Source organism: Halichoerus grypus, chromosome 2 (assembly GCF_964656455.1).
Source record: "Halichoerus grypus chromosome 2, mHalGry1.hap1.1, whole genome shotgun sequence".
NCBI classification, from domain to species: domain Eukaryota; kingdom Metazoa; phylum Chordata; class Mammalia; order Carnivora; family Phocidae; genus Halichoerus; species Halichoerus grypus.
In genome coordinates, this window is record NC_135713.1 from 177,239,579 (window position 1) to 177,380,323 (window position 140,745).

General features: G+C 47.6%; 8 protein-coding genes across 10 annotated transcripts; 2 read left to right on the forward strand and 6 right to left on the reverse strand.

Moving 5' to 3' along the window:
- Positions 1–10,399: 10,399 nt before the first annotated feature.
- MPO (myeloperoxidase) lies at positions 10,400–20,421 on the forward strand. Its single transcript, XM_036091943.2, has 14 exons — positions 10,400–10,481; positions 10,617–10,691; positions 10,814–10,907; positions 11,221–11,396; positions 11,621–11,744; positions 11,831–11,960; positions 12,061–12,267; positions 13,130–13,448; positions 15,650–15,810; positions 17,021–17,276; positions 17,744–17,914; positions 18,538–18,775; positions 19,489–19,703; positions 20,329–20,421. Exons 2-13 carry the CDS (start codon positions 10,619–10,621, stop codon positions 19,694–19,696), a joined length of 2,157 nt encoding a protein of 718 aa, XP_035947836.1. The 5' UTR covers positions 10,400–10,481; positions 10,617–10,618; the 3' UTR covers positions 19,697–19,703; positions 20,329–20,421.
- Positions 20,422–21,840: 1,419 nt separating this feature from the next.
- LPO (lactoperoxidase) lies at positions 21,841–64,421 on the reverse strand. Its single transcript, XM_078066370.1, has 13 exons — positions 64,199–64,421; positions 42,192–42,279; positions 37,708–37,868; positions 36,194–36,311; positions 35,943–36,001; positions 35,678–35,829; positions 34,729–34,935; positions 33,154–33,478; positions 31,054–31,214; positions 24,613–24,865; positions 23,564–23,737; positions 22,643–22,880; positions 21,841–22,453 (listed from the first exon to the last, which is right to left on the reverse strand). Exons 1-13 carry the CDS (start codon positions 64,419–64,421, stop codon positions 22,246–22,248), a joined length of 2,367 nt encoding a protein of 788 aa, XP_077922496.1. The 3' UTR covers positions 21,841–22,245.
- Positions 64,397–76,856, forward strand: MKS1 (MKS transition zone complex subunit 1). 3 transcript variants are annotated; one of them, XM_036095838.2, is made up of 19 exons: positions 64,397–64,499; positions 64,902–65,011; positions 66,215–66,285; positions 66,935–67,090; positions 68,357–68,454; positions 68,627–68,755; positions 69,025–69,129; positions 70,006–70,114; positions 70,652–70,708; positions 72,014–72,056; positions 72,314–72,379; positions 73,794–73,864; positions 74,194–74,263; positions 74,364–74,471; positions 75,127–75,260; positions 75,787–75,869; positions 75,955–76,052; positions 76,147–76,208; positions 76,342–76,479. In XM_036095838.2, exons 1-19 carry the CDS (start codon positions 64,420–64,422, stop codon positions 76,342–76,344), a joined length of 1,653 nt encoding a protein of 550 aa, XP_035951731.1. In that variant the 5' UTR covers positions 64,397–64,419; the 3' UTR covers positions 76,345–76,479. The 3 variants fall into 3 exon arrangements, with proteins under 3 accessions (XP_035951731.1, XP_035951018.1, XP_035952078.1); XM_036095125.2 differs by having other exon boundaries at positions 76,147–76,363; XM_036096185.2 differs by lacking the exon at positions 75,787–75,869 and having other exon boundaries at positions 76,147–76,856.
- Positions 76,831–86,826, reverse strand: EPX (eosinophil peroxidase). The gene is made up of 13 exons (XM_036094093.2): positions 86,640–86,826; positions 86,437–86,530; positions 86,020–86,195; positions 85,745–85,862; positions 85,493–85,622; positions 84,482–84,688; positions 83,036–83,354; positions 82,200–82,360; positions 81,574–81,829; positions 80,983–81,153; positions 78,525–78,762; positions 77,773–77,985; positions 76,831–77,499 (listed from the first exon to the last, which is right to left on the reverse strand). Exons 1-12 carry the CDS (start codon positions 86,764–86,766, stop codon positions 77,784–77,786), a joined length of 2,199 nt encoding a protein of 732 aa, XP_035949986.1. The 5' UTR covers positions 86,767–86,826; the 3' UTR covers positions 76,831–77,499; positions 77,773–77,783.
- A 12,230-nt stretch (positions 86,827–99,056) lies between these two features.
- LOC118538336 (olfactory receptor 4D2) lies at positions 99,057–99,998 on the reverse strand. The gene has a single exon (XM_036096265.2). It carries the CDS (start codon positions 99,996–99,998, stop codon positions 99,057–99,059), a length of 942 nt encoding a protein of 313 aa, XP_035952158.2.
- Positions 99,999–111,595: 11,597 nt separating this feature from the next.
- Positions 111,596–112,537, reverse strand: LOC144380922 (olfactory receptor 4D2). Its single transcript, XM_078066371.1, has one exon. It carries the CDS (start codon positions 112,535–112,537, stop codon positions 111,596–111,598), a length of 942 nt encoding a protein of 313 aa, XP_077922497.1.
- An 11,597-nt stretch (positions 112,538–124,134) lies between these two features.
- Positions 124,135–125,076, reverse strand: LOC118529343 (olfactory receptor 4D2-like). The gene has a single exon (XM_036082468.2). The coding sequence runs from the start codon at positions 125,074–125,076 to the stop codon at positions 124,135–124,137; it is 942 nt and encodes a 313-aa protein (XP_035938361.1).
- Positions 125,077–132,963: 7,887 nt separating this feature from the next.
- Positions 132,964–133,899, reverse strand: LOC118530036 (olfactory receptor 4D1-like). Its single transcript, XM_036083582.1, has one exon. The coding sequence runs from the start codon at positions 133,897–133,899 to the stop codon at positions 132,964–132,966; it is 936 nt and encodes a 311-aa protein (XP_035939475.1).
- Between the last annotated feature and the right edge of the window lie 6,846 nt (positions 133,900–140,745).

The window sequence follows — 140,745 nt, forward strand, 5'->3', positions numbered from 1 at the left end:
TTTGCCCCACTACATTGGATAGAACCTCCAGTACAGTGCTAAATGGAATTTGCAGGAGTGGACACACTTGCCTTGTTCCCGGTTTTAGGGAAGAACATTTAGTCTTTCACCATGAATAATGATGTTAGTGACGTATCTTTTTTTTTTTTTTCTTGTAAATACCCTTTATCAGGCTTGAGGAAGTTCTCTTCTACTCCTTGTTTGCAGAAAGTTGGGGTTTTTGTTTTTTTTTTAAATAATCAGTAATAGGTGTTGGATTTTGTTGAACGATCTTTCCGCATCTGATGGGAGATCATATGGTTTTTCTTTCTTAGTTATGGCAAATTTTGTTGATTTTTCAGTGTTAAGCCAACCTTACTTTCCTGGGCTAAATTCCACTTGGTCACGACCTGGGAAGAGGATGGAGGACGAAAGCCTGCACAATAGCTTGTGCCCCTCTTGTTGAGTTTGAGGAGTGTGTACAAGGCACAGATAAGGGCGTTGGGGTGGGGGGTATGATGGGAGGCTCACAGCCTAGAGTAGAGAGACTCCGGGGTTATAATTTGGGCTCATCCACTCTGTTTCTTCCCTGTGCTCACCCCGAGGACCTTACTCATTAAGGAATCTCCATGTACTTCTGCCAAAGCAAGAACGTCCCCTTAGGTCATAATAGTCTAGTCCTCAGGGCAGAGGGATGGGGCTGTAGTTTCCACCCCCTAACCTGGCCAGAGTCCAGCATCACCATGTAACGTCCCCTTTCACAGACTTCTGTGGGCCTCGAGGGGCTGTTTCCCTGCCTTGCTGTCACTACAGGCTGGGCACGGAGCCATGAGGGCTAGGAGGCCGGAGGAGGCCGACTAGAAAGCTCCCCCTAGCCCAGCCTCTGCTGGAGACGCCGGGCCCCGCCCCTCTCCGCTCTCAGTGTGTGCTCCCCTCACCAGCTCTTGCCATTTTCTGCTCTCCAACAATTTCACTTTTGTGTCTCATTTCTGCAACATCTCCATGGTCAGGTGTGGCTGATGAATCCTGCAGCGCATGTTAATTCTGCTTTGACTGAAATAAGGGTTGATACACGTATTTCAGGAACTGGGTCTACTCGTAACAGAGAACTTACCTGTAGTCTTAGATGCATCAAGATAATGGAGCAGTATCTTCCAAGCGCTGAAGAGAAAGGAATTTGAACTTGAATTCTATACTGAGCCAAATTACCAGTCCTGAAGCCTCTCACCAGGGAAACGCTTACCCCCGATGACTCCTGTGTCGACGCTATCGTTTCAATCCTTGGTGTGTTTGACTTCATACTAAGAAACCAAAGCAAAAGTAATCCAAAACCCCTGATTATGGAAAACAAATCAAAATTCGCTATTTTGGGAAGTTAAGGTGAAGGGAGAGATGATTAGTTCTTTTGTAATTAAATTATTATTTTTTTCTTTGTGAAACTATCAGAGGAGCATTGGTTTTAAAGTAACCGCCAGACCCGCTCCAAGCCTCTTCAGTTCCATTCCCCAAAGGTAACCACTGTTAATAGGCTTCTGTGCCTGCTTCCAGGATTTCCGTGGGTATTTAAATGTGTATGTACATGCCCGAGGCACGTATGTGTGTCTGTTTTGCATGAACTGTATCATGTAGTATATGTTTTGGAACCAGCTCTTTTCTTTTGGCAACATATCTTCCTATATTGCTACATATAAACCTCCCTCATTAGTTTTTTTTTTTTTTTAAGATTTTATTTTATTTATTTGAGAGAGAGAGAGTGAGAGAGAGAGCACAAGCAGGGGGAGAGGCAGGCAGAGGGAGGAGCAGACTCCCCACTGAGCAGGGAGCCGGATGCGGGACTCGATCCCAGGACTCCAGGATCATGACCTGAGCCGAAGGCAGTCGCTTAACCAACTGAGCCACCCAGGCGCCCTCCCTCATTAGTTTTAAAGGCTGCAAGAAACATCATTATGTGCAAGTACCACAGTGTGGCAAATTTTTTTTGATAGACATTTGGCTTGTTTCTAGTCTTTTGGTTGTTGCAAATGAGGCTGATATGAACACTCTTGGGCAAGTATCTTTATGCTTTCCTAAGAATGCATCTGAAGGATACATTTCTTCTTGGAAGTAGAATTGCTGAGTCAGAGCAAATGTGTATTTTGAATTTTGCCTGACATTGCCAAATTGCCATCCCATGGCGTGGGGCCAATTGGCACTTATTTTTTCCCATACTGACTGGTGCTGGCTTTATCAGCTTTTTTAAATTTTAACTAATCTGATTGGTAAAGGATGCAGTTGAATTCTTTTACTTTGAATTTAGTGCTTCATATTTTTAGTGTTTTTTGTAGAACTTTGTCTCCTGGACACTTATCCCATTCCTAACACCAATAACCACGGGTATAAAGGGGGTTAATTGAATAGCCATTGAACATTTGTCTAATCATATAATTTGACTTGTCTTTACCTTTACAATACTACCTGAAACACATTTGGGAACTATTATTTGAAACTAACAAAAACTTGAATATTCACTTACTTTTTTTTTAAAATATTGTTCATTAGAGAGTGCAACCTTTCTAGAATGGTAGGTTAAAAATGTCCAAGGTTTTTCAGATCTATGAATCTGCGTTCTAAGGAGAACTAAAGGGTGCCTACTAAAATTGTTGCCCTAAGGAGAGAGAATACTTACAAGATATTACAAGTTCTGTGGAGAAATGACAAAATTTATATACCTATTTTAAAAAGGAGGTACTTAGGAACAAACCTAACAAAAAGGTAAAACAACATTTCAATGAAGAATATAAAAGTAGACTTAAATAAAATGACATACCGTATTACTCAAGAACATAAACTGTCTAAGAGTAATTTGGGAATTGTTGTATCGTCAGTACCCAGAACAGTGCTGACACATAGGTGCTCCGTAAACGTATGTTGAATGAATGAATGTACATGAATAGGAAGACAAGATGCTTTTTTAAAAAGATTTTATTTATGTATGTATGTATGTATTTATTTATTTTAATGAGAGAGAAAGCGCGAGAGTGAGCGCGGGTGGAGGAGGGGCAGAGGGAGAGAGAGAATCTCAAGCCGGCTCTGCGCTGAGCGTAGAGCCCTAATGGGGCTCGATCTCCCAACCCTGAGACCATGACCTGAGCCGGAACCAAGAGTCTGATGCTTGACTGACTGAGCCACCCAGGCACCCCAGGATGATAAAGTCTTAAAGATGTCAATTGTTGGGGCGCCTGGGTGGCTCAGATGGTTAAGCGTCTGCCTTCAGCTCAGGTCATGATCCCAGGGTCCTGGGATTGAGCCCCCACATCAGGCTCCTGGCTCAGCGAGGAGCCTGCTTCTCCCTCTCCCTCTCTCCCGGCTCATGCTGTCTCTCTCTCTCTGTATCTCTGTGTCTCAAATGAATAAATAAAATCTTAAAAAAAAAAAATGTCAATTGTCACCAGATTTATGTGTAAATTAAATATAATATCAATAAAAATCTCAATATGATCTCTCATGGAACTAGACATTCAAAAATTCACAAGAAAGAGTAGCTATATTAGAATGTTGAAGATTCGTTTGAAAAAGAATGAGGAAGGAGAATTTATCTTAATGGAAATCAAAACATATTAAAAAGTTATGGTAATTGCAATGATAAGGCATTGACACAGTTATCGATAGACTAGTAGATCAGTGGAATAGAATACTCTAGAAAAAACACACATTTATGGTAAGTGAGAAAAGGTAGTATTTCATTTCAGTAGAGAAACAACAGATTATTCAACTAAAGGCATTGGGACAATTGGTTATCCATTTGGAAATGAATGAAAGTAGCTCACTATTACACTGTACATTACACTATTCACACACAAAAATTCCAGACGCTTTAGTGATCTAAATGTGAAAAATCAAAATATTAAGATACTAGAAGAATATACAAGAGAATATGTTTATGATCTTGAAAATGGGAAGATCTTTATAAACAAGTCTGAAAAAGAAAATCCATAAAGGAAAAGGCAGATAAATTTGACCACTTCAAAATTAAGATCCTATATTGGGGGAGCCTGGGTGGCTCAGTTAAGTCCAACTCTTGATTTTGGCTCAGGTCATGATCTCAGGGTTGTGAGATGGAGCCCTGTTCAGGCTCCACATTGGGAGTGGAGCCTGCTCTCCTTCTGCCCCTCCCCTCTCCCTCTCTAAAAAAAAAAAAAAAAAAAAAAAATTAAGACCCTATAAAAAACATAAATGAAAAATGACGGACTGGAAAAATATTAACAATACGTATAACAGCTGACAGATTAGTATTATTCAGAATATATGGTAACTTTCACAAATCAATAAAAAGAATGACAATTCGATAGAAAAATGGACACCACCAAACACAGGAAATTTACAGGAGAGCTAATACAAATAAAAAGATGCTGGCTATTAATTAAAGAAATAAAAATTGAACCAACAGTGTGATTACAATTTTTGCTCTTAAGAATTCTGATAAGTCTGGAGGACAGTTTGGTAATATCTATTTATTAAAAATTCTAAATGCACAAAACCTGTGGCTCACTTCTCAGTCTTTATCCTGGAGAACAAGGTGTCTGTGTGTACGTGTGTACAGAGGCCTCTTGCTGCATTGTTCTTTGTAGTGAAAAAATGGGAAAATGTCCGCTTCCATCAAGAGAGGAATGGTCACATAATGGAGTTACAGCTCAACTAAAGAATATGCGTAAAAGTTTAAAAAAAGTCGACTGTTTTCTAGGTAGCAAGTGATAGGTCTGCAAGAGGTCGTTGAGGGAGAAAAGCACATTGCCCAGCAAAATGTTCCATGTGATATCATTTATGGAAAAATGAAGGCAGAAGAATGTTTCCCACAGATCCATACATAGGAAGGAGTGGAACGTAAAAGGTCTGGAAGGCCAAACACAAGAATGGCAGTGGTGCGCATGTGTGAGGCGCAGAGGAACAAGACTGGAGCTAGGCATGGAGCCCGAACCTGATCCACAGGGAGCCTTCGCAGGATTTGCGATATTTTAATTGTATTCAGAATATATCCAAGCATTACCTGCGTCATTCAAAACTAATTCTTAAAAATGTAAAGAGCAATACATAATAAAATTTAAAAAAAAAAGAGCAAGGAAAGAGGGTCTCTGGGCCGGGTGCCATTGATGCCCCTGGGGGGTCACGGCCCCCGCCGCCTCCCCAAGCTCGCAGAGCCTCTTCCCTCCAACCACAGACACACAGGAAATCTGGCGGCAATCCCAACTGAACTGTTTCCTAAACAGCGTGAAGAAAGAGCAAGCAGTTTTGCAAGCTGTGGCAGAGGACCCGTTATCCCACAGGCGGTTGGACTTCACCCTAGGGGTGGGGATGTTTGGGGAAGGTAAGTGGGGAGAAGGGAGGGCCGTATGGTGGGGGGGGCTCCCTCAAAGGACCGTAGTCTGGGGACGTAGCAGTGACAACAGCGCCCTCTACAGGCCACCCCCAGGATGGCGCCCGGGGGGGAACCGATGGGACTACCTCCTCCCGCAGACCTGTTCTCCTTCTGGTTACTCTGCATGCCGAGAAGCCCTGGGAGCCTCACATACACCTGGGCCACACCAACAAGGCCTACATGAGGGAGCCCGCATGGGCAGCCTGGCCGCGATCCCGCTGGTGTCATTATTAATTGGTTGGAAACCTCCTAAAGTCACGGAGCCTCTCAAGCCTCTGCACCTAACAGCAAGCCCACAGCCCCAGCCCTGAGCCAAAGGCAGGTGGGTTGGGGATTGTTGAGAATTCTTGAGAATTCTCCCACCTCCACATGGGTAGAGAGTGAAGGGCATTTTAACATCATTTTTTGAAAAGGCTTTAGCTTTTCAAACATTCGTTGCCTCATTGCCCCCTGTGAGAAAGCAGGGCAGGCCTGTCACCCCCTGTCCCTGAATCCCTGCCATGCCTCCTGCCCAGCTTTTAGCCTCTGGGCCTGCCTGCCCGGGGCACCCTCCACTCTGCTGAGTCAGCTTTCTAGAATGTACCTCTGTGCCCTTCACAGCCTTTACAGCTCCCTGGAGCCTTCAGGACAAGAACTTCTGAACAGGTCAGCAAGAGTGTTAGGTTCCAGGCCCTAACTGCCTTGCCAACCTCACCCTGCCTCATCTTTGCCCCCAAGCTAGAACTGTTTAAATGAAGCCCACTCGTGTCAAGGTCTTTGCTAGTCGTTCTCTGGGCCCAGAATGCTCTTCCTCCCTGTGTCTACTCAATCAACTTCTTCTTCTTCTTTTTTTAAGATTTTATTTATTTGACAGAGAGAGAGAGAGAAACAAGCAGGGTGAGCTGCAGGCAGAGGGAGAAGCAGACTCCCCGCGGAGCAGGGAGCCTGATGCAGGACTCGATCGCAGGATCCTGGGACCATGACCTGAGCCGAAGGCAGACGTTTACCGACTGAGCCACCCAGGCGCCCCTCCGTGGTCAACTTCTAAAACATTCTTCAAGATCGTCTCAAGCACCAGCTCCTCAAGAAAACCTTCCTAGGTACCAGTTGGTCCAAGTGCTGCTCTTTCATGCTCCCAAAGAACCATACACGAGGCTCTCACGTTCATTACCTTGCTTCTCTGTATTCTCCTGTGCGCTCGTTGAGGACAAGGCCCTCGCTCGGCCGGGTATACCCATTGGCCAGCACAGTGCAGGTGGTGCATGCAAGGGCTCAGTAAATACTTGTTGAGTAAGTGCCCGAAAGAGAGGTCACAAATAAGTATGTAGAGGCCATTGGGTGAAGAGTGCTGGTGTGAGAGGCAGGCAAACCGTAGCTGAACTCTAGGAAACAAACTGAGGGCTGCTGGAGGGGAGGCGGGTGGGGATTGGGATCATTGGGTGATGGGCATGAAGGAGGGCACGTGATGTGACGAGCACCGGGTGTTCTATGCAACTGATGAATCACTAAATTCTACCCCTGAAACAAATAATGCACTGTATGATAGCTAAATTGAATTTAAATAAAGAATTTTTTAAAAGAGTGCTGGTGTGGAAGTCAGGAGACCTAACAGCCAGATTATTCTTTTTTTTTTTTTTTTAAAGATTTTATTTATTTATTTGACAGAGAGACACAGTGAGAGAGGGGACACAAGCAGGGGGAGTGGGAGAGGGAGAAGCAGGCTTCCCGCTGAGCAGGGAGCCCGATGCAGGGCTCGATCCCAGGACCCTGGGATCATGACCTGAGCCGAAGGCAGACGCTTACCGACTGAGCCACCCAGGCGCCCCAGATTATTCTGAACTGCCACAGTGTCACCTTTGGCACAGACACTTCGTTCCCTAGACTCTGTCATTCTCATCTGTGCTGCGAGGGGCTTGTATTAAATGTCTCTTTCCTCTTGAGCCTTGACAATCCCCCTAAAAGAGTAAAAGGACACTAATTGTCAGAGTTGATGAGGGCAATGGGGAACAGGTGCTCCCATGCATGGCTAATGGAAGGGTGAGATGCAATCTTCATTAAGGCCATTTGATTTTTTTTTTAATGCACCCCTATGTTTTATTGCAACATTACTTATAATAGCCAAACTATGGAAGCAATCATAGTGTCCATCAATAAATGAATGGACAACGAAGATACGCAATAGATGGATAAATATATATACACAATGGGACACTAGGCAGCCCCCTAAAATAAAATCTTGCCATTTGCAACAACACTGATGGACCCAGAGGGTAAAATCCCAATGATTAAGTCAGAGGAAAACAAATGATTTCACTCATATGGGGACTTGAAGAAACAAAACAAATAAACAAAGAAAAAAAGAGATAAACAAAAACCCAAACTCTTAAATACAGAGAACAAACTGATAGTTACCAGAGGGGAGGTGGGTGGGAGGATGGGTTAGATAGGGGAAGGGGATTAAAAGTCCACATATGGTGATGAAATATATAGAATTGCTGAACCACTCTATTGTACGTCTGAAACTACTATAACTCTGTAAATTAATTATACTGAAATTAAAATATAAAATAAAATCAAGCTGTTAGAAAAATAGTAGGTGCTATATGGATTACAAAAGATATAGTTCTCCAAATATGTTATAAATACTTAACATATGTTTAACTGAAATACTAAAGTTGGATAGTTGAAAATTTATTTTTATTTTTTATTTTTTTAAGATTTTATTTATTTATTTGAGAGAGAGAGAAAAAGCATGAGGGGGGGAGGGGCAGAGAGAGAAGCAGACTCCCTGCTGAGCAGGGAGCCCAATGTGGGACTTGATCCCCGGACTCCAGGATATGACCTGAGCTGAAGGCAGACGCTTAACCAACTGAGCCACCCAGGTGCCCGACAAATTTTTTTAAAGCCTTAAAAATATTGATACCTAAATATGCAGCAATTTTACTTCTAGGCCTAAGGAAATAATTGAAGATGTGACAAGAGATCTAACCCCACGGATGTTGACCCTAGTACTGCTTATAACACTGAAAATAGGAAACAACCCAAGTATCTAACAAGAGGGGGATTAGTGAATAAATCCTAGTACTTAATGCAAAATATTATGCAGATATATTTATTTATTTGAAGATTTTATTTATTTATTTGACAGAGAGAGAGAGAGAGAGCACAAGCAGGGGGAGTGGCAGGCAGAGACAGCGGGAGAAGCAGGCTCCCCACAGAGCAGGGGGAGTCCAATGCGGGACTCAATCCCAGGACCCTGGGATCATGACCTGAGCCGAAGGCAGTCGCTTAACCAACTGAGCCACCCAGGCACCCGAACTAAGTCTATTTATTGACATAGAGAGAACCCAGGCTAAATTGTTAAGTACTAAAACTAGGTTGTAAAGCAATATTTGAAGTATGTTTTTATCACCATTTAAAATACATATTATATCTACATATAGGGTATTAAATGATTAAATGGGGTTATTTATGAGTAGTGGGTTTATGAGAAATTATTTTCTTCCTGCTTCTTATTTGTATGAAAAATGACAAGCCTGGAAAGAAAAAAATTTACCTATAACTCGATTATAAGTAATTTTGGTTTATTTTTATTTTTTCTTGTGTTCTCTAACTTTTCATGAACAGAAATATATTACTTGTAGGATTAAAAAAGTATTTTCTTTTTTTAAAAAATTTATTTATTTATTTGAGAGAGAGAGCACAAGCTGGGGGCGGGGTCAGAGGGAGAAGCAGACCCCTTGCTGAGCTGGGAGCCCGACGCGGGGCTGGATCCCAGGACCCCAAGATCATGACCTGAGCTGAAGGCAGATGCTTAACCGACTGAACCATCCAGGTACCCTTAAAAAAGTATTTTCAAAAGTATGAAATTCTAGAACCTGATTCACAAGGAGCCACTTGTCCAAGTTCACGCAGCAAGTCACTGAGAGAGCAAGGCTGGAAGGATGGCCTCCCCTCTCATGGGCCCCACTGGTGACAGGATCTGCGGGCACACCTGGAAGGTGTTCTGGATGTGTTGCCGTCCCTTGTTCTTCAGCCAAGATGTGGTCTGGGCATAAAAGACAAGAGTGAGGACAGGAAGGTGGTTGGAGCGGGAAACGTGGCTAGACCAAACGTCACGAGAGTCCGACAAGGGCCCAGGGAGGAGGACAAGCACAGTCATTAGTCATAGGGTACCTGTCCTGCCTGAGAATGGCAGCGGCTTTGCCAGAGTTCTTTAGGGGAGACACCTCCCCCTCTTCTATTTCAGACCCATCCTAAAAGTTAACCCCAGTCCTCTTAACTCCTCTGATCTTGTCCCAGAGAGGCCCTGGGCTGTGTCACCTAACTGACACTAACCACATCCAGCTCTGCTCTTTCCTGGTTCCTGAAATCCAGGAGCAGATGGTAGGAGTGCTGAAGACAGCCTGCTACCCAAAGCCCAGAAGAAAGGGGAGGAGGAGAGGGAGAGAGGAAGTTACCTTGGTCCCGAGCCTGTAGCCCCCAGGCTTTCCTATGAAACCCAACGGTCTCCAGCCAGGTTTCCTGTCCCTTTAGCCTTTGCCAAGAATGGGGGGTGGGGTGGGGCTGCCAGGGGCCAGAATACTGTTGGGGGTGGGGGACTGCCCCCCCCACCGAGGCTGATTGATCATTACTCCAGGTGTCCCCTACAACTCCCCTCCTTCTCTGGGGTCACTCCATGTCCCATAGTTCCTTAGGCTGTTGGTTCCTGACTTTTATCCCTTTCAAAGGATCCCCAGAGACTCAGTTTAATCAGAATTTTGGAGGGGTTATTGTCTGTCCCCCCTGGGGACAGCACTGGCCTAGGCACACAAAGGGAGCTAAGAAGCTCTGGGGTGTGATGCTAAGTTCAAAGGCTGGGCACAGCTCTGGTCTCTCCTTTCCTGTCCCTCTCTCCCATATGAGGGATCAACTTTTGGGCACCCCAACCCCAGTGGGGGAGGAGAGAGCGGTTAGTCTCCTGGGGCGGGGCTTCATCTGCCCCGCACCCTCCCTGAGCCGGGAGGACATAAAGGCCTAGATTCATGGGAGCCATGTGGCCAATACCAGGTGAACTTCGGAGGTGAGGTCCTGGGGGCTGAGAGACTGAAGCTAGCAAAAGAGGGGCGCTGTGGACCCCTTCCCTGAGGAGGTAGGTAGGACCCACTGAGGTTGGTCTGGAGTGTGAAGGTGGGAGTGAGGGGTCAGGGAGAGAGGGCTGGTGGAGCTCTGTTCTCCCAAATGCACTGCGCACTCTGGACTTGCTGGGCTTGGGGTCTTGTTGCAGAGATGAAGCTGCTGCTCCTCTCAGGGCTCCTGGCCATTCTGGCTGCGCCCCAGCGCTCTGAGGGTGCTGGTCCAGGTAACGGTCAGAAAGAAGGGAAAGGGGGGTGTGTTGGGGCTGGTTCTGAGTCCCAAGGACTCGGTGCAGGCCACCCTGGCTCTGGGGCCCATTCCTGACCTTGTGACCCCTGCTCTGGGCAGCTGTCCCGGAGGAGGTAGAGACCTCAGTGGTGCTGACCTGCATGAAGGAAGCCAAGCGACTAGTGGACATGGCCTACAAGGAGCGGCGGGAGAGGTGGGGTGCCGGGCACTTCCCAGCTCTGCGCAAGGCTGCCCCCGGTCTTTCAGAGTGGGGACTTCGTGGGCGGGGATGGAGTCCCCTGTCTATCAGTCTTTGTGTCTTTGGGTTTGAGAACACCTTCAAAACCATCCCTCCCCGTGGCCTTGCCTCTGTGGGGCACCCAGGTCCATACTCTGTTTATAAAGAGAACCCTTTTTCCTGTCTGTGGGTCTGTCTACCCCGACCTGCGTGCTGGCCTGGGGCTAGGGCTCTGCTGAGTGTCCCGGCCGCCACTGTCTCTGGCCTCACCCCTCCCTTCTCCAAGCAGCATCAAGCGGCGGCTTCACAGTGGCCTGGCCAGCCCCATGGAACTCCTGTCCTACTTCAAGCAGCCGGTGGCAGCCACCAGGACAGCTGTGAGGGCTGCTGATTATCTGCACGTGGCCCTAAGCCTGCTGGAGGGGAAGCTGCGGCCTCTGTGGCCCGGGCCCTTCAACGTCACTGGTACCGTCTGCCCTACAACCCCGGTCTCCTGCTCCACTAGTGACCTCGGTCATCTCCCAGTGACCCCCCACCCCCCACTCCTCTCTCGGGGAGTCTCAGGGGCACGGGAGTCTGCTCTCCGTGTCCTCAGACTGGGCCCCCAACCAAGCCTCCCCAGCTTAGGATAGGAAATGGGGCGACACGGCAACCACGCCCCTCTCCCCCCTCCCCCACCCCGGCCCCAGACGTGCTGACACCGGCCCAGCTGAATCTGCTGTCCACGTCGAGCGGCTGCGCCTACCAGGACGTGAGGGTGACGTGCCCGGAGAACGACAAGTACCGCACCATCACCGGCCACTGCAACAACAGGTGCGGCCGGCTGCGGGCGGCCCCTGGGCGGGCGGGCGACTCCCCGCGGGGCCCGCTCGCGTCAGCGCCGCGTCCTCCCCCTGCAGACGCAGCCCCACGCTGGGGGCCTCCAACCGCGCCTTCGCGCGCTGGCTGCCGGCCGAGTACGAGGACGGCTTCTCGCTGCCCTACGGCTGGACGCCCGGGGTCAAGCGCGGCGGCTTCCCGGTGCCCCTGGTGAGCGCCGGCCGGCGGTGCGGGCTGGGGGGCGGGGAGCGAGGCCCGGCCCGGGGGCGCGCGGGGTCCCAGGCGGCCCCTGACGCTCCGTGTCCCGCAGGCGCGCGCCGTCTCCAACGCCATCGTGCGCTTCCCCACGGAGCAGCTGACCCCGGACCAGGAGCGCTCGCTCCTCTTCATGCAGTGGGGGCAGCTGATGGACCACGACCTCGACCTGAGCCCGGAGCCGGCCGCCCGGGTCTCCTTCGTCACTAGTGTCGACTGCGAGACCAGCTGCCTGCAGCAGCCGCCCTGCTTCCCGCTCAAGGTGCTCCCTTCTTCCCGCCCCGCCGCTGCCTGCGCGGTGGGGAGATGGGGAATCCTTCCTGGAAGCGGCCACCTCCCTCTGTGCCCAGAGTTCCCTCCCCGGCAACTGAGTAAGGCTGGCCCTGCCCACCCACTTGCCTCCGCCTCCGGGCCGAGGAACTTCCCGCCTCCCTCCAACCTCCGCGGGCAGGTGCCCGGTGCTCCGTCCCCTTTCCTCCTCACAGAGGGCCACCACCTTCCCGCCCCCCACCCCTGGGCGCACATTGCACAGAGCCTGGGCTGTCGGGTGCAGGAGGGCTGGGGGGGACTGGATGGTTGGGGCACAGTAGGGAAAGGAGGAGAGAAAGGAAGGAGAATGGCAGAGAGGGAGAGAGAAGGGAGAAAGGCAGGGGCCAGAGTGAAAGACAGGAAAGGGACAGGGAAGCGGGGGTGGGGGGGGGTAGGGGGGTGGGGAGAGCAGGAAAGGAAAAGCAAGAGGAGACTGTTAGAGACCACATCCAGAGAACAGGGGAGGGAGGGGCAGACACCGTGGAGAAAAGGAGGGAGAGAAATGAAGTTTAAGCGAGGACTGGCTGGGCCTCCTCCAGGGGGTCGCACATCCCCCATTCCAGAGTTCTGGTCATCACCCCCAAAGCTCGAAGCTCAGAGGAACTCTGCTGGTGCAACATCAGGCAGTGATCCTCTGTGGGCCTTGAGAGCCCTCCCTCCAGCCGAGGGGGCCAGAAGTCCTGCAAAGCCCTCGTTTTGGTGTCTGGGTCTCCCCCTCTGGTCCTGGGTTCCAGGCTGCTTTGGAGGTGGGATCAAGACCTTGGGGTAGGGAGTGGACAGGAGGAGAGCCAACCGGCCCTGTCTGCGTGTCACAGATCCCACCAAATGACCCCCGCATCAAGAACCAACAGGACTGCATCCCCTTCTTCCGCTCCTCGCCAGCCTGCACGGACAGCAACATCACCATTCGCAATCAGATCAATGCGCTCACCTCCTTCGTGGATGCCAGCATGGTCTATGGCAGCGAGGACCCTCTGGCCACTAAGCTTCGAAACACGTCCAATCAGCTGGGGTTGCTGGCTGTCAACACCCGCTTCAGCGACAACGGCCGGGCCCTGCTGCCCTTCGACAACCTGCATGACGACCCCTGCCTCCTCACCAACCGCACAGCGCGCATCCCCTGCTTCCTGGCAGGTCAGCCCCGAGTGGGAAGCTGGGGTGGTGCGGGGCGGGGGGGTGCGGGTGCGCTGGAGCCACAGGGCCTGTTTTGAGCAGCCTGTGGGTTTGCATTTAGAGAGACTCTGTCCTCACCAACTTCGTATTAATCCAGTTGCCTTGGTGACAAGTTGGATGGAGCCAGAAGGCAAACAAACAAACAAACAAAAAACCCCAAACCCAAACTAACAAAAACCAAAAAGCCAACCTAAGAAGGAGACTCAGGGATGGCTGAGGAGCCTCTGTCCATCTGTCCATCCCTTTCTCCATCTGTCCTTTTCCCTCTGGACTCTGGCAGAGAGTTGAGTCCTCAGGGACAGGGAACTAAGGGGACAGAGAGCAACGTGGCATCCTCACTCTCTAGAACAGCATCATCCACCGTGGCAGCCACTAGTTACAAGGGGCAATTTTCATTTAAATTTAAGTTAGTGCAAATTAACTTAACTTAAATTTAAAATTCAGTTCCTCTGCTGCACTAGCCACATTTCCAGTGTTCGGTAGCCTCACAAGCTGGTGGTTCCCATTTAGGGCAGCACAGATGTAGAACATTTTCATCAGTTCAGAAAGTTCTATGGGACAGCGCTGCTCCAGAACATCACCTCCTGTCGTCTTGAGTCCCTGTAATAAGAGGGCGAGATTTTAAATTTAAACACCTGGCAGCCCTGGGGATATGGTTGGGGCAGTAGCGGTGCCCAGAAATTTTCCAATTTTTTAAAAAAAGATTCTATTTAATTTTTAAAAAAGATTTATTTACTTATTTGAGAGAGAGGTTGAGAGAGAGAGAGCGCGCGAGCGAGCAGGGGGAGGGGCAAAGGAAGAGGGAGAAGCACTCTGCTGAGCAGGGAGCCAGATACTGGGCTTGATCTCAGGACCCTGAGATCATAACCTGAGCCGAAATCAAGAGTTGGACACTCAACCGACTGAGCCACCCAGGCACCCCAAGATTTTATTTTTAAGTAATCTCTACACCCACCCTGGGTCTGGAACTTATAATCCCCAAATCAAGAGTCACGTGTCCCACCAACTGAGCAGCCAGGCACCCGTCCAATATTTTTTAATGTAAATCCAATAGTGGTCCTGAGGCCCTTCCGTTCACATCTGGCCTCCCAGCCTCTCCTCCTGATGGCTTCCGGTGATCTCTCCCCTGGCTGGGCCCTGGCGAGGAGAATCAAGGTCAGCTCCGGTCCACACTGGAGCCCATACTTTTCTGGGCCAGTGAGGAAAGAGCGGCACTCCTCAGCCAGTTACGGCCACCTCCATCCTGGCGTCAAGCTGCATGGCCTGGGCCCGGAGCACTGTGACCTCTGGCAGCTCATGGGATAGTAAACCTGCTCTCAAAGAATTTCTTTCCCACCAGCATCAGGAGCTAATAAAGACTAGACCCAGTGTCCTGGGCCCTTTAAAAGGGCCTGGCCCTAACTCTCTGGCCCTTCCAGAGAAAAGGTGGGAGGACTAGAGGGATTAGAGATTTCACTTGTTTTTGTTTTTTTTTTTGAACAGTTTCAGTTGTGGACTATAAACATCCTGTGCCCTAGGCCCCCTCTCGCCCCCACTCTCAGGGGCCTGAGCAGGCTGCAAATTAGCATGTAGTAAGGCTGGGGATGGCAACTCTGATCAGATGGTAGTGGCTTTCTAGAGTCCTGTGTTGAGAAGGATTCTGAGGTTGCATGCAGTTCGAGCAGGAGAGAGTGCTGTCTGACAGGGGCGTGGAAGCAGGGAGCGCCAACACACGTGCTACTTTTTGGCTTTCCCTGCAACAAGAGAGTAAGTCAACCAGGCAGCTTAGGGCTCACCTACTTTGTAGCAGGCACGGTGTTAAACTCCATATGTCTATGTGGGAGTTGGGTGGAGGGTCAGATACAAAAAGGCTCAAGCCATGGTCCTCATCTTCAAGGAGCTCCCAGTCTCAGCTACTAGAATGTGGCAAGTCACGTGTCAGCTCTGATGCCTATTGAATGAGCATCTCCAGCCAGCAGTGCCCCTACACTGAGGAAGAAGTTAGCATGGTGGACCAGGGCATCAAGGGAGGACCTCCTAGAGGAGGTATAAACTGAGCATGGTGTGGAAAGATGGACGGAGAGGAAGTCTGGGTTTCAGACCTTGGCTGGGGAGGGAGTTTCAGTGGAGCAAGTCCTTTCTGATGGGATCTTAGGAATGACAGCAGCTTTTGCTTCCCCAAGGGGACACCCGCTCAAGTGAGATGCCTGAGCTCACCTCCATGCACACACTCCTTCTGCGGGAGCACAACCGGCTGGCCACAAAGCTCAAATGCCTGAACCCCCAGTGGGATGGAGAGAGGCTCTACCAGGAAGCCCGCAAGATCGTGGGAGCCATGGTCCAGGTGGGCAGTTCTGAGCATTGGTGATGCCAGGGGTCCGGCAGGCTTGGGATCCAAACATGCCTCTCCCACATCCTAGCTGTGTGACCCGGGCCAGGTTAACCCCCATGAACCTCAGCGTGTGCATCCATGATGCTGTAAAGATTAAATGATATATGTGAAAACACCTGGCAGATACTAAGTGCCTGACAAAGGTTACTTGCCTTCCATCCCCTCCTTCCTAGGCTGGCTCCCCTTTCTGCTGTCCTGTCCATCAGGAATGGTTTCGGGAGGGTTAAAGGGGTGGGTCTGAAGTGCCTGGTGCAGAGTGGCTGGTCAGTAAATGCCTTGCCTTTCCTCATCTCCTCGTGGCTCCTCGCTCCGTTACCCACTCACCTCTTCTTTTGGCTCTATCATAGCTCACCACCCCATCCCTCACCCTTGTTTATCCCTGGGAAGTGTTCCTGGTTCTCTCTCCCAGCTTCTGATGCTTCAGCACCCCCATCCTCTCCCCAAGACACACACACACACACACACACACACACACACGCACACATACGTGCACACCTTCTTCATATCTTAGACTCCGGAGAGGGAGAGAGTTGCAGGTGTGGAGGGTAAGTTTTGGCTTTGCACCAAGAACTAAGTGAGATTCATTTAAGCCTTGCAGAAAATTCCAGACTCTAGAATCTATATCTTCTCTTTGCCCTGGGGGAAATCATCTAGGGTGGCCCTTTTCCTTTTTGCCTCCCCTCCTCCACAAATGCAAATTGAACCCTACCGTGAGCCAAGTGCTTGCTGGGCATTGGAGTAATTTCAAAAGAAATGAGATACAACCCTTGCCCTCAGGAGCTTATAAGTTAGGAGAAAAAAAAGACATGAATAACTCAAGGGCAAAGGAGCTATTGACTAACAAAGCCTTTTGTTATTTAATCCTTTAGGGCAAAGGGCAGCATAATTATCTTTAATTTACATTTGAGTAACTGGGGCTCACAGAGGTCCATAACTGGCCCAAGGTCGCACAGCAGGCAAGCCCTGGAGCTCTGTGTCTGCCACTCGGTGCCACTCTGTTAGACCCAGATCCAGTGCAGCGGGAGACAACTCCCTGGCTGTGGACAATGGAGGGACGCCCCCCGCCCCCCAAGCCAGGAGCAGGCAGAGACTCTGCACAGAGGGTGAGTGGAGAGGCCACTCTGAGCACTTTAGATCATCACTTATTGGGACTTTTCTTTAGATCATCACTTATCGGGACTACCTGCCCCTGGTGCTGGGACCACAGGCCATGAGGAAGTACCTGCCAAGCTACCGCTCCTACAATGACTCGGTGGACCCTCGCATCGCCAACGTCTTCACCAATGCCTTCCGCTATGGCCACACCCTCATCCAACCTTTCATGTTCCGCCTGGATAACCAGTATCAGCCCATGGGGCCCAACCCCCGCGTTCCACTCAGCAAGGTCTTCTTTGCCACCTGGAGGGTAGTGCTGGAAGGTGAGGGGACCTCGGCCAGGAGACAGTGGGCTGGCAGCTGAGGACATGGTGGGGGTGGTCTTGGCTGCAGGGAGCCGGGGCAGGAGAAATCCTCTTCCTTCCATCTTTGGGGACTTTATCTGACTTTCCAGCCTCAGTTCACCTGACTGCTTCTGTATATAATAATAAAGGGTAGGCTGGAGATGGCTCATAGGGAGCTGGCTCCTTCCTATGTGTTATGATCCTCAGTGATCCAGGAGCCCAGGGGCTGGGTGCACCCCAACTTGCAAGTCTGAATGGCATAATCCCCTGAGACCTCAATTATCCAGCGAAGACCTGCCCACTGAGGCCACCTTGGCACCAGGAGCTGCATGTGCCCAGCCCTCTTCTGCAATCCCCTGACTGCCCCTGGGACTTTTCCCTTACTCCAGTCTGCGCTCTGGATCCTGAGCCGGGTCCTTCCCCAAGTCTTGTTCCTCTTGTCCCAGGTGGCATTGACCCCATCCTGCGGGGCCTCATGGCCACCCCTGCCAAGCTGAATCGCCAGAACCAAATCGTGGTGGACGAGATCCGGGAGCGGTTGTTTGAGCAGGTCATGAGGATCGGGCTGGACCTGCCCGCTCTAAACATGCAGCGCAGCCGGGACCATGGCCTCCCAGGTGAGGGGCTGCAGGAGCCCTGATGCGCGCCCCCCCCCACCTCCCACTCTAGGGCCCTGCCCTCTGTGGTGTCCCCAGCTGCCCAAGTGGGCTGGAAACCTGTCTCCATCACATTTCATGTTGCTTTGTTTTACATGAACTTTGAGGGGGAAGGGATTATTATCACTTCCATTTTACTGATGAGCAAACTGAGGCTTGAAGAGATTCGGAACTTGCCTAGGTTCTTCTCCAGCCAAGTCAGTGATCGAGCTTGAATTTGAACCCACATCAGCCTAACCCCAAAGTCTGTGCCTACATTATGGGACAGCTGGTGTGGCTGAACCTTCTAGACACACCTCACCCCTCACGGGGCCTGAGATCTTCAGAGGGGGCAGTGAGATGTTCCTGTTCTTGGACGTTTTAGGAGTTATGGCAGTTTAGGATTTGCCTCACAGTGAGAGAGCAAAGGAAAGAGAGAGGGTCTTGGCCCCTCGGTTCAGGGTTCCCTGGGGGCTTATAGCCTGGGAGAAGCCCCTCAGTGTCCTCCTCTCCCTCATGTCCCTCGGTAGACGGCCACGGTCAGTGTGTTGGGGAGGTGGGCTTTGTGGGACCCTCCCACAGCCACCGCCCCCCCACCCCCGCAGGGTACAATGCCTGGAGGCGCTTCTGTGGGCTCCCCCAGCCCAGCACGGTGGGCGAGCTGGGCACGGTGCTGAAGAACCTGGACCTGGCGGAGAAGCTGATGCAGCAGTATGGCACGCCCGACAACATTGACATCTGGATGGGCGGCGTGGCCGAGCCCCTGGAGCCCTACGGCCGCGTGGGCCCCCTCCTGGCCTGCCTCATTGGGACCCAGTTCAGGAAGCTCCGCGATGGTGACCGGTGAGGGGCGGCGAGCTGCTCAGGCCCGCTGTGTGGTTGCAGGCCTATTCCCCAACCTCTGGGGGGGCCCCCCCACTTCCGCCTGTGAAGTGAGGGGCAGGAAGGGATCCGTGATTTTCCAGGGTTTCCGGGGCCTTGGGGTCGTCCCTCATGTGCCCTGAACCTGTTGGGGGTGCAGCCAGGAGGGACCTGGACCCCTGGTTGTGAAGGAGGGAAGACCGAGAAAACGCAACTCTTACCTACCCCTTCTCCGGTGTCAGGGTGCTTGCTGCTGAACAGCCCACAGGGCTCTCCTAGAGTGACGTCACTGTGTCCCTGACATCTGTCATGCCCAGTTCTTACCTAGCCCGTATTGCGCCCTTGGGAAAACTAGAGAAAGGTGTCCCTCTCTGGGTGGACCCCTTATAAACCCACCGCAAGGTTCTCTGCGCCCCCACGGACGCGGCCCCCGGCCAGGGCACAGGGCCCCGTGAGTGAGCGCGGGCCCAGCTCCCTGTGCAGCGTGAGTGGGGCCCCGGGGGCCGCCGGGGTGGGCGCAGAGCGGAGGTACCCCGGCAGCCGCGCTCTCCCCCACGCTGTGCGGAGGGCATCACGCGTGTGAGAGCCCCCCCCGCTGTGGCGGCCCTCTTCCGTCCAGGGAGCGGCTCGAGCCCGCGGAGGCCCTCCCGGCCGAGGCCAGCCTGGGTGCAAAGTCCGCGGGTGTCCCCACGCAGGTTCTGGTGGGAGAACACGGGCGTGTTCAGCAGGCGGCAGCAGCAGGCGCTGAGCAGGATCTCCCTGCCCCGCATCATCTGTGACAACACGGGCATCACCACGGTGTCCAAGAACAACATCTTCATGTCCAACACATTCCCTCGGGACTTTGTCAGCTGTAACACCCTCCCCACACTGGACCTGAGCTCCTGGAGGGACAGTGACTAGAGGCTGGGTAAGGGGGTGTGGTGGGGCGCTGACGCCTGGGCAGTCCCCGGGCTGGCCCATGGGGCCCTTCCCTAGGTGAGCGCATCTCTGTTCTGGCTGAGAAAATGAGTGACTAGACGTTCATTCGTGTGTGTGTGTGTGTGCGCGCGCGCTGTATGGGAATTGCATTTCCTCCGTGTGAGTGCTCTGTGACCATGGGTAGTGGTGTGTGTGTGTGTGTGTGTGTGTGTGTGTGTTTGCTGCCTACGTGAGTATTAAGTACACGGAAGATCATAGAGTGCACAGGGGAGGAGCACAAGCCCAGAGCCAGATTGCTGGGTTCAAATCCTGACTCTTCAGCTCTCCAGCTGAACAAATGACTCAACCTCCCTTTTCTCGAGAAAACCTTGAGTTTTCTTCTTTGCAAATAAAAGCTGTTGTGGCTCCTTAGAGGCTCCATTTGCACCATGTCTGCCCCCAGGGAGCTTATAGGTGACAGTGTCCAGCTTGGCAGAGGTGACCCAGTGACCCCTGGGGGAACGAGCGTGAGCAGTTAGGCTGTGTGCGGTGGTTGAGTTGTGAGCTCAGGGGAGCAGGGCTCGGTCAGTGGCTCCCCTTGTGCTTCCTTACGCTGTTCTCTTGCTTGTTCCCAGGAGCGCACCTGGAGAGGAGGTGGGGCCCGTCGGCCCTTTTGTGCCATACCTTTGTACCTGACAACTATGATAATAAAGCACCACCGATGGGGACCTTCGCTCTGTCCATGTCTGCTGTGGGGCTGGAGCCTCGGCATGAGGCTTGCTCTGGCTTCTGAATTTGAACCAGTGTGGTCCGTGCCTCGGAAATGGGGGTGAGGGTCTCTGGGAGTCATCCTTTGATGCACACATGCCAAGCAGGCAGTTCTTGGAAGCCTCCGGGCCAGGTCAAACCGAGCAGACCATCCTGACTCACCTTCCACCCACACCACCCCGGAGGACAGAAACTGTGGTCACCAAGCCCTTACGCTCGTCCACTGCTCTGGCAAACATCTGTTGCGGGCTCACTCTGTGTCAGGCCCGTGTCAGGTGCTGGGGGATGGAGGGGACACAGTGCTGTCCTGCAGGAGAGAAAGAACAGAGGTGTGATGGGAAGGTAGGCCCTTCCCAGCTGACGGGGCACCTCTGGATCGTGCACCCCCGCAGCCTGACGCAATGGCTCGGAGGCCCTCAGACAACAGACTCCTTCTCAGTCCTGGCTTCGTGCAGCCAGTTTCCGAGAGCAGGGACAACAGATGGCTGGGCCTAGGTGGACAGGGCCAGAGCTGAGGGAAGGGAAGGAGGCTATTTCCCAAATAATCTTGCCTGGAGCTTGACCCCTATATCTGAGACTGGTGGATTCCCCCCCTGCCCACCTTGTTCCCTTTCCCCCTCCACCCCCAGTTGGGAACCTGAAGGTGTGCAGGATGCCGAGGCTCATGGACCCATAGGAGCCCCAGGCCACATTAAGACCTCCCATGACAGGATAAATACTCTCCATTTCACTGATGATGACAGGGTAGCCAGAGAGGTGACGGAACTCATCTGAGGCTCGAAGACGTAGGCGCCAGAGCCAGGATGACCGCCCAGGTCTTCAGGCTCCTAGGCTCTTCCCACAGGCTGGCTAAGTGCCTCCCACCCCCACTGCGCCAGTCAGGGGACCTGGAGGTGCCGGGTAGGCTGACCTTACCCGGAGGGTCATTTTAAAAGAACACAGTATGTATTAGCAGTGCAAGGAATATTCTGGAGATGCCCCTTCAGAGGTCTCACAGGCTCCAAGGACTGCCCTCGAAGAAGAGGGTTGTTCCCAGAAGGGTTTCTGGAAGGGAAATCAACTCTAGGTGTAGGGAAATCCAGGCTCAGACGTCCTCCCTGTTTGACCCCTTGACAGCACCCCAAAACCTCTCCCTTGCCTCTCTGGCCATTGTTTCTTCCCCCAGGAGCCCCTGGCCTCCTCCTTTTCTCTGAGAACTGAAATCTCACCACACCATACCTTCTCATCCCACAGACCCATGCACACAACATCTTAGTGGTAAGACAGTCTGCACTGTAGACATCTAGTTATTTGGCAGTGGTTCCAAGGTCTGCCTTCTAGAAGGGAATAGTGTCATTGCCACCGTCTTCAGTCAGTCATGGGGTGTTTATTGAGCCCTTGCTGTCGGCTGAGCCTCATGCCGGGTGGCAGGGGGGACACTCAGAAGCAGACTGAAGTCTCTGGCTCGAGGAGCTTACAATCTAGTTTGAAAGGAGAGGTGGAAAGATAAGAGCACAACGGCCTCAGATGAGACCTGTTGTAGGGAGAGGATCGGTGACATTCCGCAGACAGAGGGCATGGTGTGGGAGCAGCGGGACTCCAGTGGAGGAGCTGGGAAGGCTGAGCTGCCGGCCTTGGGCTTGAGCGAGGTGTGCGTCCGGCGAGTGGAGAGAAACCTGGCTGAAAGAAGGGCCGGGATGGGGTGTGGAGCTCTAAGGGACTGGGTCACTGAACTTGCTTGAAATGGCATCAAGGACCAAAGGGAGCGCTACTGCACAGTGTGGGAGGCCGGGAAGTCTGGGCCCCTAATTCTCCACTGAGGCCCAAGGTGAAAGGTCTAGCCTGTCAATGGTTGAGCAATCCACAAAGCCTTGGGGGTAACTGTTGGCCAGGAATGGGTCCCGTGGGACCTTGGTGATGTGGGTGTTGTCACAGACGAGGCGCGAGAAGGACATTTTCTGTAGAGAGTCCCGCTGCTTCTCAGTGAAGACTCCGGGGTTCTCCCACCAGAATCTGCAGAGACAGAAGCAGGGTCTGTCCACACAGCCCCGCCGGCGGCCCCTCCCGCCCCACTGTGCCGAAGGGGAAGGCAGGAGGTGGCTGGGAACACATGGAGGTCTGGGCTAGTCCTCACACAGGACTTCGGGACCCCCACAGAGAAGGGTCTGCTCTCCCCTGCCCTCCTCACATGATCTCACTTGCCTGTCTCCATCACGAATCTGTCGGAACTGCTTCCCCAGGAGGCAGGCCAAGAGAGACCCCACCCGGCCTCTCTCTACCAGGGGCTCGGCGACGCCCCCAACCCAGATATCGATGTTGTCAGGGGTCCCGTAGAGATCCAGTAACTTCTCAGCCAGCCTCTTGTTCTTTAGCACAGCATTCAGCTCCTTCAGGGTCTGGGGTTGTGGGAGGTCACAGAAGCCTCTCCAGGAGTTGTACCCTAGGGCAGAGGGGCTGAAGCTGTCTCATCCCAGGGGCTTCTCACCCATGACCCCCCTTGGGGACATACCTGTTCCAGCTCCATTGGCCCCAGAAAGTCTGGCCTCATAGCCTCTGGGGCGGGGCGGGCCGGGCTCCATTGTTTTATGCTTGTACTTCAGGCTTGGGAGGGCTAGCAGGTCATATCGTGCTTACTATGGGTCCAGGCACTATTCTAAGGACTGTACAAATATGTCAGCTGAAGAACAGAGATGATAAGTAACTTGCCTAAGGTCATGTCACTAGAAATGGCACAGCTGGGATTTGAACCCGGGCCGTCTGGCTCTTCATTACTACATTAAATTGCCTTTCGTGGGTCCAAAGAAAGGTCCAAAAGTCCTTGGTTTCTCTCTATTCTCCTTTCTTAATGTTTTTCTGGGCTTTTAAACTAGTTTGACAAGTCAGCTGTTGTCCTCTTGTTCATTTGAGGAGCTCCAAGATGGTACTAGACATGTTCTCTTATCTCTGCATTAGGGAGAATGGAAGATTCCATTTCACAGACGAACAAAATGAATTTTTAAACTGGCATCTCTGCTTTCTGTTTTAGAATTGGTCAGATCCCCAGGGTTATAGCAGAGAGTCCCCAGGAACCTCAGAAAGCAACGAGAAGTTCCCTGGGCCAGGCAGGACCCGAGGCCCACTCACCAGGCATCCCATGGTCCCGACAGCGCTGTATGTTGATGGCAGCCAGGTCAAAGCCGTGGATCTTGTGAGTGGGCTGGAAAAGCTTGTTGCGCAGCTCTCTGGTCATCATTTTATTCTGATTCAGCAGCTTGGACTTCTTGGCCAGCAGGCCCCTGACCAGAGGGTCAATTCCACCTGCAAGGGAGACCCAGAGGCCATCCCGGGGATGGGGGTAGGGTGAGGCCATCTTCCACTGCTAGCCCCTCCCTCCACCAGATGTTTCCTCTCAGGTAAAAAGTAGGGCCAACTGAACATCTCAGGCTGGCAGCCAGGAGAGAAGAGCAAGATGCAGCCGGCAGGGTGTGCTGGGGCTGAGGGCATCTGACTGCATGCCGGGGATGGGGATGGGGGTGGGGAACGGGGCATTCCTGGGATGACGGCAGGAATATAAGCTTCAGGAGTTTTTTGAGCTTTGGCTCAGAGAGTCGGCTCCTCCTTCCACATGTTCCCCTGAGGAACTCTCACGCATGGGGAGAGGTAGCAGGAGGCTACAAAGAATGACCCTGACTTGTCAGGCCTTAAATAAAGCCAGTTTCAACGCAGCCTGGCCCAGGACAAAGGGGAGCTGGGCCCAACCTTTGGCACTTGATGGAGGTGGAAAGCCCTAGAGGAGAGAGGAGAGCAGAAAAGAGCAATTTATTGACCAAACTCATGAATTCTTTCTGCAGGGGTCAGAGAAGCCTGAGGCAGGGAAAACCTAGGCAGCTTGGAGGCCAGAGGAGGAGAGAAAGAATAATAACTCATATTTATTGACCACCTCCTGTGTGTCGGAAACCATTGTAGGGTGCTCTCCACGTACATGCCACTTAATTTTTTGTATATCCTAGTGGGATAGGTACCGTTGTTGTTCCTGTTTTACAAATGAGGAAACAGGCTCAGTGAGGTGAATTCACTTGCCCAAGGTCACACAGAAAGGAAGTTCCTGGAGTCTGACTTCTAAGCCAGGCTTCTTTAGAAGCAGGCCGAAGCGTGAGACCACCAGGTGACAGTGCTTCCCTAAAAGGACATACCATCTTTGACTATCCTCCAGGTGTTAAAGAAGAGGGTGTGCAGGGGGAGCTCTGCCTCTGGACCCCACGGCTGATAGTTCTCATCTAGGCGGGACACGGTGGAGGGGACCTCCAAGTGGCCAAAGCGGAAGGCAAAGGTGAAGACATTGGAAATTCGGGGGTCAGCAGATTTGTTGTAGCCTTGGTATGGAGGGATCCACTTCTGCATCTCATCACCGAGCACAATGGGTAGGTAATCCCTAAAGGTGATAATCTGGGGGGAGAAACATGTCATGAGCAAAGGGTGGGAGAACACTGAGACCTCTGCAGAGTGAGGTTGGAGGAAGCTGCGGTCAAGAGGGATGAGTGCCCCAAAATCTAGGAGGGCAAATGGATAACATACATGCCCATTTCCCTTCCTGTGACCATGGCAGAGAGTTGCTAATTGATCATGACATTCTTTCTGCTGGTCGCTCATCATATGCTTCAACACGGGCCCTACTGATCAGTCCTTTGAATCGGCACTAGGCATGCACTCTCTGTGTCATCTCCACTCCAGGTCTATGGCCTTGAAGCTGAAGTGACAATCCTTGTGTGTCACTTGAACATAATGATGTCACATCATTCAATTTTTCCCCATAGGGCCAGAGCAAAAGGAATGATGAACCACAGGAATGGCTCACAGGGTAAGTTCACCTCATCTCCAATTCTGAGACAAATGGTGCACCATGGAGAGAGCAATTTGGGGGTTTGTTTTACTCAAAGCAATGAGCTAACACACACAGAGAAAATTTTGAAAAAAGAGAAAATCATGATACTGCGTAATGCAATAACTATACGAATTTTTTCTTTTTTCTAATCTTTGTCTATACAATACATATTTTTACACACTTGTACTCCTAGAGAATACATACTTTTGTAATTCTGCTTTTTCACTTCAAGTTTCTCATGTTTCTACCTAGCTCACAATTATTACGTAATTAAATGTGCATAATATTCTATTGCATTCATGGATCCCTCTCTTATTGTTTTATTTTTAGGTTGCTTCCAATTTGTTCAGCAGCAAAGGTCGTGGGGATTTCATCCTTGGAGCAGGCAGTCTGCTTCTCAGACTCTGTGAGGTGGCAAGAGACAGAAACTTGCCTCTGGCCATAGTGGACTGGCCCAGCTGTGGCACCAGACCAAGCTGGTTAGTCAGATTCTTGCTCTCAGGAATTTAGATTTTGGATGCAGCTGTCCTGGACTGTTTCTGATGGCGCTTGATCTGAGGGGACAAGTGGGGCCATATGGGGGATCATTTGCTACCATGTGCAGAAAAGCAGAAAAAACCCATGTGAAGACAGAGACAGAGAGAAGGAGAGAGACAGAGAGAGAGTGGAGAACAATAGAGAAGTAGAGAAAGGCATGGAGAAAGAGAGGCAGAGTGAGATTCCAGATGGTTTCCAGTCTCTGGCTCTAACCTTGCTTAGGACCAACTATACTCCCTGCCCTGGGGTTCCAGGAGAAACCTTTATCAGCTTCCATTTGACATATGTATAGGATTGAACCAATACTAAATGTCTGAACTAGCCTGCATGGATTTCTTTTTCTTGGAGTCCAGTAAGCCTTGTATGGATGGAATTGTGTCCCCTTGCTAAGGTATATGTTGAAGCCCTAACCCCTAATGTGACTGTATTTGGACATAGGGCATATAAAGAGATAACTGAGGTTAAATGAGGTCATAAGGGTGGGGCCCTCATCCAATAGGACTGGTGTCCTTATAAGAAGAGAGAGAGAGACACCCAGGAGGCACACACACAGAGGGAAGTGTGTGGACATGTGAGGACACAGAGGGAAGGCAGCCATCTGCACACCAAGGAGAGAGGCCTCAGGAGAAACCAAACCTGTTGAAACCTTGGTCTTGGACTTCCAGCCTCCAGAACTGGAAGAAAATAAACTGGAGAAAATAAAAAAACTGGAGAAAATAAATTTCTGTTGTTTAAGCCACCCAGCATATGATATTTTATTGTGGCAGCCCAAGAAAACTAATATAAAACCTTAATTCAGATCATCTTTAGGTAGATACTTTTCATTCTTTGGATGATGTCCCTACAACAGAAGGCAGCCAAGAAAGTGCCTTCTGCAGACAGCATCAGTAGGCACTGAGTGGGAACCCTAGAGGCATCAGAAGAGTGAAGCAGACCAGAATAGCATTGCAAGGGCTTGGGAAACTAAACTGTCATTGGAACGAAAGCCCACGAAAGTATGCCAGACCTACATGTTGAACCCAAATAGACTTCTATAGGATCATGAGTCTCCTAACATAATAACTAAAATGTCTCGGATATAATTGAAAATCACTCATAACACCAAGAACCAGGAAAGCCACAGTTTGAGAAAAGACAATCAACTGATGCCAATAAATACATGAATCAGATGCTGAGGTTATCTGATAAAGATGTTAAAGCAGTTTCATAAAAATGCTTCAACAACCAATTCTGTTACCTTAAAACAACAACAACAAAAGACCATCTCAGCAAGGAAATAGAATTTATAAAAAAGAAACACTGAAATGATAGAACTGAAAAATACAAACTAAAATTAAAAACTTGTTAGGAAGACCCAGCAGGAGTGTGGAGATGACAGGGTAGAATGGAAGACAGATCAATAGAATTTACTCACCTAAACAACAGAAAGAAAATAAACAAAACAAACAAACACCTCAAACAAACCAGAACCTCGGGGATCTGTGGGACAATAACAAAAGATCTAACATTCATATTAATGGAATCCCAGGAATAGAGGAGAAAGGGGTGGGGCTGAAAAAGTATTTGAAGAAATAATGCCTGGAAACTTCCCAAAACTGATGAAAGAGGCTGAATGAATACCAAACATAACAAACCAAAGAAATCTACTCCAAGATGCATTATAATTAAATTGCTAAAAACTAAACACAAAAGTCTCAAATACCGCCAAAGAGAAATGACACATTATCTATAAATGAAAACCACTGTGAATAACGGGGAGCTTCTCATCTGAAACCATGGAGGCCGGAAGGAAGGGGCATGGCATTTTCCAAGTTCTGGAAGAAACCAGAGGGAAGAGCAAAATAAACCTGAAGCAAGCAGAATAGGCTAAAGAAAAAAAGTCAGGGGCATCTGGGTGGCTCAGTCAGTTAAGCATCTGCCTTTGGCTCAGGTCATGACCTCGGGGTCCTGAGATCGAACCCCACATTGGGCTCCCTGCTGAGCGGGGAGCCTGCTTCTCCCTCTGCCTGCTGCTCCCCCCCTGCTTGTGCTCTCTCTCTCTCTCTCTGTCAAATAAATAAGTTAAAAAAGAAAGAGAAAAAGAAAAGTCGCATTAATGAAGAAAGACCATTTGACAGAATTCAACAGCTATTCATGATAAAAACTCTCCATACACTAGGAACTGACTGGAACTTCCTCAACCTCATAAACAGCATCCACAGAAGATTTACAAACAACATTATACTTAATGGTGAAAGACTGAATGCTTTCCCTCTAAGATTGGGAAGATGAGGATGTCTGTTCTCACCACTTTTATTCAACACAGTACTGGAAATTATAGCCATTGAAACAGGGCAAGAGAAAGAAAATTTTAAAAACATATAGATTACAACAGGAGAGATACAACTGTCTTTATTTGCCGATGACATGATTCTCTGTGTGGAAAATCCTAAGGAATCCACAGAAGAACTCCCAGAACTGTCTGAGTTCAGCAAGGCCAGGATTTTTATGCACTGATAAAGAACAAGTGGAAGCTAAGTAAAAAAAAAAAAAAAAAAAAAAAAGTAATACCATTTATGACTCCTCCAAAGAAAATGAAATATTCAGGTATAAATCTAACAAAGCATGTACAGAATCTGTATGATAAAAATTACCAAATGCTGATGAAGTATAGCAAAGGAAACCTGAACACTTAGACATACTGCATTTATAGATTGGAAAACTCAACATAGTAAAGATGTCAGTTCTCCTTAAAAATTTTTTTTTTTTTTTTTTAGAGATTTTATTTATTTATTTGACAGAGAGAGACACAGCAAGAGAGGGAACCACAAGCAGGGGGAGTGGGAGAGGAAGAAGCAGGCTTCCCGCGGAGCAGGGAGCCCGATGCGGGGCTCGATCCCAGGACACTGGGATCATGACCTGAGCCGAAGGCAGACGCTCAACGGCTGAGCCACCCAGGCGCCCCCAGTTCTCCTTAAATTTTAATGCAATTCCTATCAAAATCTCAGCAAGGTTTTTTTTGTTTGTTTGTTTGTTTGTAGACGTAGATAAGCTTATTTAAAAATATATAGGAAAGGGACAGACCTAGAATAGTCAGAACAATTTGGAAAAAGGATAAAGTAGGACGAATCGTAGCTCCCCATGGTAAGTCCTATTGGATAGCCACAGTAAACACTGTGATGCTGGTATAGGAAGAGACACATAGATTAATGGAACAGAATAGATAATTCAGAAATAAATTCACATAAAAATGCCCAAACACTTTTTGATAAAGGAGCAAAAACAATTCAATAGAAGAGGGATAGCCTTTTCAAAAAATGGTGCTGGAGCAATTGATATCCATAGGCCAAAGAAAATGAGCCTCACTCTACACCTCACACTTTATACAAAAATTAACCCCCAATGGATCATGGACTTAAGTGGAAAACATAAAACTATAAAGCCTCTAGGAAAAACCAGAGAAAAATCTTTGAAATCTAGGACTAGAGAAAGAGTTCTGAGACTTGACACCCAAAGCACAGCTCATGAAAGACTACCAAACAGAATAAACCCAAACAAGTCTACTCCAAGATGCATTATAATTAAATTTCTGAAAAATAAACACAAAAATCTTAAATACTGCCAAAGAGAAATGACACATTACCTACAAATGAACACCAAAAAGAAAAATAAAAGGTTTAATTGGATCTCATCACCATTAAAAACTCTTACCCTGCAATAGATCCTATTAAGAGAATGAGAGATTGGGAGAAAATATTTACAAGTCACATATCTGACAGAGGATCTGTATCTAGAATATATAAAGAACCCTCAAAACTTAACAGTAAATGGGCAAAATATATGAACAGGTATTTTACCGAAGAGGATATACGGATGGCAAATAAGCACAGGAAAAGATGTTCAACATGACTAGCCATTAGAGAAATGCAAATTAAAACCACAATGAAATGTCCCTACATACCTATCAGAAAGGGTAAAATAAAAAACAATGATGACAGCAAATAAAGGCCGGGCTGCCGAGACACTGGATCTTCCATACACTGCTGGAGGGAATATAAAATGGCACAGCTACGCTGGAAAAGAGATTGGCAGTTCCTTTTAAAACTAAAAACGGACTCTCAGTATGACCCGGCAATTGCACTTGTAGGCATATATCCCACAGAAAGAACAACTTACTTTCGTGTGGAAATGTATACATGAATGTCCACAGCAGCTTCATTCATAATAGCCCCAAACTGGAAACGATTCAGATATCCTTCAATGGGGTGAATGATTAAGTCAACCATGGAATACTACTCAGCAACAAAAAGGGACTTTACACCTGCAACAGCCCGGATGGACCTCAGGGCAATTATGCTGAATGTAAAGAGCCAATCTCAAAAGGATACATACTGCATGGTTTCATCTATGTAACATTCACGAAATAACATAACTGTACGGATGGAGAGCAGATTGGTGAGGGCCAGGGGATAGGGACCTGGAAGGCGGCGGGTGGGTGTGGCTCTCAGAGGGTAGCAGGAGGGAGTCTTGTGATGGTAGAGTGAAGTATCTTTATTGTGGAGGTGATTACGTGAAACTACCCGTGTGATAAAATTGCATTGGCGTGTGCATGCACACGTGCGCACACCACACACACACCCACACACACACATTTGCATTTCTAACTGGTGAAATCTGAATAAGACCTTTGGCTTGTGTCAATGTTAATGTCCTGCTTTTGGTGTACCGTGGTCATGCAAAACATTAGCACTGGGGGAGGCTGGGTGTATGCACTGTTTGCTGGTTTACAACTTCCTAGGAAACTGTACCTTATCAAAATAAAATGCTTAACTATGTGCACAGTTAATTCTAGCTAGTCAATCAGCCAATCTACTTAGCAATGGACAATGCCTGTGACTTGTGGCTTGGGTGTGGAGAACTTAAAAAGAAGAGACTCTAACTGAAATAACCCACCTAGCTGCTGAGTAACAGTCCCAGGAGTGACGGAGACTTTGGTCCCCGTGATGGCACCTGAGTGACCAACATACAAATGACTCTCCGATACTCTGAATCCAGGGATTCACTTTGGGGCAAAGAAGCTAAAGAAACGAAAGGGAGAGCGAAAAGCATGAGACAGTGGGAAAGAAGCAGCAGAGGGGGAGAAGGGGAAGTGGAGGGACAGGAAAACAGAGAAGGTGGCGGAGCCAGGGGCAGAAGCCGGGTGGGTGTGGGAGGTAGTGCTCCTGGGCTTCCGCACCTGCACGAAGGCTCCCAGGATCTTCCGGGCTTCCTGGTAGAGCTTCTCTCCCTCCCACTGAGGGTTGAGTCTCTTTAGCTCTTTGGCCAGACGATTGTGCTCTCGGAGAAAGAGGGTGTGGGAAGTGGCCAGCAAAACCTGCTCCGAGGCTCGGGAATCTCCTGAAAGCCCAGAAGACAGGAAGGTTGGTTCCCCTGGAGTGGCCCCAGAACCCAGTAACCTGCACAAAGAAATAGATGATAGTGTCCCCAAAGGACCCTCCCCTAAGCCCCTCCTTCCAGTTAACCTAAGGGAAGTTAAGTGGAAAGGGATCGGGGTGGGGATTCATAGGTTTGAATCTCAGTTCCACACACACGATTTTTAGCTGAGTCACTTTGGACAAGTTATGGGGCACTTCTAATCCTCAGTCTCTGGAAGAATGGGGATAATAAGGCTGACCGCACAAGATTGTGCTAAAAACTACAGATGACATTAAAAAGTAAAATTTTGCTAATTACAATCCCAACTGCCCTCTAAATTGGGGCAGTACAAATTAACAGGGGCTTTTTGTGCGGAGCAACTTCGAAAGTTTTAGGAATGCAAATTTGAGGGCAGGAATGTGGGTAGGGTAAAATTTTTCCGTGCAATACGGGAGAAGAATCTAGAGATGGGGGCCATTGGGAGAAAGGAAAGAAGGGAGGAACAGGATGGGGGTGGTTAGTTAACTGGCAGAAGAGCAGGTGTTTCACAAGAGGACATTTTGTGTCCTCTAATCTTCAGGAAAAGTCTATTAAATTCACTAATGCTTGGTCTTAGCGGGTATTTTTGTGGAAAACAGGAAAGGGTTCGGTTTTGTGTCTGGACTGATGTGAGATACGTGTGAACATGGAATCCAAGAGATCTACCCAAGAGATCTGGGCCTATGGACTGGCTTTCTGCCATGTCTGGGTGGGCAGGGGTTTGTCCTGCAGAGTGGATTTTTGGAAGAGGAGAGGTCTCCAGAAGCTCAAGGCAGGGCCTGACGGCAGATCAGGAGGGCAAGGGCCCACAGAATGAACAAAATTGGGGGGCTTTGGTTGTGCACAGGTTGTTTGGAGTGAGGGCTTTGTGCTGAGTGTATAAAAAGCCTTAAAAATAGGCATTCCTCTTAATCTAGAACTTCCTCTTCTAGTAAGTTATCTTAATAAAATTATTAAAAATGAGGGGCACCTCAGTCGGTTAAGCGTCTGCCTTCAGCTCAGGTCATGATCCCAGGGTTCTGGGATCGAGCCCTGCACTGGGCTCCCTGCTCAGTGGGGAGTCTGCTTCTCCCTCTGTCCCTTTCCCCCGCTTGTGCTCTGTCTCTCTCAAATAAATAAAATCTTTTAAAAACATAAAAATAAATAAAATAAAATTATTAAAAACGAGTGCAAAGATTCATCAACAAGGATGTTCATTACCTAAAAAAAACAGCAATAAATCACAGAAAATCTAGAAATTATTTAAATGCTTCCAAACAATGAATCACGGAACACTACATCTAAAACTAATGATGTAATGTATGGGGGTTAACATAACAATAAAAAATAAAAGTAAAAATAAATAAATAAATAAATGCTTCCAAGTAGGGTTGATAAAATAAATTATAATATATGTCATGGAATACCAGGCAGCCAGTAAAAATCATGTTGTAGAAGAATGATTAATGATGTGATATATTAAGTGAAGACATCAGGTTATAGAACTTAACTGATACTATAACCCCTATTATGTAAAACAGTATAGAATATATCTATTATTTTTTTTTTTAAACCTAGAAAGATGGGCATTAAAAATGTTAACAATGACTATCTGTGAGTGATGGGGTTTTGTGGATTTTCTTATTTGTGCTTCTCTGGACTGAAATTTTTTTTTTTAGAGTGAACACATGTTCTTAGATTTTGTATTCATCGGGGCCCTTCTGCCAGTCCTGGACCAGTGCCAGAGGCAGCGGGGTTTTGTGTGCATTTTTTTCCAGAAGGCAAAAGAGGAAAGGCAGTAGTGGCAAAGCCTCCCTGGAAGCTGCCTAATAGACTCCTGAAGCTTTTTTGGTCTCTCTCTGCTGCCAGTCCTTGGGTTCCTCTGTTCCCAGCCTAGACTCACCTGCCAGGAAGCAGGGCACTCGGGCGGTGGTGTTGATGAACTCACAGGGGCTTGGCTTCTTGATGTCAAAGGGCAGGTAAGCCAGCCCGTGGTCACAGGCCTCCTGGTTCACAGCCATGAGGCCCAGCGGGCTGCTGAGGTTGCGAAGGCGGCTGGCCAGGCTGGGCTCGGGGCCGTATACCAAGCTGGCATCGAGGAAGGAGGTCAAGGCGTTGATCTGATCTCGAGCCAGGGACTGGTAAGGTGGAGTGGGGCAGACGAACCCAGCTCGGAAGAAAGGCATGCACTTGCCTTGGGTCCTCACCTTGGGGTCATTGGGAGGGAACTGCGGAGAGATTGGCAGGTAGGTGACTAGGCAGATGTGGCACAGCTGGGACTTGGCAACCTCTCCCCAGGGCGGGCCTGGATGTTGCTGGCAAAGATGCTGACGGAGCCCTCCTGGGACCCTGGGACCAGACACTGACTCCAGATGCCTCCTGCTGATGCTGTACATCCCGGGCCACCATGCCCTGAAGTTCATTACATCCCACTGTGTAAAAAGGCTGAGGGGAATCATTCAATCTTTCATACCAAAGCTTCCACATTTTTGGTGGGGAGGGAGTCCTGAGATCCCTGGACAGGGAAGCAGGACATGAGCTAGGAAAGACTCTGTTAATAATGACTACTAACAACAGCTACCATTTATTTATTTTGGACCTAACATGTACTATGCATTATGCATACCTTATCTCACTTTGGTCCTCAAAAAATGTAAGGCAGATAATTCAGTCCCATTTTACAGGTGAGAAAATTGAGGCTCAGAAAGGTTAAGTAAGTTGCTTAAGATCTTAGAAACTGGAAGCAAAATATATGGGATTCAGATCTAGATTGACCTCAGTCCACAGCTCATGTTCTTTATATCACAGCACATAGCCTTGATTTGTTTGAGTGAATAAGTCACTCTCTAACTGTAAAACCCATGAATAAGAAGAAAACAGGGCACCATGGCAAGTTCCTCTCTCTTCCTGCTGGAAAGCCCCACAAATCCTGGCCCTCACTCGGATTCATCCATCAAATTGCACCTCTTTCTGGGAATAGCCTTCCCAGACCCCACGGTGACTTACAGCAGTGTTCTACAAACTTTACTGTGCATAAAAATAATCTCCTGGGGATCCTGGTATAATGTAGATTTTGTTTCCCCATGTCTGGGATGAGGCTTGAGATTTTACATTCCTAGTAAGTCCCCAGGTGATGCCAATGCTTCTGGGCCAGGCACGGAGATGACTCGCCCCAGAGCTCCCCCAATTTTGCTATTAGTGGTTACTTGTCCATTTCCCACACAGGCTCTCAGTCCTTGAGGAAAGGAATGGTGTCTTATTCACCTTTAAATCCCCAGCACTTGGTGCACTGCCTGGCATGGAGTCGATAATTAATGTCTATTTATGGAATAAATGGATGGTGAATGAATGGACGTGTGGGGTTCGGGAAGCCTTCAAATCAGCATTCGAGATCTATCCTGAGCCCTGGCTGACCAGCTGGGAATATGTGCTCCGTCGGGGAGGTGGGAGGCTTGTCAGGACAGCCGGAGGGGCCTACCATGATGGGGAAGCAGTTGTCTCCCCGGATACAGTACTTGTCACACTGTGCTTTGGAGCACTTGCTGCTCCCCAGCTCAGTGTCGGGGGCAAAGTCCAGGTCATGGTCCACAATTTGACCCCACTGCATGAAGAGCAAGGACCTGTTTGCGTCCAGAACACCCTCCTCATTCAGGTAGTCTGCAATCTGGTTGGATACCTCGCGGGCCTGCAGACCGAGAGAGAAGGGGAGGAAGGATTGGAGGAAAAAGGGTTTTGAGGAGTCAGATCCAACTGCAGCTTATTGCGTACCTTGGGTATAACGGGTACATTTAATCCCCACGACAATTTTGTGAGGCGGGTGGCGTTACACCTATCCTGTAGGTGAGGCCAATTCCCCGCAGTCCTGCAGCTACAAAGGGGTAGGGATGGGACTGAACACGGGTCTGTGTGACTTGATGGCTTGCAAAGGCCAGTGCCCTTTCCACGACGGAAAGGGAAAACAAAGACAGGCTTCCCCAAGTAAGCGGCAGCAAGGGGCCGGGTGTCTGGCAATAAATAGGAGAGGGGCTCTGGGGAGGCGCTGCCGACTCAGATGAGGCCAACAGATAGGACCTCCAGGCGAACAACAGCTGATGCACCCCAGGGGCGGGGGCGGGGTAGGCGCGGGCAGGATGGGGCAGGGAGGCCATCTGCCCGGGACACCCCAGGGTATCTGGCCTGTGGGCCGCCGGACTCGCCCCCGCGTGGCCGGACTCCGGGCTCTGCTGCCCTCTAGTGGCACTTTGGGGAACACGGCCGGGGAGGCGGTCCAAATCTCCACGTCCGCCGCTGCGGCCCCGCCTCGCCCTCCGCCTTCCCACCTCTTTCTCCTGCCTTTCCACGTGTGTTTGGGGGCGCATCCCCTGCCCCCGACGGCCCTCCCGCCCCCTCCTGCTCGCGGCTCGCGCCCACCCCGGGCCCGCCCTCACCAGCGGGAGGGGGAAGCCGTTCCGCGTCCTGCCCGGCGTCCACCCGAAGGGCAGGGAGAGCCTGTCCTCGTACTCGGCGGGCAGCCAGCGCGCCAGCGCCCTGTTGGCGGCGCCCAGCGCGGGGTTCCTCCTGAAACCGAGCAAGACCCGCGCTCAGCCTCGGCCCGGCCGCTGCGGGCTCTGCTCCTCGGCAAAGCCCGTGGGGACCGGTGGGGGGAGCAGTGGGAGCCTCCGCCCGCGGGAAAGGGGGGCGCGGAGGAGACACCTCTCACATGTGGGGATTCTGAACCGCGTCCACCCGGAAGGCGCGGGGCTGCGCTGCCGCTGGGGTACAGCGGTCCGGTTAGAAGGGGGGGAAGCTCGGGGAGGGTTCCAATAGAACGGCTTCCGGTGAGGCAGGGGGGCTTCGGCCTGGCTGGGCTGCGGTTGGGCAGGGCCGGCGGGCGGGGTGCAGCGGGTGGGCTGGGCGTGGCGATCGGCAGGGGCTGCCCCGCACACCTGCCCGCGCCCACTCACCTGTTGTTACAGTCTCCTGTAATGGTTCGGTAAGGACTGTCCTTGTCACATTTCACCGCAGGGACAGGGGCATCACAGCCCACCTCCCGAGACAGTGCAGTCAAGTCCAGACTGGGGTCTGAAACAGAAGGGACGCCAAAGCGGCTGAGTTCTTTCTCCATTCTGGGGCCCTGGGGGGAGGCAGGACACCGAAACCAGAGGTGAACCTCCATTACTTGGAGTACATGTCCATGTTCTAGGGAAGCAATTCTCAGGTGGTTTCTTGTTCAATCCTGACAAGTCATTAAAGTAGAATTTTAATTCCCATTTTACGGAAAAGAAACAGACCACAGTACTCAAGAGACTGGCCCGAGGCCACCCAGATAGTAATTGTGAAAGTCCCCAGAATTGTTAATGATTCTTTGTTTACCAGGTCATTCGAATTAACAGATCTTTCTTTTAGAATGAAAATGTCCCCGAGAGCTTGAGCACCTGTTAGTATGAATTAAGTTTGATAAGACTGCTTTTCTTCTAAAGCTTCACTGACATCTAAAGTACCAAGCAAGCAGGAAGCTCGATAAGGAAGAGGTTGGGAAGGGCTAGGGAATTTTTAAGTGAGCGGCACTGTGGTCTGAGGAGGAGTAACATAGTGGGGGGCTTCAGGCATCCGAACCTCCTAATGCAGCCTGTGATGCATCCCGGTGCCTGCATGGAAGAGAGGCAAGGGAACCTGGCTCTGTGGGGGCTTCGGCAGGGGACCATCTGTGAAGGTTGGCAGGGGCCGGGATTCAACCTTCCTCTCCTTTGCAGTCTCAGAGTCTCAAAGTGATCCCTACTTCTCCCCACCTTGTCCCAATTTCCTTCTTTTGGAACTCTGGAATTTGCCCATGTCCTAGGCCAGTTATCTTCCCGGACTTGATGTTTTCCCAGGGAGAACCTGCAGCCTCTTCCTCCGGTCGGGACCAAACCCATTCCTCTATGACCCTCCCCAGGAGCTGTGACATTTGGTGGGGGGGGGGGGGAGGAAGTGGAGGGGTTGGAGGAAGTCACGATCAATCCATTACCTCATTGTTTCAGCTCCACGTTACCCCAAACAAGATGGAAATCTCATCTCCTGTGACATAATCCCAGTAAATCCCCCTGATACAGGTGGCTTAAATGTCTCCTTTATAGGCGGTAGTGGTGGCATTGTGGTTTGGGACAGGGAGCCCATGTTTATTGACTTTAGCACTTCCTCTGGATAGACGCGTTACAGATGGCATTATACAAAGAGCATGAATGTCCCCTCGTTTGGAGCTGGCAAACGTGACCGTGCTGGGCCTGCGTTCCTTTCTCGGCAAAACACACCCCACGCTGGCATAGCTGTCCCCTCTGCCCCTCCTCGCTCTGCAGGTTCACGGCTCTGAGAAGGGACAGCCGGAGGGCCCCTGCCGGGAGGTGCTCCTAATAGGGAACGCAGCTTTGGGTGCCTCCTATTCCTTGCTGCAGGGAGATGGCCCCTTCCTGCCATCAGAGGGCCAGCGGGTTTTCTGTACCTGTGGCATTGGTCACGGCCACTTGCTGCCTCAGTCTCTTTAAGGCCTCCTCCCACACCTGCCCGTTGCGGATGGCTGTGCGCGCCCGGCCTTTGGCATGCTTGAGGTACTCCGAGAGCTGCCGGGAGGTGGGCTCCTCGGAGCTCATGGCCGTCTTCAGCCTACGGCGGAGAGCAGGGGGAGAGTCATGACCCGGCCCCTCCAGCTCCGACCCTGTAGAAGGGGTGTCTGGGCAGGAGCCGCAGGGGGTGTGGGCAGCATGCAGGAGACAAGCACTCCCTGTGCTCTTTTCTCGTCTCCCTCCTGATGCTGCTGGAAAATCTCTTCCCTCCTGATGCCGCTGGAAAATCTCTTCTGGGAGGAGAAAGCTACAGTGTGTCTCTGGTTCTGAGAAAGGGCGGACAGATGGGGTGAGCGCTTCCTGAATTAGAATCGGAGGCTTGTAGCTGTGCTGACCAGATCAGAATCAATGGGGGTAATTTGAAAACACCCAAGCCCAGGATGTACTGATTCAAACTGAGGAACTCCTGCCATGGAGCTGGCATCTCATCAAACCGTGTGGACCGAGAATTCTAGAACTAACAAGCCTATGGGCCTGTAGTTCTTCCCATGGAAACATCCTCAACTGCATCTGGCCCTAGAGGTAGCGTGGAGTTTGTTTAGATGTGGGCGGTAGCCTCCTGCCACTTGTGGACCATTTTGGGGGCAAGATGTTCAGCCTTTTTATTCTTAGTTTCCCATGTGTAAAATGAGAAGCCCAAATCCCTGCTCCTAAGAAGTTTGTGACAACACAGAGGTGACTGAGCACAAGGTGGGGTCAGAAAAGTCCGGTCCGTGAGAATCCACTACACCGTCCCTGTGCCTCAGTCTCCTCAGGTGGGAGAGGAAGGGTTCTGTGAGAGGCTGTCTACGGCTCTAAGACTCCGAAATTTTGGAAGTGGCTCCAATTCTCACCAAAGACAGCTCTGCTTTTGGGGGACAGCTCACTGGCTGCAATACCTGGGCTGTCACTATGGATCAGCTTCTTAACTATTTCAAGAGTGAGGGGTGTGGTGTCTCAGCGGAGGGACTTCCTGGGCACGTGGGACAGGCACAAGGACAACTGTGATGACGGGGCTCTAGTCAGCAGGCCTACCCCTGACCAGCCTCCCCAACCTCAATATAAAAGAACCTAAGAAAAGAAACCAGACTGTCTTTTGGATGCTGTGGCAGGGACAGCGTGGCCCAGTGGCCCAGAGTGCTGCCCTGTCCAATGTGGTAACCGCGAGCCACGTGTGGGTATTTAAATGGAACTTCATTAAAATTAAATTAAGTTAAATTCTGTTCCTCACTGGCACTAGCCACATTTTAAGTGCTCAGTGGCCACGTGTAGTTAGTGGTTCCTGTATTGGACGGCACAGATATAGAACATTGCATCATCACAGAAAGTTCTATCGACCGGCACTGGGCCTGGCGTTTGAGTTCAGGAAACAAGATTTGAACCCTGGCTGTTTTGACTCCTGTTGTGATGGCTGCCACTTACTAGTTGTGCGCCTCTGGGCAAGTTACTCAACCTCTCTGTACCCAGCTTCCTTATCCATAAAATGAGGATAATGGCAGCAGCCTTAGGTTGAACCACGCTATTTGATCATTTTGACCTCAACAACACGTTATTTCGTATTGGGTGAGTTAGCCTTCATAGGATTGTGGGCAGGAGGGAGCGTAAAGCACCTAGAGCTGCATCGGGCATAGAGTAAACGCTCACGTGTGTTAGCATCAGCGCCACCATCCTCATGAGCCAGGACCCAAAGGGCCCCCCACCCCAGAAACAAGGTGGGGTGCTGGGCCTTGTAGGGCTCCGCCTGGAAGGTCCCACGCAAGGTTCTCCGTGCTCCTTCCCGCCTCCTCTGCCCTGAGCTCTGTGTGGCTCTCCTGCCTGAAGGCTGACCCCCCACCCCCACCCTGGAGACTTACCTCCTACTTTGCTCAGGGCTGTGTTCCGTGGGAGCAGTCAGGGTTTGGGAAGAAGTCTATCCATCTGCATGTGTGCACCCTCACCCTAGCCACCATCACCTCCCATCTGGACGGCTGCAGCAGCCTCCTGACCCGGCTCCCGTCCTTCTCCCTGTCTCCTGTCCATTCCCCACACAGCTGCGACAGTGAACTTTTTAGAAGGAAAGGCAGACCGTGCCACTCTGCATGGTAAAGCCTTTCATCGGCTTACCCCGAGACATGGATGAATCCATCTGCTTACTGCACACGTGCTCCTAATGTTGCGCCTTCACGGCCTCTGTCTAGTTCCAAAACATCCTTATCACCCCCAAAGGGGACGCCATACCCATTAAGCAGTCACTTCCAATTCCTCACCTGCTCCCTCCACCCGCCCCACCCCCCAACCATCAACCACTAATCTGCTTTCTGACTCTATGGCCCTCAGGACCCACGTCTCTATCTCACCTGTGTGTGCTCTTCCTTGCCTACCACCTCCACCAGCATTGGCCTTCGTAGCCCCCTAAGCCTCTTTCCCGCCTCAGCACCTTTGCCTTTGCCCCTCCCAGACCCCGGGACGCTATCCTCCTGGCTCTCTACTTGGCTAGCAGCTTCTCATCCTCCATTAGGCTTCCCTGATCCCTGACCTCGAGTAGCAACCATAGCTCTGTGTATTTCCCTCATTGTTCTTTTCACAAATCATGACTCCTTGGATTGTTTGTGTTCATGTAAGGAAATGTTTCTGTGTGATTCTTTATGTCTCCATGAGGCCCCTGAGTCCAAGAACTAACCAGGGAGGATGAGTCCCAAAGCAGGGCTTGTCACCCCGTGCACAACTCACAAAGGAGGTGAGGAACCCTGATTTTGTGGCTTTTCCTCTATCCCCACCTTGTGGCTATACAAGGATTGAAGTTAAGGGGGGAGAGAGAATGTTCCTTTGGAGATGGCTGCTGAAGTCCCAGGCACTTCCCTGCTGCCACCATGGGGCTTCCTCTGTGCTTTAATTCGGGTGGCAAGGGCCTCAAGAGGGGGCCTGACTGTGTGTCCTAGAGTCATGGCCAGTGCGTGATGCCTCCCAAAGAGCCTCAAGGAAAGGTGGCTGGCACTATGCACCTGAGAGAGAGTGAGCCAGACAGGGCAGCCCTGGGCAAAGTCCATACAGCCTCAGGCAGCAGGGCAAAGCCTTTCGTCTTCTGGAGCCTGCCTAAAAGGGACCTGACTCAAGAGGCGTGGGGAGGTGAGAGAGTGAGCCAGATGCTTCTGGGCCAAGGGTTGGAGCTGTAAGCTACTGGCCAGAAACTTCTCTGGGTCAGGGAGCAGGCAGCAGAATCTCCGAGAGAGCTGACAAGTGCCCGAGGTGGGGAAGAGCCTCTGACTCCCTCAAGGCACTAAGTTGTGAGGTGACTTAGACCTTGTCCTCTGGTATCTTTCCTCCCTTCCCTAGCGTAACCCCTAAGGAGTCAGAAACCTGTGCTCAGGGGAGAGGGGGGAGCCCAGGAAAGAGGGATGAGCAGACTGTGCTCCCTTTCTCACGATAAGCCTCACACAGCTCTGAGCTGAGGAAGGTGAGAAGTTCTGGGCTTGGTCTCCTTATGCTGACATTTGAATTCCTGAAAGGACACCGTTCCTGGAACTAGAAGTGACCAGAGCACATATTGTCATCTAAAAGTCAGCAGAACAGTTATGGGACTGCTTAAGAGTTCATTCAAAGGCCAAGGAGGAAGGAAGACCCAGTTCTAGCACAAAGGGATGCAAGAGGAAGGAATAAGGTTGCTTTTTGCTCAACACAATGGTTCTTCTTGTTTGTCTGCCTTTAGCTGGATGGGCGTCCTGAGGGCAGGGACCCAGCGCGCATCGCTTATTTCGGAGACCCCAGCCCCTACATGTGGTTGGAGGGTGGCTCACTCTGCTGGTACCGTGTGGGGTCCCCAAGCACCCTTGGATCTTTTTATGGGGTTGGGGTGCTGAGCCCCTAGCCACCCCAGGTGCAGCTGCTGAAGGCTCACACCTGCACCCTTCTTGTGTGATTACTGAGCCAATCCTTGCTTAACTTCTTCCTTTGACCTCTCCAGCTCGCCCCCTCACTTCATTCACAGCTTTCCTGAGGACACTTCTTAATAAGTCACCTGCACATGAATCCACGTCTCAGATTCTGCTTCCAGGCAACTGGACTTAAGTCAGTCAATGTTAGTTGAATGAATGGAGAAATTCTACTCACAAGCTTTCTGAGACTCTGGAATGCATGACCCAAGGAAACATTCCGTCACGTGGAAGGAAGTACTTACAGGATTAGATCAGACATTCTCTTCAAGGTGATTTACAGGCTGAGGATTTTTAGGACTTACGGGCTATTACTCCTACTTGCCACACACTATAAGCCAAGGAGGTAGGGGGGTGGTAGCGTGGCCTGTGTAACTGCTTTGCTCACTGGCTTGTCGGGGCTGGCCCAGATGTGCTTGTCGTTAACAGAAAGCCCAGGAGGGGAGGTAGGTACGCGGTGTGTGCATCTCACGTACCTGGTCCGGGATTCCAGGAAGGCCTTGTTGACTTGGATCTTGACCTGCCTCACGGCATCAGAGATGACAGCAGTCGTGGTGGTCTGTGCTTGGAGGGGGAGGGGCAAGGAGCAGAATATCTGACACCATTCCTTCGAGATACCCTCTGCTTCTGTCTCCCTCTTTCTCGGCCGTCACCCCCACCCCTCAAATCTGAGCAGGTAGAAGATGGAGATTAGGAAACATTCACAAGAATCTTCAAGGAGGAAAAGCACAGAATGGGAAGAATACTCTCTGAGCCTCGCTAAGATGTCAAAATTGCTCCTCGGGAGTCCACTAGAATACCCAGGGATGGGATTAAGGTGGGTGACCATTCAGGTTGGCTTGGGTTACTGGGCTGTGGGGATTTTTCTGGTTCTTGGTGAGATAGATGCTTAAGCGAATCCATCAAAGGGCTTAGCTGATCAGGACCCTGAAGTAGAGAAGGGGATGGCATAGGGTAGAGGTAGGATTTCTTCTTGTTTTCACTTGTATTGGGGTCTGGAACATGGGGGGCAGGATGCATTCTCTGAAAAAGGAAAGTCTGGTGGGTTAAATGGTATCCCCCCCAAAATACCTGTCCAGCCAGAGCCTCAGAATGTGACCCTATTTGGAAATAGGCTCTTTGCAGATGTAATTAATTCAGATGAGGTCATAAAGGCACGGGATTAGGGTGGGCTCTAAATCCAGTGACTGGTGGTCTTACAGCAAGAGGAGAAGACACACGGGATACACAGAGAAGTGTGTTAAGACAGGGGCAGAGCTTATAAGCCAAGGAGTACCAAGACTTGCTGGAGCACCAGAAGCTAAGAAGAGGGAAGGAAGGATTCTTCTCTAGAGGCTTCAGAGGAACAGGACTCTGCTGACACCTTGATTTTGGACTTCTAACCTCCCGAACTGTTGAAAAATAAATTTCTGTTGTCTTTTTTTTTTTTTTTTAAGATTGATTTATTTATTCCAGAGGTGGGGGGAGGGCCAGAGAGAGAGGGAGAGAGAATCCTGAAGCGGACTCCCCATTGAGAGTGGAGCCCGATGTGGGGCTCAATCCCAGGACCCCGAGATCATGACCTGAGCTGAAATCAAGAGTCGACCACTTAACCAACTGAGCCACCCAGGCGCCCCTAAATTTCTATTGTCTTACAACACCCAGTCTGTGGTCCTTTGTTACAGCAGCCCCAGGAAACCATACAGGGAGACACTTACCATTTGTGGCCAACACTGCAGCCTGGAGCAAGGTCAGGGAAGCTAAAAGGGCTGGGAGGTGGAGAAGGACCCGCATTGCTGAAACGAGACCCAGAATCATGTGTGAGCCTTATAGAGCTCCCATGGGAGGGACTGAGTCACAGAAAGGGGATGGTAAAGCAGAGACGGCCCAGGGAACAGCAGATGCCCTCACATTGGAGCAGAGAAGGGGAAAGTACAGTAACTAAGTCAGCATCTACCATCTGTGCAGACCCATGCCAGGGACTGGCAGATGTGGAAAGAGGCAGTGCTAGAAGGGAAAGAACTCAGGCTTTGGGGTCAGGAGGTCCTGAGTTGTACTTCTGCATTTGCTATAACTAGCTCTGTGACATTGGGCAGGTTACCTAACATCTCTGGGCCCCTGACCTGCCAAGTGAGGGAGTCAGACCAAGTGACCCAGGAAGTCTGATTCTGCCCCGACAGCCTGTGACCTGAGGTCCCACACCTGTCTGGTCACAGGTGTGAGAAATGCTATTACCAAACCTGGAACACAGCTTTGGAGTTCCCCTCCCTCCTTCCCTTGAGGATATATTGCATCAGGGGAGTGTGACTGGGAAGCAGACACTCAGCTCCTCCCTTCAGAAATCAGCAGGGGCTTCCCCCTTCCTCAAAGAGCCAATTTGATGGGAGCACAGGAATGGAAGTTGTGACAAAGCTCAGGGCTCGCTGGAGCCCATAGCTTGTCTCCAGCTACCTGGAGAGATTCTAGCTCTTAGATTAACCCCTTCATTGTGAGCTTTAACCCTAAACCTAAGTCATCGGACTAAAATTCATGCAACTTTGTTTGCTGATGAGGGGCTTTAGGGCTTAGAGTGTTCATGAGGTTTGGTGGAGTAGAACCAAAATATCTTTTGAGGACATTCTAGCTTCAGCCCAGGGACGAGCCCATGGCATACAGATGGAATGATGCTGTGTTTAGACCATACTCCTGACAGGCCTCTTAGGTTTTACAAGTGGACACAGGTTCTCCCCTCTGTGTGCATTCACTGGTTAGACTCCAGAATCACACCAGGGAAAACATCTCAGATTGGCTGCCCCCTCCATATCTACTTGAAGCTCCCTAAGAGAAATTGTGGTTCTGGAGCTTTGCCTGAGGGGCCACCCAGGTGGTCTTCTGGACACCCTCCAGATACTCTCCCTTTGAATTAGGCCAGCCCAGAAGAGAACTGTGTATCTAGACCAGGTAATTTTGGTCTAACACTCCTCCAATCTTTCCCTGTCCTTCTATGATTCCCCTACCAACTTTTATCTTGTTGAATATACTTTTTGTAAGCTAATTCTAGAAAAAAGGCAAGGTATGAATAAATACCTTTCTGGCCAAGATTCTCCTTGGCACTTTTGTTTTTTTCCAAAAGGAGTTCTCAAATGGCTTGGCCCTCAGTGGGATCCTGTCTTACACTTCTATGACCCCAAGTAGAACCGTAGTCCTCCTCTTTGTGACTCGAGAGGACCATTGAGCCAGCAGAAATCTGCCCTTTCAGGCACACAAAAATGATGGATTTGGAGTAAAAAAGTATCATATATTTTTTAAAATTCTGGTAAAAACACATAGCATAAAATTTACGATCTTAGGGCGCCTGGGTGGCTCAGTTGGTTAAGCGACTGCCTTCGGCTCAGGTCATGATCCTGGAGTCCCTGGATCGAGTCCCGCATCAGGCTCCCTGCTCGGCAGGGAGTCTGCTTCTCCCTCTGACCCTCCCCCCTCTCCTGTGCTTGCTCTCTCTCATTCTCTCTCTCTCAAATAAATAAATAAAAAAAAAAATCTTTAAAAAAAAAAAAAAAAGGAGGAAGGTTTTAAAAAAAAAAAAAAAAAAAAATTTACGATCTTAACCATTTTTAACCATCCAGTACAGTAGTGGCCAGTATATTCACACTGGTTTTTTTTTTTTTTTGGTGGGCAGCAAAGGCAAGGTTTATTGAGTGATAGTAAAGTTTAGAGTACAAAGCTCCCCAAGAGGGAGGGGACCCGAGAGGGTTGCCCATATTCACACTGTTTTAAACAGATCTCTAGAACTGTTTCATCTTGCAAAACTGAAACTCTATACCCACTGAAGACCAACTCCCTTTTCCCTCTTCCCCTAGCCGCTGGCAACAACCAAGTCATTGATTTTTAAAGAGGCCTGATGGCCACACAAGTATTCATTACACCACTCTTTCCATGACTAGTAATAAATTAAAAACAAAAAGTAAAATGTTAGTCTATGAAAAAGGGCATCATCTGAGATAGACTGAGGAAGAAAAATATCATAGCCGAAGACATGACAGTTGAGAAATCTGAACAGGAAAAACAACTTGGATGCTCATTTCTCTTCTCCTTTCCCTGGAACCCCCTTTATACTCCCCTCACTGGGAAGTAGGGAAGGGACCTCAAGACCAAAGTCAAATTATTTTCCATGTCTTGGCCAACTTCCCTGGTGCGCGTGAAGGAAGGATGTAGGACAGAAAGCAGAGCCAGGCAAACGCAAGTTCATGCCACTGCACTGGAAAAAAGGGTGTGCTAAAAGATCCTGGAGGATCTTTGGATGACTGGAGGGACACTGTCTGTACCCAGAGCCAAGCAGGGCAGAGGGTGGAGGACGTGGGGCTTCAGAGTGTAAGAGGTCAACAAGAGGCTTCTGTGATGTTTGGATATTTATCCACATTCTTATCATCAGGCTCAGTGAAGAAATCATTTCCCAAGTCCTTTGGAAGCCTGGAGGCTTCCCTGTGACATGAAGCATTATCTGGAAACAGAGTCACAGCCTCTGCCTCTCTAATGGCCAGCTGGTCCACAATTCCTTGCCTCAACTCACACTCTCTTATGAAGAGCCCTCTCTGCCCGATGAACTATTCATTCTTCAACAGTCAGGCTAGATGCCACCTTCTCTGTGAAGTGTAGCAGATTTCTCCGGGCAAGGTTAGGTCATTCATCTTCCTGTCCTCCCCTAGTACTCTACTCACATCACATATCACTGTTTTCATGTCTGTCTCCCCTATTAGACTATAAGCTCCTCAAGGGCTATGTCTTATTTACTTTTGTTTTTTCCCATGCCCAAGCCTACTCTTGGTACATAATAGGTGTTGGGTATATGCTGAATGAATGAAACTCCTGGGACAGAGAAGAAGTTCAGCATCTGGAGGGTGCAGAGGGTGAGGGTGGTGATGGTCCCTTAGTCCACATCTTACTGTGACTACTAATCACCTGGAGACCTTATTAAATGCAAATTCTAGCTCAGAAGGTCATAGAAGGGGCCCGAGAGCCTGTACTTCCAACAGGATCCCAGGTGATGTTGATGCTGCTGGTCTGCAGACCACACCCTGAGTACCAAGGCCTTCCAGAGAAAGGCTTTCAGATTTGCTGAGAAGTCACCAAGAGGGGCTGCAGGAAAAGACTGAGAAGGGAAGGAATCAGTGGGATACTTTTCCATGAGTGACAAGAGCTCTGTTGAGGGTGGTGGGATGAGCCAGTAGGAAGACCAACAAACACCACCATCACCCCTTGAGCAGCTCCAGGAATGAGAGGAAAATAGTGAGGAAAAATTCTTATCAAGATCTCTTTAGAAGAAATAATCCCCCACCTCAGCCACAGGGTTTGGAACACCCAATCACATAAAACACAGTATAATTCAACCACTCCATTCTCCCAAAGTGAAGCCCAACTAATATTGCTGCAATTCATATGTCTGATTGAGATTCGGGTGTCCACAAGGGTATTGAAGACACCTGGGACTAGACATTCAGGGATAACTAGATGTTCAGATATGCTGGAAATAGCAGGCATGCGATGCTGGAAACAAGATAAAGATTTGAGAGCCCGGACTTAGGGAACCCTTAAAACACTGCAAAATTTTCACTCTAGTTTAGAATGTCACAGGATATCACACTAGTCTCAAGAACACCATACGGAGCATCATTCTGTTACTATTTATCCCCAACTCTCTGTGTTATCTCTTAGGCTTCAGTTTCTAAAGAGGGTGGATGAGAGGTCTGTGGTACCCTCCAGACCTAAAAGTTTATTTTTCTATGACTGTTTTCAGACTCAGAAAAGCTGGCTTGCCCCACAGTGGATTTAATCACATTCTCCCTTATACCAAATAAGGATGAACTGCCATGGTGGCAGCCAAATCTGGCATCAGAAAATACCCAGTGAAGACAAGTCCAAATGCAGTACCAAGCTTTCTGAGAAGCCTTTAGGAAATTTCATCATCAACTTTGCAGAAATCAGGAAAGATTAAAGTTAATGAGTCTTACCTGCCAAGTGCCTTGGCCTCTGGTAGCAGCCACGGAGTTGATCTGTTTGGAGGAGCTGATGTTTTATAGCTTCCACCAAGAACTTATTTCTGGGAAAGGCCCAGAAGGAAAGATTTGAGGGGCTGATGTGGCTAGGAGGAGACACTCAGATTCAGCAGGAAACACCCTGTGACTCCAGGCGGATGCACGAGGAAGCTGCAGGGATTGGTTGATGCAATATCACTGACTGAGTAAAGCAGAACCTCTTCTTCCCATTTTCGAGGTTAAATACATGGTCCTGCTGCAGTCATGGAAGGCAAAACTCCAAACTCTGAGCTCTTTGTGGGATCTGAATAGCTGTTAAAATTAGGAACAACTGAATGGCTCTCTTCCCCATTCATTTATTCACTGTCCTTTGATCCCTCCCTTACCTTTCCCTCTTCTCTGTAGAAGCAGATAGATTTGTCTTTGGATTTAAAGAATTAAATTAAATTTAAAAATTTAATTTAAAAAATGCGGACTTTTTTTTTTTTGTCAAAATTTCAAAATACTGTCCCCTTTTTGGCCACCAGAGAGGTAAGAACTCTGGACTTGTTGCCAGAGTGGTAGATTAAGTCCCTGCTTCTGTCATTATATGGCTCTGGGTGAGACATTTCACCTTCTGGTATGTCACATTCTCTAGTTACAAAATTGATAGTTGGTTTAGATAATTATTAGGATTCTATGACTTCATGCCTTCTATAGGGTGGCCCATTAAGAAACACCAATATCTGGAAATGTATTGATTTAAAGCCCAAATATAATATTATATACCACCCCTACCTCAATGAGTTTGAAATTTCAAGTTCATTAGATCCACACAGGAAAGAAAGGAAGGTTCAGAGAAAATGAAATTTCATCCAAATGTACTTTACAGAGAGACAATTTAAAACATAAGCTCTTTATGAAATTTTACCTTGGGTTGAAAATACTCTGGGAGACTGTCAGAAATTCAACAACCAAACATCAAACCCCTGGGTTTGCCTTCCAAAAAGTGATATCCCTTTTCTCCAGCTGATGGAATGTAGTTAAAAGCTGCTTCTCTTGTGATTTGCCCAGAGAAATGAGCTGGGCATCTCAGAAAAAGGCAGCTGTCCAGGAAACATGAGTGAGGGACGTCAGGCTTGTCTTGTTTTCTTTGAAAGACATTTCTGTTCCTCAGCCAAGCATTGTTTTTCTTTGTCTGACCATTCCCTGAACTTTGGAGCATGTTTCTCAAGGCTCTCGCTTCTGAGTTTCATGATTTATGGGTTAACAAAGCTGTGTCTTTAGATGAATCTTGACCTAGTTGGTTTCGATTGATTTCGAGATGGAAATTTCTTCTAGAAGGCCTGTGGGATAACACCACTTTCCTAGGTGCAATATACAGTGAACTGCTGGAGTCAGGGTAACAGCAAAAGGCAGGTCTGACTGTCCCTGGGTCTTGATCATCTTATGACAAGATGTGATATGTCCTAGACCTGACCTTTTTTGTAATGGGCAAGGATGGGGCAGTGTCAGCTCCAGACCTCTATGGTCCTTCCTTTGTTCTTCGCATGAAATATACCTGGAGGCAGTCACAGTGGACATATAACTGTCCTGTGGCTAAGTTGTGTTTTCAGAACTTTGTTGACATGTGATGACATGTTTTCATGGACTTATCTCAATCTAGTTAAATCTGTTTAGCACAGTTAGATGTCTCCGTATTAGGGAGTGGCAAACTGGCCTGAGAAATGGAGTCAGGAGGACAGAAAGTCCAGTAGAAAGCTAAAAAGGCCAACAGATTCTCATTTATAAGCACAGAGATTCCAAGATATTTTAGTAATAGAGCAGCAGCTGCTGGGAGTACCCAATGAAGATAGAGTCCATCTGACCTCAGACATGGTTTGCTCTCCTTTATCACCTTCCAGAATTAGAATTCTGAATGCTGCACACAAAACCTTTGACTGATCAAAGGGACACTCATGGTCAGTGACAAAGTGGCCACTCTCTTTCTATGAGGTGGTCGTGGCTCTCACCCTGTCCCATGGCCTCCCCACATCCCCACCATTTTGGGTGGCATCTTCCTTGGAAGCTTAGCCAGTCCCTTCCTCAGCTGTCTGTTTGCACCCATCTCCCAGTGGTTTGGCTGTCATTCAGAGCTGGACAGGTTATTTTTTTCTTTCCTGACTAAAATGCATTTCCTTTTGTTGTTTCCCAGAACACCAAACAGACTTCTTGTCCCCAGCATGGCTCCATATGCCATTTTTTGTTTTTGTTTTTTTAAAAGCTTTATTTATTCATTTTAGAGAGAGAGTGTCTATGTGGAGAGGAGGGGCAGAAGGAGAGGGAGAAAGAGAATTTTAAGTAGACTCCTCACTGACACACAGGGCTCTATCTCACAACCCTGAGTTCATGACCTGAGTTGAAATCAAGAGTTGGACCCTTAACCGACTGAGTCATCCAGGCGCCCCTCCATATGCCAGTGTTTACCCTGTCTGTGCCTCATCCATTTGTTCTATCTCAGAGAAGGAGGAACCCAGGTGCTCTGGCTTAAGCCATCCTGGCCTCTGGAGTGGGGTGGAGATGACTAGGCTTCTCTGAATGCTGTCTCTGGGCAGCACAGGCCCTTGGGAGGGATGATGTCACATTGCCAGGCAGCCCCTTTCAGAGCAAGGAGGGATTTGTGGAAGATAAAAACGTCTGGGATAATTTGTGTGCCTCCCTTAGGAGACAAGAAGAAACTCCATTGTCTTTTCTAAGTATTTTGTAGTGGGGGATTCGTTGGATGTTTGGTGATTTCTGAGATTGGTATAACCTAAGGGTTCTGAGTGGCAAGCTTAGTATCAATGCGTTTTTCCAACTAGCCACAGCATGCTGGGAACTGAAGGGCTGGGTCTTGCTCAGGGCCTCCCAGGAATCTTGGTGGAGTGGGAAGAATGTTGTCCCTTCTTTCTCTTCATTAAATGAAAATCCTTTTTTTCGGTCAAGGCCATTCTCCCATTTCCCACCAAAGTTCTGTCTCTCCTTCCTTCCTCTCACTCTCTGTCCTCTTGGATATTCATTGAGAACCTGGCCTTATGTCTGTCCCGTTTTTTTTTTTTTCTTTTCTTACTCTCAATCCTCTCTCTTCTAAGCTTACAAATGATGAAATTTGGTAAGTTTGTTTCAGATGAAAAAGGCAACAGATCTGTTCAGCCAAGACAATTTGACCCCAAATAAATCCAGACATTGTCGGGGTAGAGATGGGGAGATAAGCTAACTATCATACACATCACAAATAAACTCAGGATTTTCAATGAAAGCAACCTTAAATTATTATCGTTATTATGTGAGGAGTCTGATGAGGTATGTTTTATGGTAAATCCACAGAGAAAATATCACTCCAATAAATGCCTCCTGGGGCTCAAGCAAGCATGTGTGTGCACACGCACACACACACACACACACACACACACAAAACACTAAGCAACAAGCGAAAAAGCAGGGAGCGCTGGAGTAAGACTCAGCCAGCCAGCTTCTCATCTTAGCTTGCTTCTCACTGGCTGTGTGACCCTGGAGAAGTCACTCTTCATTTGCAGGCCTCAGTTTCCTTATCTGAAAAGAGAAGTGGATCCACTAAATAACGATGGTGCTTGCCTTAGGCTCTAAAGTCTAAGATTCTGTCATCAGATCCAGTAGGGCCTAGTACCCATCTGCTTCTGCCCCCTTGTACAATCCTGTACAAGTCACATATCCTCAGGTTCTCTTTGCACAAACAGGGCACCAGAATCCCATGTTATTCACTTTCAGGACCAGCTGGGACGGGGTTTTCTTTAGTTCTGAGGGACAACCGAAATAAAAGAATGAGAAGAATCTTGTTGAGAAAGGGGAAGAAAAATTCTGCTGGGAATGTGATCATTCTCTCAGTCACCCCAGCTGGAAACCAGAGAGTCCTCCTGGATGCTTTTATTCTTCTCCTCCTCCTTCTTCTTCCCCTCCTCCTCCTCCTTTTCTTTCTCTCTTCCTTCCTTCTGTCTCACATCTCAGTCATCAACTCCTACCCATTTGTCCTTCGTAAATCTCTTGCATCTGTCATTTCTTTGCCTTCCTCACATTCCGGTTCTGCTCTGCATGACCTCAGCTTTGCTGCAGTGTCACACCTTCTCACTGGTCTCCCTGCCACCACTTCTCTCCACCCCAGCCCTCCTCTACGCTGGAGATTTCACCGCAGGACTCCCACTACCCAAAGGACAAAGTCTCAAGTTTTAACGAAGTTTCTATCCTGCCTCTCCTCCTATCTCTCCTAGCCCATCACACATCAACCCTTTACCCAAGATCTCCATTCCAGCCAAACTCACCTACTCCTTTTCTCCAACAGGCTATGCACATTCCTGTTCCTATGCCTTTCCTTCTGCCATCCTCCATGCCTCACTTGTTCTCTCTCTTCTTGTCCAAGCCCCATGTTTAGCTCAAGCCCTATCTTCTCTATGAAGTCTTCCTTATCTGCCAAGCTCCTGAGAGCACTGCCCATTGGTTCTTTCTCTCCCCTTCGCTTTTACTAGTTACTATCTCTTTATGCATTTTTCTGTTGCCAGAATTAGATTATCAATATCTTAAGAGCTCTAAATTATATTGGGCAATCAATAATATTTGTTTTGATTATAAAGATGATGACATGGGGTAACCCTTGGCTTAAGTTAGTCATTCAAGTTCAAGTTCTTGACTGTTAGTTCTAAAGCTGTTTCTGGAAACCATTTCCTGGCCTGATTAAAATACTATGACTCTTTAAGGTGTAGCTAGAGGAAATCATTTCTGGATTTTTCTCTTCTCCCCTTCATTTTCCCCAACTTAGAGCCCCACCGCCCATCCTAAGATGCACAGAAATAGAGCCAAGTGATCATAAGGAACTTCTGAGTCTTGGTCCTTTTATAGTTGGGGGAAAACAGCAGCTTGAATTCCTTTCACAACCTTAAGGTGGAACTTCAATGCCTATTTCCCAGATGGCTGAAGAATCTTTCAGAAGCAGCAGGACCGATGTGCCCCTAGTCTTGTAAAGTTGCATCTGTAGGTCTCTGTGATGGATGGAGGCTGGAGTCCTGAATGGACATCCCTGAGAAGGCACCCTGCTCCCCTGCTGACTAGCCCACCACTCGCAGGTGGTTCCTGCTGGGTCCAAGGCGTGTACTTCTCACACTTACTGTAAGGGGATGAGTTCTCACTACTTCTTGCTGGGGCTCCACCCGGATGATTTGGGGGTGTACAAGGATAACGTGTTGTAGAGGCTAGAATAGGGTGAGGTGCCTAAGCCAACTCTATAATAGAATCCCTTCCACTCTGGTGGGAACCTGCAGTGGGCTCAGTGGTTATTTGCCTGTCATTCTAGCTGTGCTAAGAAGGGACAGAGGCCCGGGGAGGGCAGTGAGAGAATCCTTACTGTTCTGCCTTTTTGTTCCTCTCTTAAGAAATCCGGACTCTTTAGGACGCTGTAGAATGTCCTTCTACTCTGCAAACAATTGGGCATGGGGCGATGCTTTTCAAACATCACCTCTGTGTACCTCTAACAAAATAGGACCGGGAGCAGGTACCCCTGGCAGAACCTGAAATCCTACAGTTCCTTTAATATCTCACATTTTTAATAGAACTTTTATTTCAGAACACTTTTGGATTTACGGTATTACTGCAAAGACAGTACAAAGTTCCACATATCCACATCCAGTTTCCAGTATGATTAACATGTCTCTGTGGTACGTTTGTCACAATTAATCAACCAACATTGTTACATTATTATTAGCTAGATGTTTGATGTCTTGCATTTTCACTTTAAAGAGTTGTGCTTTCGTGTCCTACTCCAGAAGTTATCTGTGTTTGTTTTTATATAAAAATATTAAATTTACTTAGCATCCAGCTAAAAGAGACACATTCTCCTGTGCTCTCTGTTCTCTGGGCCATGCCTGCTCCCCTGGAGAAGCATCCAGCCAGCTTGGAGTCGCAGAGAGTGAGCTTGGAGTGAGTTAGAAGGTCTCACTGGGTCCTAACAACCCTGCTCAGTAGCTGTCACTTGGTCACTTGGTCTCTGAGCCTTGGCTTCCTCCGCTAGCAAAAGGGAGTGATAGCACCAGCCTGTATCATGGGGTGCTGCCAGGGCCACCTGCGATCACGTGTGCAGACACATGAAGCACGATTCACATGTGAGAGATGGTTGTCAAGAGGCGCTCTGAGCCATGGGGGTGAGCAGCCATGGCAGCGTGAGCTTGTTCTTGAGGCATCACATTCCGTGCTCCCTCGGCGTCTTCGGACTCTCCAGTTATAGTCCCAAGCAGGGTCCGAAGCTGAAACTAAGAAAGGAACCTGCTTAAATCCCACGTCCTCAATGCCGGGTTGCATGTCACCGATGTGAAAGAAGGAAATGGCAAAAAAAAAAAAAAAAATTGTTTGGCTTCTGCTGTTGGACTTCCTGTCTGTCTTGGTGACTGTGGGACCCCTCTGTGACCTGCTTGCTGTCTGATGAGAAAGAGAGAGGTGATGGGAACCATGAGGACCACCCTGTCCCCCAAGGAGCCAGCTCTTGGTTTTCCCGTTTGGGGAGCTTCGGATGTTCACAGCCTAGGGACAGCAGCTGGCCCAGACAGGATTTCTGCTCTTGAACCCAGCGACCCAGGCTAGGGTCTCTCAGAAGTCCCCTCTCAGAAGTCCCCCTCTCAGAAGTCCCCGTGGGTCTGGTGGTGGTGACACCCGTCCCCCAGAAAGCAGCCTCGCAGGGTTTCCTAGCCTCACATCTTAAAACCAGCCTGCAGTGCTAACAGCCCCTGAGCTGATGGCCTGTTAACCTCTCCTGTCCAAACCCTGGAATTTCCCCCTCTGAACTCTAGCCCACTCCCTGGGGCACTGCTACTCCTGATCATTTAATTCTGTTCAGTATAATCCAAATAAGTATGCATTGAGCAATTGTTTGGGTTACCTGAGGATACAAAGATAAATTGAGTCTGGGTTCTTCCTCTTAGGAAGCTCACGGTTAGTGGAGCAGAAAGACTTATAAAAAGATAATTGTTCATTTATTGAACAAGTGCCTACCCTGTGCTGAGCTCTTAAGTTCTGGGGATGCCTTGGGACTCAAAATCGACATAGTTTCTGCCTTCATGGAACTTAGAGTTGGGAGTAATTTTTTTTTTTAAATCACACTTTTACTCGTGTAACTACAACTGTGAGAATATGGCAGAAAATAAGGGAACATATGCTCTGAAGGCATGTGGCATAGACGAGGATGAAGGACGCTACCCTGAGCATGGTGACATTGGAGGGAGGTATGAAGGGAAGTGGGCTCAAGTAGGGAAGTAGAGGAGTAGAAGGAAAGTGTCAGACAGAGGGGCCCACAGTGAGAACACCCTGTGTGTTGGGGGGGACACTGGAGAGACACATAACCCTGACTGATGAGACTGTGGGCAGATCACCCAGAAACGGCCCCCTGCATGCCTATTTTCTTCCTCCAGGCCTGTGCCCACCTGCCAAGGCACCCGCGAGGGCCAATCTTACAGGCCTTCCCTAATGCTTGCGTCTTTCCAGGCTATCCCCTGTAGCCCATGGATTTTGCATCCTACCAATTCACTGGCCCTTCTCTGATCCCCTGCCATGCGGGGAATGTCCAGCTTCTCTCTCCAGCCCCAAGGCCTAGGACCAGGTCTTTGCCATCTCCATGAATCCTTTCGTATGTGACTCTGTCACAAGAGAGGATACTGATGATGAGCAGGTAAGAAAAACAGGAATCACTGTCTGTGATTCTGTCCTCTTGGAATTTGTTAAATCTACAAAATAAAAATCTATAGCCTCAGATTAGGGCTCTGCAACTCTTGGCTCGCAGCTGCATCTGGAGCAAGAGATCATGGCTCTAACAAGCCCCCTTTGGATTATTCATGTTTATGGGATATTTTCAATGTGTCACACAGGGCCTAGATTTCCTTGCTATTTTTGTCTTTGGAAAAATTCTCCAAGAAACCAATGGTGGAGGTTCCTTTTTTTAACATAATTATGTTGTGGCACCATGGGTTGATAGAGCTCAAGAAATCAATAATGTAGCTATTTTGAGAGCACAGTGGAAGTAATTTTGCAAAAGGATGGAAAATGCCAAGTTCCTAGGAAAGGGAGTGAGTGTAAATGTAGACTCCTAGAACAGGGAAATGTTTTGACCTTGTGCTGTTTAATATGTAAATACAGTGGGAGAATTACTGTCAACCTGGCTTTGTCCCATCCTGACTGATATTTGTCAGATTCTTGAGAAAAGGAAGCTTAGAGTTTGAAATACATTTAGGAAGCTTCTGGTTCAGTGGTTCCCAACCACTGTCTGAATTAGTGGGAAGCTTGTTAAAAATACACATGTCCAGGCCTTGCTCCTGATCTACAGAATTTGAATCTCTGTCATTGGAGCTAAAGAAGCCTTATTTCTAATGAATCTCCTGGGTGAGTCTGACATGCAGGCAGGTTTGGAAACTAATAACCTAGTTGAACTTTCTACCTATTGTAGGATTTCCCACTGCATCCTGTATACTCAAAGTGCGGTCCAAGGATCAGCAGCATTGTAATCTTCTGGGAGCTGTTTAGAAATACAGAATCCCAAGCCCTATCCCAGACTTGCCAATTCAGGATCTGCATTTTTCACAAGATCACCAGGGTGTACCTATTTACATCAAAGCTGGAAAAACACCGCTCTTCCTCATCCTTGACAGATGGCCACCAAGTCCCTGCTTAAAACCCCTGGGTTGCGGAGCTCATTGCTTCTTTGCTGGGTGCTTCTTTTTTTTCTTTTCTTTAAAACAATTTTTTAAATTTTATTTATTTATTTATTTTTAAAGATTTTATTTATTTATTTGACACAGAGAGAGAGAGAACAATCAGGGGAAGCAGCAGAGGGACAGGGAGAAGCAGGCTCCCTGCTGAGCCTACATGGTATATAGTCCCTCTTCAAGGGTACATTGGTTTAACTCCTTGCTATTCAAAGCATGGTCCATGATCAGCAACACTGGCATCACCTGGGAGCCTGTTAGAAATGGAGACTCTCGGTTCCCACCCTAGACCTACCGAATTGGAATCTTCATTTGAACGAGATCCCTAGATGACTTCTTTTTTTTGCCCATTAAATTTCAAGAGGCAGATAAACCAGGTATATCACAATCACCTAAAAAGGATTGTTAACTTTCCAGCCCATGATCAAGCCCTATTTTTTCAGCTCAGCCAATTCCATCAAGTTTAAGATCTGTTCATTGCAACATTCCTACTTATTGCCACCAAATTCTGCATTACTTAGCATGCATTTGCTGCATCCAAGTCACCAAAAATCCAACTCAAGTTGGCCTAATTAATAGGGAAATTTTCAAGTTGGATGCTAGATACACAAGTAGTTGTTATATTATTAGTTCCGTATTTCTATTGTTGTAACTTTTTTCGTTGTGATAAAATACACTCAACATAAAATTTCCCATTTTAATCATTTCAAGTGCACAGTTCAGTATTGCATGTATTCACATTGTTGTGCAACCAACATATTTTTGATAATCTGAAATATATATAAAAAAAGAAAAAATTCTAACCAGAAGTCTAGAGATAAGGCAGACTTCAGGGTTGACTTAACTCAATTGTTCTGGCTTCCTTTACCCTGCAGTTCTCCTGGCTTTGCCTTCTCCAGCTTCTACTCTATCCTTCCTTTGGAGGCAAGATGGCACGCAACCACACTCAGAGAAAGGCAGAGAATCTCACAGAAGAAAAAGAATAGCTTTCCCAGAAATGTTGGCAAGACTTTTTTACATCTTACTGGCCTGAATTGGATCACATGCCACCACCACCACCACCACAACTGACAAACCAACTCACAAAGGTTAGGGAACTCCATTGAGGTCCTCAGGGGAGGAGGGAAAGTAGAGAGGAGATGGCTTGGATTCCTGAAGCTTGAAGGGCTGGAGGGATTGTTAGTCACCTGGGAGATGTAGGACCAAGAAACCAAGAACACTCCTATTTCTCCAAGTGTTGACATGTCACTGAAGACCTGGGCTAACCTGTTGGGACACACTGTAGGGAACTTTAGCTCCCATTCAGCTTTCCTAGATGGGGCAGGACCTCTGACTGTTGGCACATGGATACCTGGGACCAATCCCTAAGGCTGCGGTCCTGGGGGATCCAGTTAGTCATGAGGAAGATGGACATGATGAGCACAAAGCAGCTCGCTCCTGTCCGAGTGCAGACCATGACCATCCCAGCAATGACCATGATGGAGTAGATGTCTTTCGAAGGCACAGGGACATTACTCTGAGTCCAGGGAATGGGAAGGGCTGCCAGTACCAACTGACCCTGGATTTCTCATCAGCTTTGCGGTGGAAACTTGAAGTCAGATCTAATTTAACAACGTCTACTATTGTGATTATTCACATGATACAGTTGAGAATAAATACAATGTATACCCATGCTCCACCACCCAGCTATGCATTGCTTCCTCTGCCTGGAATGCTCATTCTCCAGATATCCACATGGCTTGCGCCATTACCATCTTCGGGTATTTACTTAAATATCACAGTTTCAGTGAGTGTTTTCCTGATTTCCCTTAAAAAATATTTCAAACTCTTATCCCATAATTCTCATCATCCTTCCTTGCTTTTTTTCCCCTCATGGAACTGACCACTATATATTGTACATGTTTTACTTTTTTGTTTACTCTCCATCTCTCTACCTGGACCATAATAATTCCATGAGGTCAGAGATTGTATGTCCCTGGGGCCTAACACAGTGCCCCACACATAGAAGATCCTCAATAAATATTTGTTAAATGAATGAATGAAGTGAATTAATTGATGAATTCTGAAGCAAACTCATAACTACCATATCTTAGGGGCTCGGACAGTGTTGCTGAGAATCCTTACTCAAAGCAAGTTGCATCACCACCTAATTTCAACCCCAGCAGCTGTGGCCAAATCATTTTTTTGAGAGAATAGCTAAAAACAACTCAAAATTATTGTGTAGATATGAATATAGACTTTCAAAAAATCATTGCTGATTTGGGGAAAAGTCAGTGCACTTTAATAAAATTAAACTTGAAAGAATCCCGCAGTTGGCAGAAAGTTCTGCCACTTATTAGAATTTATTGACGACATTAATTTCTTTGTATTTCCAGGAGGATACCAAGAAAGAGAGGAGCATGGAAGGTGAATTTTAAAGTCCCTGTATTTCTAAAAATTGAAACTTCTTGGTGGTGGTGGTGCGGGGGGGAGCGTAGAAGCCAATGTCATCAGAGTCCTACTATTTAGAACACTCCTATTTCTCCAAGTGTTGACATGTCACTGAAGACCTGGGCTAACCTGTTGGGACACACTGTAGGGAAATTGTGGCTGCCCAAGATAAAAGCAGTTAATTATCAGAAATGGAGTGTATTTCTTGGGAGAAGTCATTTGAGATCTGACTAGGGCATATGAATGAACTGCTTCAGATGCTGAGCTTCTGGGTACTGCTGACCTATTTTACTCTCCTACCAACTCTGGTAATGTCAGTGTGCAAATACCCACGTGGTCCCACCTATTCCACATGTTGGTACACTGCCTGGAAGAGGCTAGGGAAAGGAATGCCCTGAGTAAGTTGGCCTGGGTTTAGCCCCGCTCCCATGCCAGTGTTTCCTAGGATCACCTCCCTCAAACGTACTTGTAACAGATGTTGTTGGTGCCCTGCCCAGCTCCCCCTGACCAGCTGCTGAGCATGTTAACTGTCAACAGCCCATACACGCACCTATCTCAGGATTGCTCTTGGCTGATGGGTACTCCCCAGCCCAGAGGTGCCTAAGAGGTTCCATTCTGCTTCTTTCAGGGAATCAATCATTTCTCCAATGAGCCCTGATAGCTTTGTAATGGAGAATGGTATGGTAGTTAGAAACCAAAGTCTGGGTATGGGATTAACTAATTGGCCCATCTTCAAGTTTGCTGATTCATTCTTCTGCCAGTGCTAATGTGATACTGAGGCTCTCTAGTGAATTTTTCATCTCATTTATTGTTCTCTCCAACTCCAGAATTTATATTGTTTCTTTTAAAAAAATAAGTTATATTTCTTTACTGATATTCTCTATTTGGTGAGACATCATTTTCATTACATGCCTTTCGTTCTTCATAGTTTCCTTTAGTTCTTTGAACATCTTTATATAAAAATTCTTTTCATACAAACATTATACATATATAAGCTATCTCTCATATATAGATATAGATAAAGATATAGATATAGATATAATAGATTCAGGCATCTCATGTCTTCCCTGGATATACATACCACCCTGCACGTGTGTGTGGCCTTCTAGATTTCCAAGATAATATCAGAGCTTTTGAAAACTCCCATGGGCACATCAGTGCCCAGTTTTTCCTTTCAAGTTTTTGGTTAGTTTCTTGGTTGTTTCAGTTATTATCGTCACCTCAAGTGGCTGCACTATTAAGCAACTGCAATATTAAACAAAAGCCATGTCATTGCTTTTGACATTCCTGTCCAGGGGAAAAGGCTATTCACAGTAAGCTTGAGCTGGGGAGAGGAAAGAGGAAATAGGACAATTAAAGCCACACATCTCACTGTTCCTACTGAAATTTGGCTGTTTTGCTTGAATAAATGCTCCTTGGATTATTGCATGCCTTTGGTTAATTTCTAGATTTCTGAAAAAGTTGATGTTGATAAGTGTTGCCAGTGTTCTCACTGCTTTTGTGAAGAAGTCAGTTTTTGAGATTCTTCCTCTACCATTCCAGAAGTGGCTTTAAAAAAAAAAAATTGTCTTTATGTTTTCTATTTAATTGATTTCTGCTCTTATATTTATTGTTCTTTCCCTGCTTCTTACTTTGGTTTTAATTTTCTTCCTAGTTTATCAAAATTGAAATTTAGATTACTGATTTGAGAGTTTTTTCTTATAGAAGCATTTTTTTTAAAAGATTTTATTTGGGGCGCCTGGGTGGCTCAGTTGTTAAGTGTCTGCCTTCAGCTCAGGTCATGATCCCGGGGTCCTGGGATCAAGCCCCCGCATCGGGCTCCCTGCTCCGCAGGAAGCCTGCTACTCCCTTTCCCACTCCCCCTGCTTGTGCTCGCACTCTCAGTGCGAGCACAAGCAGGGGGAGTGGCAGGCAGAGGGAGAGGGAGAAGTAGGCTCCCCGCAGAGCAGGGGGAGCCCGACCGATATGGGATTTCCATCCCAGGACCCTGGGATCATGACCTGAACTGAAGGGAGTCACTTAACCAACTGAGCCACCCAGGCACCCTATAGAAGCATTTTATACTATAAATTTCCTTCTAAGCATATCCAACATTTTGATACATTGTATTTTCCTTTTCATTCAGTTCAAGATATTTCCTTATTTCCATTATAACTTCTTTCTTGAAAAATTATTTAGATGTTAAATACCAAATACTTGGACTTTCCCAGATACATTTCTGTTTTTTTTTTTTTTTTTTTTTTTTAAGATTTTATTTATTTATTTGACAGAGAGAGAGCGAGAGAGGGAACACAAGCAGGGGGAGTGGGAGAGGGAGAAGCAGGCTTCCTGCTGAGCGGGGAGCCCGAAGTGGGGCTCCATCCCAGGACCCTGAGATCATGACCTGAGCTGAAGGCAGACGCTTAACGACTGAGCCACCCAGGTGCCCCTTGTTTTTTGTTTTTTTTTAAAAAGGTTATTTATTTATTTATTTGTCAGAGAGAGAGAGAGAGCACAAGCAGGGGAAGCAGCAGGCAGAGAGAGAAGCAGGCTCCTCGCTGAGCAAGGAGTCCGATGTGGGACTCGATCCCAGGACTCTGGGATCATGACCTGAGCTGAAGGCAGATGCTTAACCAACTGAGCCACCCGGAGCACCCCCAATCCTTCAACTTTTAAACTATCTTTATATTTAAAGTGGGTTCCTTGTAGGCAACATATATTGGATTTTTTAATCTAATCAGACAATCTCTGATTTATAATTGGAATGTTTATACCTCATGGCCCCTTCCTCCATCCTCAAAGTTGGGGAGAGAGAGAGTAAAGCAGAAGTCAATCCTATTATTCCTCATAAGACTGTTTCATTCAGGAGGATTTCTTCCTGGAACCACGGTGAGTTCAAGGGATATTTATTAGGCACAAAGCATGGACACTGCGGGACCCAGAAAAGGTTTTGAAGAACTATAGTGATGTTCCTTTTCTTATGCTTTCCTGAAGTCTTATAGTGAGGACAGCCCAAGTGAGCTATAAAGCACCAACTGCGGAAGGGAAAGGAAGTGTGATGGGCTATTCTGATGTGGCTCCGCATTGCACTGGTTTAGGTATGAAAAAATTAGGGAAGGAGTTGGGGTGGGAGTAGATCTAAGGAAGCAGCACAATTCAAAAGAAAGCTCACAGAGTTGAGTCAGAACATCTTAAATATAAGTCCAGGCTCTATGCTTCCTAGTCATGTGAGAAATTTAATTAATGTATTGGTTTATAAATATGTGAAATGGAGGTGATAATACTAACCCTTCATGATGGCTTGTACAAGTGCTTTCTAAACGAAACAATTTTTCCAAATGATGGTGTTATTTTAGGGAGAACACTTGTCAACTCTGAACCATCCTGGTTGGGGATGAGGGTGGTAGGTTTGCTGGTGATGGTTCAAGGGATTTTGGCCTTTATACTGTGTAATCCAAACTTCTGACTCTTAACAAGATGTTAGTATGTAAGTGTGGCGGGGAGCACATCATTCTCCATATTATAGTATGAACTCCTTCAGAATCTGATAAAAGCCATGAACTTGTTCCAGAAAATGCACCCCACAAAATTCTAGGGAAAGAGTTCACAGATCCCTTGAACCTCACTCATGGACCCCCGTTTTAAGAATCCTGATATATAGGGCGCCTGGGTGGCTCAGTCGTTAAGCGTCTGCCTTCGGCCCAGGTCATGATCCCAGGGTCCTGGGATCAAGTCCCACATCGGGCTCCCTGCTCGGCAGGAAGCCTGCTTCTCCCTCTCCCACTCCCCCTGCTGTGTTCCTGCTCTCGCTGTCTCTCTCTCTGTCAAATAAATAAATAAAATCTTTAAAAAAAAAAAAAAAAGAATCCTGATATACAGATAACCAGTAAACAAAGAGAAAAGATAAAAATCTAGTTTATCAGTATAAAAATAATTCAATTATGGTTCCTTAAATAATTTATATTTCCATACCATGTGATACAGTACCTATTTTGCTTATAATTATGTCAGATTGACATTGCTCTAAGTTTGATTTGGCTATAAACTAAACTCTTGATGCATGCTCCACCTTTGTCATTTGTTGTTCATGTGGCATAGTGTCGTCTATTTACAATTTTAAAAGGAAAAATTAGAGGGTGGCTGGGTGATGGACACTGGGGAGGGTATGTGTTGTGGTGAGCGTTGTGTATTGTGTAAGACTGATGAATCACAGACCTGTACCCCTGAAACAAATAATACATTATATGTTAATAACAAAAAAAAATAAATAAAAATAAAAATTTCAACCAAAAAAAAGGAAAAATGAGACCATTTCTTAAGAGCTAGTATTCTGAAGCCTCCATAGTTCCATCTGTTGAAATAATTATTTCTCACGTTGGAGACTGCGTGCTCTTATGGAATAAAGAGCTCAGTGGTAGGTGAGAGGCTGCAAGGCAGAGCGGAAGGTGTTTAAGCTTCAAAAGACGGACCTGGGCTGGAATCCCAGCTCCTTCACCCCTTAGGACAGTTCAATCTTAGCAAACCCTTTAAGCCCTGGCTTTCCTTGACTTCATCCATTAAATGGCAATAACAATGCCTACTTAAGGGGTTTCTTCGAGGATTAGGGACAATGCAAACAGAGTGCCCAGGCTGTATTAGATCCCACGTAAATGGCGCTCTTATTACGGTGAGTCCTTGGTGTTACACAACAGCAGCCATGCTGCCCAGGACTCCCAATGCCATATAATCAAACTGGCATGAGATTACTGAATTCAGGGGACAACTGCTTACTCTCTTGAGGGAGTGACAAATGTCAAAGGCTGGTAACTGTTGACATACCCCAAGGTGCCAGGGAGCCAGACTCCAGGTTATGATGGGACTTGCTTTGATAGTCCAATGAAGCATGACTTCTGAATAGCACTTTGTTGACTTTTCAGGAGGCCAGTAGAGTATCTTAAGGTGGCTTAAAAATCCGGAACTGACACATACAGGGGGAAAAACCAGTTCAATAATAACAAATTTTCCTTCCTTACTGTTAGCTTCCTTGTTTCTTCTTTCTCTGGCTCAGTGAATACCAACACAAGGACTAATAACTCCTGACACTTTTTTTGTTTTCTTCCAAGAATATATTTTCATGTCTGAGTAAGCGCCAACGCCTTCCCCGACTCCTTTGGGAAGAATGGGTGCATTCTGTGAGTCACATCCACCGATTTTCAGGGCAAGGTTTCTGAGCATTCAGTGGAAGGCAGTGTGGCGTGGTGAGAAAAGGCGAATCCAGGACTCAGGTCACCTGGGTCCTGTCCCCATCCAACTACATGAAAGAGGCCGATGGCGCTGCCTTGGTTTCCTCATTTGTAAAGTGCATCAAGTCCGGTCTTGCGTGTGGGCGAGCTTTGCCGCACACGTTGTAAGCGGTCACCCCGCAGTACCCCAACCTGACCGCGCTTAGACGCTCTGCCATGGCCGGGCCCGCTTCGGGCGCGCTGCGGCTGCGCAGTGCCGGGAACCCTAGGCTGCGCGCGCAGCACCTCGGCCGCCTCCCGAACCCCGCGTCCCTGTTGCCAGGGGAACTGGGGGCGGTGCGCTTTCCGGCGCTGTCGCGGCGAGTCGCAGCTGTCATGGCGGAGACGGTCTGGAGCACTGACACCGGGGAGGCTGTGTATCGCTCCCGGGACCCCGTGCGCAACTTGCGCCTCCGGTAGTCGCATCGTCCCAGAGTCCTGTGCTTTTATGCTCTCAGATAATTCGAGCCTGAACCTCCCTTCTTGTTTGCTGAGTCCCCACTTGCGCTTTCAACCCTGATCTCTGCCTCCTGGTCTCCCCGCGTCTCCCTCACTACCCTCAACCCTCTCCACTCACGGCTTCCAGACCTACCCACGCCCTTTTCAAGTCTCTGCCCGTCTCAAATTCCTCAGAGCTCTGTACCCAATACACTTACCCGCACTCTTCCCCTTAAGACCCCCGGCCGCGCGCGCGTGCACCCAACACACCGTGGTAGCCCCACCCTCTTCTTTCTTTTGTTTCCCCCATCTTTGCTCTGTGTTCATCTTCAGGTTGTGTGTCTTGTAATGAGTATTCCGGGCTTTTCTTTTCCTGACAGGGTCCACCTGCAAAGAATCACATCCAGCAACTTCCTCCGTTACCAGCCTGCTGCCCAGCCTGGGAAGGACCTCATAGACTTGGCCACTTTTAGGCCTCACCCAACCGCCAGTGGGTGTATGGCGGTGATGCGGCCTCTTGGGGACCTGGGGAAGGGCCTGGGGCAGTAGTTGCCCTTTAAGACAGAGTAGACCCAGATTTGTAGTCTGAGAAAAGGCATAGAGAGGTTGGGTTCCTTGCCCGGGGTCACATGGCTGGTATATGTTGAAGCAAGGATTTGATCCCAAGCAATTTTAACTACTCCATTATGTTGTGTTAAGAAAATTGAGTAAGACATGATTCTTGCCATCAAGAACTGATCCAAACTGTGGTCAAATGTTGTAAAATAACAAAAGACTATACTTTTGATATGTTAAAAATCTGCCTGGCAAACTAAATACCGATTGTGGCATTTTTTCCTAAGAGAAAATATGCTCCAAACTCCTAATGTATGTGTATACTATGCATATATGTATGTACTATACATACATATATACATAGTGTGTATACTATATACATGTATATAGTATATGTTACTTTAAATATGTATATATATTTATGCACACTACTTAAAACAATTTTAAAATTGGGGTCTGCTTGAAAAAGGTACATATTAACATCAACTGTGCTTTCGCAGTTTCCTTGTCTCAGAAGCCAGAAGAATGAGAAAGAGAGGACAGCGTGTTTGTGTTAAATCACTAGTCTCTCTGCATTTGTTTTATCTGTTCAGATATATTCCCTGGCGAGAGTGTGGGCTGGTGGGTTATGAAGCACGTGTCTCAAAAAGGCATACTCAGCCAAGAGTGTATTCGATTTGGTTCTTTAATAATTCATTTGCCTTTCCTCTTCTCTTCTGGTACTTGGTCTCCTAAGGTTACAGTGCTTGTGGTTCTAGACATATGGCTTCATGAACAGTAAAGACAAGAACGCCAGGGTGTTTTTCTAGCAAATGTGGACAGTTGGGATTGAGGAAGAGCTATTCAGCCTATATCCTGAATTTGACTCCTGACACTGAATTAGATTAATTCCTGGGAGCCATGACTTCCTTTTATTCAAATTAGAGTAGTAATTAAGACTTCTTGGGTCCTAATCCTGGCTTCTACATATATCCACAGCCTCTCTAACCTTTGTTTAGAGTGAGTGCTTAATAAATCCCCAAACTCCAGCTGGTTTTGTGGGAACTATTAGAGCAGGGACTTGGGTTATTACCAATCACAGAGCAAGAAGTGGTGCCAATTTGACTCAAAAGTTTGACTCACTCTGTGGTCTTTGGAGGTGGACACCGCTCAGAGCAAGAGGAAGAGGAAGAGGTCGTGATTGGGTGGCAGGAGAAGCTCTTTAGCCAGGTGAGCCCATGCCACTTCTCCGTCCAGTTTACCTCCCTGGCTCCACCTCCACCTGGCTGGTAGCAGGGAAGGATTCCTGGTACATACCGCCTAACTGATTTCCAGAAAGTTATAGCAGTTTATACTTTCCCCTGTTGTGTGTGTGTGTGTTTTTTTTTTTAATTTTATCCATTTATTTGAGAGAGAGAGAGAGAGAGAGAGAGCATGAGCTGGGGGGAGGGGCAGAGGAAGAGGGAGAAGCAGACTGTCCGCAGAGGAGGGAGCCCAACACAGGGCTCGATCCTAGGCCCCTGAGATCATGACCTGAGCCAAAGACCAACTGAGCAGGCGCCCCACCCCTCTGTTGTGTTTAAAGGGCAGTATAGCATAGTGACTGACACTACCCAGTTTTATGATCCTGGGTAAAACACTTTTCACCTCTGGGTGAAATCTGCCATCTCTAACAGCAGACTTGGGTTAGACTCTCACTCTGGTTCTCTTTAGCTCTAACATTCTTTGGATCCCCTGCCCTCAGTCAGTTCAGATAAGTGGAAGTTGGCTATGGAAACATGCCAAATTGCATCAGCTCTATGGAACTGATTTGATGAAACAGTTACAAGAAAAAAGTTTGACATATTCTCAGTAGATCTCTGTGTCCTTGTGACCTCAGTTTGAAGTAGATCTGTACCGAAATGAAGCAGCCTGTCAGAGCCCTTTGGATCATCAGTACCGTCAAGAGATCCTGAAGCTGGAGGATTCGGGTGGCAGGAAGAACCGACGCATTTTTACCTACACGGACTCTGACAGATACACCAATGTGGAGGAGGTATTTTTTTTTCCTGGAGCCTCATAGCTTCCTTTCCCTCCCCTAGCTTTCTGGCCTCTGGGTTCTGTGTGTTAAACCAGAAGCCTGTTCAGACAGACAGCCTGTCTAGGAACTGCCTTGTGCTGCTGGCGGCCCAGCTGGAGTGGAGCGGGCGTGGCCTTCAGGTGGCATGGCTGGTGCTGCTTTTCCACCTGCTGGAGAGCCTGGGGGAGTGGGCTGTGTCTCTCATGGCAGGCAGACTAGAGACCGGGACAAGACTCCCTCCATGCATCATGAGATGAGACAGCTGGGTGGAGTCTCGAACCATCTAGATAAAACTCATCAGGGGATGCAGCCACAACTCTGAGTCTATGGGTTTGAGGAGGGATTCAGTACAGCTGTGGGGAGTGGCTTAGTGCTCAGTTCGCCTGTGCTCACCTACCCTTATATTTGCCTCAGTCCCTGTATGACTTGTTCTTGCTTAGGGAGATTTTAAACTCCTTGAGAGTAGGGCCTGCATTTTTTGATTTTTGTCTATGACCTTTGTAGCTCTGCAAGGAGCAGGTATTAAATGAGTGTTTTTGAAAGATTGATGCTTATGCTAGGAAAGCTCTGGCTTGGTAGCATATAAAATTCGGGTTTTCTGTTTTAAAAAAGTAAATGAAATTAGTTAGTGCTGAAGTACCCATGGGAGGACTTTTCACAGGATACTTTGTATCCCATTTGGCATCTTCCAAGTACCTGGTAACATCACCATCTACCAGGCACGCTCACCCAACTTTTTGTTGGTATGTACTCAGAGATTGCAGACTCATCTTATTTTTTTAAAAAGATTTATTTATTTATTTGAGAGAGTGAGTGCACGCATTGTGGGGAAGGGGCAGAGGGAGAGAAAAAATCTCCAGCAGACTCAGCGCTGAGCGTGGAGCCCGACAAGGGGCACGATCTCAGGACCCCAAGATCATGACCTGAGGCGAAACCAAGGGTCAGACACTCAAGCGACTGCGCCACCAGGTGCTTCTGCAGACTCAGTGTAACGTTAGCACAAAGAAACTCATTTCTGGAGAAGGTGCTGCCAAAATCTTGGAACAAACCAGGGCATGGCAGGAATCTTCTCTGGCTTCTTTGTGCCCCTGCTTCCCTCCCCGGACATGTATAACTGTGAGCTGGCTGTGGCCTGTTAGATTCAGGTCCCAGATGAGGTTTCAGAAGCAAGACTTGCCTTCAGTACCTGATCCCACGGGGCCCTGACCAGATGGGTCACACAGGGCTGCTCTCTTTTCCTAGCACTGTCAGAAAATGACCACCGCAGCCCGGGAGGTGCCATCATTCTTGGTGGAACGAATGGCCAATGTCAGGCGGCGACGGCAGGACAGGCGAGGGATGTGAGTGCCGATGAGTAGGGGGTTGGGGGCCTTCATAGTCCTTCCAGGCCGTGTCTGCGTATGTCTGCCACCTCGAGCTTCCCGTTCTGCAGGAGGCCTCCCCTGGGTGTGCTCCCCCAGGTGCCTTCTTCGGGCTTTTCGGGGGGTGCCACCTTCCTGTGGTGTCTTCCAGGGAAGGTGGCATCCTCAAGTCACGAATTGTCACCTGGGAACCCTCAGAAGAGTTTGTCAGGAACAACCATGTCATCAACACCCCTCTTCAGACAATGTACATCATGGCAGACCTGGGGCCCTATGGGAAGTGAGTGAGGCCCTCACCGCCCAGCTCAGATCCTCCTCCTCTTCTCTCGTCACCCATCACCTACCCTGTTGTAGTCCCCCTGGGGAATGCGCGAGGGAGGGACTATTTCTTCTTTTTCTTCTCAGTCGTACTCAGAAAAAGGTATTTGACTATGACAATTCTCACTATAGCCTCTGTCCTCTCCCCTGACGTGGGCTGACTACCTCTTCCTCTCTCTGGTTAGCGGGACCAGCGGTCCTGAACCTGGGTGTTGATTTCCTGGTGTCTAGGCTTGGCTATAAGAAGTATGAACATGTCCTCTGTACTCTGAAAGTGGACAGCAATGGTGTGATCACAGTAAAACCTGACTTCACCGGCCTCAAAGGACCCTACAGGTGAGAGGAAGAAAGGGGGAGGGGGAATGGTATTCCTTCCCTTGGCTTCACTTCTTGCCCCGAGTTGAGGAGATTCTGAGAAAGTCCTTCATCTGCCTTGGTTTCTAAATTCCCAGCCAGTGGTTCATATTCTGTTTTATAACAGACCCTTAGGATCCTGGGGACTCTGTTCTCAGAAAGTGGGCAGCTATACCAATTTGAAAGGGCTAACTTCAGTGGTGTAGTTAAGTGAAAATAATTCTCTGTGCTGCTGCCTGTAGGGACCGGCCAGAACAGGGCGGGATGAGCTCAGGCAGATCTCTTCCTCTGGCCTGACTGTTCCTTTTTTTTTTTTTTGTAAAGATTTTATTTATTTATTTGACAGACACAGTGAGAGAGGGAACACAAGCAGGGGGAGTGGGAGAGGGAGAAGCAGGCTTCCCGCGGAGCAGGAAGCCCGATGTGGGCCTTGATCCCAGGACCCTGGGATCATGACCTGAGCCAAAGGCAGACGCTTAACGACTGAGCCACCCAGGCGCCCCTGGCCTGACTGTTCCTACCTCCGTGTCTTACAGTGAGAGAACTATAGTTAGAAATGACCTAAGCCTACCTGTCTGTTTTTCAGGCGAGAGAACTGGGTGCCAGGAATGTTGTGCTTTAGGGTTTCCCCATGACTTTGAGGCAGAAATGGGCCCCAAACCTATGCTCCATGTCCACTCTAATGCCCTTTCTGCTCTTCCACTTTGTTTGCCTCGCCTGCTCATCGTTCTGGCCACTTTCGTCCTCGTTGGCTTCGAGCGAGGTGTATGGTCAATGGTGGTTTATCCCTGGACTAGGTCTGGAGAGACGCATCTCTTCTTATCAGAGTTGGTCTTTTTTGTGGCTTTGACCTTACAGAATGGAGACCGAGGGGGAGAAGCAGGAGCTGTGGAAGTATACGGTGGACAGCGTGTCCTCCCTCGCGCGGCCGGAGGAGGAGGAGCGGGAGCAGCGCGTGTTCAAGGATGTGAGAGCAACTTCCTTCTGAGTGCAGGGATGAGCCTGGGAGCCTGGGAGCTGAGACCGTCTCCGAGGCTGATGTCCGCAGTTGCAGGGTCTTTCTTACTGGCCCTCTCCTAGTACAGGACGCATTGCTGACATAGCAGACCGAAGCTTTTGATCATACTCTAACATAATAATAATAACAATGACCATTTATTTGAGCATTTACCATGCTCTGTAAGGCCTGTCACGTACTTTATTTCATCACTTTGAGGTGAATACTTTTGTTATTACCATTTTATAAATGAGGAAACTGAGATTGAAAAGCTAAGAAGTCTGCCCAAGGTCATGGGGCTTGTAAGTGCAAGAGACAGGACTGGGTCCCAGACCAGCAGACTCCAGAGCCTCTGTGTTTTACTTTAAAATGTCGGTGGCTTGGATGCTTCGGCCTCCAGCTCTCTGTCGCATTTCCCGTTACAGCGTCTTTTCTCCCTCCCATTCAGAACTGACCCTGGGCTGGCTGGGGTTGCATCTTGAGTTTGCATATGGTTTGTTTCCTCAGCTTTATGGCCGGCACAAGGAGTATCTCAGCAGCCTCGTGGGCACAGACTTTGAGATGGTGAGTGGCTTGGCTTCCTGCAGCACTGCGAGCCAGCTTTAGGCAGAGCATTCGGACTATGGCTGAGTAATAGCACCTCTCTTAAAGGACATAGTCTTTATGTCAGAAGGAAATCAGAGACTAGCATATAGAGCATAGTTCTTATTATGTGTTATAAAATATAGCAGGAGTGCCTGGGTGGCTGAGTCGGTTAAGCCTCCAACTCTTGATTTCAGCTCAGGTTGTGATCTCAGGGTCATGAGATTGAGCCTGGTGTTGGGCTCCATGCTCAGCAAGGAGTCTGCTTGAGATCTTCTCCCTCTATGCCTCCCCCCCACACCCCCTCACTTGTGCATGCTCTCTCTCTAAAAAAAATAATAAAATTAAATATAGCATATTGACAGAGAGCTGTTAACGAAAAAGAAAATGTCAGTGAAAAAGGTCTAAAAGGGCACACACGTGCTGTGGGTGGCTTTCTCTGGGGTGGGGGTGGGGTTGGGAAGGTAGATGGGTATTGGATGGTGAGAGGGATATGTCAGAGATGTTTACTCTTTATTCCCTAAACTTAGTTGTTTTCAATTTTTATCAGTGGTAATGCATTCACATATTACTTCATAATTAATTTTAAAAAATAAAAAGATGCTCAAGGTCTTCCTCACTCTTCATGTGGATATTTTTCCTAAGTGCCCCATAGAGAGAGAAGGGGCATCATTTCTGTTTGTTAAATAGTTTAGCTCTTACACAAACAAAACAAAATAATTTCTGTCAGTTATTCTGTGGTCCTGTTCTTTGTCTTCCCTTATTCCAGCAGTTCCATTCCTCGATCAGGAGACAAGCATAGGATTACTCAGCGGTTTCCCTCTCTCTCTCTCCTTAAAAAAAATTCATTATTTTTGTATTGCATCAGCAGCAGATGTGCAGTGTTAAAAAGTTAGATAAGAAAACAAGTAATTAAAAAGGAAACTCCCTAGTTCCTTGACCTCAGGCACCTAGAGGGAACAGGCCCCCAGCGTCCCACTGTTGGTAAAGGGCAGCTGTGCTTGCTTCCCTTGCCTCTTCTTGTAAACTCTCCGTGCTTCGTCGCCCACCTCACCCTTTAAGTTATGTACTTTTTTTTGCTGTTACAAACTTGGGAAATGAAGGAGACAGGTCGGTGGAGAGGGGTCGGGGCGGGGGCCGGGGCTGCGGAGGACGCGCAATGGCCTCGCGCGCAGATCTGGCCGCCGGTGCCGGGTCTTCCGGGGATTGGTGGACGCGCTGGAGGACGAGTGCTGACTACCCCAGACCTCCTGACTCCTGATCCTGGCCCACTTCTCTCTTCCTTAGACTGTCCCAGGTGCCCTCCGGCTCTTTGTAAATGGAGAGGTAGGTAAGTGCCTTGCCAGACAGAGATCCCTGATGCTTGGGCAGGTGCCGCGACAGAGCTGCCAGGTAACCCGCCGCGCCCCGGTGGAGGCCCTGGTTTGTCTGCCCTACTTGGGAAACACAGTCGTGAGGCTTTCCTGGAAGCGCAGGGAGTTCCTGGCGCCCAAGGGACTTGCTCCCCGAGGATGTAGGCCTTTCAGGATGGGGTTGGGTGCTAAGGGTGGCAGGAGAGTAAGCTGAAGGCGCTTCTTCTTTTCTTAGTTTCAGCGCAAGGCTATGAGTATGACAATCTCTACATCCACTTCTTTGTGGAATTGCCAACCACAAGTAAGTAGTATTCCTAAGTCTCCTTTATACCCATTCTGACAGCTTTCTAGAGGCGTTCAGTCAGCTTCCCCACTTTTTTCAAAGATATTGGGACTGTCCTTTTCAAGGTCATAGATCACTTTCAAGTTGTCAAATCCTGTGGTGACACCTCTGCATTCACCCTACATGACCTCTCAGAAGCACGTGGCACAGCTCACGTTTCCTCACTGGAACTCTCCTCTTGGCTTCTGGCTCCACACTCCTCTCTTTGCTCTTATTAGTGGCTCATCATTCCCCTTGGCTGTTGGCTTATCTGTTGGTCTCAAAGCTTTAGAGTGTCCAGGGCTGGGCCTGGGCCTCCTATTACTCCCTCTCTATAGTCTTTCTAGGTGGTCCCATCCATCCTATGGCTTGAATACTACGTATATGTCTCAGACCTCTAGATTCCTCTCTAGCCTTGGCCTTCCCCCCGAACTCTAGGCTCATATCCAGTTGTCATTCCTGCCTAACATGACCCAAAGGACTATTGATCCTCCCTCCTGCATCAGACCTGCCCTCATGGTCTTCCCTAAGGGTCATGGCAATGTCATTTACTTAGTTGCTGCTGCCAAAAACCGAGGAGACACCCTTGATTCCTCACTTTCTCTAGCTCCCTACGGCCAGTCATTCCATCAGCAGTTCCTGTCGGCTCTGTCTTCCAAAGATGTCCTGAAGGCTCCTCTTTCGAGCGCCCTAGACCAAGCCACCTCCATCTCCTGCCCAGGCCCATGAATTAACTTTCTAACTTACCCCTTGGCTTCCCTTACGGTTCATTTGCCGCAGACACCACAGCCAAATGGAACCTTTGGAAATGTAAATTGGTTCTAGCTCTCTTGAGCTTTAAACGCCAACAGCTTCCCCTCGCACTTACAGTAAAATCCCACTCCAAAGCTGGACAGGCCGGCCCCTGCCTCTCTCTCTCCCTTCCAGCATTCCAGTCATACTTTCTGTTTTCGAACATGCCAAGTTCATTTCCACCTTAGGGCCTTTTGGGGATCATTTCCTTTGTCTGAAACCCGTTCTGTCATATCTTTGCAAGACTGAGTTCAGGTCTCAGCCTAAGTGTGCCCTCTGAGAAGTCCTCCCTCACCACCCGATCTAAAAGAGCCTGCTTTGTTTTTAGTACAGCATCTGTCACTACCTGATAGCCTCTTGTTGGCTTGCTGTCCGTCTCCCCCACCAGCTGGCATGTTAGCTCCTTGAGAGACGGGGATCTCTTCTGTTTGCTCACCAACATGTCCCCAGTGACCGGTCGTAGCACATAGGAGACACTCAGTAAATGCTGAGTGAGTGAGGGAGTGTGTGAGTGAATGAATGGATGGAGGAACTTTGTCTTTTTCTCAACCACTTGCCTTCCTTCCAGGTCATCTTACTATATATGGTCTTTGGCTTTCAGATTGGTCAAGCCCAGCATTCCAGCAGCTCTCAGGAATAACACAGACCTGTGCCACCAAATCCCTGGGAATGGTAGGGAAAACAGGAGGGCTATTTGGAAGGGGGCGGGACTCTGAAGATTATCGGGCCGCCAGCCTGGGGAGCACTCAGAGTTCGGTCTGGCCCTTCTGTCTGGACTCTGCAGGGCTGCCTGGTCCAGGGCTTCCCTCTCTGTCTTTCTGAGGATGGTAGCAGCTTGTATGTGGATGCCCCACCCCCTCTTAGTCTCTTATTTCCCCCGTGGGGGGATAGTTTTTCTTTTTCCCTTGTGAAGGTGTCGTTGGCCGCAGGGAGAACAGATTCGCAGTGAGGCCTTGCCTACCCCATGACCCTGAGTATGGAATAACGCTTCTCTTTTTTAGGATAAGGTGGCTTACTTCTCCTACCCATTCACATTTGAGGCCTCCTTCCTCCACGAAGACGAATCTGCTGGTGAGTAGCTCAGCAGGTCCTGAGCCCGGGCTCTCCTCTGGTGGCGCCCTCTCTTGGGGAAGGCCTCCTGTGACCTGGCTGCTTCTCTCACTTCTCCCAGATGCTGTCCCGGAGTGGCCTGTGCTCTACTGTGAGGTCCTCTCGCTGGACTCCTGGCAGAGGTATCGTGTGGAAGGCTACGGCGCTGTGGTGCTGCCCACCGCCCCAGGTGACGTCCCGTCCCTGCCCTCCATGTGGCCCCCGTGCCCTAGCTCCCTCTAGGAATGAGACTAACACTTCTAGAACATTCGGGATCATTAGGAATTAGAAGCATTTAACTCGCCAGGTCCCTTGCTCCATGAGAGACAGCTGAGTGAGGTTGCAGCTGACTCGGAAGCCGAGCAGCCTGGGCGTCTACTCCTACTCCAAGCTCCCCTGTTTCGACTTGTGGCCTTGAGGGAGGAGCTCAGGCGGGGTGGGCTCTTGGCATCGTGGATTGAATGGATCAGCATTCGTTTTGAAATAAGAGCTGCCGTCTCCTGTTGGCTGCCGGGCATTGTGCTAAGTGCTTCTCATTTAATTCCGCCAGCCACTCCGAGACGTAGGCGTTACCGTTGCCATTTTGCTAGTGAGGGGAATGGGGCTCAGAGGGGTTAAGAAACTTGTCCTGGGTACACGGGTCATAACTGGCAGAGCTGAGATGTGAATTTCTAGCTGACTGATTTCCAAACAGGTGCCGCAGACCTGCAGGATCGCCCCCCCAGAGGTCAGGTCGTCCCCAGACGAGGTGTTGCAGTAGTGGCTAGGCCTGTGGCATTGCTGGGAGTCAGTGAGAGGCCACATGCCCTTTCTGGCTGAGGCCCCACTCTCCTCTTTCGTCACAGGCTCGCACACCCTGACAGTCCCCACGTGGAGGCCCATGGAGCTTGGCACGGAGGCTGAGCTGAGGAGGTTTTTCATTGGCGGCTCTCTGGAGCTGGAGGACCTCTCCTATGTGCGGATACCAGGAACCTTCAAGGTGCCTTTTGTCTCTGGGCAGACTTCATGCTGGGAGCTTAGGTTCCTGTCTCTTCTGGAGAAGGTGGGGTCAGGGTTAAGGCCCCTTAGTTGCTTCATTATTACTTAGTCCCTTCCTTTCTGTGGCTTCAGCTGGAGGTCATGGCCACATCTCGAGCCAGGTACAAACATCTACGCTGCTATCCTAGGAGATCTCGGGAAATGAGCATACTTAGAGATTGCCCTGGTCCCGTCAGAGTTACCGGCCCCTCCTTCCAGCCCATCACCGAGGCTTTAGTCATCAAAGGCGGGGAGGATTGGCAGGCCACTTGTCAGACTGCTTATTCTCAACTGGGTTGGGGCGTCCCCTGATTTACAGTTGGGAGCCCCACATTAGCCTTGAGGTGATGGAGTCTGGGTGCTGGAGTGAGATTTCCCCCAGCAGATCTGTTCTCCGAGAATGGGAGTAAGAATGGGGGTGAGGTCCGCATGGTGCCTGGGGTCTAGAACCCACAGAAGCCTGACGCGGTCTTAACTGCACGCCCCAGGGGGAGCGTCTGAGCCGCTTTGGGTTCCGCACCGAGACCACAGGCTGCGTCAGCTTCCGCTTGCACTGTCTGCAGCAGTCCAGGTGAGTGACCCCGGCCCTCTGCCTCGGGGAGCCTTACCCCTGAGGCTGAACAGCAGCTGTGGCCCTGTGCTGGGCTTCTGTGCAGGGCCTTCATGGAGTCAAGTTCCCTCCGGAAAAGGATGCAGAGCGTGCTGGACCGTCTGGAAGGGTTCAGCCAGCAGAGTTCCGTTCACAATGTGCTGGGTAGGTTCCCCTCCCCCCGGCCCCCCCTTATCAGCATGAGCCCCACTCCTCCCCACACCACAGCAGCTGACCACTGCATTTGCTCCCCTTGCAGACGCCTTCCGTCGCGCCCGGCGCCGCATGCAGGAGGCCCGAGAAAGCCTTCCCCAGGACCTGGTGAGCCCCTCGGGGACCATGGTTTCCTAGCTCACGGCGGCCCTGGCCCCGCCCCCCACCCCACCCCGTGCAAGAGGACAAGATGGGTGATGTGTGAGGCTGGTGCTGTCCGCCTCTTCATCTTTCTCTCCAGTGACCCCACTGGCCTGCCGAGAACCAGAAGAGCTGAGAAAGTCCCGGGCCAGCCCCTCTGCCTGGTCTTCGGCAGGGCCTCCCCGCTCTGGGTAGCAGTACTGCTGGACACCCTGCGGTCCCCCTCTGCATGTTTCAGTTACTGCGAGTGGCTCTCATGACAGGGCAGGCTTGTAGGGTTAGCGCAGTGTGGGGTGACCCCACCGTTAGTTCTGTCCTCAGTACGGCCTCTTTTCTGGCTCGTCTCACTGTGTTGAGAGCAGAGAGCTGCAGGTGCCTCCTGCTTCACAGCCTTCGCTACAAATGGAGGCTTAAGAAAGGAAGAGGAGAGAGATCTTGAATGCCTGGCCTGGGAGCCTCAGCCTCCTCTTTCCAGGGTAGCCTTGTCCTGCCGCTTGGGGCTTGTTGTGTTTGAGATATGAGTAAATGAAGGCTGAAGGCAGTGCCCAGTCCTTTCTGCTAGCCGGGTAGTGTCTTTTATTGTATTTTTTGTACATAAAAACTTTTTGTACTGACTGACGTGTCGGCTGTTTTTCTGCTCAGGTTGCTGGCATGGCCAGGGTATTCTTCCGAACCTTCCCCTTTTCTGCCCTTTCCCACTCCAGAGTGTCTGGAGGCAGCCTGCAAGAGAGGCGTAGGGGTTATTGCCAGTGTGGTCCTGGCAGTGCTCCTCTTAAACGTTTGGAGCAAAGCTTGGGACCGAGGTTATGCCCTCCCCAGCCTAATGCAGAAACCAGCTCTTGCCCTCAGTGGACTTTTATTGGTACAAGCAGAGCTCACTGCCTGGTCTGCAGGCTCCAGCAGAGGATGGTGGGGCGGCTGGGGCCGGGCGTGGCAGAGGCTGCAGTCATGGGTGGGGGATGGGGACAGGCTGGGAAATAGAAAAAAGAGGCCGGAGCCCATGCAGATGACTCTTCTTGCCTGGCCCTCAAGACCTCCTTGCACCCGGAGCCGATGCCTGACCTAAGACCTAGGAGGCTCCCAAGGTGGGAGGGTTCACTGCTGCCAGGAAGCCCGGCTGTCACTCCCAGCCACAGAACCAGCAATGAGCCAGAGCCAGCAAAAGCGTCAGCAGGTGTGGTTGCTCCAGGGGAGAAGGCAGCCTCGTGGTCTTCCCCAGGTTCTCTTGTGTCTGAGGCCAGAGGCTTGGGATGGGCTCCTGTGGAAGCAGCACATGTGGGCAAGTGAGGAACTTTCTGGGTGTCCAGGCACGGAGCTGTGTTAGGGTGCTGACAATGAAACTGAGGCTTCCTAATTGCCCCCCAAAGTCCTAGGCCTTGGATCAGCTGTCCGTCCAGAAGCTAGCAGACCCGGAAGCCAGTAGGGAAGACTACCCTGCTTCTCGTGACAAGTTTGGTTGTCTCTGCTTAGAGGTCTAAAAGGACTCAGCCATCTGGTCTGGGAAGGATGTTGGAGGAGGGCCTCCCCTTACCTGTAGAGGCCTCATGTGCCTCGCCAGGCTGACAGGTTCAACCTGGGGATGCGGGTGCAGCTCACAAAGTCCCGCGGGTAAGTGTTGGCCCTGAAGATGTCCCTCGAAACGGTGGTGATGCCGGTATTGTCACACACAATTCGAGACAAGGAAATCTGGCGCAGGGCCTCGCGCTGTCTCTTGGTGAAAACACCCTGCTTTTCCCACCAGAACCTACCGAGACAAGTCGAGAGATGTGGGTGAAGGTTAGGGAGGAATGAACATAACGAGCCCCTGTGGTATGCCAGGTTCTTCACAGTATTTCATTCAGTTCTCCAGTATTCCTGCAAAATAGGTATTATTCCCCATTTATAAATGAAGAAACAGGTTCAGCAGTCAAGGAAATTGCTCAGTATTAAGTGCACAGTAATTTAAGTGGCCAGGGCTAGATTTGAACCTGGGTAAATGCCAAATCCAGATAAGGAGTCAGGTCTTAAACCATAAGCTTTATTGGAAGGAAACCAGATTTAGCCCTTTCTGCCCATGTTTCCCGGGACCCACTAGCCAAACAGCTCAGGCAGCATCGGGCTTGGCCGGCCCATGGTCTCTCTCACTCTGACAAAGCTCTCCACAGAAGAGCCTCCTGGTCTCAGACCCTGTGAACTTGGAAGAAACGAATCAAAAAGGGCAATTTCCCCCTTGCTGAGTCCTGACATGCTAGCGCTTTTCTGCCCTGCCTCTGGGGCTGGTCCCTTTAGGGGAAGGTCCCTTACCTGTCACCATTTCGGGCTCTCCTGAACTGGTTTTCAAAAAGACAAGCCAGAAGAGGCCCCACTCGGGCCCCTGGCAAAAGAGGCTCTGCAATGGCCCCAATCCAGATGTCAATGTTGTTAGGTGTACCATACAGATTCAGGAACTTCCTCGCCAAACCCTGGTTTCGCAGCACCTGGCTGAGCTGTGCCAGATTCCGGGGCTGGGAGAGCCCACAGAAGCGCCTCCAGGCATTGTACCCTGTAGGGAGAGGGGGCGGAGGCGGTTCAGTCTTACCTTGCTGACTTCCCCTTAGCTTCTGCTGCTCCACAGTTTCTCCCGAGAGAGCTCTGTGGTCAGGAAATGTCGGGCAGAACAAGATCCCTGCTGACAGAAGAGGCTGAACCTTCTAAGGATCAAACCACTGCCCTTTAGTTTTCAAAGTGAGTAGACAACCATGCTTTGCGTGCATCAAACTGAGGAGTGTGTCCTAGTGTAACACCTAATACCACAAGGATATCATTATTGGGCTCAAGTGCATCAATTATGTACAAATAAGATGGACCCAGAACATAAAAGACTCTTACTCGGGTTTAGAGAAAGAAGGAATGAACAAATACTATAGGTGAACAAACCAAGAAATGAAGAGCATGGTTAAAGTTTACTCAGAAAAGGACCACATGCTGTATGATTCCATTTACATGAAAGGTTCAGAATAGGCAACTATGTAGAGACAGATCAGTGATTGTCAAGGGCTGGGGTGGGGACAAGGAGTGACTGTTACTGTAAGGTTTCTTCCGTGCGTGCTAAAAATGTTCTGACATTAGCAATGGTGATCAGTGGGCCAAAGACCTTAACAGACCAAAAAAAAAAAAAAAAAAAAAAGATCAATGCACAACTCTAAATATACTAGTCATTGAATCATATACTTCATATGGGTGAATTTTATGATACACAAATTATATCCCAATAAAGCCATTTGAAAAATTTTTTTCACCTACGATTTCTCTGCTATTAGGATCCCACACCAGGACCAAGCCAGATGATGGGGCAGGGACCATCAAGATAGGAGATAGATTTGCCCTAACCTTGAAGAACCACCTGCCCCATATTATCCATTGAACTACACCTCACCAACACCATCTTCCAGCTGAGCAAAGGAAAACGATACAGTGCTTTACCTCACTAAGCCCTGGTGTGTGATAATCTCTTAGGATCCTCACAACACCTCTGCAAGGCACTTTGTAATCTCCATTGTATCAAATGGATATTTGTTGAGCTTGAGCAGCTGTGACTTTCTTAAGGTCACTCCACCAGTAAGTGGAGTTCAAACAAGCTTTTCCAATCCCAAATTTGGTGTTGGACTTGGGAAGGGATTGGAGGAGACTGTCAGAGCTAGTATTCGGACAATATTTCTGTGACAGCTTAGAGGGAAAGGTATGGGGGTTGGGGGGGTTGGCACAGAAGCTCACGGTGTGGCCCCTGGGTGGCTGGCAATCTCAGTTGTCCAGCAGGGGGCGCCCGCGGCTCTTTAGTGGTCGGGAGCCCCCAAGCGTGAGGAGGAAAGAAACAGGTTTTTGAGCACCCGCTGGGTTCCTGCCAGGTGCTGTGATAGGTGCGGTGGAGATTTACCCCACCCCGTTATACACAGCCACAGGTGAGCTGAGGCAGACGGGGCTTCAGGCTGTAGACAGGAACGTAGGGGAGAGGGAGAGGGGACAAGGTGGTGACCAAAGGCTTCCCTTAACATTATAGCTTGCACAGGGGGAAGAAAGGAGAAATTCTGAACTTGATTCAAATTTTGCTACTTCCTAGTTACGTGGCCTTGAGAGAATGACCAGATGTCTCTGAGCTAATTTCCTCATCCATAAAAATGGCTGTAATAGTTGCTTCTCAAGGTCATTGGCAGAACGAAATGATTAATAGCCATGAAAATTCCTGGCAAAGTGCCTAAGTTTTCTTCTTTCCTAGGATACATTTTTCTTCTTTCCTGGGATTTTTGTCCTCAGGAAACAGCCGAGGCCGTCTTCAGTTTACTCCACCTGTTCCTACCTCTTGAGCTCTCTACCTTTCTGCACCTAGAGCCAGGAGCCAATTCCTATGTCCCTGGAACTTGAGTCTTCCTCCTTGGAACTCACCAGGGTAGCGGGGAATGGAGCATTTCTTCTCTGCCCTTTGAAACTACTGTTTTCTCCACCTGGAAAGAGCTAATCTGCTTTGTCCACAAGCAGATCATGTCCAGGTCCCGGCCGTGCTGTGCACCTACAGCTAGAGGCCCTACGGTGGCAGGTGAAGATAGGGCAGGATGGCAAAGGGTGGTCCCAGGGATGCTTTCCTGCATGAAGCTCAGCCTCGCATGCCTCTGAACCTCAGCACACGGGGTAGAGAGTTCCAGCCAGAAAGGATGCACCAAGGGTCTTCTCTGAAACCTGCCCCCCACCCCCAGTAGCCGCAGCCCCAGGCCAAGCAAAGCCCCCTCACCTGGGAGGCCGTGGTCCCGGCTGCGCTGCATGTTGAGAGCCGCCAGGTCCAGCCCGATCCTTCTCACTTGCTGAAAGAGCCGGTCCCGCAGCTCGTCCACTAACATGGAATCCTGACGGTTCAGCTTGGCAGGGGTAGCCATGAGGCCTCGGATGATGGGGTCGATGCCACCTGGTGGCGGGGAATGTGAGCAGCACAGATTGGATCGGCCTCTGGGGAGCCCCTGGGTCATCACATGACGCCAAGCTAGCTCAGAGCTGGACAAGCCAGTTGCTTATATTCTGTAATGTTGCCTGGGTAGACTTGAAGCGAGCTGGGGCTGGCAGGGAAAGAAGCCACTCCCACTCCTTAAAGAAGGAGCGGAAGGCGACCTCCTCCCAGGCCCACAAGCCCCCAGTCTGACATGAATCTCCTTCCCTTTGTGAATCCTCTCATCCTTAAGGGCACGGGAGGCCCAGGCCTGAGGGTCTTGGTGCACCTGCCTGGTACTGCCCTGGGGAGATGATTAGCAGTGGCCTGAGCAGCAGCCCGGCCTCCTGGGACTAAGCCTGGCCCCACCCCCACTCCCATCTGCTTTTAAAACCTGGTTACCTTCATGCACGATTCGCCAGGTGGCAAAGAAGCTAGTGCTAAGCGGGACGCGCGAGTTGGGTGCTGAAGCCCGGTACTGGTTGTCCAAGCGGAACATGAAGGGCTGGAGCATGGTGTGGCCAAAGCGGAAGGCCAGGGTGAAGACATTGGCCACACGAGGGTCCACATTGGAGCAATACCCCCGGTAGGGCCCTAGGGTTCTGCTGGCCCGGGCCTTGCCCAGAACCAGGGGCAGAAAGTCTCGGTAGGTGATGATCTACAAGAGAAGATAGGAGGAACATTACCTTAGCAGCTGCCCACCCCATTCCCTTGCCTTTGGACAAAACTTTTGCTTTCTGAAGTGCTACTCAGACATACCAATTCTTTATTACCATCATGCCCAATGTGGAAATATACATTTCCCGTTGGCTGATGAAGAGCGGGGTGACAAGGACAGTGTCACACAGTAAGTTAGTGGCAGAGTTTGGGGTACAGGTCAGATCTCAGGTATACTCTCCATCACCCAGCCCTAGCTGATTTGAGGCATAGCCTCAAAGGATGTATTAAGGAAAGTGGGAGCCACTCTCTCAAATGGTGTCTCATGCCAGATTGTCTTCTAGGGGATGCTGGGGCCCCGGGCTCCCTACCTGGACCATGGCGCCCACGATCTTCCGGGCCTCCTGGTACAGCTTTTCTCCGGTCCACCGGGGATTCAGACGTTTCAGCTCCGCAGCCAGCCGGTTGTGTTCCCGCATAAAGAGGGTATGCATAGCCGCCAGTTTGGGAGTTTCCGATGATCGGGAGTCACCTTGAAAACCCCAAGTGCAGAGTCACCACAGCTCTTCCCAGAGAAATGTCTTTCTGCTAAGGCAGACAGAGAGCTCTGGGGACTAGAAAGAGGTGGTAGCACTTTGTGACTCGGGCCAAGCCCCGGGCCCTCGCTGGACCTCCATCCCCTCAGCTGTGCTATAAGGCTCCTCACTGACTGCCACCATCCGCCCTCGCATAACGGGTCAGGACAGGGGAGACAGTGGGGTCTTAGATCCCAAAGTTACTGAAATAGGTTCAGGCAAGGTGGGGAAGCACAGAGCAGCTGCTGGTCTTGGGCATGATTCTATTCTACAAGTGACCAGGTCCACAGCTGGTGGAGGGACCCGGATGACTCTAGGAAACCTTGACTTTGGGACTGCGAGCCCACCTGTCCCATGAACTGCATCCATCGGCACATTGTCCACCAAGAGCTAGACCTTTCCCCAGCTGTGGACTTGGGATCAGGCTGCTCTCCCCAGGGAGCCCAGGGGAAAGAGAAAGAGAGAGGGTTGGGCAGAGCCCATTCCTGTAGCCAGAGCTTCTCCTGGAGGCCTGGAAGGAAAGCAAATTCCTGAAGGTGGGCCTTACACGCAGTCACTTGCTGGCTTTGAACGAAACCCTTTTGTACCAGGTCTTATTTAACCTACTCTTCAGTCGACTGCTGGGGGCTGACCTGCCAGGAAGCAGGGGATGCGCGCTGTGCGGTTGGTAAGGAGGCAGGGGTCGTCACGCAGGTTGTCAAAGGGCAGCAGGGCCCGGCCGTTGTCGCTGAAGCGGGTGTTGACAGCCAGCATCCCCAGGAGAGTGGTCCGGTTGCGGAGCCGCAGGGAGAGGGACACCTCGCTGCCATACACCATGCTGGCGTCCACGAAGGAGGTGAGCGCGTTGAGCTGGTTTCGGATTTTATTCCTGTTTTGGGGGCATGCGGGTGCCGAGCGGAAGAAGGGGATGCAGTCACGCTGGTTCCTGATGCGGGGGTCATTGGGCGGGATCTGAGGTGGAAGAGGAGCCAGTGACCCGGGGGTGCCCTCAAGAGCAAGCTCACTCCTCTGGACCATTCCTCACCTGCTTCAAAACCTTGTTTGAGACTCCCCTCCTCTAGGAAGCCCTCCTCAGCTCACCCAGACTCATGCTGCTCACCAGGTCAATCTGAGCATCCTTAGCACTTTATATCATAGAGTCATGGAAGGATCCTCATTTTACAGCTGGGGAAACTGAGGCTCAGAGACAGGAAGTGACAGCTCGTTAGCAGGAGAGGTAGGATTAAGACCTAGTTCTCCTGACATTTGGGTCTGTGCTCCTCTCATTCCATTTAATTCTACAGACATCTCCTAAGCACCCTTCTATGCCGGGTGCTTTGGAGACCAACAAAGGTCAGCAAACCCCAGCACAGGTTGCAGGAAGCTGGCGTTCAGTGAAAACAGGTGCACACATAGAGAATATAACTCTAAACTGAGGCACTATTTGCTGTGCTTGATCTAAAAGTCAAAAGCAAAAGGTGTGCTAGGAAAATATGGGAAGATTCCCCCGGGGAGGTGCCCTTGAACTGGAGCTGGAGGAATGGGTAAGGTTGCCCCACGAATGTCGCCCTACCTGTTAGGGGTGAATGAATGTGGGAGTGTATGCACGTGTGTCCCCCGCCCCAGATCCCCAGAAAGGCTCTGCTCCCTGGAGTCTGTTTTTCCTTCCCTAGTGTTCCACACACTCCTTGCCTCTCAGCCCAAAGGATAGTGCCCTACTCACAACACCATCCCAGGAATTGGTGAGAGCTGCAGGGCTCTTGGACCTCTTCAGGAAGGAGAGAAGGGCAAGAGCTAAGAGTCTCTAAAGGCTCCCCAAAGCAGCAGCCCAGAGGCTTCCCCTGTCGGGATCAGACGCATGGGTCAAGGCTAGTCTCCACTGCTTCCTCCTCTGTGAAACCTGCACTAAACTGCGGGCAGACTGCCCCGCCCCTGCCCCCACCCCGCAAACACACAGAACCGGGGGTCTGTGCAGGGCCAGCCTCCTCGCCTTCGTCGGATACTCCAGCACCACAGACAGCTCCTTGAGGAGGACGCTTTAGTCTTACGGACCCGCCCCGCAGCTCTTGGCCTGGGGCCCCGGGGACCGGTCGGGGTACCTTGATAGGGAAGCAGGGGGGCAGCTGGGCGCAGGTCTTCTCGCAGTCCACGCCCGCAGTGAAGGCCACTCTGGCTGGGGACTCAGGGGAGAAGTCCAAGTCGTGGTCAATGAACTGGCCCCACTGCATGAACATAAGGGCCCTGCCCCGGTCGGAGGTCAGTCTCTCTCTGGGGAAGCGCACAATCTGGTTGGAGACAGCTCGGACCTGGTGGGGAGAGAGGTCAGCGTGGGGCATCCCGGGCTAACTCAGCAGATTGCCCCTGCTGGTGTGAACACGGTCTCTCCCCGTCTCTTGCCCTCCCCTCCCCAGCCCTACTTTGTTCCACCCCCTGTGTGGCTGTCATGCCTACAAGGATGGCCTCTGGTGTGGCTCCTGAGGATTCCAGGAGTAGAGAAAGGGAGATGCCTGGTTGGCTGGCTGAGACCCCACCAGCTCTTCCAAAAAGATAAATACATGGAATCGATAGATCAGTTTATAGACTAATGGGTACCTAGATGACAGAAGTGATTGAGAGATGCATGGACCAGTTGGTAGGTAATGGATAATAAATCTAGAGAGAATTGGATAGATAGATGGAAGAAGAATTAATGAATAGATGTTGATAGATGAGTAGGTGATTGTCATATTGACATATGAATAGAAAATTGATAAATTGATAAATATGAAATCATTTAGATCAATAGACATAGAATAAGACATATAGATCTTTATATTTAGCTAGATACTTTGATACTAATTCTTGGAGAAAAAACAACACTATAATGGCTTGCATTACTCGATCGCATCCTACGGAGATGTTTATACTAAGCACCTTAGAATTCATACACCAGCAATACGAGGTGGGTTTTACTGCCATTTTACAGTTGAGGAAACTGAGACCCGGCTGTATGACTTGCTCAGAGGCACCTGGCTGGCCAGTGGCTGAGCCTGGCTTCCAGCTGGCTCGGGGCTGTGCTCTTACTGTTTAGAGGTGGTGGAGCAGCCTCCAGACCCTCAGCCCCTACTCACGAGAGGGAGGAGGAAACCATTGCGCCTCCTGTTGGGCGTCCAGCCGTAGGGGAGGGACAGCCTGTCCTCATACTCAGCTGGCAGCCAGCGGGCCAGGGCCTGGTTGGAGGCCCCCAGCAAGGGTCTTCTCCTGCAGCAGAGAGTTGGCTCCAGTCAGCAGGAGTTCTGAGCCTAGAGGATGCTCCGTGGGGGGTGACGGGGTGGTGGAGGGAAGGGGGGCACCCTGGGTCAGGCGCGGCCCCCGGCACCCACTTGTTGTTACATCTCCCAGTGATGGTCCGGTACTTGTTGCTGCACTTCTCCTCCTGGTCCTGGAGAGCACAGCCACTGGCCTGGGACAGCAGCCGAAGCTGGGGCTCTGTCAGCACATCTGGGGGTGGGACGGGGGGGCAGGGTCCTGGCTCCTTCCTGAGCTGGTCTGTTCCATACCTCCCATCCCTCGACCCTCTTCCCTCCCGCAGCCCCGGCTGTGTACCCTGCCTCCTCAGGCCACAGCAGGCCCTGGGGCTCAGTGTGGAGCACAGTACCAGTGACATTGAAGGAACTGGATCCCTGGAGCTGTAACCTCCCCTCCAGCAGCTCCAAGGCCACATGCATATAATCGGCAGCCCGGACCACTGTCCTGGTGGCTGCCAACGGTTGTTTGAAGTAGGACAGGAGGTCCATGGGGCTGGCCAGGCCACTGCGGAGGCGCTCCCTGATGCTGCAGGAAGAGAGCAAGGGCTGGAGAAAGGAAGCAGAGCCCCCCAGGAGAGCCCCCCAGCAGAGCCCTCCAGCAGAGCCCCAGCCCAGTGGTGGACAGCCAGGGCCGTGTGAACGGACAGGATGGATGGAAGGGAGGCTCTCTACCAACATGGCATTGCCCCAGGGTGGCCGGGGGCAGGGTGATGGCTGACATGATTGTGGCTGAAACCCACCCACCTCATCGACCCTTCCAGACCCACCTCCTCTGAGTCTGATTGTAGGCAGTATCCACCAGCAACTTGGCCTCTGTTACGCAGTCCCGAAGGACCGAGGTCTCCACTGTCATGGGGGAGGCTGTTCAGAGGGAAGGGGACTCAGTGTCCAGGGGAGCCACGGGCTCCCCCCAGACCCAGACACTGCCTCCTCCATTGCCCTCCTCCTCGGCTGTCCAAAGGGATATTACCTGGGCCGGTGCCCTCACATGGCGGGGCCAAGATGAGTGTGGCTAGGACCCCAGCCAGGGCCAGGAACAGCTTCATCTCTGCAGTGAGGCCCCTGGCCGCAGTGGGGCAAGGGATCGACACCCACATCCTGCACACAGGTGGGCCCCCTGCACCCCTCTCACCTGGAGGTCCCCAAGCTGACCTCTCACCTCCTCTTTTCTGGAAGTAGCTGGGAAGAGACTTTTATATCCTTTCCGAGGGTGAGGGAGGGGAAGTCCAGCCTCCTGAGGTGGGGCCCTGGAACTTCCCTCTCATTTTCAGGGGAGTCATGAGACTGAAGCATCCCACCCCCCACCCCCTTCGCTACTGGGTTCATGGATGTATTTCCCCCAAGGCTCAGGGCAGTGCCTGGAACACAGGTATTGCTCAGTGAGTATTTGCTGGAAGATTGAGGAACAGTGTGCCTCAGAAGACTGGGCCTGGTCCTGCCACTAACTAGTTGTATGGTCTTGGGCAAGGCACTTTCCCTCTCCAGGCCTCAGTTTCCACATCCCTAAAATGGGACTTGGACCAGACGGTTGGAAAGGCTCCTCTCCTCACTAACTGGGCAGAAACTGGGTCTGCCTTACTCTTCTATCTCCCCAGACACCTCAGCTCAAGGCCGGGTGTTCAGTAGGTGCTCAATAAATGTTTATTGAGTGCACGAATGATGTCAGGTCAGTGATTTGGCCTCTCCCCCTTGCTCCCTTTCTTTGCCAGCTCTCTCCAAGATGCGGGAGAGGACGAGGCGATGGCTGAAGCAGGGCTGAGCCGGGAAAATTAAGGGGCTGCATCAGGGGGCCACTGGGGACCCAGTGAGATGTCACAAGGAAAGTGCCCGCAGAGCGATGGGCCTGTGGGCCTTGGCTCCGCCCCATCCTATCCCACCCGCAGAGCAGGTGCCGGCTCACCCCACCCCGTCCCATCCCACCCCCGGTGCCCCACAGCCTGCCTGTCCTTGCTCCAGCTCTGGGGCCATCCCTCCCTCAGTGCCCAGCGCACCTGCTCCGAGCCCCCGTGTCCCCCGCCCTCCACAGCCCCCGCCTCCCACCCCAGCGCCCCCCGCCGCGGCAGCCGTTGCCCTTGGGACACCCCTTCAGCAATGTCTTTCACAAGCTCCAGTTGAGGGCCTGGGCCCTACTGATCTTATCTCCCTTTCTTCAGCAGGTGCCCCTCTGCTGTGACAAGGCAGCCTAGAAGGAAAGCCACTGTGTCTGGCTAAAAGCGCTCGGAGTGCCTGTTGCTGACCCCCTGCATGGCCTGGGGTAAAGCACACTGCTCCTTGGGCCTCAGCTTCCTTGCCTGTGAGATGGGGACAGTGAGCCTCGGGAAGGAGAGATGCTGAAGATGGGAGAGTGCTCCTCAAATGCGCCTCACCCCCCCCCACCCGCAGGGGGTCAGCAGCCGCAGGAGACTGGCAGCCAGGGTGGGCGGAGGTAGCCCAGGTTGCCCTGTCTCCAGGATCCCCCCTAAAGAGGACTCGGAGTGAGTTCCGCTCTCCCCCCAGAGAGGACTCTAATTCTTGAGCAGTTGTGAGTTGTCCCAGGGTCTGCCATAGCCGTGGGCTGCCGTGGGTTCCTGGAGAAGCTCAGGACAGAACCTGCACTCTAGACCCAGCCCTGCCATGTTGGCGGGTCTCTGGGGGATTTGGCCCATTGACTGCTGGGGGTGGGGATGAGACGCAAGCAGATGGGAAGGGACCACCGAGGGGCCCTGTACAAGCAGTCGGTAGAGGGCAGGTTCCCATGGGGCACGGCCACGGCTGGGCTGGCAGGCAGACGTTCAGGCAAGGAGACCAAAGGTAGTCTACTCTGGGGTTCTCCTGCCCCTTCGGCCTGCTTCCTGCCACCCTCCGGCAGGACCCTGCCTCTAAGCTCCAGACAGCCAACCCTCCATGGACGACTGCCCCCATGCCTCTGCCCTCTGCTTCCAGACCTCTCTGACTCTGCAGGGAGGCTCCCTCTGAGGACCACAGCACTGTGCACTTAGGAGCTCACTGACCATCATGCACTTGGACCAGCTGCTCAACCTCCGAGCCGGCTTCTTCACTGTCAAATGGAGGTCATTGCTGTGTCTACCCTACAGGAATCTGTATAAAATGCCACCACAGTGCCTGGCACTCAGCAGGTGCTCAGTACTGCTGAGTAGGCCTTGTTGTTCGGCCTCCACGTCGCTTCCTTTATCAAGCTCACTCCAGGCTGTCCCACAAGGGGAGTGACTACCCTCAGGGTGAAGGCAGGAGGCAGTGAATATAAGGGCGTTGTGGCCCATCCAGGCCAGGGCACCTGGAAGGAAGGGAAGAGAGGGAGGGAGGGAGGGTGGCGGGCCTCAGGTTTGTTCAGACGCTGGCTCTCTGGGCCCTCCTCCTCCTGTCAGTCGGCATTCCAGCTGCCAGGGCTGGAGCCGCGGGAAACCCAGGGGACTGACAGTGATGGAGGGAGAAGCCCTCCAGGGGGTCCCCAGCTTGGGGACCTGCACCCTTCTCCTGCTGTGACCTTCACTGGGAGGCAGGCCGGGCCCCGTGGGATCCTTGCCAGGTCACACAGTGGTTTGCTTTGACGTGTGCTGTTTTCTGCGGTCAGGGCGGAACACACCCGGAGACCAGAAGAGGGCTACGGGCTGGGGCCTGGAGCCCCGCATATTCCCCCCAGGGGCTTTCACGATGCCCACCGGGACCTCACGGGAGGGATTTTAGATTTTCCTTGGGGCTAAGTGTTGCCCAGGGGCAACCTAGAGTATCTGATACTGGGAGCAGACGGTTTTTTGATAGCCTCCCCTTTACATAACAAAATTATTTCCAGTAATACTCATTCAATGAAACAAGTGATGATAATGGTCAGAAAAGAAACGTGTGGATGTTCTCGTATTAAACTTTGTACGTGGAATCATACCAGCAAAGAAATAAAAATAAAATACTAAAATATAAAAAAGGAAAAGAGTATTGGATTAACACTTTTTAATTATGTGACTGTGTTTTAAATAAAGGGGAAAAACTACCCACATATCGGTGGTTTTAATATAATAGTTAATATATTATTACAGTTTCTGTTTTCTTGATTTGTTTTTTAGTTTTAAAATAAACAACTTGAAATTTTAAAAGAAGAATCAATTTCAACGGTAAAGATATTCACATTCAGTAAACTATTCATGTATGAAGTAAAATTTGCACTTTAAAATCATTGTACTTTGCAGTTTACACTGCTTCACTGTTTCAAATTTTAAACACAAATTATAACTCCAGATGGTCACAGAAAATGACAGAATTAAAGGAACTCAAGTTCTGCCTCTTTATCTTTGCAATCACCGTGTTCTCACTGTTGTATCAAACCCACTATTTAAAAGCAAGAATATGCAGCGCAAGCGGGGGGATGGAAGGCGCCAAGTGCAGCCAAAGTAACACCATGACTCTGAACCACCCAGATGAATGCACGTATGCAGCCCAGGGAGCCATGCAGAGCGAGAATTCTCCCGCATGACTTCCAGGGAGAATACAGTGCGATTAAAGGATAAGTAATAAGGATGCATTCATTTGAAGCTTACGCATATTATTATTAAAGCAACCGTAATTGCAGCAATTGTTTAGAATCGAGACCGACAGAAGACATCTTTGGGGAGCAGTGTTTATCACTGACACTGCCTAGCATTGCCTAAGTGGGGCGATCGTTAGGAGCAGTCCGACCCTTTGTCTGTGTTATTAGGACTCTTACATGTCCTACAGACAGCGCACCCCTTCTTTTCTGCACGGAGGTGACCGCGTCCTCTGTCCTGTCCTTGGTACTGGTGCTTTGCCCCTTCCACTTGTCCTTGATAAAAGACAAGTCAGGAGGCTTTCAAGTCCCTCCTCACACACTCCAACTTCGGGTGCCTGGGAGAGGGCGAAGGGGGAGCAGGGGCTCTGAGCACCTGGAGCTGGGGATAGGGCTACTTACGGGCTTCCAGGCCCCGCAGGACCTCTCCAGCCTCCACTCACCCCTCCCCACCTGCTCACCACACCCCAGCCTTGATTTCCCTGATGCTTTCTGGAAGCACTATGTTCTCCCTCACCTCCAGGTCCTTGTAATGTTCCCTTTGCCCAACGCACTTCTACTCAACTGCACAACCCAACTGAGAAAATCACCCCCTCCAGGAAGCTTTCCTTCATCCCTTTCCTGTTCACCCCCCAACACAGTCTGAGTTATATCAGCAGATGCTTTTCTTAGCACATAACAGGCTGTATGGAAGGCACACTGTCACCATGTCCATCTCCTGGGCTGGCCCCTGAGTTCTTTGGGGACCCCAGGCCTGATCTTGTTTACAGTTGTGTATCTAGCACCTTGCACTGGCCGGGCCCATGGCCAGTGCTCAGAAATGTTTGTGGAACATGAGTGAACCGTGCTGTGTCCCGGCTTAACTCCATGAGTCTGCATACCCTCTTCCACCCTGGGAAGGAGGACATGTCCCTCCCCCCCCACCCCATTGGGATCCCCTCTTCCTTCTCCAGGTGGCAGTCTGGCACTCCCAGGAGCCTGACCCTGATAGGCTGGGTAGGCGGGGTTGGGGAACCACCATGGTGATGATGTAGAGCCTTGAGGTGGGCACTGGGTGGGCCCCATGACTATCCCCAGTGTAAGGCTGAGAGGCCAGGAGCCTGCGCGGGGGGCAGTTGGAGTGGATACTGACTGAGGGACGTGAAGACGACAGTCAACTGAGCATGGGGGCCACTTGCCGAGGACATCAGAGTGGGATGCCCCCCAGGATTGGGTGTTTGGGAAGCTTGGCTCCCTGCGTGGGTGACTTCTTCCCTCCAAATGTGGAGTCCAGAACTCGCTGCTGGGGATGTGCCAGGCTCTTTCCAGGCTGTGGTCCGCTTGGACCTCAGAGGCTGGGGAGCCATGCAGGAGAGCTCTTCTCTGAAAGGGAAATGGGCAAAATGAGAGTCCAAGACTGAGCCACACAGGAGGGAAGGATTTGTTTGAGACCCACCAAAAAGACAGCCTGGGGTGACGGGAGGAGATGAGGCTGGAGGAGACTGGGAATAAGGGGGCCAGAGCAAGGGTAGAGGTATCCTGTGGGTCAGCCCCTCAACTGCTCTCCCTCCCTCCCTGGTGGCCATGGGAGTATGAGGCCCGGGGGGACTTGGCACCACTGGTCATAAGCATTCTGTCCCCTCTGCAGACTCGTCTTAGCCCTCCATACAGCCTCTCCTAAGGAAAGGAGCCCCTGGGCTCACACCGTCAGGCTCCTGCCCCCTTTCCCCCGCCTCCTAGAGCCCCATCTCCTCTCTCTATTCCTTGCCCTCTAAACCCACTGGCTTTCAGCTCCTACAACAGGCCTGTGTCCACCTACTGCGGGTTTCAACCATAAAGGCCCTTCTCCTTCTGTGCCTGGTGTCTCCTATTGACCCTCCAGGACCCTACAGGGAGCCTCGCCTGCCCCAGCCTCACCGGCCAGGACTCAGATGGCTGGGTTTTCCTGTTTCCTGCTCTTATAGTTCCTTTCATAAAACTTAACATCGTTATAACTATATATGTATTTTTGTGGTTGGATCTGATGAAGCTCCAGCTCCCTACAGGTCTGCATGTGCCTGTCCTATCGCTCACTGTCGCCACGGCCCGACTGCAGTGCGGTAAGGCCTTAACAAGGGTTTGTGGAAGGGCGGCATCCGCTGTGGCCTCGCCGGTCCCAGCTCTTGGGCCAGGGAATGGATCTGTGCCTTTTCATCGTTTAGGACCCGGTGCCCCTGGTCAGCGGCACTGAGCCCCCGGGGCTGGGCCAGCTCTGGGTTGGTGGATGCTGTTGTAGGCCTGGCCCTGCCAGGTTGAGGCCCAGACCCTGGACCACAAGGGAGCCTTCCCTCCCTGGCTTCTTTTAGCTGCAATACCCCAGAACCTTCCTGTCCCCCCTCCCCTGGCCATCTCGAAACCTCAAGATTCTGCAACCACTTTCATAAGAACCGTCCTCCAGCCTCGGTGGAACTGCTGGCCACAGGCCTGATTGGATCTCTTTATCTGCTCAGCTCCAACGGCCCCCATGGAGACAGCAGGGGCCTGCTGAGCCTGCTCCTGTTCCCGGGGGTTTCTGGGAATGGGCTCCTTGGCCCTATTCTCATGATAAGAACACTGAGGTCTGCAGGGAGCAGGGGCTTGGCTCAAACTGCAGTGACTCCACACTGTGCCCGAGGCCAGGGCAGGCCAGGAGTGTGTGCACATCTGTGCACCAGAGCTGACGACTCTCCTGAGCAAGGCTGGAAAAAACTTAACTGTGGGGCCTCGGAGAGCTGGCCTGGAAGCCCAGCACCACATTGGCTCTGTGACCTTGAGTAAGGGCTTGACCTCTCTGATCTGCTAGTCAGCAATGAGGGGGAATGTTCAGAAGGCAGGAGCAATCTCTGGTGAGCACTCGAGAGATGCGCGGGTCCAGACTGGGGGGTCCGCTGAGGGCAAGCACCCCTCCCTTCTCCCCCTTCCCACCTGGGCATTCTGTGGGAGCCGGACCTCGCCTCCTCTGTCGGACTGGCTGCTCCCAGGGGCAGGGACCGGGGGCAGGGGAAGGTTTATGGGCTTGCAGACAAAGCAGCAATATAGTGAGTGAGAGGGGCTCAGTGGGGCACAGGACCCACAGGGCACTGCTGCTTGTGGGGTAACTGAGGCCAAGCAGGACCCGTTCCAGAGGGAGCCCGCCAGCCGGCTCAACGGGATTTATTGTCCTTGTCCTTTGCCAGCCTGGACTCTGTGCTTTACTCTGCTCACCTGGGTCCTCGCTGCAACCCTATGAGGCAGGGGCTGCCCCCCTGAGACCTTGGTTTTATTGTTGAGGTAGAGTGAAAACTTGTCATGGTCTTGGAGCCAGGGAGGGGATCTCAACCTGGGTCTTACTCGACAAGCTGCCTCCTTCTCCCCCAAGCTCCCAAAGGTACAGATGGGACAGACTGGGAAGGTGACCTGGGCTTGAGCACGCAAAGGCAGGCCTGGTGGCCTCTGAGTAGGACTTAGGGCAGTCTGACAGGCCACCCTGGTGGTACTCTCTAGGCTCCCTGCTGGGAGAGGCTGCTGTGGTGGCTGCCCCAGCTTGGGGCGGGGGTGGGGGGGAATGGAAGCCACTCTGGGGCAAGGGGGGACAGGGAGGAGCACAGGAAGGGGTAAGGGTTGGGCCCCAGAGCCTGACCTCAGCCCCCTTGGCCTCACACTCTGAATAAAATCCTCAGTCTCTCCACAAGAAAGGGCCCACACTGATCTGTCTTTGCATCCTGGCATCTCAATATATCTAGAAAGAATAAATGCCTGAAGGCTGTAGAAATTTAGACACCCTGTTGAACAAATAGTCTCTTGCCTGGGACACTTACAATTTAGGAGTTTTAAAAATGCGAACAATGACTTGAGTGGTGCCTGGCTGGCTCAGTGGTAGAGCGGCCAACTCTTGACCTCGGGGTTGTGAGTTCAAGCCCCATGCTGGGTGTAGAGACTATCAAAAAAAAAAAAAAAAAAGATAAAAAAAGTGCAAACAAGGACTTGAAAGATTGTGCAGCTCTTACCCCTACCCTCCCGGTCACAGCCTCCCCAGCATCTCTGGTGGGGGTGATGAGCTTGGGGTTGGCCCCAGCCCCGCCCCTGCACAGGAAGTGGCTGGACCCAGCGCCCTGCCTACGGGGCAGAAAGCCTCCTAGCCGGGCCCTTTGTGCTAGGTGAGGGTCGCTCTCTCTCTCTTTACTCTTCCTGTCCGACCCCCACAGTGCAGTCTTCTGGTGCTGTCATGAAAAGAGTGAGGCTCCTCCCCTCAGGGCACAGTAGCCAAGCATGAAGGTGCTACTATTTGATGCCTCCTTTAGCCCTCAGAGCCCGAGTGGGCTCTTCCGAGTCTGCCACTGGTGTTGGGCTTGGCAAGGACAGGTCTTGGCTTTCGTTATATCCATCTGGGCAGCGATGACAGTTCTGAATGCAATCAGGCCTTGTGGCCTCCAATACACAATGGGCAGTGGGAATATTCCAGAAGAGATGGAGCCACATGCTCCCTCAATTCTCCTCCTGACACAGCCCTATCGCTGAGGGCTTGTTGGGTTGGTGGATGCACTCCAGAAAGAGAAGGTCAGAGAAGTCTGTTGTCAAGGACCAATATTTACAATAGTATTGTTTCCTTTATTCTTTCAACAAATACTTGTGGAGAGCCTTCACATTCTAGGTCCTGTGCAAGGCACTGGGGTTATGGGGGTGAGGCATCTAACAGGCATCTAACAGAGGAGAGACATGAAACAAACATTGCCCCCTGCAGGTCTGAGGGAGGAAAAGCCCTAGGTACATCCCATGTAAATGGGAAAGTGTACTCCTATATCCTCACGTTAGGAGACTTGCCCAAGGTAACAGCTAGTTAACGCAAGAACTTGAACTTGAATCCAGGTCTTTTTTCTCCACGTCGAATTTTTAACCCCCTATACCAGGTCTGACCTCTATAACTCATTCTTTGCCCGGTAGCCAACATGTCCTTTTTAAAGTATAAATTAGATCATGCTACCACCCCAACCTCCATTCATGCCTTCCAAAGATTCATTGCATTTAGAATAAAATTCAAACTCTCTCCTCAACCAGCTCTTATCTACATATCCGTAGTACTTAAAAATATATCCACAAATTCTTTGACACTCCTCATTCAAAAGATGGAGTTTAATTCCCTCCTTTGAATGTGGGCTGCACTTGGTGGCTCACTTCTAAGAGAATGCAGTAGAAGCAGATGCTCTGTGACTTCTGAGAACAAGTGGTAGAAAGGTTACAACGTCCACCTGGCTCTCTGTCCCGAGACACATGTCCTCGGAACTAGGCTACCATGTTGTGGTAGACCAGTCAACCGCCCCACCTAGCTACCTAGCTGACACCAACATCAACAGCCAGACATGTTGCTTCTTGCCTCGCCCTTGAGTCTTCCAGTGGAGGCCCAAGAAGCAGAGATAGGTTGTCTCTGCCATGGCCTGCCAGAATTCCTGGCCCATGGAACTTGTGAGAGGTAATATAGGACTACTTGTTTAAACTGCTAGGTTTAAGGTTGATTTGTAGATAACTAATACAACATCTTAGAGCTCACCTCCTACCAAAATCCTCTTTGTTCACCACACTCCAGTTACATTCTCTTTTCTTTTCCCTTTGGCCACCAAGTTCATTCTTACCTCAGGACATTTGCACTTGCTGTTTCTTCTATCTGGGATGCTTGCCCATCACCCAGATCTTGGTCTGCCTGGCTCCTCATTATCCAGATCTTTGCTCAAATACCCCCTCCTCAGAGATTCCTTCCCCAACCACATCTTATAATACAGCCCACCTTACCAGTCACATTACCCCATGCATTTCCTTCATAGCTTTTAATCATGAAATCATTTATTTGTCCATCTATTACTTATCTATCTCCTCACACTTCTTCTTTCCTCTTTCCAGCACCTCCTGTGGGGAGGACAAAATAATGGGTCTTTTCCTTATGAGAGTTCTCAATGCAAGGCCGTGGGTCTCCTGGTCTTTGTGGCTTCTCTGTCAATTCAAACCGTAGGGCAAGCCCAGGGGCCTGTGGGCCCATTTCCACATTCTTAGGAGAGGCTTCCTGGACACATTGCCTGAGATGGGAGACATGGCCTCCTCTTTCCCCCCTGGCCTTCACCTCAGCAGTCACCCCATAGCCTTGCTGTTTTTTTTTTTTTTTTAAAGATTATTTATTTATTTATTTGGCAGAGAGATAGAGAGAGAGCACAGGTAGACAGAGCAGCAGGCAGAGGGAGAGGGAGAAGCAGGCTTCCCGCCGAGCAGGGAGCCCGATGTGGGACTTGATCCCAGGACCCTGGGATCATGACCTGAGCCGAAGGCAGACGCTTAACCCACTGAGCCACCCAGGTGCCCTAGCCTTGCTGTTTTATTGACATCAGTACAGAATCAGAGAGAGCATGAGGTCCTCTCTTTCTGCTGCTCACACTCTCCTCCTTCATAAGGACTCTGGTCTTCTCCCCTCTCTAGTTCTAATTCTTTCCCCCACTTTCTCAGGGTCCCCCCCTATATCTCATGCACACCTCACACACACACACACACACACACACACTCACACACACACTCTCCAGGTTCATGAAGGGCAGGGTGGTGGGAATAATCCACCTGGCAGGGAGAATTTTAGCTCTGATATTGTTCAGAGTTGCTCAGGCATGGTACTTATTGAAGCACCTTTAGTCAGTTTTACTCTTTTAAATTCTCCACTGAGAAAGAACCTCTTATGGCCTGCACAGTCACGCTCTGCCCTTTCCTTGTATGCCCCTGCATCCATGAGATGTAGGAGACATGGCCATAGGCGGCTCTCCAGGAAGCATCATTGTCCTTGGTGCCCCAGGTGCTTCCTCTCCCGCTTTCAGCTCTCTCTCCATCCCAGCTCCCTCAGCAACTGCTGATGGTTCCTACTGGATTAGCCACTGCTGCAGCTACATGAGTCTTCACAGGATTACCTGCTTCCTCAGGGTCCTGTCCTTTCTTCCCTTGGGTCAGCCAAAACAAAGTCAGTTTCCCTAAGAACTTAGGGGAAAACAGGACAAGTAGGACAGAAAAACTAAACTGGAAGCACTCAATAAATACTTGTGTAATGGTGTTTAATGGATGAATAAAAACATGAATGTCTAGACATAAATAATTATAAGTTCCTTGGATGGTGTCATTTAAGGAGTACCCTGCTTGTGCCTTTCACGGCAGACACACCTGGGAGGGGAGTCTGTCCACGCACATGCTTCTTCTCTGGGAACAACCCTCACCCACAATTCCTGCTGGAGGGATGTACCTTGATGCCATGCTTATGTCACATGACCTGCACATCACCTCAGCCACATGGGACATGTGGCCCAACCTCAGCCCATCAGGTTATTCTCATAGGGCTTTAGAGTTTGAACCTGAGACACTGAGCCAGTTAACTGCAGAAAGCAGAATGGGAAGGTCTGGTTTTCGGGTTGAGGCTCCCATCTGAGTCATATACAAGATGACTGAGTAAGGACGGAGAGAAGGCAGGAATGAGGAGAGACCAGCTGTGTCTGTCCCGACAGCTTCTTATCCCCACAATCCACAATTTCAGGATTTAGATAAAAGCAGCCAGGGTTGCAGCCCTTTGCAACTGTAACCATAACCCACTTCTTCTCTTCACCTCTGCCGAACAACCTGATCCCAAAGGTCCGGTGTGAGAGTGAAGGAAATACAACAGGTGTGTGGCAATGAGTTCCAGGAAGAGAGGAAGCAAGAGACACCACATGGACGTAAAGACTGAACTGGCAGAAATCAATGTGAGGGAGGGAGAGAAGGGAAAAGGGGTGGGGATAAGAGAAATGAGAGTCAGCACAGTGCTAGAGAGCACTGTCTACACACCAATACTGCAGCAGGTCCCAAATGTATGTTCACAAAAATGAATGAATGAACACATGAACAGATCTTCCCAATCCTATTTGCCAGAAGTGTGGAGTCTGAAAATGGGGATGAGGGGGGCAGGGATAGCCGTAAGTTGTTAGAGCCTTGCAGACATGCCCCTGAATTTATGCTCACCCTCTGTTCTCTGTTTCACTCTTGGGCATGTTGCATGGCCCTCTGGAGCTCAGCCCCCACCCCCTCCAGGCCTCCCTCACTACACTGAGGGATTGCCGCCAAACCCCTCCAAAACACTACACATCTGATGAGAGAAGAAATGTCAGGAAGAAGAATGACAATAATCCTTGCCTAGGTTCTATGTAAGGTTTATAAAATATTCTTCTACATGTTTTGGAATCTTATAACAAATCTGTGAGATTATTGGGACTATGCCAGTGTGGGGAGGAAGAATCCATACATTCAAGAGAGGCCAGGTAGCTGCTCCAAGATCATCAGTCTGGGAACGAATGGGTCAGGGGCTCCCAATTTAGGGCTAAGGCTTCAAGGCCTGTGCTTTCTCTAACACTCTGGACACCGACCAAAAATGGCTGGGAAAACACCTAAACTAGAACTGCTCTCACTGGAAATAGCCTCCTCATAAGAGGAAACTATCCACCAAGAAGAGGAAAAGAAGGGTGTGGCTCTTTGGAGCCATGAGAACGCTTCTCATTGTAGCAGGAGTTTCAGAACTTCAGCATAAACCTAGGCCACCAAAGAGGATTTTCTCCCTTTTCCTAAAAATCTGAGTCAGTTGCTTAGTTTCAAAATCACTCACTTTTTCTTCTTGATAGTCTCCTCGCCCAGAGTGGAGACCAACACAGAACTTGAACTCATTACCCCGAAGATCAAGACCTCAGTTGAGATCACGTCAGATGCTTAACTGACTGGGTCATCCAGGTGCCCAAAACTCATTCACCTCTATGATGACCTCTACAACATATCCACAAGCTATGAAGTCAGCAGATACAGTAGCTTTCCCTCCATTCTACAAATGGAAAACAAAGCCAAGGAGAAGTGACCTACTCATTGTTGCTCCCTTTTACAAACCAGCCAGTGCCTCCCTAGTCTCCTCACTGCTGCCTGCACCTCCTGGTTCCTCAGGGTGTAGATCATGGGGTTGAGCATGGGGGTCATGACCGTGTGGCTGATGGACACAGCCTTGTCCATGGAGAAGGGGGTGAAGGGCCGGGCATAGAGGTAAATGCTTGGAATGAAAACCATAGACACGACGATGATGTGGGTGGTGCAGGTGGAAGCCACCTTCCTCCTTGCCTGCCCAGAGTGGGACCTCAGCATCACCAGGATGACTGAGTAGGAGGTCAGGAGGAGAAAGAACCAGATGACATCTAGCATTCCACTGTTGGAGATCATGAGGAACTCCAGGAGGGAGGTGTCAGTGCAGGCAAGTCTCAGCACTTGTGGGACATCACAGTAGAAGTTATCCAGGATGTTGGGGCCACAGAAAGGCAATGGAAGCATCAGAACCAGTTGGGCAATGGAATGCACAAAGCCTCCTACCCAGCTAGCCACCACCAACCCCACACAGAGCTGAGTGTTCACGATGGTGACATAGTGGAGGGGTCGGGAGATGGCAACAAGGCGGTCATAGGCCATGACCGAGAGGAAGAAGACCATGGCGCCTCCTAGAAAGTGGAAGAAGAAGATCTGGGCCATGCAGCCCTGGTAGGAGATGGTCTTCTTTTCAGAGAGGAAGTCCACCAGCATCTTTGGGGCAGTGACAGAGGAGAAACAGAGGTCTAAGACAGCCAGATTTCGGAGCAGGAAGTACATAGGTGTGTGGAGCCGGGTGTCTGAGGTCACTGTGACCATGATGAGGAAGTTCCCCACTACAGTGGTGGTGTAGACAAATAGGAACACCAGAAACAGGAAAAGCTGGAGCTCTGGAGTCTGGGAGAGTCCTAGGAAGACAAACTCTGATACCCACGTGAGGTTTTTTGACTCCATGGCGTCCTCCCCATACTCCTAAAGAAACTGAACCACAGGCATAAATGCATGAAGTTACTATTTGCCCTTTTAGTGCTCTGGAGCTCAAAACTGAGTTGTCCAGGTCTATATGATGGGTATCCTATGTGTAGACCGTATCACTAGGTGCCGATTAAATGGCTTTGTCTGTAGAGATTTTACAAGTTGGTGCTATAATATACATTCATGAGATATCTTAAAGCCATCCAGAGACATATGCAGCCTGCTTTTTAAAGACTCCCTGTGATATAGTGGTGGGGAGACACTTGGAGTCCAATAGAACATCAGTTAAATTTCAGGTCTTCCATTTTCTTAAGATTTGACCTTGTTTAAGTTTACTTAATCTCTCTAGGTCTGTCTCATTATCTGAAAGTTAGGAATAAAAATACCTTATGGCATTTTCTAAGGGCTTAAGTAGAATGACACATGCAAAGTTTCTAGAACAGTACCTGGAAATAAATGATAATCACTCTCTGGGTTGTCTCCTCCTCTAAAGACATGCTTCCTTCTTCCAGTCTCAAATAAATTTTTCTACCAGTCACTTTTCACACAATATTTAACACATCATGATATTAATGAACTTTTTATGTTGTCTGTTTTCCCTCCACAATCCAACCCTATATGATCCTACCGACATATGTCTTAATTTCACAATATATTTGTGCTCCTCCTTGCCCATCCCTGCTCACAGTCAGTACTTAGTGTTGACTGCGGGATGGGTGAATGGCTACAGGGCGCGTAGTCCAAGTAGAGGAGCCCCTGGACACGGTTGGACGCCTGGGATATCCAATGTTCCCCACCGCCTAGTGTAGGTGTTCCTTTATTTGGTGGGGCTCCCCAGAACATAGGCAACACAAGAAGCAGAGGGATAGGGGACTTTCATTACATTATGGAATAGATGACGAATATATTGTTTGAAGAAGACTCCACTCTTCCAAAAGAACGACAATTTCAGAAGACGGTACTGAATCCCAGGGCAGAAGGGAAAGGAAAATATTGCGGGAATAGTAATGGAAACTGATGAAGAACTAAAGGAAGATGAAGAGGGAGGGAGAGGGAGGAACAGAGCAGGTGAAGGAAGGGGAAACAGGAAGGTGGTGGACGGGGGCGGGGATGGGCAGGGTTCCGCGTGGGGTGGCTTCAGTCTCCCATCCTCTCCCACCTGCCTGTGCAGCCCATTATCTACTAGAGATCTTTCTGTTCTTATCTCCCACATCCATTTGCTTTCCTTACAGTCCACCTTCTGCGCAGCTGTCCCGGAGAACTTTCTCTGCGCAACCCCATGCCTCCCTCCCGTTCTTGCAGTGCGGCACGCTAACTAGCGGTCCTTAGGGGCCAAACATTCGTAGATCCCTTCACAGTGGAAGCACCTACCTGCATGTGTGCAAACGGCACGCACGCAGCGTGTCAGATGGGCTGTGGGCTGTCAAAACAAAGCCTCCGCCTGCCCTTCTCATCAGGGTCTCCGCCTCCGAGGACCACTGGCTCTTTAATGGATTGTAGTTTCTTCAACCTGCCACCTATTTGCTCATTTCCATGTTTGTGTCCTAGAATTCTGTTCGCTACCTTCTCCGCCTTGGAAAATTCTCACTCGGACCTCACCCTTTCTGGCACTCATTTCGCCCATTCTCCCCTGCAGAATTAATTCCCATTTCTTGGGCTTCTTGTAGTATTTTAAGAACACCTCATTTGTAGGCTTATCTTCATTTATTTGTCCCATCTTCTCCCATCAACCAACTACATTGTAATTTCCATATCTTAGTAACCCCGGAACTTGGAACAGCAACTCTGATATGGTGCATGCTCAATAAACGTTGTCAAATTAATGTAGTAATTAGGTAATTGAGGGGCGCCTGGGTAGCTCAGTAGGTCAAGCATCTGCCTTCAGCTCAGTTGGTGATCCCAGGGTGCTGGGATTGAGCCCCGCATCAGGCTCCCTGCTCAGCGGGGAGCCTGTTTCTCCCTCTCCCTCTGCCTGCCGCTCCCCCTGCTTGTGCTCTCCCTCTCCCCCTCTCTCAAATAAGTAAATAAAATCTAAAAAAAAAAAATTAGGTAATTGATTATGTGGAGAGTTTTTGAGTAATGTTACTTGTCCTCTGCCCCTACCTCATAAGGCTGGTTCTATGCCCAGTTGCTAAAATTACTGGGTTTTACATGTAAACTGAAGCCGCCGTTTTAACAGCACATTCCCCCTGAATTACTTCCTGAGGCTCTCCTCACACTTTGGTCACCGTCAAGTCTGTCACCTATTTATTCTGCCCACCCTCCAGCAGGTATTTTCAAGAACCCAATTATTTCTGACCTATCGGCAGGTGAGGAGCCCCTCCGTCACCTCACACGCATCCTCGTGGGCATGACCCTGGGGAAGAGGGCATATCCTCAGGGAGGAACTATTGGATGGGCTCAGGAAGCAGAGCTGGAATGATTCCCACTGGGGGCAAAGGAGCAATGGGAGTTGTTAAAAAGTTGCTAAGTCTTTCAAAACACTATTTGAGAGGTCTGCCTTGAGGGCAAAAAACAAACAGAAACCCTACCAAGGACATTGAGAATTGTAGAGATTCATGAAATATAGGATTAGGAGGCCAAGATGAGAAAGGACAGAGTCTCTTCAAAAGAAGTCAAGGGGTGTCTGGGTGCCTCAGTTAAGCATCTGCCTTCGGCTCAGGCCATGGTCCCACGGGTCCTGGGATCGAGCCCCATTTCAGGCTCCCTGCTCAGCGGGAAGCCTACTTCTCCCTCTCCCACTCCCCAGCTTGTGTTCCCTCTCTCGCTGTCTCTCTCTTTCAAATAAATAAATAAAATCTTAAAAAAAAAAGAGAAGGGGCGCCTGGGTGGCTCAGCTGGTTAAGCGACTGCCTTCGGCTCAGGTCATGATCCTGGAGTCCCGGGATTGAGTCCCACATCGGGCTCCCTGCTCAGCGGGGAGTCTGCTTCTCCCTCTGACCCTCTTCCCTCTCGTGCTCTCTGTCTTTCATTCTCTCGCTCTCAAATAAATAAATAAAATCTTTAAAAAAATAAAATAAATAAATAAATAAAATAAAAAAAAGAAGTCAAATTTCTGGGATTTTTGGAAGGACCCATTTCATAGAACAGTGGTTCACACACTTGAGCATGCATGAGAATCACCTGCAGGGCATGTTGAGACTCAGAAACCCCACACGGAATTTTGATTTAGTAGGTCTTCGGTGGCACCTGAGAACTTGCAATTCTAACAAGTTTTCAAATGATGCTGATGCTGCTTCCCTGGGGCCACAGTTTGAGAACCACTTCAAGTTTGTCTGCACGGCACATGAACTGTTCTCTCTCACAGCATCACCAACACCACTGATTTGATATCTCAAAAAATAATTTTAATTGATCTTAACTTGGGCAAGTCATAGGTGGGAAAATGTTTGTATATGACCTTGGAAACCGAAACCCTGTAAACTTTGTTTCCTATCTGCCAACCAGACCACGAAGTTGATTCCTCATCCATATCCAATTCTACTGGACTATCTGTAAAATTCTAGTGCTCCTTATATATGAGTATTACTCAGTAAGATCTTTCTTTTTCTACAAGGACTAGTAGAGGAAGTGCATACATTTTCTTATTATGGTGAACTGGTGAGAATTGGAATTACCTGGCTTTACAACTTTGGTGTACTATAAAAACTGTGATTTTTTTTTAGAGCTCTCTGTCTACATGTGATTTCCAGGTTGGTTTGAGTTCTTTCAGTGCAAATAGTTATACTTAGCAAAATGAAGTCCCTCTGGCATGTAAAAACACTATGCAAAGCTTTGGTTTCTCCCACATATAAGAGCTATAATTTTTTTCCTTTTTATTAACATATAATGTATTATTTGTTTCAGGGGTACAGGTCTGTGATTCATCAGTCTTATACAATTCACAGTGCTCACCATAGCACATACCCTCCCCAATGTCCATCACCCAGCCACCCCATCCCTCCCACCCCCCTCCACTCCAGCAACCCTCAGTTTCCTGAGATTAAGAGTCTCTTATGGTTTGTCTCCCTCTCTAGTTTTGTCTTGTTTCATTTTTTCCTCTCTTCCCCTATGATCCTCTGTCTTGTTTCTCAAATTCCACATATCGGTGAGATCATATAATTGTTTTTCTCTGATTGACTTATCTCGCTTAGCATAATACCCTCTAGTTCCATCCATGTCGTTGCAAATGGAAGATCTCATTTTTTGATGGCTGCATAATATTCCATTGTACCACATCTTCTTTATCCATTCATCTGTTGATGGACATCTAGGCTCTTTCCATAGTTTGGCTATTGTGGACATTGCTGCTATAAACATTGGGGTGCATGTGCCCCTTCGGATCACTACATTTGTATCTTTGGGGTAAATACCCAGTAGTGCAATTGCTGGGTTGTAGGGTAGCTCTATTATCAACTTTTTGAGGAACCTCCACACTGTTTTCCCAGAGTGGCTCCAAGAAGCTATAGATCTAAAATTCTTCCCAATATTTAGTGCTTGAATCCTTTTTAAAATCCAGCCACTTGTGGGTGCCTAGGTGGCTCAGTCGGTTAAGCATCTGCCTTCGGCTCAGGTTGTGATCCCAGGGTCTTGGGATCAAGTCCTGCATCAGGCTCCTTGCTCAGCAGGGAGTCTGCTTCTCCCTCTGCCTACTGCTTCCCCTGCTTGTGCTCTCTCTCTCTCTCTGTACAAATGATTAAATAAAATGTTTAAAAAAAAAAAAAAAAATCCAGCCACTTGTAAAAATAGCCTGTGTTAATGCCCGGGAAGGCAATAGGTTTTTACCAATTTCATTGACTATCAGATGTCACTAACTGTAACAATGTTAACAATAATTAAATTACTTAGATTAATTCTTTATGATTCTGATTTAGCTCTCAATAAGAAAGCCCATGTATGTTCTAGTTTATATACTTCTCCTCTCAAGGTGCACAAATGTCTGAAAAATGTCTGCTAAACCACATCTCAACCCCAAAGTTGATTCCTCAGTGTGAGATTGTGGATGAGTGATCTGTTTTAAAAAACTGATTGCACTGGGGCTTCTGCGTGGCTCAGTTGGTTAAGTGACAGCCTTCGGCTCAGGTCATGATCCTGGAGTCCCGGGATCGAGTCCTACGTTGGGCTCCCTGCTCAGCGGGGAGTCTGCCTCTCCCTCTGACCCTCCCCCCTCTCATGCTCTCTCTCTCAAATAAATAAATAAATAAATAAAATCTTTAAAAAAAAACAACTGATTGCACTGTGCCTTATTGTTTGGGAGTATTGTAGCTGGCCCACTGTGAAAGTTCAGTAAATGTTTGTTCACGTGAGGGGAAGCTGTCCCTCTTGAAGAGCAGGAGAGCGCAGAGAGCATGTCTGGGTGCACCTCTATGCTCAGTGCTGGGGATACCAAAATAAGACATGCATTTTGCTCTCAACCAACTCACAGTCTAGTGGGGAAAACAGTTGCAGAAACACATAAATGCACTCACTTCAAAGAGGAAACAGCTCTGTCAGGGGGACGCTCCAAGGTTAAAGGGCTGAGCCACTAGCCATGCCTGGGAGAGAGGGGAAAGCTTCTCAGAGGAGGTGACATTTGAACAAAGGGGCGGTTCATGCCTGTGGGCAGAAGTGTGTTTCTGGCAGGAAGAACAGAGGCCCAGAGAAGAAATGGCACAGCATACACTCCAGGAACCCCGAGTGCCTCAGCAAGGCCAGGGCACAGGGCAAGTGGTGGGGGATGAGGGTGGAGAGGAGGCAGGGATCAGACTCTGGAGAGCTTTGAGAAACCAGGTTAATGAATTTAGATTTTATCCTATAGGACCTGAGAAGCCAGTGGAGGACAAGAGCAGGAGAGTGGCCTACAGATGAAGGCCTTTCTGGCCACAGGAGGAGGAGAGATGGGAGGGTGGCGAGAATAGACAGAAGGGGAGCTGCTCCTTTGTTTCTTCACACCCCATCTTGTTTCAGAAAAGACTTAATGAGGGCAGTTGAGGGTCTGGAACTTTGCCTGTGTCCTTGACCCATCCCATCCCAGCTTCAAAAACCTTTAAAGATGTGGGAGGGTGAAGAGAAGAGAGGAAAAGGGAAAGAAGATGGGAGATAAAAAAAGAAAGAGGAGGATAAAAAGGTGATTCAGAAAAACCAGGGAGTCAAAGCCAATGAGCCAGCTGGGACCCATGTCCCAATGATATCAAGACACTGTTTCAGTGACTCTGTGATGCTCTTGGCCTTTCCATCATGAGCCAAGATGGACTCCACGGCTTCAATCATCATGTGTGTCCTCACACACTCTCATTCAAAGGCTGGAAGTGAGGAAAGGGGTGGGGGCAGTTTCTTTCTCCTCCTTCACCTCTTGCCTTTAATCATGGAAGAAAAAATCTTTCTGAGAAGCTCCCCAGCAAACACACTTTTTGTTGTATTTGTCATTTTTGGATCACTTGAACACGTGAGCACTCTTAGCTTTTAAGTGTTCTGGCAAAATGAACACCTATGTTAGGGGACAAACAAGGGGGAAGTGGTTGGGGATGACTGTTGGGTAGGCCCCCAAGAGCAATGCTATGTTCTTATAAACACCTGGGAACAGGAATGAACATAATGGGCCAGAGACAAGAGAATCTTGACAATGATGCAAAGTTTCTCTTAAATAACAAAATTTATTTTTTTATTTTTTTATTTTTTTTTTAAAGATTTTATTTATTTATTTGAGAGAGAGCGAGTACATGAGATGGGGGAGGGTCAGAGGGAGAAGCAGACTCCCTGCTGAGCAGGGAGCCCGATGCGGGACTCGATCCAGGGACTCCAGGATCATGACCTGAGCCGAAGGCAGTCGCTTAACCAACTGAGCCACCCAGGCGCCCAATAACAAAATTTATAATAGCAGAGGTCACGAGCTCAAATGTGAGTAATGTAAATGAGAGAGAGGGAAGTCAGGTAGGAATCTCTGTCTCCAAAGATGTACTGAGGCTCATCACCCACCTCCTCCAGTGCAAAATTCCAGCATCTGAGCCAAAGACAGGAAATTAAGTTTTTTTTCTTTAGGGAAAAAACTTCAGAAAAGTAAGCCTTTATGTGTTGACACTTGGGGGTCCTTCAGCAAATAGCTGCTTCCCACCTGAACCCCTGAAAGGAAGTCTAAAAGCTTTACCTATACATAGAAGTAGCAACTAGCATTATATTGCTTTACTCTTAAATGCAGTTAAACAAAGATCACCAGGAGTTTAAGGAAGACCACCAACACAAAGAGTAAATACAAAATAAATAGAAAAATGAGTGAGAAGAAAACAGAAATGGCCTGGGAAACAGAAGAAAACTTTTTTAAAAATCTCCTGTTTATATAATTAGCATCCTTTGAGAGAAGCAAGCAGATATAATAGCTATAAAATAAGAACAGGACGGGATGGACAAAAGTCACAGAACAAAAAAGAGCTCTCAGAAGTTAAAATATGTTGACAAACATGAAAACTATAACGGAGGAATTGGAAAATAGAGTTGAGAGAATTGTTTCTGAATGTAGACTAAAAACGTAGTCTGAATAGGGCGTCCACAGGATGGGGCCCAGCGTGGGTTGTCAGAGTCTGGGTGTCCCTTCCTGGCAGCTGCCCACTGTGGGCATTCAGGCAAGGTGAGCAGAACGTCCCCAGAGGGAGACGGCTCAGTGTGGGAGGTCAAAGCTTCAAAGGGATGAGAAGTGTTTTCATGCAGAGGTGCAGTCTGACATCAGGTGTTGGAGACTAAGCAGGGCGAGGAGGGTGTCCACATGCGGGATGTTGGAATGTGAGGTTTTGGAGCACGAGTAGGGTAAGAAAGTTGCCTGAGTCAAGGGCTGGCCTGCAGTGGAGTGAGGAAATGGAACTAGTATGGGAGATTGGTTGTATAGAGGGAGATGCATTAAGTAAGTTAGTAAATTAAGGATAAAACGATGTCAGAGAAAATGGCGGAGTGGAGAACTCCAAGGGCCCATCCCTCCACAGAAACTCTGAAAAGATATATATACCAAAGAATAGAATTGAGAGTCCAGGAATAAGTCCATACATTTACGGGCAATTGATTTTCAAAAGACTCTTCAGTGGGGAAAAAATAATCTCTTCAACAAATGGTGCTGGAACAAGTGGATATCCACATGAAAGAAAAAAATTGGACTACTACCTCAGACCATATACAAAAATAAACTCGAAATGGATCAAATATCTAAACGTAAGAGCTAAAGCTATAAAACTCTTAGAAGAAAACTGGAGTAAATCTTCATGACCTTGGATATAGGAATGAGCATGCCCAGCAGCCAGATAGTGACTCCTAAAGGCCATTCCTCAGCAAAAGGAAACAGGACTCTTTAGGGAAAAGCTTGATTCCAGAGCTGGAACAGAAATACAAGATAAGCATGGGCATGTCACTGGGCCAGAAAGTAAGGATGTGCTCAAAGAAAGAAAGGAACACGAAAGCTAGCTAGGAAAGGTTCCAACCGGCCAAATCTGGGGCAAGTTAGTAATAGATTATAACTCAATTGATTTAAAAAAGGAAAATACAAGTCCACACAGATATAAATAAACAAAAGAATAAATTGGAAGTTTGCTAAGGAACCATATATTGACATAGTCTCAAAATACCTGCCCATAAAATATTTACTATTTTTCAAGAGAAAACGATAACGAAGGTGAGAAGCCTAACAAGTAATCAAAGTGATGGCACAGCAGTAATGGGACAAAGAGAAATCATTTGCACCTCGTAAGATGCAATAAGAACACAGCAAGATTTCTGGGATGTCCCTGAAAAAGTCACCGAAATGCATCACCTGAGTCTAATCACCATGAAACATCAGAAAAATCCAAATTAAGGGACATTCTACAAAATCACTGGCCTGTAATCTTTGAAAGTGCCAAGATAACTAAATTCAAGGAGAAGCTCTTCCAGATTCAAGGAGCCTAAAGAGACAGGACAACTAAATGCAACATGCAATTCTGAACCAGATTCTCTTTCCATACAACTTTACTGGGACATTTGGCAAAACTTGAATAGAGGCTGAAGATTGGATTCTAGCAATGTATTGTTATGGCATTAATGTTAATGACTATATGGCAGTATCATAAGAAAATGCATGTTTAAGTATTAAGGAATGGTGGGCATCAGGTTGACTACTTACCCTCAAGCTTTCAGGAAATAAAGTCCTTTATACTACACTGGCAACTATTCTGTAAGTTTGAGATTTTTCAAGAAGTTAAAAAAATTTTTTTTAATATCAAGAGTCAGTTGCTTAACCGACTGAGCCCCCCAGGCACCCCCCCAATTTTTTAAGTTAAAAAAATGTTTATGTTAAAGTAAAAGAAATATATAGAATATCTTTCTGTCCTCTGGGTAAGAAACAATTTTTAAAAATTAGATATCAGTAAGAGTTAATATTAAAACGGAAGACTGATACAACTGACTACGTTAAAATTAACACCACATATAGAGAAGACAGACCACAAGCTGCGAAAAGATATTGCAATGACATAACTGACAATAGACCAGTGACCAAATGATATGAGAATTCTTACATTCACTAGAAAAAGTCAAGAGAAAAATTAACAAAAGGTGTTACTGGGAAAAGTGAATGCAATAAAAACATGGAAAGAAACATTAGGGAGGAGAGAAGTGCAAATTTCTACAGACTACAGAGAAATATTTTTTACCCACTAAACTGGCAAAAAGAAAAAAAACAATATCAACTGTTAGAAAAAAAAAACCAATTGATGGGAACATTTAGACACCTCTTATGAACATGTAATTGGGCACAACAATTTTGGGAAACAATTTGGCCCTCTTTTGTAAAGTTATATCTTTGGATAACTCAAAACTTAGCAATCCCATTACAAGATATATAACCCATAGCTCTTTAACAGGGCAATTGGAGACAAAGAGAGGAATATTGAAAATAGCACTGTTGGCAATAGCAAAAAAAAACCCCCCAACAAACATGGAAACAACCCAAAGAGCTTAAAAATATAATGTTGAGTAAAAAAAAAGCAAATCCCAGAATATTATGTAGAGTAGGATATTTTCATAATGTTCAAAATAAGCAAAACAAAACAATATGCTGATTATGTAAAAATGTGATAAAAGTGTTTTTATAAGCAATAGGATGGCAAATGCAAAATTCAAGAAAATGGTTTCATTGGGGAGGAGTGAGTGAATGTGAGGAAAAGGACCCTCTGGGTAGTAGGTATCAGTTACTGGTAACTTCTATTTCTTGAATTAAATTGTCTTTATAGGAGCTTTCATAATGCTATAATGTTTTATAACTTACATGTATTTTACACATAATCTTTTGTTTGTAACAATTACTACACTACACTGAAAATGTAAAAGGAAATATTCTGAACATTGATGACATTTTCAAATTTGAAGATAAAATAAAAGCATCAAAAAAGGCTGGAAGAAAATAGTTACATGGTTTACCCAATGTTATCTCACATGATTTTTTTATTTGATTCTTATAATAAATGTGGAGTTCGGAGGTCAGATATTAATTTAAGCAAGTTTATTGAAGAAGAAGTCATGAGGCCAAGTGAATCATCCCCAGGTCATCATCAGTTTGGTAAGTGATGGGTTTAAAGATTAACTTTTAAATCTTGTGCTGTTTCCAACAATCCAGACTCACACCAAAACAGAGTATTGGAAAAAGAGGTCAAAATACAGACAATAGATAGCTCTTATGGAGAAATGGTATCATCATAACGGGAAACTGTCCACCAAGAAGGCAGAAATGAGAGTGTGGCTTTCCAGAATGCTTCCATGAGACTACATCTTATTGTCATAAGAGCTCAAATCATCCATCACAAATGAAAATAAGAATATTTTCTTGCAGACATGCCCCTGAATTTATGCTCACCCTCTGTTCTCTGTTTCACTCTTGGGCATGTTGCATGGCCCTCTGGAGCTCAGCCCCCACCCCCTCCAGGCCTCCCTCACTACACTGAGGGATTGCCGCCAAACCCCTCCAAAACACTACGCATCTGATGAGAGAAGAAATGTCAGGAAGAAGAATGACAATAATCCTTGCCTAGGTTCTATGTAAGGTTTATAAAATATTCTTCTACATGTTTTGGAATCTTATAACAAATCTGTGAGATTATTGGGACAGATATTGCTCTATGCTAGTGTGGTGAGGAAGAATCCATACGTTCAAGAGAGGCCAGGTAGCTGCTCCAGGTCACCAGTCTGGGAACAAATGGGTCAGGGGCTCTCAATTTAGGGCTAAGGCTTCAAGGCCTGTGCTTTCTCTAACACTCTGGACACCGACCAAAAGTGGCTGGGAAAACACCTAAACTAGAACTGCTCTCCCTGGGGAAATAGCCTCCTCATAAGAATAAACTATCCACCAAGAAGAGGAAAAGAAGGGTGTGGCTTTCTGGAGCCATGAGAACACTTCTCATTGTAGCAGGAGTTTTAGAACTTCAGCATAAACCTTAGCCACCAAAGAGGACTTTTTCCTTTTTCCTAAAAATCTGAGTCAGTTGCTTAGTTTCGAAACTCAGTCACTTCTATGATGACCTCCACAACATACCCACAAACTATGAAGTCAGCCAATACAGTAGCTTTCCCTCCATTCTACAAATGGAAAACAAAGCCAAGAAGTGACCTACTCATTGTTGCTCCCTTTTACAAACCAGCCGGTGCCTCCCTAGTCTCCTCACTGCTGCCTGCACCTCCTGGTTCCTCAGGGTGTAGATCATGGGGTTGAGCATGGGGGTCATGACCGTGTGGCTGATGGACACAGCCTTGTCCATGGAGAAGGGGGTGAAGGGCCGGGCATAGAGGTAAATGCTTGGAATGAAAACCATAGACACAACGAAGATGTGGGTGGTGCAGGTGGAAGCCACCTTCCTCCTCGCCTGCCCAGAGTGGGACCTCAGCATCACCAAGATGACTGAGTAGGAGGTCAGGAGGAGAAAGAACCAGATGACATCCAGCATTCCACTGTTGGAGATCATGAGGAACTCCAGGAGGGAGGTGTCAGTGCAGGCAAGTCTCAGCACTTGTGGGACGTCACAGTAGAAGTTATCCAGGATGTTGGGGCCACAGAAAGGCAATGGGAGCATCAGAACCAGTTGGGCAATGGAATGCACAAAGCCTCCTACCCAGCTAGCCACCACCAACCCCACACAGAGCTGAGTGTTCACGATGGTGACATAGTGGAGGGGTCGGGAGATGGCAACAAGGCGGTCATAGGCCATGACCGAGAGGAAGAAGACCATGGCGCCTCCTAGAAAGTGGAAGAAGAAGATCTGGGCCATGCAGCCCTGGTAGGAGATGGTCTTCTTTTCAGAGAGGAAGTCCACCAGCATCTTTGGGGCAGTGACAGAGGAGAAACAGAGGTCTAAGACAGCCAGATTTCGGAGCAGGAAGTACATAGGTGTGTGGAGCCGGGTGTCTGAGGTCACTGTGACCATGATGAGGAAGTTCCCCACTACAGTGGTGGTGTAGACAAATAGGAACACCAGAAACAGGAAAAGCTGGAGCTCTGGAGTCTGGGAGAGTCCTAGGAAGACAAACTCTGATACCCACGTGAGGTTTTTTGACTCCATGGCGTCCTCCCCATACTCCTAAAGAAACTGAACCACAGGCATAAATGCATGAAGTTACTATTTGCCCTTTTAGTGCTCTGGAGCTCAAAACTGAGTTGTCCAGGTCTATATGATGGGTATCCTATGTGTAGACCGTATCACTAGGTGCCGATTAAATGGCTTTGTCTGTAGAGATTTTACAAGTTGGTGCTATAATATACATTCATGAGATATCTTAAAGCCATCCAGAGACATATGCAGCCTGCTTTTTAAAGACTCCCTGTGATATAGTGGTGGGGAGACACTTGGAGTCCAATAGAACATCAGTTAAATTTCAGGTCTTCCATTTTCTTAAGATTTGACCTTGTTTAAGTTTACTTAATCTCTCTAGGTCTGTCTCATTATCTGAAAGTTAGGAATAAAAATACCTTATGGCATTTTCTAAGGGCTTAAGTAGAATGACACATGCAAAGTTTCTAGAACAGTACCTGGAAATAAATGATAATCACTCTCTGGGTTGTCTCCTCCTCTAAAGACATGCTTCCTTCTTCCAGTCTCAAATAAATTTTTCTACCAGTCACTTTTCACACAATATTTAACACATCATGATATTAATGAACTTTTTATGTTGTCTGTTTTCCCTCCACAATCCAACCCTATATGATCCTACCGACATATGTCTTAATTTCACAATATATTTGTGCTCCTCCTTGCCCATCCCTGCTCACAGTCAGTACTTAGTGTTGACTGCGGGATGGGTGAATGGCTACAGGGCGCGTAGTCCAAGTAGAGGAGCCCCTGGACACGGTTGGACGCCTGGGATATCCAATGTTCCCCACCGCCTAGTGTAGGTGTTCCTTTATTTGGTGGGGCTCCCCAGAACATAGGCAACACAAGAAGCAGAGGGATAGGGGACTTTCATTACATTATGGAATAGATGACGAATATATTGTTTGAAGAAGACTCCACTCTTCCAAAAGAACGACAATTTCAGAAGACGGTACTGAATCCCAGGGCAGAAGGGAAAGGAAAATATTGCGGGAATAGTAATGGAAACTGATGAAGAACTAAAGGAAGATGAAGAGGGAGGGAGAGGGAGGAACAGAGCAGGTGAAGGAAGGGGAAACAGGAAGGTGGTGGACGGGGGCGGGGATGGGCAGGGTTCCGCGTGGGGTGGCTTCAGTCTCCCATCCTCTCCCACCTGCCTGTGCAGCCCATTATCTACTAGAGATCTTTCTGTTCTTATCTCCCACATCCATTTGCTTTCCTTACAGTCCACCTTCTGCGCAGCTGTCCCGGAGAACTTTCTCTGCGCAACCCCATGCCTCCCTCCCGTTCTTGCAGTGCGGCACGCTAACTAGCGGTCCTTAGGGGCCAAACATTCGTAGATCCCTTCACAGTGGAAGCACCTACCTGCATGTGTGCAAACGGCACGCACGCAGCGTGTCAGATGGGCTGTGGGCTGTCAAAACAAAGCCTCCGCCTGCCCTTCTCATCAGGGTCTCCGCCTCCGAGGACCACTGGCTCTTTAATGGATTGTAGTTTCTTCAACCTGCCACCTATTTGCTCATTTCCATGTTTGTGTCCTAGAATTCTGTTCGCTACCTTCTCCGCCTTGGAAAATTCTCACTCGGACCTCACCCTTTCTGGCACTCATTTCGCCCATTCTCCCCTGCAGAATTAATTCCCATTTCTTGGGCTTCTTGTAGTATTTTAAGAACACCTCATTTGTAGGCTTATCTTCATTTATTTGTCCCATCTTCTCCCATCAACCAACTACATTGTAATTTCCATATCTTAGTAACCCCGGAACTTGGAACAGCAACTCTGATATGGTGCATGCTCAATAAACGTTGTCAAATTAATGTAGTAATTAGGTAATTGAGGGGCGCCTGGGTAGCTCAGTAGGTCAAGCATCTGCCTTCAGCTCAGTTGGTGATCCCAGGGTGCTGGGATTGAGCCCCGCATCAGGCTCCCTGCTCAGCGGGGAGCCTGTTTCTCCCTCTCCCTCTGCCTGCCGCTCCCCCTGCTTGTGCTCTCCCTCTCCCCCTCTCTCAAATAAGTAAATAAAATCTAAAAAAAAAAAATTAGGTAATTGATTATGTGGAGAGTTTTTGAGTAATGTTACTTGTCCTCTGCCCCTACCTCATAAGGCTGGTTCTATGCCCAGTTGCTAAAATTACTGGGTTTTACATGTAAACTGAAGCCGCCGTTTTAACAGCACATTCCCCCTGAATTACTTCCTGAGGCTCTCCTCACACTTTGGTCACCGTCAAGTCTGTCACCTATTTATTCTGCCCACCCTCCAGCAGGTATTTTCAAGAACCCAATTATTTCTGACCTATCGGCAGGTGAGGAGCCCCTCCGTCACCTCACACGCATCCTCGTGGGCATGACCCTGGGGAAGAGGGCATATCCTCAGGGAGGAACTATTGGATGGGCTCAGGAAGCAGAGCTGGAATGATTCCCACTGGGGGCAAAGGAGCAATGGGAGTTGTTAAAAAGTTGCTAAGTCTTTCAAAACACTATTTGAGAGGTCTGCCTTGAGGGCAAAAAACAAACAGAAACCCTACCAAGGACATTGAGAATTGTAGAGATTCATGAAATATAGGATTAGGAGGCCAAGATGAGAAAGGACAGAGTCTCTTCAAAAGAAGTCAAGGGGTGTCTGGGTGCCTCAGTTAAGCATCTGCCTTCGGCTCAGGCCATGGTCCCACGGGTCCTGGGATCGAGCCCCATTTCAGGCTCCCTGCTCAGCGGGAAGCCTACTTCTCCCTCTCCCACTCCCCAGCTTGTGTTCCCTCTCTCGCTGTCTCTCTCTTTCAAATAAATAAATAAAATCTTAAAAAAAAAAGAGAAGGGGCGCCTGGGTGGCTCAGCTGGTTAAGCGACTGCCTTCGGCTCAGGTCATGATCCTGGAGTCCCGGGATTGAGTCCCACATCGGGCTCCCTGCTCAGCGGGGAGTCTGCTTCTCCCTCTGACCCTCTTCCCTCTCGTGCTCTCTGTCTTTCATTCTCTCGCTCTCAAATAAATAAATAAAATCTTTAAAAAAATAAAATAAATAAATAAATAAAATAAAAAAAAGAAGTCAAATTTCTGGGATTTTTGGAAGGACCCATTTCATAGAACAGTGGTTCACACACTTGAGCATGCATGAGAATCACCTGCAGGGCATGTTGAGACTCAGAAACCCCACACGGAATTTTGATTTAGTAGGTCTTCGGTGGCACCTGAGAACTTGCAATTCTAACAAGTTTTCAAATGATGCTGATGCTGCTTCCCTGGGGCCACAGTTTGAGAACCACTTCAAGTTTGTCTGCACGGCACATGAACTGTTCTCTCTCACAGCATCACCAACACCACTGATTTGATATCTCAAAAAATAATTTTAATTGATCTTAACTTGGGCAAGTCATAGGTGGGAAAATGTTTGTATATGACCTTGGAAACCGAAACCCTGTAAACTTTGTTTCCTATCTGCCAACCAGACCACGAAGTTGATTCCTCATCCATATCCAATTCTACTGGACTATCTGTAAAATTCTAGTGCTCCTTATATATGAGTATTACTCAGTAAGATCTTTCTTTTTCTACAAGGACTAGTAGAGGAAGTGCATACATTTTCTTATTATGGTGAACTGGTGAGAATTGGAATTACCTGGCTTTACAACTTTGGTGTACTATAAAAACTGTGATTTTTTTTTAGAGCTCTCTGTCTACATGTGATTTCCAGGTTGGTTTGAGTTCTTTCAGTGCAAATAGTTATACTTAGCAAAATGAAGTCCCTCTGGCATGTAAAAACACTATGCAAAGCTTTGGTTTCTCCCACATATAAGAGCTATAATTTTTTTCCTTTTTATTAACATATAATGTATTATTTGTTTCAGGGGTACAGGTCTGTGATTCATCAGTCTTATACAATTCACAGTGCTCACCATAGCACATACCCTCCCCAATGTCCATCACCCAGCCACCCCATCCCTCCCACCCCCCTCCACTCCAGCAACCCTCAGTTTCCTGAGATTAAGAGTCTCTTATGGTTTGTCTCCCTCTCTAGTTTTGTCTTGTTTCATTTTTTCCTCTCTTCCCCTATGATCCTCTGTCTTGTTTCTCAAATTCCACATATCGGTGAGATCATATAATTGTTTTTCTCTGATTGACTTATCTCGCTTAGCATAATACCCTCTAGTTCCATCCATGTCGTTGCAAATGGAAGATCTCATTTTTTGATGGCTGCATAATATTCCATTGTACCACATCTTCTTTATCCATTCATCTGTTGATGGACATCTAGGCTCTTTCCATAGTTTGGCTATTGTGGACATTGCTGCTATAAACATTGGGGTGCATGTGCCCCTTCGGATCACTACATTTGTATCTTTGGGGTAAATACCCAGTAGTGCAATTGCTGGGTTGTAGGGTAGCTCTATTATCAACTTTTTGAGGAACCTCCACACTGTTTTCCCAGAGTGGCTCCAAGAAGCTATAGATCTAAAATTCTTCCCAATATTTAGTGCTTGAATCCTTTTTAAAATCCAGCCACTTGTGGGTGCCTAGGTGGCTCAGTCGGTTAAGCATCTGCCTTCGGCTCAGGTTGTGATCCCAGGGTCTTGGGATCAAGTCCTGCATCAGGCTCCTTGCTCAGCAGGGAGTCTGCTTCTCCCTCTGCCTACTGCTTCCCCTGCTTGTGCTCTCTCTCTCTCTCTGTACAAATGATTAAATAAAATGTTTAAAAAAAAAAAAAAAAATCCAGCCACTTGTAAAAATAGCCTGTGTTAATGCCCGGGAAGGCAATAGGTTTTTACCAATTTCATTGACTATCAGATGTCACTAACTGTAACAATGTTAACAATAATTAAATTACTTAGATTAATTCTTTATGATTCTGATTTAGCTCTCAATAAGAAAGCCCATGTATGTTCTAGTTTATATACTTCTCCTCTCAAGGTGCACAAATGTCTGAAAAATGTCTGCTAAACCACATCTCAACCCCAAAGTTGATTCCTCAGTGTGAGATTGTGGATGAGTGATCTGTTTTAAAAAACTGATTGCACTGGGGCTTCTGCGTGGCTCAGTTGGTTAAGTGACAGCCTTCGGCTCAGGTCATGATCCTGGAGTCCCGGGATCGAGTCCTACGTTGGGCTCCCTGCTCAGCGGGGAGTCTGCCTCTCCCTCTGACCCTCCCCCCTCTCATGCTCTCTCTCTCAAATAAATAAATAAATAAATAAAATCTTTAAAAAAAAACAACTGATTGCACTGTGCCTTATTGTTTGGGAGTATTGTAGCTGGCCCACTGTGAAAGTTCAGTAAATGTTTGTTCACGTGAGGGGAAGCTGTCCCTCTTGAAGAGCAGGAGAGCGCAGAGAGCATGTCTGGGTGCACCTCTATGCTCAGTGCTGGGGATACCAAAATAAGACATGCATTTTGCTCTCAACCAACTCACAGTCTAGTGGGGAAAACAGTTGCAGAAACACATAAATGCACTCACTTCAAAGAGGAAACAGCTCTGTCAGGGGGACGCTCCAAGGTTAAAGGGCTGAGCCACTAGCCATGCCTGGGAGAGAGGGGAAAGCTTCTCAGAGGAGGTGACATTTGAACAAAGGGGCGGTTCATGCCTGTGGGCAGAAGTGTGTTTCTGGCAGGAAGAACAGAGGCCCAGAGAAGAAATGGCACAGCATACACTCCAGGAACCCCGAGTGCCTCAGCAAGGCCAGGGCACAGGGCAAGTGGTGGGGGATGAGGGTGGAGAGGAGGCAGGGATCAGACTCTGGAGAGCTTTGAGAAACCAGGTTAATGAATTTAGATTTTATCCTATAGGACCTGAGAAGCCAGTGGAGGACAAGAGCAGGAGAGTGGCCTACAGATGAAGGCCTTTCTGGCCACAGGAGGAGGAGAGATGGGAGGGTGGCGAGAATAGACAGAAGGGGAGCTGCTCCTTTGTTTCTTCACACCCCATCTTGTTTCAGAAAAGACTTAATGAGGGCAGTTGAGGGTCTGGAACTTTGCCTGTGTCCTTGACCCATCCCATCCCAGCTTCAAAAACCTTTAAAGATGTGGGAGGGTGAAGAGAAGAGAGGAAAAGGGAAAGAAGATGGGAGATAAAAAAAGAAAGAGGAGGATAAAAAGGTGATTCAGAAAAACCAGGGAGTCAAAGCCAATGAGCCAGCTGGGACCCATGTCCCAATGATATCAAGACACTGTTTCAGTGACTCTGTGATGCTCTTGGCCTTTCCATCATGAGCCAAGATGGACTCCACGGCTTCAATCATCATGTGTGTCCTCACACACTCTCATTCAAAGGCTGGAAGTGAGGAAAGGGGTGGGGGCAGTTTCTTTCTCCTCCTTCACCTCTTGCCTTTAATCATGGAAGAAAAAATCTTTCTGAGAAGCTCCCCAGCAAACACACTTTTTGTTGTATTTGTCATTTTTGGATCACTTGAACACGTGAGCACTCTTAGCTTTTAAGTGTTCTGGCAAAATGAACACCTATGTTAGGGGACAAACAAGGGGGAAGTGGTTGGGGATGACTGTTGGGTAGGCCCCCAAGAGCAATGCTATGTTCTTATAAACACCTGGGAACAGGAATGAACATAATGGGCCAGAGACAAGAGAATCTTGACAATGATGCAAAGTTTCTCTTAAATAACAAAATTTATTTTTTTATTTTTTTATTTTTTTTTTAAAGATTTTATTTATTTATTTGAGAGAGAGCGAGTACATGAGATGGGGGAGGGTCAGAGGGAGAAGCAGACTCCCTGCTGAGCAGGGAGCCCGATGCGGGACTCGATCCAGGGACTCCAGGATCATGACCTGAGCCGAAGGCAGTCGCTTAACCAACTGAGCCACCCAGGCGCCCAATAACAAAATTTATAATAGCAGAGGTCACGAGCTCAAATGTGAGTAATGTAAATGAGAGAGAGGGAAGTCAGGTAGGAATCTCTGTCTCCAAAGATGTACTGAGGCTCATCACCCACCTCCTCCAGTGCAAAATTCCAGCATCTGAGCCAAAGACAGGAAATTAAGTTTTTTTTCTTTAGGGAAAAAACTTCAGAAAAGTAAGCCTTTATGTGTTGACACTTGGGGGTCCTTCAGCAAATAGCTGCTTCCCACCTGAACCCCTGAAAGGAAGTCTAAAAGCTTTACCTATACATAGAAGTAGCAACTAGCATTATATTGCTTTACTCTTAAATGCAGTTAAACAAAGATCACCAGGAGTTTAAGGAAGACCACCAACACAAAGAGTAAATACAAAATAAATAGAAAAATGAGTGAGAAGAAAACAGAAATGGCCTGGGAAACAGAAGAAAACTTTTTTAAAAATCTCCTGTTTATATAATTAGCATCCTTTGAGAGAAGCAAGCAGATATAATAGCTATAAAATAAGAACAGGACGGGATGGACAAAAGTCACAGAACAAAAAAGAGCTCTCAGAAGTTAAAATATGTTGACAAACATGAAAACTATAACGGAGGAATTGGAAAATAGAGTTGAGAGAATTGTTTCTGAATGTAGACTAAAAACGTAGTCTGAATAGGGCGTCCACAGGATGGGGCCCAGCGTGGGTTGTCAGAGTCTGGGTGTCCCTTCCTGGCAGCTGCCCACTGTGGGCATTCAGGCAAGGTGAGCAGAACGTCCCCAGAGGGAGACGGCTCAGTGTGGGAGGTCAAAGCTTCAAAGGGATGAGAAGTGTTTTCATGCAGAGGTGCAGTCTGACATCAGGTGTTGGAGACTAAGCAGGGCGAGGAGGGTGTCCACATGCGGGATGTTGGAATGTGAGGTTTTGGAGCACGAGTAGGGTAAGAAAGTTGCCTGAGTCAAGGGCTGGCCTGCAGTGGAGTGAGGAAATGGAACTAGTATGGGAGATTGGTTGTATAGAGGGAGATGCATTAAGTAAGTTAGTAAATTAAGGATAAAACGATGTCAGAGAAAATGGCGGAGTGGAGAACTCCAAGGGCCCATCCCTCCACAGAAACTCTGAAAAGATATATATACCAAAGAATAGAATTGAGAGTCCAGGAATAAGTCCATACATTTACGGGCAATTGATTTTCAAAAGACTCTTCAGTGGGGAAAAAATAATCTCTTCAACAAATGGTGCTGGAACAAGTGGATATCCACATGAAAGAAAAAAATTGGACTACTACCTCAGACCATATACAAAAATAAACTCGAAATGGATCAAATATCTAAACGTAAGAGCTAAAGCTATAAAACTCTTAGAAGAAAACTGGAGTAAATCTTCATGACCTTGGATATAGGAATGAGCATGCCCAGCAGCCAGATAGTGACTCCTAAAGGCCATTCCTCAGCAAAAGGAAACAGGACTCTTTAGGGAAAAGCTTGATTCCAGAGCTGGAACAGAAATACAAGATAAGCATGGGCATGTCACTGGGCCAGAAAGTAAGGATGTGCTCAAAGAAAGAAAGGAACACGAAAGCTAGCTAGGAAAGGTTCCAACCGGCCAAATCTGGGGCAAGTTAGTAATAGATTATAACTCAATTGATTTAAAAAAGGAAAATACAAGTCCACACAGATATAAATAAACAAAAGAATAAATTGGAAGTTTGCTAAGGAACCATATATTGACATAGTCTCAAAATACCTGCCCATAAAATATTTACTATTTTTCAAGAGAAAACGATAACGAAGGTGAGAAGCCTAACAAGTAATCAAAGTGATGGCACAGCAGTAATGGGACAAAGAGAAATCATTTGCACCTCGTAAGATGCAATAAGAACACAGCAAGATTTCTGGGATGTCCCTGAAAAAGTCACCGAAATGCATCACCTGAGTCTAATCACCATGAAACATCAGAAAAATCCAAATTAAGGGACATTCTACAAAATCACTGGCCTGTAATCTTTGAAAGTGCCAAGATAACTAAATTCAAGGAGAAGCTCTTCCAGATTCAAGGAGCCTAAAGAGACAGGACAACTAAATGCAACATGCAATTCTGAACCAGATTCTCTTTCCATACAACTTTACTGGGACATTTGGCAAAACTTGAATAGAGGCTGAAGATTGGATTCTAGCAATGTATTGTTATGGCATTAATGTTAATGACTATATGGCAGTATCATAAGAAAATGCATGTTTAAGTATTAAGGAATGGTGGGCATCAGGTTGACTACTTACCCTCAAGCTTTCAGGAAATAAAGTCCTTTATACTACACTGGCAACTATTCTGTAAGTTTGAGATTTTTCAAGAAGTTAAAAAAATTTTTTTTAATATCAAGAGTCAGTTGCTTAACCGACTGAGCCCCCCAGGCACCCCCCCAATTTTTTAAGTTAAAAAAATGTTTATGTTAAAGTAAAAGAAATATATAGAATATCTTTCTGTCCTCTGGGTAAGAAACAATTTTTAAAAATTAGATATCAGTAAGAGTTAATATTAAAACGGAAGACTGATACAACTGACTACGTTAAAATTAACACCACATATAGAGAAGACAGACCACAAGCTGCGAAAAGATATTGCAATGACATAACTGACAATAGACCAGTGACCAAATGATATGAGAATTCTTACATTCACTAGAAAAAGTCAAGAGAAAAATTAACAAAAGGTGTTACTGGGAAAAGTGAATGCAATAAAAACATGGAAAGAAACATTAGGGAGGAGAGAAGTGCAAATTTCTACAGACTACAGAGAAATATTTTTTACCCACTAAACTGGCAAAAAGAAAAAAAACAATATCAACTGTTAGAAAAAAAAAACCAATTGATGGGAACATTTAGACACCTCTTATGAACATGTAATTGGGCACAACAATTTTGGGAAACAATTTGGCCCTCTTTTGTAAAGTTATATCTTTGGATAACTCAAAACTTAGCAATCCCATTACAAGATATATAACCCATAGCTCTTTAACAGGGCAATTGGAGACAAAGAGAGGAATATTGAAAATAGCACTGTTGGCAATAGCAAAAAAAAACCCCCCAACAAACATGGAAACAACCCAAAGAGCTTAAAAATATAATGTTGAGTAAAAAAAAAGCAAATCCCAGAATATTATGTAGAGTAGGATATTTTCATAATGTTCAAAATAAGCAAAACAAAACAATATGCTGATTATGTAAAAATGTGATAAAAGTGTTTTTATAAGCAATAGGATGGCAAATGCAAAATTCAAGAAAATGGTTTCATTGGGGAGGAGTGAGTGAATGTGAGGAAAAGGACCCTCTGGGTAGTAGGTATCAGTTACTGGTAACTTCTATTTCTTGAATTAAATTGTCTTTATAGGAGCTTTCATAATGCTATAATGTTTTATAACTTACATGTATTTTACACATAATCTTTTGTTTGTAACAATTACTACACTACACTGAAAATGTAAAAGGAAATATTCTGAACATTGATGACATTTTCAAATTTGAAGATAAAATAAAAGCATCAAAAAAGGCTGGAAGAAAATAGTTACATGGTTTACCCAATGTTATCTCACATGATTTTTTTATTTGATTCTTATAATAAATGTGGAGTTCGGAGGTCAGATATTAATTTAAGCAAGTTTATTGAAGAAGAAGTCATGAGGCCAAGTGAATCATCCCCAGGTCATCATCAGTTTGGTAAGTGATGGGTTTAAAGATTAACTTTTAAATCTTGTGCTGTTTCCAACAATCCAGACTCACACCAAAACAGAGTATTGGAAAAAGAGGTCAAAATACAGACAATAGATAGCTCTTATGGAGAAATGGTATCATCATAACGGGAAACTGTCCACCAAGAAGGCAGAAATGAGAGTGTGGCTTTCCAGAATGCTTCCATGAGACTACATCTTATTGTCATAAGAGCTCAAATCATCCATCACAAATGAAAATAAGAATATTTTCTTGCAGACATGCCCCTGAATTTATGCTCACCCTCTGTTCTCTGTTTCACTCTTGGGCATGTTGCATGGCCCTCTGGAGCTCAGCCCCCACCCCCTCCAGGCCTCCCTCACTACACTGAGGGATTGCCGCCAAACCCCTCCAAAACACTACGCATCTGATGAGAGAAGAAATGTCAGGAAGAAGAATGACAATAATCCTTGCCTAGGTTCTATGTAAGGTTTATAAAATATTCTTCTACATGTTTTGGAATCTTATAACAAATCTGTGAGATTATTGGGACAGATATTGCTCTATGCTAGTGTGGTGAGGAAGAATCCATACATTCAAGAGAGGCCAGGTAGCTGCTCCAGGTCACCAGTCTGGGAACAAATGGGTCAGGGGCTCTCAATTTAGGGCTAAGGCTTCAAGGCCTGTGCTTTCTCTAACACTCTGGACACCGACCAAAAGTGGCTGGGAAAACACCTAAACTAGAACTGCTCTCCCTGGGGAAATAGCCTCCTCATAAGAATAAACTATCCACCAAGAAGAGGAAAAGAAGGGTGTGGCTTTCTGGAGCCATGAGAACACTTCTCATTGTAGCAGGAGTTTTAGAACTTCAGCATAAACCTTAGCCACCAAAGAGGACTTTTTCCTTTTTCCTAAAAATCTGAGTCAGTTGCTTAGTTTCGAAACTCAGTCACTTCTATGATGACCTCCACAACATACCCACAAACTATGAAGTCAGCCAATACAGTAGCTTTCCCTCCATTCTACAAATGGAAAACAAAGCCAAGAAGTGACCTACTCATTGTTGCTCCCTTTTACAAACCAGCCGGTGCCTCCCTAGTCTCCTCACTGCTGCCTGCACCTCCTGGTTCCTCAGGGTGTAGATCATGGGGTTGAGCATGGGGGTCATGACCGTGTGGCTGATGGACACAGCCTTGTCCATGGAGAAGGGGGTGAAGGGCCGGGCATAGAGGTAAATGCTTGGAATGAAAACCATAGACACAACGAAGATGTGGGTGGTGCAGGTGGAAGCCACCTTCCTCCTCGCCTGCCCAGAGTGGGACCTCAGCATCACCAAGATGACTGAGTAGGAGGTCAGGAGGAGAAAGAACCAGATGACATCCAGCATTCCACTGTTGGAGATCATGAGGAACTCCAGGAGGGAGGTGTCAGTGCAGGCAAGTCTCAGCACTTGTGGGACGTCACAGTAGAAGTTATCCAGGATGTTGGGGCCACAGAAAGGCAATGGGAGCATCAGAACCAGTTGGGCAATGGAATGCACAAAACCTACCATCCAGGCTGTCACCACCAGCCCCATGCAGTGCTGAGTGTTCATGATGGTGACATAGTGGAGGGGCCGAGAGATGGCAACAAGGCGGTCATAGGCCATGACCGAGAGGAAGAAGACCATGGCGCCTCCCAGAAAGTGGAAGAAGAAGATCTGGGCCATACAGCCCTGGTAGGAGATGGTCTTTTTCTCAGAGAGGAAGTCCACCAGCATCTTTGGGGCAGTGACAGAGGAGAAACAGAGGTCTAAGACAGCCAGATTTCGGAGCAGGAAGTACATGGGTGTGTGGAGCCGGGTGTCTGAAGTCACCGTGACCATGATGAGGAGGTTTCCCACGACAGTGGTGGTGTAGACAAACAGGAACACCAGAAACAGGAAAAGCTGGAGCTCTCGAATCTCTGAGAACCCCAAAAAGACAAACTCTGATACCCACGTGAGGTTTTTTGGCTCCATGGCATCTTCTCCATACTCCTAAAGAAAAGGAATCATAGACACAAATGCATGAAGTCACTTTTAGTGCTCAGGCTTCAAACTGAGTTGTCCAGGTCCAGATGATGGATCCTCATGTGCAGATACATCACCCGGTGCTGATTATTAATGGGCTTGTCAGTGGACAGTATACAAACTGCTGCTATAATATACATTCATGAGATATCTTAAAGCCATCCAGAGCATATACAACCTGCCTTTCAGAGATTCCCCTGTGATCCAGTTTGGGGAGACAGTTGGGAGTCCAACACACCAGCAGTCAAATTCAGGGCTTCTAGTTACTTGAGATTTGACCTAAATGAAGCTACTTAATCTCTCTGAGTCTCAGTTTCCACATCTGTAAGATAGGAATAAACACATCTTTTTTACAGAATTGTCTAGGGCATGGAATAAAATAACACATCAAGTTCCTAGAAAGTGCCTGGAAATAAATCACTCTGGCAATCACTGCTTCTGGGTATTCTCCTCCTCTAAGACATCCTCCCTTCTTCCAGTCTCAAATAAACTTTTCTAGCAATCATTTTTCATGCAACATTTAACACAACCTCATGTTAATGGGCTTCTCCTGTGACTATGTTTTTCCTCCACAATTTAACTGAAAGCTCCCAGAGGCAGAGACAAGGATCTTTATTTGTGCCCCAAGTGCCCATCTTGGTGGACAGTCAATGCTCCAAAATCAGGTTGTGTTGATGCTGGGTGCGGGAGGAGCTGTGAGGTGCAGCCCCTTACCTGGTGAGGCCCAGAAACTTACAGAGTGTGTGCTGAGGCAAGAGAGAGGCCAGGGTGAGAGAGAGTCTCTAGTTTAAGAAATAGTTATGAGTATTTCATGGTGGAGACTCTGAGAGCTCTGCTGAAAGGAATAAGAAGTTTAGAGGATGTTACTGATACAAGGGGAGAAGAAGGAGGAAGATGTTGAAATAAGAGCATAGAAACGGATAAAGGAATCAAGGTGGGAGAGGAAGAGAGAGGGAGAGGGATGAAGAGAGCAGGTGAAGAAAGGGGAAATGGGAAGGTGGTGGGTGGAGGAGGAAACAGGGCAAAGCTGGAGAAGGAGGTGGAGGGGGGGAGGTGGAGGGGGATGGGTTAGGGGTGAGGGGGCCTCCCCGCTCCTCCTGCCCTGTCTCAGTCCCATCCTCTCTCATATGCCTACTGAAGTCCATCATGGATTAAGGCTCAGGTTCATCTCATCCTTTGCCTTCCGTTTACTTCCACTGCAGGCCGGTTCTATAAGACTGTCAATGAGACCTTCTAAGTTCATATCTGATCAAGTTTCTCTCTCATTATAATCTTCCGATGACTGTCTAGTGCCCCTGGCTTATAACTCAAATTCTTTGAAGCTGCCTAACATGCTTTGTGGATTATACAGAGTCGAAAATCATGCTTACCTATGTGCATGCAACTCCCTCTCAGCGTGTCACACAAGGCTATAAAATGTAGCCTTCACCTAGCTTTGCAATCAGTATCCCTGTGATCCTGGAACTGATTGCCATTCAAGAAATTCGTAACTTCTCACATGTGCCATATGCTCGGTTATTTCCTTGGTAACATTGGTAATGAGTTCTGTTTCCTGAAATGCCCTCTACTACCTTCTCACCCTACGAGGACTGGGATATCACCTGCTCTGTGACTCCTCCCCTTATCTCTCCCAAGCAGAATTAATCCCTTCTTTCTCTGGGTTCCAATAAGGTTTTATAAATAACTCCCTTAGAGCATTTTTCACTTTCTTTTCTTGTCCCTCTTAACAGTAACGTTATAGCGCCAGCACAAAGAACAGCAACGCTGACTTAGAAGTTGCTCCAAACGTGTTTGCTAACTTAATGTATTAGTGGGTAATTCTGTGATCTTGTTTTCTGCATCTAGGGGGCATTTTGTGATGCATTTCCTCATGCTCTGCTCTCAGCACCCTCCATTCCTGCTTGGTTGTTAAAAACTTGAGTTTTCACATGCAACCTGAGGCATCTGTTTTCAACATTATATTTCCCCTGAATTCCTTCCTGAGACTCTCCTCACACTTTAGACTTACTACCGTCCAGTCTATGTCTACTTGTTTAATCTCCCAGTGTTCCGTGTTTCTGGGTCCTTCCTACAGCTGATTTATCTACAGAGGAGAAAACCTTGGTGTCTCACCTTCCTCCAGCCCAGAATGGGAGAATGGCTTCAGGTCTCACATCATCTTGGAGAGCCCCTTCCTGCAGCGTCAGTTCCCTGGCCACTGCCCACACATCACCTATGACAGTGACCCTAGGGAAAGAAGGCATATCCTCAGGGACACACTATAGGACCGGGCTCAGCTCTAGAACAGAGCTGGGCCGATTCCCCGCTGATTCCCGCTGGAGGCAAGGGAACGATGGGAGTTGTTAAAAAGTTTCTAAAGGTCTCAAAACCACTTACTCTCTGAGAGGTCTTCCTTGGGGGCTAAAGTACCAAGGACATAGCTAACATAAAATGCTAGCATTTTATATGCATTCTAACACTAGGATTGTTACAAGAAACTCCTATAATTTCTCATTATGAGAAAGTAATCAAAACCAAAATTGACTGCCATTGTAAGCTTGGTGTGCTGTAAACCCTGATTTCTTAGACCTCTCCGATCTACATAACATTTCCAAGTTGGTCTAAATTCTCTCATTGCACATGTTTACACTTGGCCAAATTAAGTATCTCCCTCTGGCAGGTAAGAATATAATATGAAGATCTTCCACATACAAGAGATGTAGATTGAAAAACAAACCAACCACTAACTCTTGTTTAGAGCTTCAGTCCTCTTCAAAATTTAATCACTTGGAACCAATTGGCCTGGACTGATTCTGGGGAAGGGGACAGGACTGGTACATTTCATTGACTGTCATGTGGGTGATCTTGAGTTCTGATTCTGACTTAGCTTTCACTAAGAGAAAACTAGTATGTTTCAGTTAATATATTTCCCCTGTCAAGGCACATATGGGTCTGTAGAATGTCCACCAAACCTCATCTGTTCACTGCATCCACTAGCCAACATCATGAATTTCAAAGACCAGAATGGCAGGAATAGAGGAATCATGCTAAAGACCCAGACATGGAAAACTGAACTGAGAAAATGATTTCCTTATGTACTATATAGCTAAGAAAATAAATATTTGTCAGACTTAACTATTGATATCATTTCAAACTTAAATGGATGCAGGATACATCCAGAAGCAACTTCGTTTATATTCTCCTTGAGGGTGCCCAGCATCATGATAATCAATAATCCTCCTGTTATGATGGTTGGTTTTATATGTCAATTTGAGTAGTCTATAGTTCCCAGTTATTCAATCAAACACTAATGCAAGTGTTGCTATAAAGGTACTTCACAGATGGGATTGCTGTCTATAATCAGTTGATTTTAAGTAAAAGAGAATTTCTTTGATAATCTGGATGTGGCTGATTCAATGAGTTAAAGAGCCTTGAGGGCAGGACTGAGATTTCCTTGAAGAAGGTGATATTCTGGACTGTGGCTTCAGCTCATGCAGAGTCACCGCCTGCCCTTCCTGACCCCTGTCCTATGCATTTCTACTGGCCCGGGGGTCAGTCTCCCAATCATGTAAGCCAATTCCTCATAATAAATCTCTTAACAGACGTATGTTATCTATATCCAACTGGTCCTGTTGCTTTGGTGGAACTCGGACTGATACACCACCTTTTATGGATCCAATGTAAAGTAAACATCTTAGGCAAGGTTGATTGAGGTCTTTTCCTCCTCACACCTCAGTCATCCATGAACTTGATTATAAATCCAACTGGAATGGCAAGATCTACAGATTAATAAGGCTGAGACGTGAAGTATTCTTTGAGCCAGAATCAAACTATCACTGAGCATACCAGATAGAGAAGTTGAATCACTATGCTGTACACCTGAAAATAACGTACCCTGTGTGTCAGTTGAGTAGAGTTACACTCAAATAAAAAATTATTTTAATCTGCTAAAACTGAAATAATTTAGAGCCCTCCATCAACAACTTCTAAGAGAGCTGTTTTCACTAATCCTATATAAACAAAAGGACAAAAGATCATTACTTGACTAGACCTGATTGTTTAGATCCTCAAGAACCAGTTGACTAACTATCTTGGTTTAATTTGAAAGTACTGATGGAGAAGCACCTGGCTGGCTCAGTCGGTAGCGCACGTGACTCTTGATTTTGGGGTTGTAATTTCTAGCCACACACTGGGTGTAAAGATTACTTAGAAACAAAATCTTAAAAAGTGAAAAATAAAGGTGTTATGTGAAGATTTCAAATTATACTACAAAGCTCAAGTAACAAAACAATATGGTCCTGGCACAAAAATAGACACATACACCAATGGAATAGAATAGAAAACCTAAGGGCGCCTGGGTGGCTCAGTTGGTTAAGCAACTACCTTCGGCTCACGTCATGATCCTGGAGTCCCAGGATCGAGTCCCGCATCGGGCTCCCTGCTCAGCAGGGAGTCTGCTTCTCCCTCTGACCCTCCCCCCTCTCATGTGCTCTCTCTCTCTCATTCTCTCTCTCAAAATAAATAAATAAAATCTTTAAAAAAAAAAAGAATAGAAAACCTAGAAGTAAAACCACAATTATATAGTCAACTAATCTTTGACAAAGCAGGAAAAAATAGCCAATAAAAAGAAGTCTCTTCAACAAATGGTGTTGGGAAAACTGGACAACCCATGCAAAAAAATGAACTGTACCACGATCTCACTTCATACACAAAAATAAAATTAAAATGGATTAAAGACCTAAATGTGATATCTGAAACCATAAAATTCCTGGAAGAGAGCACAGGCAGTAACGTCTCTGACATCAGCCATAGCAAGATTTTTGTAGATATGTCTCCGGAGGCAAGGGAAATAAAAGCAAAAATAAACTATGGGACTATATCAAACTAAAAGGTTTCTGTAGAGTGAAGGAAACAATCAACAACCATAAAAGATGACCTACTGAATGGGAGAAGATATTTGCAAATGACATATCCAACAGAGGGTTAGTATCCAAAAGATATAAGGAACTTCTACAACTCAACAGCAGAAAAACAAATAATCCAATTTAAAAATGGGCAGAAGACATGAACACATATTTCTCCGAAGAAGACATCCAGATGGCCAACAAACACATGAAAAGACACTCTACATCACTCATCACCAGGGAAATGCAAATCAAAACCACAATGAGATATCACCTCATACCTTTCAGAAATAAAAAACACAAGAAACAATAAATGCTGGCGAGGATGTGGAGAAAAAGGATCCCTCATGCACTTTGGCGGGAATGCAAACTGGTGCAGCCACTGTGGAAAACAGTATGGTTGTTCCTCAAAAAATTAAAAATAGACCTAGTAATCACACTACTGGTTATTTACCCAAAGAAAATGAAAACAGTAATTTGAAAGGATATATGCACCCATATGTTTCTTGCAACATTATTTACAATAGCCAAATTATGGAAACAGCCCAAGTGTCCATTGACAGATGAATGGATAAAGAAGATTATATATATATATATATATATATATATATATATAAAATGGAATATTATTCAGCCATATAAAGGAATGAAATCTTGCCATTTGCAGTAACATGGATGGGTCTAGACAGTATGATGCTAAGTTATATAAATCAGTGAGAGAAAGACAAACATCATATCATTTCACTCGTATATGGAATTTAAGAAACAAAACAAATGAACAAAGGGGGGAAAAGAGACAAACCAGAAACAGACTCTTAACTATAGAGAACAAACTGATGGTGACCAGAGGAGAAGTGGGTGGGGGGATAGATGAAATAGGTGGAGATTAAGAGGACACCTACCTTGATGAGCACTGAGTAATAGATGGAATTGTTAAATCACTATATTGTACACCTGAAACTAATTTAACACTGTAAGTTAACTATACTGGAATTAAAATTTAAGAAAAAGTATTGATGAGAAGTCAAAAAATAATTGTAAATGGGAATGGGTGAGGAACTAACATTAACTGAATGCCAACTATATGCCAAGTCCTGTGCTGGAATTTTTCCATGTACCCCACTGACCCACACAACACTGTGAGCAATTATGGAAATTTTATAGCTAAAGAAATGGAGATTCAATGATGTCCAAAAGGAGCACAACCAGCAGGAGTTAGAGCCCGGATTGAGCGCCAAGGCTGCAAATCCTGTTAGAGTCTCACTATACAATTTAAGATAGCATCAGAATGTGGGGAATGTTTTTAATTTAGGCCATTTTATGAACAATTTCTTTAAAATTTTTTCTCTACTGTCTTTATGAAAGACATTGCACCAATCCATTAAGGCTTCATAAATTTTTTATTTATTTTTATTTTTTTATTTATTGAGATAGAGAGAGAGAAAGAGAGCATGAGCTTAGTGGGGAGGGACAGAGGGAGAGAGACAATCTTAAACAGGCTCCACTCAGTACGGAGCCGGACCGGGGGCTTGATCTTACCACACAGACATCATGACCTGAGCTGAAATCAGAGTCAGACACTCAATCAAGAGAAACCCAGATGCCCCATAGGGTTAATATATTTAGATATGAGTCACATTTACATCATAAACATAGATAAACACAAGTTATCTTTATCTTCAATAAGAGTTGTCTTAAATTCTCATGGATATTTAAATTTAAAAATTCTCATGGATATTTAAATAAAAAAATTCTCATGGATATAGCAGTATTCATCAAAAGGGCGTATTGCTCAACAAATTCAGTTCAAAATTGAGTATCTCATGTAGTGGAATGATCATGTGTAATATACACTGAGGAAATGTCTCCCATTTCTCTCCTTGAGATCCATGTTATAGATTATAATTAGCATTTCTATGCTTCCTACCATCCTTAGAATTGATATTCTGGATCACATAAAAGTAAAATTTTCATAAATTAAGAAAGGGACTCAACATAACTTTTTAAAAAATTGAACCAGTAAGTGACTTCTGGTCGTTTACAAATGGAATCAATAGATTGAACGGGCAAAAGAAAATTGACAACCATCAGTGAATGCAAAGACATAGTTGAATGAAGTTACAGAACTCCAAAGATAAAGAGTAAAAGCAGGGAGAGGAAAAGATTATGATTATTCCACAGTTAAGATGATATTGTTCACCAGTCATCACAGATATTCATCCACAGCTGAGGAACTCTCCAGGTTTTCCCTTGTGTTTGTGGAAAACCTTGAATTTCACATCCCACCCATAGCCTTGCCTGTAAACTTGGAGTCAGAGGAACCAAGTCCTGGCCAAGCTCTGCCACTCACTTGTTGTTCACCACTGAGCAAGTTACCTCTCCCTGAGTTCTCTCATTGTTAAAATGTTTATATAATAATAATATACCCACTGTCCATTTTATGAGGATGAGATAAAAGTGAGAAAGTGCTGGGGCCCTGGGTGGCTCAGTAATTTGAGGATCCAGCCCTTTGATTTCAGCTCATGTCATGATCTTGGGGTCCTGAGATCCCAGTAAGTGCTCAGCAGGGAGTCTGGCTTGAGATTCTCTCTCTCCATCTCCTCTGCCCCTTCCCCGGGTGCTCTCTTTCTCTCTCTCTCTCAAATCAATAAATAACTCTTTAAAAAATAAAAGTGAGAAAGGGCCTAACATAATACCAAACATAAGAGTAGGTACATAGAAATACTGATTTAATGTCAAATGTCACAATCTATAAAGACTTTCCTCTACTTTTCACATGGGAAAACAAAAGTTCAGATAGAAAAATTGTCATTTAAAGTCAAGATTATTTCTTTAATTAGGCTCCACACAGGGCTTGAACTCACTCCCTGAGATCAAGACCTGAGCTGATATCAAGAGTTGGACACCTAACCAACTGAGCCACCCAGGTGCCCCTAGTCAAGACATTTTAAGTTCACTCCCTGTTACATATCACAAGGTGCTTACGTAATCTCGTCATGGCTGCTTGCATCTCCTGATTCCTCAGCGTGTAGATCATGGGGCTGAGCATGGGGGTCATAACTGTGTAGCTGATGGATAAAACCTTATCCAAGGAAAAGGTGGTGAAAGGCCGGGAGTAGACAGAGATACAGGGAATGAAGATCATAGACACCACAATGATGTGAGTGGTGCAGGTGGAAGCTGCCTTCTTCCGTGCCTGCCCTGAGTGGGACCTCAGCATCACCAGGATGACCGTGTAAGATATCAGAAGAAGAAGGAACCAGATAAGGACCAACATTCCACTGTTGGAGATCATGAGGAACTCCAGGAGGGAGGTGTCAGTGCAGGCAAGTCTCAGCACTTGTGGGACATCACAGTAGAAATTATCCAGGACGTTGGGGCCACAAAAAGGCAATGGGAGCATCAGAGCCAGCTGGACAATGGAGTGAACAAATCCCCCTACCCAAGCAGCCACCACCAGCCCCACACACAACTGAGTGTTCATGATGGTGACATAGTGGAGGGGCCGGGAGATGGCTATGTAGCGGTCAAAGGCCATCACCGAGAGGAAGAAGACAGTCGCGCCACCAAGAAGATGAATACAGAAGATCTGGGCCATGCAGCCCTGGTAGGAGATGGTCTTCTTTTCAGAGAGGAAGTCCACCAGCATCTTTGGGGCAGTGACAGAGGAGAAACAGAGGTCTAAGACAGCCAGATTTCGGAGCAGGAAGTACATGGGTGTGTGGAGCCGGGTGTCTGAAGTCACTGTGACCATGATGAGGAGGTTTCCCATGACAGTGGTGGTGTAGACAAACAGGAACACCAGAAACAGGAAAAGCTGGAGCTCTCGAGTCTCTGAGAACCCCAAAAAGACAAACTCTGATACCCACGTGAGGTTTTTTGGCTCCATGGCATCTTCCCCATACTCCTAAAGAAAAGGAATCATAGACACAAATGCATGAAGTCACTTTTAGTGCTCAGGATTCAAACTGAGTTGTCCAGGTCCAGATGATGGATCCTCATGTGCAGATATATCACCCGGTGCTGATTATTAATGGGCTTGTCAGTGGACAGTATACAAACTGCTGCTATAATATACATTCATGAGATATCTTAAAGCCATCCAGAGCATATACAACCTGCCTTTCAAAGATTCCGTGTGATCCAGTTTGGGGAGACAGTTGGAGTCCAACACACCAGCAGTCAAATTCAGGGCTTCTAGTTATTTGAGATTTGACCTTAATTCAGCTACTTAATCTCTCTGAGTCTCAGTTTCCACATCTGTAAGATAGGAATAAACACATCTTTTTTATAGAATTGTCTAGGGCATGAAATAGATAACACATCAAGTTCCTAGAAAGTGCCTGGAAATAAATCACTCTGGCAATCACTGCTTCTGGGTATTCTCCTCCTCTAAGACATCCTCCCTTCTTCCAGTCTCAAATAAACTTTTCTAGCAATCATTTTTCATGCAACATTTAACACAACCTCATGTTAATGGGCTTCTCCTGTGACTATGTTTTTCCTCCACAATTTAACTGAAAGCTCCCAGAGGCAGAGACAAGGATCTTTATTTGTGCCCCAAGTGCCCATCTTGGTGGACAGTCAATGCTCCAAAATCAGGTTGTGTTGATGCTGGGTGCGGGAGGAGCTGTGAGGTGCAGCCCCTTACCTGGTGAGGCCCAGAAACTTACAGAGTGTGTGCTGAGGCAAGAGAGAGGCCAGGGTGAGAGAGAGTCTCTAGTTTAAGAAATAGTTACGAGTATTTCATGGTGGAGACTCTGAGAGCTCTGCTGAAAGGAACAAGAAGTTTAGAAGATGTTGCTGATACAAGAAGAAGGAGGAAGGTGTTGAAATAAGAGCATAGAAACGGATAAAGGAATCAAGGTGGGAGAGGAAGTAAAGGGAGAGGGAGGAAGAGAGCAGATGAAGGAAGGGGAAATGGGAAGGTGGTGGGGAAGGAAGGAACAAGGCAAAGCTGGGAAAGGAGAGGGAGAGATAGAGGGGAACAGGTTAGGGGTGGGGGTCTCCCCGCTCCTCCTGCCCTGTGTCAGTTCCATCCTCTCTCATGCGCCTACTGCAGTCCATCATGGATTAAAGTCAGGTTCATCTCATCCTTTGTCTTCTATTTGCTTCCACCATAGGCTGGTTCTATAAGACTGTCAGTGAGACCTTTTAAGCTCATATCTGGTTTCTCTCTCATTATAATCTTCCGATGACTGTCTAGTGCCCCTGGCTTATAACTTAAACTCTTTGAAGCTGCCTAACTTGCTTTGTGGATTTATACATAGTCGAAAATCATGCTTACCTATGTGCATGCAACTCCCTCTCAGCATGTCACACAAGGCTATAAAACGTAGCCTTCACCTAGCTTTGTAATCACTATCCCTGTCACCCTGGAACAGATTGCTATTCAAGAAATTCATATGAATTGAATGTCTACTATATGCCAAGACCTGTGTCACAGCTTCTCACATGTGCCATATGCTCGGTTATTTCCGTAGCCTTGGTAATGTGTTCTGTTTCCTGAAAGGCCCTCTACTACCTTCTCACCCTAAAAAACTGGGATATCACCTCTTCTCCCTATCTCTCCCAAGCAGAATTAATCCCGTCTTTCTCTGGGTTCCAATAAGAATTTATAAATAGCTCCATTAGAGCATTTATCACTTTCTTCTCTTGTCCCTCTTAACTAGACTGTAAATTCAGTAATGTTATAACGCCAACACCTAGAACAGCAACGCTGACTTAGAAGTTGCTCCAAACATGTTTGCTAAATTAACATATTAGTAGGTAATTCTGTGACCTTGTTTTCTACTCTAAGTGGGAATTTTGTGGTGCTTTTCCTCACACTCTGCTCTCAGCACCCTCCATTCCTGCTTGATTGTTAAAAGCCTGGGTTTTCACATGCAACCTGAGGCATCTGTTTTCGACATTATATTTTCCCTGAATTCCTTCCCGAGACTCTCCTCACACTTTAGACTTACTGCCGTCCAGTCTATGTCTACTTGTTTAATCTCCCCTCTTTCCAGTAAGTGTTTCTTGGTGTTTTTTGCAGCTGATTTATCTACAGAGGAGAAAACCTTGGTGTCTTACCTTCCTCCAGCCCAGAATGGGAGAATGGCTTCAGGTCTCACATCATCTTAGAGAGCCTTTTCCTGCAGTGTCAGTTCCCTGGCCACTGCCCACACATCACCTATGACAGCAGGGGTGACCCTAGGGAAAGAGGATATATCCTCAGGGACACACTATTGGACTGGGCTCAGCTCTAGAGACAGAGTTGAGCTGATTCCCCCCGCCTTCTGATTCCCACTGGAGGCAAGGGAACCAAGGGCGTTGTTAAAAAGTTTCTAAAAGGTCTCAAAAACACTTAACTCTCTGTGAGGTCTTCCTTGGGAGCCAAAGTACCAAGGACATTGAAAACTTTAGAGATTTGCAGGTTGTGGGATTCTCAAGCCACAATCTTAAAGGATAAAAGTCTCTTCCAAAGAAATAGACTCTGGGAGTTTTAGACAAACCCATTGGTTAGACCAGTGATTCTTACCCTTAAAAAAATGACCTGGAGAGCTTGTGAAGAGTGAGTAGTGTGTCCCCAGTCCCAGACTTTCTCATTCAATTGGTCAATAATAGGACCAAGAATTTGTATTTGGAACAAGTTCTCAGATAATGCTGATGCTCCTGTTTCTGGGTCACACATTCAGCACTCCTGTCTGTTCTCTCTTTCACTCTCTCTCTTTCTTTTTCTCTGTCTTTCTCTCTCTGAGAGTGTGCAGAATCATCAAGCTAACTGGTTTGATTACTTTCTCTCTATTCCTTCTCCTCCTTCTTCTCTTTCTCCCTTTCCTTCTTCTTTAAACTTAATTGATCTTTATTTAGAGAAAGTCATCAATGGGAAAACATCTGTATAACACAATCAATACTTTAAAAAATCTTGTCCTTTATTTTACCACCCAGACGCCCCAGTGTTGATTTACCACCCATATCCAGGTCTACTAACATTATCTATAAAATGCTAGCATTTTTTAGATGTGAATTATTACTGCTTCTAACACACAGATTGCTACAAGAAACTCCTATAATTTCTCATTATGAGAAAGTGATCAAAACCAAAATTGACTGCCATTGTAAGCTTGATGCGCTGTACAACCTGATTTCTTAGACCTCTCTGATCTACGCAGCATTTCCAGGTTGGTCTAAATTCTCTGATTGCACATGTTTATACTTGGCCAAATAAAGTTTCTGCCTCTGGCAGATAAGAATATAATGTGAAGATCTTCCACATACAGGAGATGTAGACTGAAAAACAAACCAACCACTAACTCTTATTTAGAGCTTCAGTCCTCTTCAAAATTTAATCACTTGGAACCAATTGGCCTGGATTGATTCTGGGGAAGGGGACAGGACTGGTACATTTCATTGACTGTCATGTGGGTAATTTTGAGTTCTGATTCTGACTTAGCTTTCACTAAGAGAAAACTAGTATGTTTCAGTTAATATATTTCCCCTGTCAAAACACATATGGGTCTGTAGAATGTCCACCAAACCTCATCTGTTCACTGCATCCACTAGCCAACATCATGAATTCCGAAGACCAGAATAGCAGGAATAGAGGAATCATGCTAAAGACCCAGACATGGAAAACTGAACTGAGAAAATGATTTCCCTATGTACCATATAGCTAAGAAAATAAATATTTGTCAGACTTAACTATTGTTACCACTTCAAACTTAAATGGATGCAGGATACATCCAGAAGCAACTTCGTTTATATTCTCCTTGAGGGTGCCCAAGCATCGCTGATAATCAATAATTCTCCTGTTATGATGGTTGGGTTTATATGTCAGTTTGACTATAGTTCCCAGTTATTCAATCAAACACTAATGTGGGTGTTGCTGTGAAGGTACTTCACAGATGGGATTGCTGTCTATAATCAGTTGATTTTAAGTAAAAGAGAATTTCTTGGATAATCTGGATGTGGCTGATTCAATGAGTTAAAGAGCCTTGAGGGCAGGACTTACCTGAAAGTAATGTACCCTGTGTGTCAGTTGAGTAGAGTTACACTCAAATAAAAAATTCTTTTAATCTGCTAAAACTGAAATAATTTACAGCCTTCCATCAACAACTTCTAAGAGAGCTGTTTTCACTAGTCCTATATAAACAAAAGGACAAAAGAGCATTACTTGACTAGACCTGATTGTTTAGACCCTAAAGAACCAGATGACTATCTTGGTTTAATTTAAAAGTATTGGTGGGAAGGTTTCAACTTATATTACAAAGCTTAAGTAATCAAAACAGTATGGTATTGGCACAAACACAGACACATACACCAATGGAACAGAATAGAAAACCCAGAAGTAAATTCACAATTATATGGTCAATTAATCCTTGACAAAGCAGGAAGAATAGCTAATGGGAAAAAGATGTCTCTTCAACAAATGGTTTTGGGAAAACTGGACAGCTATATGCAAAAGAATGAAACTAGACTAGATATGTGCAAATGACTTTCTTACTCCACACACAAAAACAAACTTGAAATGGATTAAAAACCTAGATGTAAGGCCTGAAACCATAAAAATCCTAGAAGAGAGCACAGGCAGTAATGTCTCTGACATCAGCCAAAGGAACATTTTTGTAGATATGTCTCCGGAGGCAAGGGAAATAAAAGCAAAAATAAACTGTTGAGACTACATCAAAATAAAAATCTTCACAGTGAAGGAAACAACAACACTAAAAGACAACCTACTGAATGGGAGAAGATATGTGCAAATGACATATCCAACAAAGGGTTAGTGTTCAAAAGATGTAAAGAACTTCTACAACTCGACAGCAGAAAAACAAATAATCCAATTTAAAAATGGGCAGAAGACATGAACACACGTTTCTCCAAAGAAGACATCCAGATGGCCAACAAACACATGAAAAGACACTCTACATCACTCATCATCAGGGAAATGCAAATTAAAACCACAATGAGACATCACCTTACACCTGCCAGAATGGCAAAAATAAAAAACACAAGAAAGAACAAGTGCTGATGAGGATGTGGAAAAAAGGAATCCTCATGCACTTTGGTGGGAATGCAAACTGGTACAGCCACTGTGGAAAACAGTATGGAGGTTTGCTAAAAAATTAAAAATAAAACTACTCTATGGGCCAGTAGTGCACTCCTCCATATTTACCCAAAGAATAGGAAAACACCTATTTGAAAGGATATATGCACCCGTGTGTTTACTGAGGCATTATTTACAATAGCCAAATTATGGAAACAGCCCAAGTGTCCATCAACAGATGACAGGATAAAGAAGATGTGGTATATGTGTGTGTGTGTGTGTGTTTGTGTGTATAATGGAATATTATTCAGCCGTATAAAGGAATGAAATCTTGCCATTTGCAGTAACATGGATGGGTCTAGACAGTATAATGCTAAATTATATAAATCAGTAAAAGAAAGACAAACATCATATCATTTCACTCGTATGTGGAATTTAAGAAACAAAACAAATGAACAAAGAGGGGACAAAAGAGACAAACCAAAAAACAGACTCTTAACTATAGAGAACAAACTGATGGTGACCAGAGGAGAGGTGGGTGGGGGGATAAGATGAAATAGGTGGAGGGGCGCCTGGCTCAGATGGTTAAGCGTCTGCCTTCGGCTAAGGTCATGATTCCAGGGTCCTGGGATCAAGCCCCACGTCGGGCTCCTGGCTTAGCGGGGAGCCTGCTTCTCCCTCTCCCTCTGCCGGCCCCCCTGCTCATGCTCGCTCTCTCTCTGTATCTCTGTGTCTCAAATGAATAAATAAAATCTTTAAAAAAAAAAAAAGATGAAATAGGTGGAGATTAAGAGGACACCTACCTTGATGAGCACTGAGTAATAGATGGAATTGTGAAATCACTATATTGTACACCTGAAACTAATTTAACACTGTAAGTTAACTATACTGGAATTAAAATTTAAGAAAAAGTATTGATGAGAAGTCAAAAAATAATTGTAAATGGGAATGGGTGAGGAACTAACATTAACTGAATGCTGACTATATGCCAAGTCCTGTGCTGGAATTTTTCCATGTACCCCACTGACCCACACAACACTGTGAGCAATTATGGAAATTTTGTAGCTAAAGAAATGGAGATTCAATGATGTCCAAAAGGAGCATAACCAGCAGGAGTTAGAGCCTGGATTGAGCGCCAAGGTTGCAAATACTGAGAGTCTCACTATACAATTTAAGATAGCATCAGAATGTGGGGAATGTTTTTAATTTAGGCCATTTTATGAACAATTTTTTTAAGATTTATTTATTTACTTTAGAGAGAGAGAGAGTGCATGAGTGGGGGGATGGGCAGAAGGGGTGAATCTTCAAGAAGACTCCCTGCTGAGCGTGGAGCCTGACCTGGGGCAAATCACAGGACCCATGAGGTCATGTCCCCAGCCAAAACCAAGGGTCGGTCACCCAACTGACTGAACCACCCATGCACCCTCTGAACAACTTCTTTTAAATTTTTTCTCTACTGTCTTTATAGTGAAAAACATTGCACCAACCCATTTAGGGTTAATAAATTTACATCTGAATCACATTTATATCATAAACATAGCATAGTTTCAGTAAGAGATGTCTTAAATTCTCAAGGATATAGCTGTGTTCATCTAAAGGAGGTATTCCTCAACAAATTCAGTTCAAAACTGAGTATCTCATGTTGTGAGCTCACGTGTAAGTACATTTGAGGAAATGTCTCCCATTTCTCTCCTTTAGGTCAATGTTATA

Excerpts from the sequence above, each read along its gene's own strand:
- MPO (XM_036091943.2), top strand. The coding sequence starts at position 10,619 with ATGAAGCTGCTGCTCCTCTCAGGGCTCCTGGCCATTCTGGCTGCGCCC. Across the intron at positions 12,268-13,129 it reads CGCCCTGCTTCCCGCTCAAG|ATCCCACCAAATGACCCCCG; the intron begins GTGCTCCCTTCT and ends TGCGTGTCACAG. Across the intron at positions 18,776-19,488 it reads AAGCTCCGCGATGGTGACCG|GTTCTGGTGGGAGAACACGG; the intron begins GTGAGGGGCGGC and ends GTCCCCACGCAG.
- MKS1 (XM_036096185.2), top strand. The coding sequence starts at position 64,420 with ATGGCGGAGACGGTCTGGAGCACTGACACCGGGGAGGCTGTGTATCGC. Across the intron at positions 70,115-70,651 it reads AGCAGCGCGTGTTCAAGGAT|CTTTATGGCCGGCACAAGGA; the intron begins GTGAGAGCAACT and ends TTGTTTCCTCAG. Across the intron at positions 74,472-75,126 it reads GGTGCTGCCCACCGCCCCAG|GCTCGCACACCCTGACAGTC; the intron begins GTGACGTCCCGT and ends CTTTCGTCACAG.
- LPO (XM_078066370.1), bottom strand. The coding sequence starts at position 64,421 with ATGACAGCTGCGACTCGCCGCGACAGCGCCGGAAAGCGCACCGCCCCC. Across the intron at positions 42,280-64,198 it reads GACCGCTTACAACGTGTGCG|CACAGACCACCACGACTGCT; the intron begins GCAAAGCTCGCC and ends TCCCCCTCCAAG. Across the intron at positions 36,002-36,193 it reads ACAGGAGACTGTAACAACAG|CGGCAGCGCAGCCCCGCGCC; the intron begins GTGAGTGGGCGC and ends GCTGTACCCCAG.
- EPX (XM_036094093.2), bottom strand. The coding sequence starts at position 86,766 with ATGTGGGTGTCGATCCCTTGCCCCACTGCGGCCAGGGGCCTCACTGCA. Across the intron at positions 86,196-86,436 it reads TACAATCAGACTCAGAGGAG|CATCAGGGAGCGCCTCCGCA; the intron begins GTGGGTCTGGAA and ends CTCTTCCTGCAG. Across the intron at positions 84,689-85,492 it reads ATGGTTTCCTCCTCCCTCTC|GTCCGAGCTGTCTCCAACCA; the intron begins GTGAGTAGGGGC and ends TCTCCCCACCAG.
- LOC118538336 (XM_036096265.2), bottom strand. The coding sequence starts at position 99,998 with ATGGAGTCAAAAAACCTCACGTGGGTATCAGAGTTTGTCTTCCTAGGA.
- LOC144380922 (XM_078066371.1), bottom strand. The coding sequence starts at position 112,537 with ATGGAGTCAAAAAACCTCACGTGGGTATCAGAGTTTGTCTTCCTAGGA.
- LOC118529343 (XM_036082468.2), bottom strand. The coding sequence starts at position 125,076 with ATGGAGCCAAAAAACCTCACGTGGGTATCAGAGTTTGTCTTTTTGGGG.
- LOC118530036 (XM_036083582.1), bottom strand. The coding sequence starts at position 133,899 with ATGGAGCCAAAAAACCTCACGTGGGTATCAGAGTTTGTCTTTTTGGGG.